The sequence below is a fragment of the Bactrocera dorsalis genome, chromosome 1, assembly GCF_023373825.1.
Source record: "Bactrocera dorsalis isolate Fly_Bdor chromosome 1, ASM2337382v1, whole genome shotgun sequence".
In the NCBI taxonomy this organism is placed as follows: Eukaryota; Metazoa; Arthropoda; class Insecta; order Diptera; family Tephritidae; genus Bactrocera; species Bactrocera dorsalis.
Genome location: NC_064303.1, coordinates 28,947,013 through 29,052,534, shown reverse-complemented (window position 1 = coordinate 29,052,534; position 105,522 = coordinate 28,947,013). Strand labels below are relative to the sequence as shown.

Here is a 105,522-nt window from a genome sequence, read left to right as displayed (position 1 = left end):
GCTGTCGAACAGAATTTACCTATCGACAGCGTGGCGTAGTGAATGGAAATTTGTGAAAATATAGGTTTTTTGCGTTTATTTATTGCTTCATGGTAACAAATAATTAATTTATACTATTTTTGTTAATTTTATGCAGGTCTCCTATTCAGAAAAAAAATTATTCTAAAAAATATAAAGTTTTGCTTTTTTAGTCAAACATATATGTACCAAGTAGCCAAGTATTGCGAAGACCATTTTCGATTTTGCCAATTTTAGTATATTGGGAATAGATTTCGTTTTTTATAAATCTACTAATAAAATTTCCTAAATGTTGAACATATAGAAACCTCTAACAAATAGCATTGTACTTACGTAGCGGAATCCAATTCCAAAGGGTTGGAAGCGTCCCTTAGCTTCTTTCTATTTCTAGCCAATTCCAGTAAGCTTTCATCCTCCTCTGAAGAATCGCCAAACCACAACTCAGTCGTAGTCATATTTTATTTTAACTTTTATTTATATTTTCTTTGTTTATAAAATATTTGTTAGTTTTACTTTCACACTTCGTAAACAAAACGTTTACACCATCTGACAGATGTATACTATAGTGAACATTCAAAATGATTGCAATTCACAATAACGCCAATCTTCATCGAATGAGCGTCGTAATACCAAATGCAAATTCGTTCGACCAGCATTTTCGATCGTTGTCGAAGATCGAATGCAACTCATAATAGGGGCCTCAATCTGGCATCTCTACATTGGATTGGCCGTCGCAGTCGCCCGATGCAAACCCTATTGAAAATGTGTGGGCATATATTAAACAGAAGCTTCGTGGAAGACGCACATACACTTTGAAACAGTTGTCTTACGAAATTCGTCGGATCTGGACGCCGTCAAATTAGTAGAAAGCATGCCTCGGAGATGCCAGGCAGTTTCGACGCAGGTGGTGACTGGATATATTATTGACCAAATTGCATCATTGTTTGTAATGTGTACAATGTATATTAAGGTGGGCCAAAAATAGTTTTTATTTTTCTTAGTTACCATGAAAATCTCATCCGACATGACTAAAAACAAATTCTGGTAAGACCTGAGCTCTTAATATAATATTAATATTTTTGAAACACTATTTTCAGAGTCAGTGAAGAAAATTACTCGAAAGCTGCACCGATCCGCTTATAATTTTTACACTTTCGTTTTAAGTACAGTTGCCACATACTGAGCGAAGAAATAAATATAACATACTAGCGGATGTAACCCTTTAAGAGGTTAAATCAGTTTACGAATTTCTCAAAATCTATCTGTGTTTTTGCAAGAGCGATTAGGAGAAAAAAGAAAACTTTATCATAAAAATAATATGACAGCTTATATATATATAGGTATACATATGTAAATATAAATTATCAACGTGACGAGTTGAATCGATTTAGCGATATTTGTCGGTCTGTACATAAATGAGCTAGTTATTCATGTTTTAAAATATAGCTCTGTCGTTTTGCACTCGTTTGTTCATCAAGAACCTGCTCATTCATCGGAATGGCCGATACCGGTCTGCTACAGCACATAGCTGGCATACAAGCTGAACGATTGGAATCCAATGCTTGTATAGAAGACGTTTTCTTTTGTCAAAATTTGTCATGGGTTATTTTCCAAGGCAGCGGATAACTAAAGCAAATAGCTGTCATACAAACTTGCCGATCAAAGCCCTCGTAAAGAATATTCGTATTCGTGAAGGGGTGAAGGGTGTTATACCTTCGATGCAACCGAAGTTAACACTTCTTCTTAATTTTTTTGTTATTAATACAAATTTTTTTTAGAAAAGGATTACTGCTTATTTTCCTATTAAAATTTAGCTTGTTTTACAAGTTGATCACTTTGCAAATAGTTTATATAAATGCGTTTGTATTTTACTAGCAACTTTCAACTTGTATTTTAAAAAATATTTAAATAAACCTCCAAAAATACATTTTTTAATGCCACCAAAATTTGGTCAATAACGTACAATTGGCAACACTGAAGCCAAGGTAAAATAACACTCGAAATGCTCTCTTATCAGCAGAAAGTGAATGAAATACAACTCAATGAGAAAGAAAATGGCAGAAGAGCCACACCGTTACAATTCATATTGAATGTAATATTACAAACGAGAAGCGTATGATAAGCCTATGATTTTAGTAGTATCTAATACTAACTTTACTTTTAAAAGAAGTCTAGTTTTCAGCTAATTATGCTTCTTCCGCCATTGTTTAAGTTTTTTTAATGAGTCTACAGTTATACATTACCAGTTTTTTGGAATTTTCATCAAGCCAAGTTCTTCTTAGTTGAACTCAAGCCATCAGAAACATGTCTTTTATTTTTGTATCCTCCACTATTTCCTCGTCTGTATATGATAAATAGTGCTTAAGCCTTTGGGATATTGAAATGAAATTTTGAACAAGAATGCACTCATTTGTCGGAATCTCCACAATATGATAACTCGACATTCCAATTGTCTGATCAAAATCCAGATCTTTTTTTAAAAAAGTAAAGAACCTATGCAAGGTAGAGATCAGAAAAATTATAATATTCAACTCTTACATATTTGAATGAAAATACTTTTAATGGTTCTCGACTTCTTTAGCAACCCTCGTGAACTAGCATAGAGAATACCAGCGTCCCATAGCTGGCCCACAGGTAAAGAAGTGTCAGGGCTGCTTAGCTGGCAGCAAACACTCTGCTGTTAAAATACAATATTATATATATGTATTTGTTTATTTGTGTGTGTGAATAAAGGTGCTCTAACGCTTGAGAGCGGGAAATTAGCACTCAGATATAGGATGTTAAATGTTGTTGGCATTGCCTTTGTTATATACAGATGTATTGAGTAATTATTAAACTTGACAGTTGTTGTTAGTGTGCTTTTGAATATATAGTACATAAATATATATGAACATTTTCAGACATTTCCACAGTGTTGGTCAAATTCTGCGAATTTATTGATATTGGAGAACAGCTTTTCCGCCTGTAATTTTAATGTAGAATATTTCTGAGAAATTCAATATTAGTTTGCTACTTTTTCAAAACTTTTTTACAGCTAATTTAATGGTCTCTTTCGTGGATTTGCTATTAATTTACTTTATTTTAATGTTTGTGCAATTTTTATAAACCAATAAGTATTTTATATATTTCTAAATAAATTGGTAACCTTAAATATTTTAAAATGCAATATTTTACCTTTTTATTTATTTTTAAAGAATATTTATAATAATAAAAAAATAAAAAGAAACCTTTAGTTTAATATTCAAATCTAGCAACATTACGTTAAATCTATGTTTATGTATATTTTCTGCTGAAATTAAGCTACTTTATAGTTTTAGAAATGTATATTGAACTTAAGAAATTATCAATTATTTGTGTTGCCTACATTTTGGCGCATTGATAAATAACATTGAAAAACTGGTTAATTCTAAGAAGTACATGCAAATCTATATAAATTTAGTAATTTCAAGAGTTGTGCACTGAGATAGATATATGCATACTCGATTACCTAACCAGCAGAGATATTTTGATCCGATGCATTCGATGTCTTTTATTTAATTTCGCAAGTTTTTCCGGATAATGTAAGAAATATATGTTAAATGCTTTATAGAATATTGAGGCATATTTTGTACAATATGGAGTTACTAACTGACTAACTAACCATAAAAAGGCAGCTCCAGTTCTACATGTATTTTTCCACTGAAAGTTAGCTTTCAGAAATATTAAATTTATATCGCATTGGAGTTGCAAAATCTCCGATGATTAATAGAAACATGTTCTAGAAATCAGGCTTAGATATTTAAGCCACATATAGGTATATATTCTTACAAAATAATAATGTCATTCAGACAGTTCTGAAAGAGTCGATAAAATATAAATATGTAACAAAAAAGTGAAGGATATGGCGCTTAAAAATCCGTCAGAGAAGTGTTAGAGAGATGGCAATAGAGCTCGAAATGTCTCGCGATTCCGTTCAAATGATTTTAATGGATATTTTAGGAATGATTTTGAATATTCTGGATCGACTCCTCCCCATGTCCCCGTGGTTTTTTATTGTTCCCTTAACTGAAATTGCCGCTCCATGGAATCGGTTTTCAGTCAATCGGAGAGATAAAAAAATTTGGCTGAAGGCCATCTAAAAAGTGCCTATGAAAAGTCTTTCGAGAACTAGAAAAATCGTTAGCAGTGTATTACATATGGTGGGGATTATTTTGAAGGCGACAAAATAAATGTGAATAAATAATAATACAATTTTTTGCATGCACTTTTTTGTTACAATGTAAATATATAAAGTAAAATATTTAAAAGCTTTCTGACTATTTTACAAAAGGGTCAGCAAAGGTTAAACATAACTGTTACTTATCAGGTGTGTTATCTGGAAAACCGTTTCAAATACTTTTACAGTTATCTACTTATTTCTACACCATTTCTAAAATATCTATTAAAAGTAAACACGCGCACTTCAGACTACAGCCACTTAAGAGGTTTGACAGTGCGTATACGCACTGCTTTCGACTGAAATGTATATAAGCATCTAAATACATAGGTATTTATACATATATATATAAATACAAATGCTATAAGATAAAAATTGAAAGCAAATACAAAATACAACTATTGAACAGTTAATGAGTGAGATCTTGGTGCGATTTAAGAGATTTGAGTGAAAGTAGAATAAAAAAGCAACGCTCAAAAAGAGCGTGAGAGGGAAAAGGCTAAGAGAATATTTATTTCAAGTATAAAAACATGTATGCATATGTAGTTTTGTGCGTATGTTCTTGCACATAAGCATTTAGAAATGTGTATATGCATATATATGAGTTATATATGTATGTATGCGTTCACGTAAGTTTAAAGCAGCCACTTGTGGCAGCAAGCCAAACAATGCAGGATTAAAATTAATATTCCTGTTAAATTTCCTAAGTTGAAAACGAGCTGTAAGAATTAAACTAAACCAGTCTTCATTCAATTCCTGTGTGTATTTTAGTTTTTTTTAATACCTCACCCAACATTCTCCTAGAGAAATTTACATCGATAGCAATAATTACACGGAAATTGTTCACTTATACAGCACGGTGAGTAGCTTCTGGGTGACTTTACTTTTGGTCGTCATTTAAATACTAACAACCATTTTAAATGCGTGTAAACCAACTATAAACTTGCGTATGACTAATACAATTATCACCATATACGATTCGGAAATCTTAGCGAATATTTATTTTTTCGGACAGATTTATTTTCTGAACAAATAATTCCTTTATCTTGTGTAACTCTACCTATAGGAGTGTTTTCATAAGAGCTGTTCAAATCCATGCATAGAGATCCAGATTTTTCATATACCCAGTATAGAGTCATGCAGATTTGAGTGAAATTCGATTATATATTTTTTATTTCTTTTATTTTTTGTTTTGATATTTTGTTAATGAATTATCTCGTTTGTTTTCGCTTTTAAAGCCATAATGTCCTTCAAGTTCATTCATCTTTACCAAGTGACAATATTACACACATATTTAAAAGCTTCTATATCTCATACAATATTAAAATTAATATTCCTGTTTTTTAAGCTGTAAGAATTAAACTAAACCAGTCTTCATTCAATTCCTGTGTGTATTTTAGTTTTTTTTAATACCTCACCCAACATTCTCCTAGAGAAATTTACATCGATAGCAATAATTACACGGAAATTGTTCACTTATACAGCACGGTGAGTAGCTTCTGGGTGACTTTACTTTTGGTCGTCATTTAAATACTAACAACCATTTTAAATGCGTGTAAACCAACTATAAACTTGCGTATGACTAATACAATTATCACCATATACGATTCGGAAATCTTAGCGAATATTTATTTTTTCGGACAGATTTATTTTCTGAACAAATAATTCCTTTATCTTGTGTAACTCTACCTATAGGAGTGTTTTCATAAGAGCTGTTCAAATCCATGCATAGAGATCCAGATTTTTCATATACCCAGTATAGAGTCATGCAGATTTGAGTGAAATTCGATTATATATTTTTTATTTCTTTTATTTTTTGTTTTGATATTTTGTTAATGCAATTATCTCGTTTGTTTTCGCTTTTAAAGCCATAATGTCCTTCAAGTTCATTCATCTTTACCAAGTGACAATATTACACACATATGTAAAAGCTTCTATATCTCATACAATATATATATGTATATGTGTATGTGTGGACAGGAAAGAGAAGGTTGCTATTAAATTTACTTATTGTCTCTGCTTTCCTTTTTTCGAGTGTTTTCTGTAGCAAAATTTCATTGAGTAATTGTTTTAGCTGCGCTCTCACAAACCCACACACACACTTAGCAAAGAGAGAGTAAACGCATAAGAGCGCGCACGCTTTAAGCGCTCATTTCATTCATAAATCACTCAATTGCGCTTTGAGCGCTTTTGCACCACCCCAAAACCCAACTCACTGGCACTCAAGTTGCTGCTGTTTACATTTTACCCTGCTAACCTTTAACGACCACACTCACGCACACACACACACACACACATACACACGCACATAGCTTTCACCACGCGCCTGAGACCCACTAACCCACTGTGGTGAGCTGTTGCTACACTTGGTCTTTATCACTGCCGACGCCGGCGTCGACAGCGCAGCTTGACTGGCACTTCGGACAAGAGGCTCGCGCGTTAGCGCCTGTCAAACGACCAAACGACACACAATCGGCAGGCAGATACACAGCAATCACTTGCCGTTGGTGAAATGAAGTATGGTAGGCGCTCAGTGGCTGGCTTTTGAGTCGCTCGACTTGAGTGAGTTGCTTGTTAATTTGCTTATTTTTGCTGTTGCCTTTTATTACTTTGGAGCAGCATTTTTCAGCATCGGCATGTACATATGTGTGTGTGCGTGTGTGTCTGCACAAGAGTTGTGTGGGTGACAACGAGACAGCAGACGAGGCAGCGCTGCTGGCATTGCACGATTTCGGTCCATGTACGGCTGGAAAGCGATGCTGAGCGCATTAAGTCGTTTGGGTACAACGAGTAAGGACGCATTTTGTGTAATGCAACGGTTGACTACGTCGGTTTTTTGCTGTAGCACAGTAGCTTGTTTGTTGTTGTAGTTGTTGATTGTACATACACACACATACAAGTAGTAGTTGTGTAGAAGAAGTTAAGAAAGCACGCACACACATACACATGTAAGCAAGCTGTGTGCACCATAAGAAAGCTAGTAAGCAAGGTAGTTGTCGAAGAAGAAGCAGCAGTTGGCTAAAGTACGAAATCTGCGTTGCATGCCTTGCACAGTCAGCGAGCAGAACGCAACAGCAAAAGTTGTTCAAATGAAAAAGTGCGAAAATCGCAAAAGCATTTAAGTTTACGCGTCCACAATAGGCAGCGTAGCGATTTTTGAAAGTTTTTACTAAATTACAGTTATAGTGTGCATAAAAAATAATTGGTGAAAATAGTGTAATTAACAGAAAATAAGCGTCTTCTAACGGTAACGCGTGAAATTAACGAAATTTTTTGCTCTGAAGTGCATGAAATAGCGATTTGTCGAATTTTCGTTGCATACCTCAAGGGGCGCGTGCATACTTTTTCACACATAAACAAGACTTTTAGTGCTACAGCGGCGCAAGTTAAAGCAAAATAGCAAAGCAACGTTTAATACAGAAGCAATCAACCTAAATTCAACAAAATAATTTTGGTTGTAAATTGTTTGCAAGCAAATTCGCGAACACAGTGCAATTATTAGAAAGTGAAAACTCAGCAGTAAATATAAAAAAAATATTAAAGCAAAAAGTTTTCTACGAGCGTGTAGAGTGAAAACGACGACAACCTGCTGCGAAAATATAACACGATTCCCATAATATTCCTGCGTTTCCCACAATATTTCTGCTGATTTCGACAATTTAGCTGCGTTGCTGTGGCAGACCGTCTGCTGGTGCGTATACACACACATATACATACATATCGATGAAAAATATTTCCAAGTGTTGCTTGGCAGCTAGATAACAGCCACTCAAGTATCTAGTCAAGTGTCGAAACTCTGTGTAAAAGCAGTGCAAAGCACCAGCAGCGTGTAGAGCTGAAGTGTCCAACATCTTGTTAGGCAAAACGCGTGGCTGCAAGTGCCAGCAAGACGTTGCTTAGGCAGTTTGTTACCCGTTGTGTGTTTGCGTGGCCTCGAATGTCTCAATCGGGCGAAAATTAAACGCTGAAAAGTTAGAAAAGTCAAATTAGTGTGGAATTTGGTGTGAATTTCGTGTAAACAAAAGGAGCGTGTGTGAAAAAAGTGAAAGTGGCAACTGGAAAAAATATTTGAAATAAAAAAAATAATTAAAGAAATTTTTTTCAATAAAATCTAACAACACAGGTGCTTGAAAGTGTGTGATTTTGATAAGTTGGTTTGAAAAAAAAATTTAAAGGAATTTGAAAAATTTAATTTCAATAATTGAAAAAATTAAGAAAAATTATTTGAAGAAATGTTTGGTATAAAATTAAAAAAAAATATTGAAATACAATTTTCGAAATGAATTGAAAACATTTTGGAAATTACTTTAAAATAATTGGATAACTTCAGCACAATTTAAAGAAAACGTTTTTGAAAGCTTTGAAAAATTTTAAAACTTGAAAAAATTTTGAAAACTAAATTTTGAAAATTTTTGAAAAAATTTCGAAAAATGTTTTGAAAGAACTAAATTTCAGAAAAATTGTAAATGTTTATGGAAAACAGTTTTGCATAAAATTGAATGAAGCAGAAACTTTGAAAATAAAATTGGAAATTTCTTAAAAAAAGAGAGATTTTGAAAATCAAATTTAAGAACTTCTTGAAAACTAAGAAATTTGGAAACAAAAATTAATAATACTGAATAAATTATTTCAAATTTTCAAACCAAAATAAAATATCTTGAAAAATTAATTAAACGAAATTCCTTTAAAAAGGGAAATTTCGAAGCAAGAAAATTCTTAAAGTATAAATAAAATTTTGAAACAAATATTAAAAATTGTGGAAATAAGTTCAATTTTTCTAAAAAAGTATTAATTTTTTTTAAACCGTGCTTAATTCGAAAAATTCAAAAATTTCGTTGACAACAGCAGCTCGTCGAAAACATGTCACCAACAACATAAATCCATCGCAGCAGTCGTAAAAATTTATTTTGCAGCAATCCAACGCTTCCACGCTGACAAAAGCAAAAGGTGTGCAAAGCAAGTAATTTCCTCAAATTTCCTTTTTACATAGAAAGTTCCGTGCATGTGTGCTTTATGTCATAAATACATACTTAGAAACATACACCCACTCTATTAAGCGCATAAAAATGAAATGTTCGAAACTTCTGCAGCCCATACATTTCACTGTGTAAATAACGCATTTGTCTTTTGTTTACTTTCGTTTTCATTCGCTTTTTGTTTTTGGCTCGTGATTATTCGAGTGTAAATATGCGTAGGCGTTGCGTTTTTGATTAATTGCTCTCTGTGTTAGCTAAAAATAAATTGATTTGATTTATTGTTTTTTATAACTGGTAATGTGAGCAGCATTTTTGATTAAGCGCGTGATTTGTTATTTGGTGGCAGCAAAAATTTGCGTCTGCATACTAGAAATATGAGTTGTGATAGATGTGAGAAAATATTAGCGATTAAAGTAATACAAATAAGTGCGTGCGAAAAATTAACAAAAACTAAATCTGTTTTCAAATAATTATAGGAACTATTAAAATATTATTTTTTAGTTAATTATACACAATAATCATTATTAATTTTAATAATTTCCATAAATTAATTAATTATTAAGAATTAAATATACATTTGAAAATAATTAATTAAAAATTAATTAAATTTTTTAATTTCTGTAATTATTTGTAATAATTAATTATTAATAATTACATTTAAATTTATAAATAAGTAATTTCCGTCAATTAATTAGCTGCGAAAAAAATTTATTTTAAGCTAATGTAACTAAGTTGGAAAAATGAAATGAGCACAAAAAAAATTTTGAGTTTTTAATTATTTTGAAACTTAAACGCTTTTAAGATTTTATTCATTTTAAAATTCAATAAAAGTAGTTTTGTGCAAAAGAAAATATTTTGCCAAGGAAAAAGTAGAACTTTTCAATTTAGTACAGATATTAGTTTTAAAATTTTTTTTACACAAAAGTAAGCTTTCAAGTGGAATGAAAACAATAAAAATGTGTTGGAATAATGAGGAAAATAATTTGAAGAAACTTCGGAAATAAGTTTAGAAAAATAAAATTTATAAAAATTTTGAAAAAATATTAAATTTTTTTTTTAAACGTTTTGAAACAGAATTTTCAATTTTCGGGAGAATTGTGAATAAGTAAAAAAAAAACATTTTTGAAAGCTTAATTTGAAAAAAAAATGCGCAAAAGGGGATAGAATTTGAAAAAACTTCTAAAAACAAAATTTGTAAAAGTTTTGAAAAATATGTAACAAATTTTTTGGAAATGTTTTGAAAAAAATTTAAATTTTCCGGAGTGTTTCAAAAAAAAAAATTGAAAACCAAATTTCAAAAAATTAAGTAAAAGTTCTGAAAAACAGTTTGAAAAAGAAATTGAATAAACTGAAATTTTAGAAATAAAATTTGGGAAATACTTTCGAAACAAAAAGATTTTGAAATGAAATAACTCTAATAGAAATAATACTAATAGAAATTTAAAAAAACAAAATTTGTAAAAGTTTTGAAAAATATGTAAAAAATTTTTTGGAAAAGTTTTGAAAAAAAATTTTAATTTTCAGGAGTGTTTCAAAAAATAAAAAATAAAAAAAAAAATTGAAAACTAAATTTCAAAAAATTAAGTAAAAGTTCTGAAAAACAGTTTGAAAAAGAAATTGAAGAAACTGAAATTTTAGAAATAACATTTGCGAAATACTTTCGAAAAATAAAGATTTTGAAATGAAATAACTCAAATTTTAATAAAAAAGTGTTACATAAGAACGTTGAGAAGTACTTAAAATTTTGAAACAAAAACTAAAAAGCTTGAAAAAAACATTCTAAAAAAAGTTGCGAATGCAGAAAATGTTTTACTCTTAATTGTCTTTCCAGCTATAATGAAAACTGAAAACCAAATCACCAAAATAAAGAGAAGAAAGTAACAAAAAAAAAACAAACGGTAAATTATTAAGTAAAAAAGAAATTAAAATTTATAAATTTAGGTTTTATGTTTTTTTAAGTAATATTATTTTTTAATTACTAAAATTAACTAAACGAAAAAAAATATTAATTAAAATTTTATTTATTAAAAAATGAAGTTTAAAAAATCAAATTATTTTTATTTTGTTTTAAATTAATTTTTTTATTAAAATTAATTTTTTTTAATTTTTATTACAATTTCAATGTTTTAATTAATTATTTATTTAATTTAAATATGTAATAGAAAAAAATTAAAAAATAATCTGATTTTCTTAAAAAGTTAAATTTTATAAATTAGTTTATATATTTAATATAAATTAAAGAATTAATTAAAAATATGTATATTTTAATAATTTCTCTAATTTCTTAAATTTATTTAATTAAATTTTTCGTTAAAATTTTAATTTTTGATTTAATTTATTATTAATAATTTTATTATTTTTAAATTAATGTGATTTATATTTGTTATTTTTTAATTTTTTCTATTAATTACTTAAATGAATTTATAAATTATAATTTTTCTCTTTTAAATACTTAGTTTAATTTATGCAAGAAATTAATTTAATTTTGTTTAATTATAATTAAATTAAAATAATATTTTTCATAATTTTATAAGTGCCAAGAGTATATAATAAACATAAATTTTATTCGCAAAAACTTATTTAAAAAAAATTTAAATTCCAAGTTTTATTCTAAAATAATTTTCTTTTAATTTTTTATATTAATTTCAAATAATTTTTATAATTAAAACACATTTTAAAATAAAAATTTTTATTCTCTAATATAATTTTGTTTTTTAATTAATTTTTTTTTATTAATTATTTTTAATTTCAAATAATTTATAAAAAATTAAATATTAAAATTCTCAATTTCTTAAATTAATTTAAATTAAAATTTTCTATGCATTCATTACACTATAAAAATATTTAAATTTTTTTCAATATATTGTAATCTATTTTATTTAGCTCCCATTACAAGCTGAGTTATTTACTACAGTTGGGATAATCAAATCAATTTTCCAAATTTTTACATAAATTTGCAACTATTCGCTATTGGGACCTCTGTACTTCAGATACATATACACACATACTTATTAGAATATTTACATACCAGTTAGTCTGCTCTGTTACTTGTTTGTACTGGTGCCTTGGGTATTGTTATCTTCTGCAATCAACTAATAATTAATTTGAAACTCTGCTCTGTGGCAACGTAACTCAATGCAACAATGTGAATCGCAAAATGTGTCAATACAAATATTAGTTTGTACTGTAATCATAATTTGATTGATGGAATTTTTGGTGGAATTCAAGTGAAAGCAGCACGAGATAATTAAGTGGATTTGTTTTTTAGCGAACATATTTTTATAATTAATGTTGAAATTATTAAAAAGGAAAATAAAATAGGGGAACGAATCTATACCATATATAACTGTAAATAATACGAACGAATATTAATGGAAAATGGTGAAAATCGAGTAAAGATGACACACACATTTCACATAATGGATATATGATATGAAATGATTAAACCAAGTTAGCAGGATATTCATTAACGTTAATAACTGCTAGTTTAATGAGGAGGGTGAATATCAGTCTTCAAGAGTATTTATAGCAAAAATTGGACCATACATTTTTAAGACTATAACTATTTTTAATACCTTCGACTTTCTTTTCCTCTTTTAGTTAGCTCATATGTCAAACAGAAACTTAGTAGTAGTGTTCCTTATATATGACAGCTTTCACACAAAAATGGAGAAACTTATTTCAGTTATTTTCTTACTTATATATACATACTTTGAAACTCAAACTGAAAGAAATTCATTGTAGGTTGAAACCTATTGAAAACGATAAATAACCAAAATAAATGGGAGAACAATTTATGGCCGCTCGAGGGTCGGAAAAAAGAAGAAGATAGACGTGGTTGAATTTTTAAGAGTTAAATCGGTTTCTCTTGAATTCCTAACTACGAGTTCTGCAAAAAAGTTATTTGATGCAGCTGTAGGTTATAAAAAGCGTTAACACCTTTTTCACATAACCTCAAAATTTATGTGAAATATTGATTTTTTTTATTTTTATCTTTTACAAAAAAATTTTCTTTTACGAAATTTTTGCTAAACTGTTCTTCTTATGTCCCAATAACACTGTGATTTTTTGAATTGAAATATTAGGGAGAAAACACTATTAGTACTTTTTCGAAAAAAAACCAAACTTTATATTTAAAAGCCACTATATATAGCCATGAACGTATAAATAGCACACTTGATAATCAAATTAAAATCAGAAAAGGGCTTACAAAAAGGTACAAAGATTTATAAAACTTAATAAAATTTAGCATTAGATTGCTCATTTCGGTAGTATTTTGTTTTATATCTATCATTTTTAATCATCCTTTTCACCTCCGTTCTGCATGCTATCCACCAGTTGTTGACATCGTTCTTTTGGGATTGAAAACCAAGCCTTCTCAATTTCAGCCTATAAATAATCAAAATTTTTAACACCATTTCATAAGTTGATAAGGTCCGGGCTTTGCGCAGGCCAATTTAAAATTCTAATTTTTTCACTGTCGAGCCAATGCTTTACAACCTTGCAGTGTGCTTCATATCATTTTCTTGTATATTTTATGAGCATTGATTCAAATACAAATGGCTTCATTTCATTTTTCAATATATCCAAATACTGAAACCGTTCCATTTTACCATTTATTCGGACAATTGGCGCTACACCTTGCCATGAAGACGCGCCCCAGACCATGATATTTCCACCGCTGTGCTTAATACTTGTTTTGATATACGTAGACTTAAGGGCCTGTCTCATACTGTTTATCTTGGTTTTGTTGCTGGTTTGTCTCTGTGGGTTATCGCAAATGTCAGTCGAATTTTGATATGGCGTTTTGACAGGGGTTCTTTCTGCCTGCTAATTCATTCAAAATGTTGAGTTTCATTGAGTGGTCTTCCTACAAGCTTTCTGGACACGTCCGCGCCAATATTCGTCTTTAACTTCGATCATAAATTCTCTAGTTTGAAAGAATGCTCTTCCGTACTATGGTTTTTTCAACACTAATATCAGCTTCACACGGTTTTGGTTTTCTCGGTATATTTTTATTAACACAAGATGCTTCTCCTTTTGTTGCATAAAAATCATTATATACGATTTTTCGAGAACAATGCATTATTTCAACAATTTCGGTAGAAGCTTTTCCTTTTTTGCTAATATCGCCCATAAGCGCGGCATTAAGTGCTTTAAACAGCTGAGTACATATATCTTCACTTGTACTAAACCCGATTTTGATATAATTTTGATATAAAATAAATCAAATTCAATAAAAATACCGCAAGACTTTTTTGACAACCCAATAATATAATTAAGCTAAAGATAGCTATAAATCAAATTTAAATAAACTTATCGGAAGCAGATTTAAAATAAGCCAACTAAAGCAAAATTTATGTAGAACTGTTAATTTTCGCCTTTGAGTTTCTTTTGCAGATATTATAATATAAATTAATTTAAAGTTTTTTCCATTTTTTTAAGTCAAATTTTAAATGCATATTGACATCATTGAACTTATTTCTAACGTATAATTATTCTCCAAGGTCTGGAATTATTATTGCATGTTTATATGTATGTATACCATTTTATATGTATTAGGGTATCCGTTATTTTCCATGCTGAGTGCCTTATCAACGCTCACTGAAGTTTCAGTTTTTGCTTTAAAACTAAGGATCCAGCGTAAAGAAGCTCTTTTTCAGTTTGAACCGTGCCTACAGCATATTTATTTTCTATTGCATACTATTATAACAGGGAATTTTTTGATAGTTTGAATTAAATAAATAAATCTAGAACCTTGAAGAGTTGATATGCTGGTAAAAAATTTTCCGCTCGACAAAATACCTGCGAATGAGTCTTTTTATAAAAACACTCATTTAAAAGTTAAAATCATACTTGTATATCAAATGAGCTGAGCATTCATACAAGTGATTCATACAAACCATGTTACTCATACGACATGTTGTACCATATGAATACTGTACATTTCATGCATAGCTTTAACTGCGTATAATTTTTGCAGCACTGTTTGTAGGAAAAAAATGAGTAAGAACCTTTTTGTAAAACGGAAAATTTTGTACATAATTTTTTAGATTTATTTGCTTTGGAGTTGACAACTTTATTGCAAAGCAACAAAAAAGCTCATTTAAAATATGTATATCAGTCAAGTAAAGTGATTTAGGTGCGGTTTAAATTGAAAAATAAAGAGCTTGTTTACGATGGAACTTTTTTTCTAGAGCAAAAACTGTAACTTCAGGGGTCGCTTGCAAAAACAGCCACTAGAGATGTAAAGAACACCCTAATGAGGACACATGTATGCGCATATTTATTTAGAGACTAGACGTCTACTTTTTCTACAGTAGTTAATTTCACTTAATATTGATATAAGTACTCAGACGTTTCGGAGAATATGTAACACACACATAGCTACATGCAAATGTCGCGATACAGTCATATATAATTATTGCTGTCTGCGCTAATAACTGTATCCCTGCGTGTATGTGCTGAACACCTAGCAACCAAATCAAAAATAATATATTAGCTGTAATATGTACATATATGTATATTTACATAAGCGTAACGTACATATTACATACACAGACGATATATGTATGCACTCCCGGTTGACAGCATTAAATTGAAATTCGTTTGAGAAAAACAAATACGAGAACGATCAAATAAAATTGCTCTGGTACATAACACAGCAATAAAAAGTGCACTCATCTCTTTCTTTAGCCATTGGTGCTGAACATAGCGAATGTCTGGCAACAGTTAAGTGAATGCGTATCTGATATGAGCATGTGGCGGTGGTTTTATGCGCTTAAAACTGTGTCACAGTTATAAAATTTTAAGGAAGATATGTGTAAAGATGTTCAGGACATGTCTGATAAAATAATAATAATTAGCTATAAAATAATAATAATTAGCTATAAAACCACATAACTGTCGTAATGAAAATGCTTCTGAGATATATTGATGAAATAATCAAGACAGAAATAGAATAGATGTAGATCTCTCTGATTTTAATTGATCTGAAAATATTTTTCATACCAAAACTTAATTTTGATCGGTTTGTATAACAGCTATATGCTATAGGGATCTGATCTGAACATTTTTGCTCGAAGATTATATCTTTGCTTAGGACAATCATTCGTGTCGAATTTCAAGCAGATATATTGACAAATAAAAAAGTTTTCCATACAAAAACTTGAACTCGGTCAGTTTTTATGACCGCTATATGCTATACTGTTCCGATATAGGTTGTTCCGACCAATGAAAAGCTTCTTGTGAAGAAAATGAGATATGCAACATTTTAGACCAATATATCCAAAAATGAGCGACTTCAATGGAATTTTTGGAAAATTTCTACTACTCCATATGCTCCTAAATGTAGACTTTTGTAGGTTTGCATGAAAAAGCAAAATTGACAGAAAAAAATTATTTATGTACACAAAAAAATATTGAAATTACAATAAATGTGAAGATGCTGCGATAACATTCAAATGTCTGTAGGTATGCACACATACAAAGCTATAGAAGAAATAAATAAATAAGTAAATATGAACATGCTCTTGCATACATTTCGGCGCTTCCATTTCAAACACCAACCTACACATGCACGTAAGAGTCTATTGTGCTTGTATATTTGTATTGCTTATAAATAACGCATCGTCACAGACAAGCAGGCGTCTACACCCATTTCACTACGTTTCAGATTCCCAAATACATTTTTTTTTGCTCTCTGCTTATTTGGGCATATTCGCATTGATTTTGTAGTTGTTGGGCTTCATTTTGATATAAAACAAGTTTTGACGAGCGCAAAATAAAAAAATCGCTGTATGTTTATAAATACATATAATTTTTTTTCGTATACAAATATTTATATATAAACATCCATAAGTCTTCAATAAAACTCACACCATACAGCTAAAGGTAAAAAAGTGATAAATAAAGTGAAAAATGCAAAATTTTAATGCGCACGGTTTAACGGTTGCTAATTGATTCGCGTTTACATTGCAACACATTGTACTTGTTGTTGTTGCTTAACAGACAGTAAGTGAACGCTTGAGCGGATGCAGAGTGTGTCGCGTACTTCAATTTTCATTTGTGTAGCTGTATTGGTGGCCGTGTGGGCATTGTAATGCTATCACATAACTGTAAGCTGTTAAAGCAACAGGCAAATAAACGACGAGAATTTGTATAAGTACTACTTCTTGTGATATATATGAAGGTATGTTATACCGATATAGAAAGGAGAGAGCAAACAAAAAGTTATATTACAGCAACTGATCAAATTTGACGCGGACTGACAAACAAAATAAAAACTACATTTACAAGTGTTTTAATATGAATTTATTTTATCGTCTTTCAAATAGGCCCCTGAGCCTATGCTGGCAGCTTTCCACACACTTGGTTGAATTGGGCTTCGTGCCTTCAGCAAATTTTGATTTTTAACTAAAATATGTTGAATCGATCCATAAGAGATATTGAGATCCTCTGCTACCAATCCGATGTTTTTCAAGTACTAATACACATATGGAAACCAAAATTAACAATAACATAAATTAACACATGTAAGGAAGGGCTAAATTCATGCGCTACCACATTTTTTGTACTGTTGGAATTTTCAAGAGCACCGAGATTTGTGATAAAAGTGGATGGTGCCACGCTCATTATCATTAAGGGATGATATATGGCTATAAAGATCTTTACAGGGTCCAAGGTTATAGCTGAAAGTCTTCAAGTTATTTCTATACATTACTTAAGCTTTAGACCATGTTTCAAAACCATTCTAAAATTGGAATTACTTCAATGTCGATTAGAGATTCTAGTTTTAGTTCACTCCAACAATTTCTTATCAGTTAAGTTAGCTTAAAAATATAACTAAAGAAGGGTGAAGTAGTTGTGATATATGAGAAACTGATTTCTTGCCTCACTTTTATTAATTATCACTATTCTGTTTTGGTTTGTGAACAAATACCAATTGTAGAATCTCAAACCACAAACTTGGATAAACAGAGGCTTATTTTTTGTGGTATTAGGATATTTAATTCAAAAATTCTTAATTAAAGACCACACAGGAGTTTTATGCGTGTGCAAAGTCTGAGCTCCCGATCGGTAATCAGGTTTTAAGTCAATACAATTTTTTTTATTTGATACAACTTCAATGGCTGATCTACGCACAGCGTGTTTTGAAGCTAGAAAGAAGAACGCCTTTGATTAGATCTTATAAAATTTTCTAATTCCAATATATCTCGGCTTAGGCATTTTCTCTCTCTTCCTACCAGCTCACTAGGAAGTTCGTATGTATGAGCTCCGAGGTGTTTAAGCCTTGATCATAGAAAGCTACATTAAAGCTGCAACAACCAAAGTCGCTTAGCGTAAATATTATAAGAATTCCTACCGAAAGTGTGAAAATGAATGAAATCGGATGATAACCCTCCCACTGAACATATAACGGTACTGTTACAAAGCGCAATAAATAAACACTTTAATATGATAGAGACATTAAATTTTACCCCCGAAATGGTATCAATTGTCAATGTGTTTTTACGTGAGTATCTGCCTACGAAGGCTCAAATCCACGGTGTTTTCTATTTCTAGAAACACGTAGATCAGTATAATGCGCCGATCAACGCCCCAAAGCACAAGTGCATGCACAACACCATACCATGGGAGAACCAAAGCATAGTGCTCCACATACACCTATACCTTGGTTCCAATCGGTTCGGGTGAAAACCAAAAGAGAACACCCTAGCCACCTTGGTCGGGTTCGAGGCCCATCTAAAACCTCTGCCGTACTCTGGGTCCGGCACCCGGCCGCAGTGCGACTCCACATTGGACAAAAGCCCTTCCTGCATTTAGGTTTAAGCCACAGCCACCACGAATCTCCCCAAGGGGCCAAAAACCCAATGAGCAGATTGGAGTTATCTCCAAGGGCTTTCTGCTCCCCGTGGTACCATGTTTTAGTCTTTGGTGTGACCTGTAGATCAGTGTTTAGCTGTGACCTACTGCCAGTCGAGGACCACAAGAACTCCTAGGAATTCCTAAGGACCCGGCTGTATGAATGACATGTGTTATCGTAAATCCATTCGTAAACGAAAACACGGTCGAAAACCAGGAATAAAAATATATAGTGTATAACAACATGCGGGATTTTAGTCGCCTTTTACGACAGGCATGCCTTACCGCGGGAGTATTCTTTTCCCAACCCCGCAGGGAACCTCGAAATGGTATCAGTAGGCTTTAATGGAATCGTGGCCAAAATTTGTTGATGACCGTGGTACCGCCCTTTTTAAGATGAAATCACTTATTTCGAGACTCGCCTTGCCGATTTCAACAAAATTTGGTACGTGATATTCTTCTGACATTTTTATGTTATTATATAATGCAAATCGGACAAAACTACGCCAAGTTCCTTATAGCTTAATTTTGGGTTCAATTTGATACTTTCACTTTCCAGTACACAAATCGGGAAGTTATTAATATGACCAGATACAACTTTGATCAAAATTCAAATCCAAATCCAAATGAAAAATTGGTTGAATCGGGTAAATACTTCCCTTTATACCTAATATTGAGACATTCGAACTTCCAGGTGACTTTATTTTGCATATATCAGCCAATATTTGAGTTATCTCAATAAAAATTAAAAAACATGTTAAGCTCAGAACGGTGTATCTTTGTGCCAAAAATAAATATATATTGGGTAAAAGCTTGTCCTAGCTCCCATTTAACTAATATCAGGATCCATACGATTGCTGATTGCAACTGAGGTACCTTAGTGAACCTCAGGGAACACTTATTTAGTATGAGCATGTTAATAGCTTTAGTGTTGGCAAGCATAGATTAAATTGGGTCGATACTACTTCGACTCTTCTAACAAACTTTATGACGAATTTTTCTGCCAGAGTATAGTTATATTATTGCTTGGCTTCCGATCCTCTTGTTGAAGTTTTTTACCATAAGGTATAGTTATAATGTGTTCGGTTGGACCTGAACTTACTTTTTTTGTTAATAAATTTAACAATAGTTGCCTACATTTTGGCGACGCAATTTTAGGAAAGGATGACATGTATTAAAATGTGTAGTAAGTCGGCCACATACAGGATTTTTACTAAAAATAAATTATAGGCACAAATTTCTACATATGTCTAATTGTACCTGAACCGATTTAATAATATTTAGCGATAAGAGATACTAAGTGGCTACAAAGTTTGTAATACCCCAAAGGGAACATCGGATGCCCAACAAATATATACTTATTTCATATACTTGTACATATACTTATATCGGTCATAAAGCCGATTTGGATGTACTATTACTTGAGCCTGTCTAGTTTTAAATAGATTCATGATTTTATAACTTATTGTTAGGCTTTAAGAAAAAGCAGATCCAATAAATAAAATAATTTTGAAAAAAATATACATATACTTAAACTGTATATGATAAGCGTACCGCGTTTCTTGTATATTTTTTGGTATTTTGCCAATTGATTCAATATTTTGTTGTAAATATTGGAAAATTTTCACTTGTTTATTTACTTAACTCGATTTTCGTTGGAACCGTAGTTTTTCGGAGTCCTGGCTATATGAACTTCGAAATTGTTTTGAAGCCAAGTCATATGAATAGCACTAGAATTAAGTACTTTTGCTCCAAGTTGCCCCAAAATGAACATTTTTCAATATAACCTGACTACTTCACGTAAAAATATCCGGTTTTTAGCTAAAATTTTTTTTCATAAATTTCTATAAATATTTTGTAGCCACATAGTCCTTTTAAATATACCTATATATTGATATATATATACCTTAACTCCGTTACACAAATATATGCACTTTTCCTTTACCCTCAGCCAATATTCCACACTACCATGTCGTGCAACACATAATTGCAACGCGTGAGTGCCACAAAACCTCACACACTTACACATACATATGTACATACACGTTTATAAACAGCGTGTACAGCGTTGCATTAAGTCTGCGTTCGTGCCAAGCCGCCAAGCTGACAGCTAGGCAACCTCAGCCTCGCCTTGGCAGTCCACAAACACACACTCATACATTTGTATGTATATGTGCTGGCTGGCGTGCTTGCGCTGATTGCGCATACGCCATGTAGACCCCCGTCATCAATGCTCTTGCATGTACATTTGTGTGTAGGCAGGTACACCGTTACAGCCTCGCATGTCTGGCTGGCTGCTGCTGATGTGCTGCCTGCATGCAAGCTTTGGCTCCGTTTGTTTGCGCCGCTGACAACGTTGTAGTTTGTTTATTTATGTGCGTGCCATTGTTGTTGTTGCTGCGCCTGTTGCCTCATTGCTTGCTTGCCAGCTTGTTTGTACGCTCGTTATGTCTCTGCATAGGTGCGTATGTGTGTGTGTGGTATATTTTTTGTGGCGCGCCAATATATGTCGGTACGTGAGCGTCAAGTGTGCAATTTCGAATGTACTCGATATTTTCATTTCGCTGACTGCAGCACGCCATTGCCAACTGGTAGTGCCACACACATACATTCGCACACTCACAACTGCATCTTTGTCTGCATTTCTGGCGCTTTTGACGCGGTGGCGGCAATTTCTCCATTGCTTTGGCACGCCCCTCGATGTTCGCGTGTCAACACAACGCCTGCTGTTGCTCGCTGCTGCTGCGTGTTCGGCTTGCTTGTTGCATTGTGCAATTACTCGTTCAGACGAAATTAAAAATTAATTACGCTGCTGAAATTGTGCACAAAAATTGTATTTTAATTGTACTCGCGTGTGCGGCAATGCGCCTACAAGTAGGCTTGTTAGCAGGCGACTGAATTTGCATGTGTATATGTGGTCTTTTGTGAGTGCGTGTGTGTGCGTAGCGGCATTTAATCCGCGCTTACCAAAAATATGCATAAACTCAGCTATTTAACCGCTGCGTTGGCAGTTCTAGCTGTCTGTCTGTTTGTCTGTGCGTCTGCTGGTGCGTATGAGTGCATGTGTGTACGTATTTATACCCTTAACAGGGTATATTATGAAGACCGTTTGAGTGTTTGTGACACCAAGAAGGAAAAGTCGGAAATCTTATAATATATATATGTATATATACATAATACTAAAACACCAGAAGAAATCGTTCAGATCGGACTACTATAGCATATAGCTGCCATACAAATCCATCGATCAATCTCAAGCCCTGGTATGGAAAACTCATTTATTTGACAAGATATCTTAACAAATTTTGGCAGAAATTATGATATAAGATAACACTAAAACACCAGAAGAAATCGTTCAGATCGGACCTCTATAGCATATAGCTGCCATACAAATCCATCGATCAATCTCAAGCCCTGGTATGCAAAACTTATTTATTCGACGAGATATCTTAACGAAATTTGGCAGAAATTATTACCTAAAACAACGCTAAAATATCTCAGGAAATCATTCACATCGGACTACTATAGCTTATAGCTGTCATACAAAATCTGCAATCAAAATCAAGTTCTTGTATGCTATTTTTTGTATTTGTGCAGGGTATTATAGCTTCGGTGCAAATGATGTTAATGTTTTTTACTTTCGTTTTTTTATTTACTCACACGCCCTTTGCCTACTCAACGCGCGTATATTTCCTTTTCAAGCCTCATTTGGTGTATTTGCTTATACTTTTTTATTGGCTGTTGCTGGTGTTGTTGCTTTTTGGTGGCATCTTCCATTGCGAACGCGTATGCATGTATGTATGTATATGTGTGTGTGCATTTGTTCGTGTACTTGTCGCCGTTAATCGTTCGCGCGACCCTCTTTGCAAATGGTTGCAAATTAGTCGTAATTATGTGCGACACAAAGTGGCTGGATTTATATTGCTTTTTTTGCTTTTGTCTTTGTTGCTGTTGTTGTTGTATTCTTGTAATATTTAATGTTTCCTGCAAATACAGATTTATTACATGACAAAAGCAGCAAGTGTGGATTTGTAAAAATTATGCAAAAATTTTTATTTCACCGGAAACCTATTTCCCCAACAATCCTGTGAGCTGTTTAATTGATGATTGTTGATCTAGCGATGTGTCATGAAGTATAAGTTTTAATTAGGCATATTAATTTTAATTAAGTTCACATAATATTTTTTCATACGATTGCTTATTGCGAATACGAGGTATGACAATTAAGTAATGAGACTGATTCCATAAAAACCGTATAGTTGAAAATTATTCTACAACTCTGCCATCCCCTTTAAAGTAGTCCCCTTGAGCAGCTATACAGTGATTTCAGCGCGTTTTCCATCCTTCGTAACATTTCTGGAACGCTTCGACTAGGATGTCCACGAGTGCCCTCGTCACGGCCGCCTGGATGCCCGTAATCGACTCAAAATGGGTTCCCTTGACCACCGATTTTGTTTTAGGAAACAAAAAAAAGTCACAGGGTGACATGTCGGGCGAATAAGGCGAATATTGGGACACGCTGAGGGCGGTGTGGCACGGCGCATTGTCGTGATGAAGGATCCAGTTACGAGCGATGTCTGGGCGCACCCTGTTGACTCGTTTTCGCAATCTTTTTAGTACTTGGCAATAGTAGACTTGATTCACAGTTTTCCCCGGTGGAACGAATTCTTTGTGGACGATTCCACGGCTATAAAAAAATGCAATAGTCATGGTTTTCACCTTCGACTTGCTCATGCGAGCTTTTTTCAGGCGGGGGGCGCGCGGAGACAACCATTGTGAGCTTTGGCACGACTAAGGGCACTATCACCATACACTCTTACAATTTTAGTGTACGTTTCCGAAGCTGTTTCGCCCAATCTGGCGCAAAATTTTATCGCGACGCGTTGCTCTTGATTTCGTTTTTCCATTTTCGTGAGGGCACTACAAACACACGTCTACTCAACTTGACGCAGGAGGCGAAATAAACAAGCTAGAGTGATGGTACATATATAAATGGAGAGGGAGAGATGCCGAAAAAATAAAAAGGGAATTTCAAGGTCACAGGTTTACCAAAAGCGCAGCAATAAAATCAGTCTCATTACTTAATTGTCAAAGCTTGTAATTTCATTCAATCTTAATAAATCACATATTATACTAGGGTTTTTGGAAAAAAAATTTGGTAAAATAGGAATAAAAGAAATTAGTATTATATGAATGCTTTTAAGGTGAATACCTAATGTGAAATCAAAATTAAAAAAAAAATTATAAGTTGTCTTACGAAAATTTTAAATCGATATCTTCAAAAGTTCGCCTTCTCCTGGCTTTATATTTTCACTGCCATTCAGCAGGCTCACGAAGTGTTCCCTCCATAATTTTAGTATGCTCTGAGCATGAGTCACTAAAACACCTCTGGGGGTTCTAAAAGAATATGCTCCGGTCTTGAAATATTCTGTAAGTCGCCGAATTTTTTGATAGAATTTTCGGGCATTACCCCTGTCGGCCAGCTTGTCAAGCTTTTCGTACTCACGCATTTCGGCTTCTCTTTTCTTTCCTAGTGTTTGTTGACCTGCGTCTTTTGGTGCATAGATACGGGTGCGAATTTTGGCTGCAACAAGATAGTGGTCCGAATCGAGGTTAGGACCTCGGAGCGTATGCACGCCTAAAACATTGGAGATATGTCTTCTGTACATTATAACATGATCAATCTTCTTGGAGGATTTTCGATCCTAGGTAGCTTTATGAATTTTCTTTTGCTGGAATATAGTACTGCAGATATTTCGGGGCCCGGCGAAGTGGGTCAGCCTCAATCAATTTTTGGGATTTTTTCTGGTGGAGGCTGAATTTACCGACCGTTGTGCCAAAGATACCTTCGCCAACCCTGGCGTTAAAGACGATTTTGACATCGTGGCGGGGGCAGCTATGATAGGTGCGCTCTAAGCGCTCATGGAATGTATTTTTGATCACATCGCCCTTCTATTCCATCGGGGCGTGAGCGCAAATCAGCGATATGTTGAAGAACTTCGTTTTTATCTACCGGGAGAATGACAGTACTCGGCTACGGAGTCTCTCTCCCACAAATTATCCCATACCGAATGTGCGCTCCTTTATATGGTCACTGTAGTAAATGTCACAAAGATCATGTCCATCGCATTTTCTTAATGGAGGTGATGTCAGCTTACGGGGACATCAATCAGTTTGGCAGTGGCACCGTCCCAATTAAGGGACGGGACATTCCAGGTGCATGCCCTCAAATCGTAATCCTTAATGTGTCATCAAAAGAGGGTCTCTCATCTGAGGTTGTTTTTAACTTTTCATTGGGAGCGTTTTTTACGAGTCGGATCACAAACCCGGATACTCTTTGGCTACCAGAGGATACAAAGAATCGTTTCTGAACACCCTCGCTCACAGAACTTTCCTCACTTGCGTGAACTTTTACCAATGACTCCATCTTTCTTATTTAGCTAACTTTATATAAAATGGTTTATCAATCTACTGTGATGTGATCTATGATACCGAAATCGAATCCAGCTTTCATTCGGACAAAGATGACGATGTAACGGTGTTTGGATGTATAAGCATTACGACGTGTAAAAATTATGTTGTGACTTTGAGCTTGGTACCTATCTCAGGTAATCTTTCTGGTTAGGTTCTATAACAGACTTTGAGGTTTTGTTTCTCATAATAGAATATATCAGCATTGTTACTTCTTTGTCAAGGGAATATTCTGTTTCATAAATATACCTTCTGAAAGGATCTAGATTTTCATGATAGTTTGTCCTATGTTATCTGAATTGACCTAGGTTGTATTTGGTCAAAGGTTATTGCAACATCGATCGATGGCCAGCGTTGTAACCGCCAACAGCGATCTCCATAGCAAATAGCTGACATCAAAACAGAACGATCGGAATCAAGTGATTGTATGGAAAAATTTTTTATTTGACGAGATATCTTAAAATTTTTTGGCATGGGTTATTGCCCGAGGCGCTAGAGCAATTTCCGAAGAAAGTGTTTAGATCGAAGCGCTATTATATATATGTATTATGCCAAAAAGTATAATTTAATCTTTTTCCATGTTTTTAGACCAAAACAATCTAACGAGTGATCATTTAACTTGTTTCTTAGCCTAATATAGAGGCATAATATGGTAGGAGATTAGATTATATTATAAGTATAGTAAAGTGAATAGTGAATAATAGTGAAAGGCTAAATTTTGTATAATAATCACTATAAAAGCACAAAGATTAATGGAACATAAATGTTTTCTAAAATTTTCTAACCAACTTTACGGAGCACATTGTATTAAAAAATGCCACTGCTTATCAAAACTTCGCTTTGAAAGTTCATTTATTTATTAAGAGTTTGCCACGATATGAAAAATCGAAAATTTTAAAATAATAGCCCTTTTATTTTCACAAAATAACCATTTGAAATAAAAATCACGAAGCATCTGAATTATTGTCAACAACTTACATCCATTTACAGCAATATTTATATTTTAATTTCCTTCCCTCTACTTGGCAATAATTTGTTGTCACAATTGTGATAATCAAAATATTTTATTCATGCGCATGAAAATTTAAGCCTTTTTATACCGTAATAAAATTTTATCGATTTTCAACCCCAACTAACGGAATCTGCTTATCTGAATTTGACATCATAAACATTGTATGATAATTGCAAACAAAGCTTTTTAATTAGATCTAATTTGATTGAGTGGTTAATATTGAGGACAATTCAATTTATTCGCTAAATAAACATTTCACTCAAACAGAAACTGGTATTTTAATTTACAGTTATAATAAAAAGAAATTAAACAAATGTGAGTTTTTTATGGAATAGTGGAAGTAAATATGGCACACGGGATAGTTATATTGTAAAAGCATTCAAAAAGGAGGGGAGAGTCAAACATTTATTAAAATTGACATAAGGGAAAAAATAATGAATACATTTCAAAACATTTAATAACAAAAATAATTTAATTAGTATAAAATATTATACTACAAATAAAATAAAATACTATACTGCAGTGAGTGACAGTTTCAAACTCGGCATGCCATATTAAGTAGCTGAGAGCACATCGTATCCGAAAAGGTTGCCTATTAAATTGCTTGACTCCTACGAGTTTGGCAAAAGTTGCCACACATTACAAACAACATTTTTTTTCTAATACATATTTTTTCCAATTGTTTGAAATTCACATTTTTCGGCGATTTCGTCCATCAAACGATCCAATAACGTTATGTAATAATCTCTGTTGATGATTCTTCCTTTTTCAAAGTAGTCAATAAAACTTGTTTCGTGCGCATCCCAAATTACAGACGATTTCATCACTCGAATGACTGTTAATTAAACTTTGGGGTGGAATGATGGAGCTACGTTTCATCTTTTGTCACATGTATACGCAAAAACTGGGGTTTATTACTAGAATATCTCCAAATACTGATCCGAATTATTAACTCGTCATTGTTTTTGGTCACGTAGCACCCACTTTGCACAGAGCTTTCTCATACCCAAATATTTTGGAATTATATTATTAACATAGAGGGCCTGCTAATTCGAACAACTTCAGTTTACGGGCATCCGAAATTATTTTGTGGATATTTTTGATTTTTTCGTCGGTAACAACTTCTTAAACTAAGCATATGTATCTTTGCTGGTTTGATGGGAAGACCATATTTTATAGATGGTATGCAATAAGAAAGTTATGAAAATTTCATACAGCCTTAATTGAAAAGCCGAATATCTCGAGAAGTATTAATGATAGTAGTTTTGTCCTCGGACTTTTTTGTAGCAAATAAAATTTCCTACAAGTTTGGTTTTTTGGTTTTTTCAATAGCTCCTTTCATTTACGAGATATATACAAAAAAAAATGCGAATTGGTCCAGTCCTAAATGTTAATATTAAGGGCTAAAATTTTCAGGGAATTTTTTTTAGGTTATTTCTAAGGAAATTTCATGATGGGATTGAAAAACAAAGAATAATTAAAAAAAAAACAGCCTAATGTATGTACTACGTATCATAAATCGAGTTCTAGCGGACTTTGTGTCTTCGGTCAAGCAAAATGTAGCAAAGTAAAGTTACATAAGTTAGCTTATGACCTATACTAAATATGATTGTATACCTTTCATGTTTTCGTGGAATAACAGTTTTCAACATAAAGTTTTAGAAACCTGGAAGTTTTTTCCCGCCCATAATCTTTGTGAATTTTGAGTGTATAAATATTCTGTTAGCTCTTACTTGCTACATTTATGATTACTTTAAGATTTTAATATTAATTTTATATTTAATTTTAATTGTATTTTCAAATTTAATTTAAATTTTATTTCTGATTTTTTCGATTTTAATTTTCATTGAATTTTTTATCTAATATTATTATTAATTTTAATATTAGTTTTAGTTTAAATCCTGATATGCGATTTAATTGTCATTTAAGCTTCCATTAATTTTAGTTTTAATTTTAATTTAATTTTAATTGTAATTTTAATTTCAATGTTATTTTAATTTTAATTTGTAATTTGTTTTGTAATTATGATTTCAATTTTAATTTAATTTAATTTTAATTATAGTTTTAATTTTAATTTTAGATTTAATTTTATTTTAATTTTACTTTTAATTTTAACTTTAATCTTAATTTTAATTCTAATTTTAATTTAGAATTTAATTGTAATTTTTATTTTAATTTTATTTTAATTATAATTATAATTTTAGTTTTAATTTTTTGTTTTAATTTTAATTTTAGTTTTACTTTTAATTTTAATTTAAATCTTAATTTTAATTTGAAATTTAATTTTATTTTAATTGTACTTTCAATTTCAATTTTAATTTTAATCTTAGTTTTAATTTTAAAATTTAAATATAATTTTTTCATATTGTGAGTGCCCCAGTTAATAAAAAATAAAATGCAGAAAATTATTAGAAACGTATAAGCAAATTTATGTCTTACTTCGTTAAATATTTGCTTTTAGTATTTTTACTTACACATTTGTGATTAGGACGCCGTAATTGAATAAAACCACATTCTTGTGTACACATTCAGATATTTGTGTTGCTTCGAAAAAACAACTTTTACACACAAACACACTCACATGCGTGCTTTTACTTAACTCCATTGATTTAATAACTGTTTTTAACAAATTGATTTAATAAGTTAGCGAATAAGCGTGCACACGTACGCCGTTCTGTAGACATTTATTTACTCAAAAGTTATAATTTGTATGCAAAAAGTACCGAAAAAATTGCATAAAGGAGAAACAGCGCAACAAAGCGTAAACACAGCAAACAAAAAATATAAACAAAGAAAAATTGCGTTTCAAAAGAAACATAATCATAATGAGAAAGTCACCGCCAAAGCCAAAGCCAAGGCGAAGAAGCGGCACACCATTTACCAAGCGCACAAAACGAAACAAAAACGCAAGACGAAAGTTTCTGGCAAAGATGAAACAATGCGCGCCGTAAAGTATGCTAAAGCGCTGAGCCGCTGCCTTTGCAGCAGCCGCAATATATCAGCGATGACGGTTGTAAGCATGTGTGAGTGCGTGGTTGCGTATGTGTGTGTGTGTGTGACATATCTTACAGACAAGCGAAGTGAGTTATTGTTGTTTTTGTAATTATGGTGGAATTTCGCATTTTTTGTTGTACACAAAAATAAGTTATTCGTCGCTTTTTTCTCGGTTGTTCTAGGCAAGTTTTCGTTGACGCCGCTTCTTCTTCCTCCTTCTCCTTCTCGCCATTCCTCCTCCATTTATTTGTGCACCTTCAACAATTCTTGCAAAGCGTTAAATTTTATCAACTCTGAAGTGCGTGGTTGCCAGTCTTGCGTTGTTTGTGTGTGCGTTGGTGTGTGTGGCAGCTTTGTCTGCGCTTCGCTTTGCTATTTTTTGATTTTTTTTGTGTCTTTTTTTACTGCCTCCATCAAGTTCATTTCTCTATTAAATTGTTGTTGTTCTTGTGGTAATGTTGTTGCTGCTGTCACTCGAATTATTCGCTCACATGCTCAAACGGCAGCAGTTTGCGTATTTTGTTGTTGTTGTCGTTGGCGTACGCTTACGGCGTTGTCGCCGGCGCGACTGTGCTGACTAGCTGCTGGTGCTTTTTGATAAGACAGTGTAGACATCATAACAGAATTTTTTTTATATGTGTACATACTTATTGTCGTAACGGTAGACGCAGATAGGTATTTAAAAATGCTATATAAGTATATATACATACATACAAATATCACATACATATGAAAGTTAAGTTGCTGCATATACCAAGAGGCTGTGGCATGAGCATGTAGAAAATTGTATGTATGTATGTATGTGTCTGTATGTATGCTTTAACCATTTCTCTACCCACAGAAATAAAACGCGCAAACGCAATCTAACACTCAAATTAACACATACATACAAACAATCTACATACTGACATTTGGTTTATTGCTGCTACTACAGCTGACGTCTCACAAATTCTCATCCCTTAAAAAAACAACAAACGGTATTTGTATATTTAGCAGTTTTACTATGACAGCTACAACAAAAACATGTAAAAGAAAAACAAAAACAAAAATGAAAACTACAACAACAACGAAAAGAACACTAGAAATACAAAAAAAAACAACAACAAAAACGAAAACAACAACAATGTCATAACAACTACATCAATAGCAGCCTACAATAACAACAGCAACTCTGTTACAACAACTCCAGCCGTCAGCAGAAAAAAGGGTCCAACCTTGTTGTCTACGCACACAATATGTTTTACCGTTAACCCTCGATTGTTCAAAAAACACGAAATCGTTAAGGTCGCACACGACGGAAGTCAGTCACTCAAATCGGTGTGCCAACAAAAAATTGCTACAGAATAAGAAATTTATTTTATTTATGTGTTTCGGTGTCGGCAAAAATGCCTCACTAATTGTTGGAAGGGGAGCGTTGGAGGCGTGAAGTTCTACTTGAAGTTTGGGGCAATATTAATTTTGCGCAGTTAGTGCATACTTTGGAAGTTTTACTGTTATGAAAATTGACATTAATAAGCGAAGTTTTGGCCCATTAATTGTGCGGGTTTTAGATCTAGTTATATATAAAAAGTATGTACATAGGTACATATGTGCCTTATATACTTAATATCTATATTTATGTATAAGTAACATGTTATTTATCTCTATCCAAACGCCAGAAGAATTTATTACCTGCTCTCAGACATACTGCTAATCCAGTGTTGATTTCCATTTATGTTCACAAAACCGTTATTTATGAAGTTAAATGAAATAAGTTTAGTTATAAGTCCTTTAGACCTGTGTTTCATGGTAACTTTGTAATATTGTAATTATATATATTCTTTTATATCCATTATATATGTACATACATATAACTCTGTATAAAACGATTTTGATAACTCAAAGGTATTTTTGAATAATTTATTTCGTATCTTTATTCGATTTCTCCTAAAACAGCGACTTCCCTACATTTTCCAAATTTTTCCATAAACATTGTCTTAACACGTTTTCTATAAAAGTGTAAAAAGTGTTTTGAAATATTTTTTTATCCATTCAAAGCTATAATATGTACTGAGATCCTAAAAAGAAAGATGTTATAAGTAACGTCTTTGAATAAGACCTCTATCATCTGATACTTTTTGTTGATTATGAAAGTTGAAAGCATGAGCTAGAGTGATCAATTTGTAAGGTATGACTTTTTTATGAAAAATGGTTTATAATTTTTGCTTCCAAATAATATTGAGTTTCTCAAATAATTTAGACATTTTATACCACTGATGCTTTTCTTCTGTCGTTCCTCAATAATTGGCAAAAGAGTTTAAGAACTTACGTTAACAATTTGATCCTGTGTAGAAAGTATTTCACTTGAACAAGTATTGACCGTAAAGTCCGTCATAAATCGCTTTAAGCCTGTCACAAAGTTCATTAATACCGCACACAATTTTATCGCATGTTTGGCATGTTTCACAATGTCTAGTAATGACTCCTACGAATGCGGCAAGATGAATATTGTTAAAAGTAGTTGTTCAGTGGATCTTCTGCGTTCAATTCTATGCCAGAAGAATCATGCAACCGCACAGGAGTTGCTTAGATTTCTCGGGGTTCAAAGGTCCAACATTAGAGCATAAGAGAATAATAACAGAGATCCAGCACGTTCTCAACCCAATACAATTGGCGTAATAGTGTTGTTAGAAAGCGAGCTCATCGACCTTGCAATTTTCACTTCAATCCGAAAAAGTTTGTTTGATTGTTCTCTCGTCTTTTTCTAATTCAGATGGTTGGCCATCTCAAGGATTGTTTCAATTTTTTCTTAAATATGGCTAAGAAGCAACTGCATAAAAAAGCTGAAGTAATTTCCTGGCATGGTGCCGGGTTGGCAGTCCCGACTGTCATGGGAACGGGGCTAAGAAACGTAGAAATTAGTTGAATGTGTTTAAAACTTATTTGATATACATAGTTCTGTTTTATTAAGCATCAGGACTGCTAATGCATAGGCGCATATATATGACATTTTGCAACCGTCTTTTCTTCTCAAAAACCTGCTGATTTGTCGGAACCACTGTTATTTGACAACTATAGCACTTATGTGCCATTTTCGCTTGATGTCATCGTAAGTGTAAGTAAGTTCAGCACCAGCAATCATCCACTTTGGAAATGGATCGATATTGAAGTAATTCGTAGATGAAAACTATTCTCATGTTTTATTTTGCATTAACTTGTATGACACTCATCCACCGAGCTTCTTAATGTATTCAGACTTACATAAATAGTTCTGAAGGGTTTTTGTGCAATTTTTTGAATTCCTAGTCATTCGAGACAGTGCTTACATGCGTTGGAACTACGCGATTTAATGTTACAGTGTCAGGACCAGCTGCTGTCGGTCTTGCGTTTTCGCATGTGTCGAAGAAAACTGTGAAACATGACGTATTCTCTCCTTGCTTGCTTTGTTCCGTCTTTGGTCACTGACTACGAAGTTTTATCTAATTTCTGAAGCCATAAACAAACGCTCTGTGCAAGCGATCCAGCGAGTGCCGAACGTGTTTCAGTTAGAATGGAAACTTAGTTTTGTGTTTCGAAAAGACCCTTAAAATTATGATATAATGTTGCTAGCACTAAATTAGACAAAAAAAGGTTCTGAAAAAGTTTGGTTTATACCAAAGTGGTGAATATGACATTGCATTTAAAAGCAGGACGTCTAGTAAAAGAGTTCTTTAATGTCAATACAAACATACGGACGTCTGTAATAATTTAAGAAAATGAAATAAATAATTTTCTTATAATTTTAGAGTTTTGGCAAGGTTAGAATATTCGCTCCATCCGAGTTTCGGTTAACTTCTTTGTCTTAGCTCTACCAAACCGTTACTACAAGCACAAAAAAAAAGAAATCCTTTTTTTTTGAAGCGGTTTGTTAGCCAGTTGTTGTTTTCTGGGTAACAATTTTCTTTGTTAATATACTTAAATATTTTATATATGTGTATAATATATTATGTAGTACTTCGACATATAAAATAGCTAAGCTACTGCCTATGGTTTAAGATCTGTGCAATATGCACTTTTTATATTCCATAAATTTTGTTTTCCTAATTGTTTACCTAGATTTCACCTTTCGTTCGTATGTATTCCGTATATACTAACTGTATGAAGGCCTTCATAGCCTCCAGTTTCTCTCCATTCCTCCGTGGAGCTACACACAACCAAACTACAACTACAAACAAATTTTCCAGCTATGATTTTCACTCGTCTACGCAACTACAAAAATAACAATAATAAAACAACAAACATACACGAACTCCAACTGACAAGCACCTATATACATAAGCGCCTATATTGGGTATTTTTTGGGTAGTATATACTGCTATATGGTATACATATAGTAAATACTCAACAATTTCAGGTTGCTTTGCGAAATTTCCCAACTTTGAAGCTCAAATTGTTTTGTTGCGGTGGAAAAGTTGCTACCTCGACATAGTCAATAACCAGGTGGTCAGAGAAGGATAATACAAAAAAAAGAGCAAAAAAATAGGAAAAAGAAGTTTGAGAGTATTGCATTTTCACATACAGTTTTTAGCTGGTATTTTTCTTCTGCATCTTAAGCAAAGATCTTAAGATGAAATAGAGACAGAAAGTATTATCAGTTATACCTAAAACACTGCAGAATCGGTTGCCATTTAATACTTTGCTACATATTTGAGAGTCAGTACCAGTGTCTTCGATAAGTCATACCTCTTAGAGTAAAGGGCAAGATCCAACCTTTTTGTTGAAAATATTCCGGAATCAATAAGGAATTTCAGTGTTCTTGCAGGAAGGTTTTTGATTATATAACATTTTTTGAAGATCTAAAATGGGGTAATGATGGTGTCTTCAAACTCTCCTCGTTTTCCTTATAAAATAAATCAACGCATTGCTGGGTGTAAAAATCGGCGTATTTTCTTAGGTGAAAGAATAAGATTGTGAGTTTCAAATTATTATTTGAAGATCCGGTTTGGACTACCAAGCTCATTCGGCTTACTTTTGTAGACTATTTATCACTACTAATACTGGACTTAAAGTCTCCTTGTGCGAAGGTAAACCCTTTTCCGTTTCCGGAGTTCTCAATGTTTTTGGTATCAAAAAATAGGTTTAAAAGACGAACTCTGTAATTTTACTTGCATCATTTTTATTTGGGTCTTCTATCTTGCTTTTGAATGCAATGTGTCTAAGCCAACGTGTGAGTCATTTCTCGGCATACAAATACTATTTTCAATTACTACTTACTTGAAGCGATTAATATCAGTTTCGTCTATCTCTCCTAGTTCCGTGAAAGTCTGACTGCTGAGATGTTTCAACGTTAGTCTGACAATAGCTGGACGATGGAGGAAAAAGTGCTTTGCTGTTTCTATTCACCTTATTTCATACTTCTTCTTCTTCATTGGCGTTGACACCGCTTACACGGTTATAGCGGTTTACAACAGCGCGCAAGGCATTCTTCTTTTTCGCTGTTTGGAGCCAATTGGCAATGGCTTTCCAACGAAGTCCTCCTCTTTCTTTGCTTCACTCGGGCAGGTACTACGTCGAATACTCTCAGAGCTGGAGTGTTTTAATTCATTTGACGACATGATCTAGCCAGCGTAGCCGCTGAACCATGTCAATATATTCGCATATCTCGTACAAATTATCGTTCAATCGGGTCCGATATTCGCCGTTGTCAATGCGCAATGGTCCATAAAACAGAGCAGAACCTTTCTCTCGAAAGCTCGTTATGCCGACTCATCAGATGTTCCCATCGACCCTGCCTCTGCGTCATGTGTCCATTAGGCAATGCTTATGAACAACTCCTATGTTTGTGGAAAGATACTCTTTGATAAGTAAGCAGTTTAATGGATCTCCTTCGTTCTACTCTAGATCAGAAAAGTCGCGCAGTCGCACAGGAGCTGGTCATCGACCTATGTCTGATAACCTCACGTGAGATCTACAGTGCTAGAATGCAGAAAGACAGTGTAAGTGGGACTAGAGTGCCCCTCTTGCGAGCTCTGCATCATTTCAATTTCCTGCGAATCCTCTATGGCCAGGCAAAAAATATCACTGTAGTGATTCGGCAGCCTAAAACTTATCTTATTACAAAAAATACTTTCTCCCACTTCCCCCTCGAGCTTTAATTAATCCGTGAAAAAGTTCACTTCGCCTCTTCTTCAGAAACTTTCCCTAGTCTACATATTCTTTGTCAGTATGTGTACAGAGAAAAAGCCACCAACATTAGACTCTGTGATGCACTGGTTCAAGTTTTCAGGGCTACAATCTAAGAATACAAATATTTAAAAATGTTGCTCTTTGGACTCTCCCATGTATCCACGTGCTCTGAGTCTTAGAGCGATCTATGTAACTATTTGTTGATCACTGAGTGATGGTATTGATGGCGAAAGACAGCTCTTGGTCTGATAAAAACTCGATTGCGTTCCTCGGCGTAGACTTGGCTAACGTGTTGTCTACCTTCCATCATCCACGATGTTTCTTCCTTAGTCATTTTTGAGATAAACAGTCCACAATCACTGGGTAACTGTTAAATATACTAAGTACGTCTTCACTCTTTCACACAACTGTGTTCACACATATTTTCCATTTGTTCAACCGAAAGAATGTAATCGACAACAACAAGCTGCAGCGCGCGTTTGCCACGAACGAAGCGAAACGACTTGACTGCCTACCTGGCTTCGGCCCACGCTTCCCCTAAACACACATATGCACGCTTCCTTCCAGCTTCCTTCTCCACCCCGACCTTGGGGCTTCTAACACCATACCAACTTCAACAGCAACAAATGCTTAACTCGCAGCGTTTTTGTATCGTTTGCTCTGTCCCTTTTTTGCTGCGTTTAACTAAAAACTTTTCACTTTTACTTTTCATTGAATTTGATGTGAAAAATTTTCGAGTGCAAATTTTGTCAACAAGTTTTTTTCCAACTGAATTGTTGCGAGCCAACTAACAGATGCCAAGCTGCCAAACTGCCAGCTGCCAACTGCTGATGTGCGCTGGCAAGGCGATGTTACACGCTGCCTGTGTGATTGTATGTGTGTGTGTGTGTGACTTGCAGGCGACGAGTGCAGTGTCGAGTGCGGAATTGAAATGAAGTGACAACAATGTTTGGATAAAAATTCCAAAACACTATTTTCTCAAATAATTTTCATCGCCAATGGCAACAACAACAAAACCACAACCAAAAACTACAACAACAATGACGTCGAAAATGCAGCAACAACTTTAATTTAAAGTTGTAGTTATCGAAACGCTTGACATACTTTTGAACTGAGGTTGCAATGGCATGCCTTTTGAGGTGCATACACTTCTGTGTGTGTGTGTGAGTGTGCTGCGGTATATTTGCAGGCATTTTTGTACCGGCTGCAGGCTTAGTGATTTCCATTACATTGTGGTTGGCACATAAATAACGGCATTAGTTTCGTAATTATAATTTTGTTGGTGTATGTGTGTGTTCAGCTTTTTGTGCAAAACTCAGTTATTTTATTGCAATGCATTAAGTTTTCAGATATTTTGCTGAAATCCACTTTAGTTTCAAGATCATAATGACAGAAGTTGGTTGCCACAAGCTTTTTGTTTTTGAGCGCAAATTTCAGATAAAATTGCAAAAACAAATATTTTCATGATTTCCTGTGACGATAAATTTACTCTGAAATATTTGAGTAAGTTTGGGTAAAAAGAATGACGCTTAACCTTCCTTCTTGTTTGGTGCTAGAAGATGACCAGGTCTTGGTGGTAAAGCCTCCTAGATATATCGTCTAGTATGAGTACGCACATCTTCTTTTTGAGTCTTAAAGCAACTCTGAAACACGAATTTTCAGTATGCCACATTGAGAAGTTTCTATCGGTAACAGTGTTTTAGCTGAAGGAATTCTAGCCGGGAATTTCTCTACGGTCATTCATGTGATATTAGGCATTAATTTAAGAATTTTGACGGATACCGGTTGTTGAAGTTGTTTGGAAAAAGTTTGGCTCAGGCTTGTTTAAGTGGCTGAACCCTCAGGATGACGGAAGACGCATCTAGGGCTTTACGATATCTGTAGAGAACGAAAGTCAATCTTCAAGATGACGGGGGTTAATACTTAGAAAGATATATGTATACAGTCTTCTACAAGCCAAGATAAAACTCCTGTAGTGGGATATTAACCTTCGAAAAAGCGCCTTGAATATACCAGAGACCTGTCTGCTAGATAATCTGAATGTCTAAAACTATAAGCTGCGAGGAACTTTAGAGCTTGTTCTGGAAAAGGGGAATATTCGAGAAGGAAGTGTTGGGATGATTCTGTTTCATCATATTCCAAATAGCTGATGAAACAGAAATCCGGTAAAATATTCAATCTCATAGCATGAACACCAATTGGATAATGCCTACTTAGACCTTCTACAGCTATTACAAGGTGAAATTTGCTGAGAGCAAAGAGTTCTAAAGAACTTTTCCGATTTACAATGTGCCAAAAGGATCTTGCGACTGCTGGCAAAGGATTACCGAGCTAGATTGAAGCCACCCAATAGTGAACAATGAGAAGACAGGGGAGCTTTCGTCCATTGCGATTCTGCGTCTGAAGTGCCTCACCTAGCCAGTCCAGGCAGAAAAACCGCATGTAGTAATGTCGCCGCTGTAATATCAAAGTGAACTTCCACAGTCCTTCCATTCTCCAGTAGCACTATTCATAATGTTGTCGATATAGAGGCTGCACTGGCTATTTAAGTAACATTGACAACTCTCTCAGAGTGAGATCGAGATCTCCCTCACTTCCCAATATCATCATCTTTTCGTATGTTTTACAGCTATACGTCCTACGCCAAATCGAGAGTTCACCCATGCTCTTACTGAGCTATAGCCCTGCAAAAGTTGTAACGGTACGACAACAGCCAACACATTAAGCTACCAACCATTTCTGCTAAGTGATGACACTTGACCAGCAACCAATCGAGGGTTTCAATCGAAAACCGAAACCTTATTTGTAACAATAGTTCATGTCAAAGATAAATTCAAATCTACGGGTTGAAAGGCCGTGAAGACCGTAGAACATTTAATGTTACCCACAGTGTTCCAACTCGAGGGCGGCCTCCTCTGCATAAGAGATAGAATATTTCCTCTGGATTAAAAGCTTTCCAGATGTTGATGTTGATGTTGAATTATCTTTCAGGTCATAACTTCAGTCATACTGTGAATGGGTGAAATAAAAATTAGGCGCCTGAATTTGTACTTTACTGATTTTAAGTTGGTTCTAAGCGCTAGTCGATATATGGGGTTTTGATGAATACTGAGGAGTTTTGTTTGGTCGCACAAAAGACTAGTCTCCAAATGTTCAAATCTAATTGCCGAGATTACAATTCCTGATGTAACTAGATACTCTCTTCGGCAATTTGGCTCCTGTATATATAAGATCGCAGAACTGTGTGATTTTCACCGACTCCACATTGAAACTTGAAATGTTCCACTCTCCCCGATTTTTAGCAATGGGGACGAGAGTTGTTTTAGTAGAAAAAAACAAAGTAAAAGTCACCAGTCAGCATTTTAAATAGCATAGCAATTTCAAGCCATTCGTGATCTTAAGGAATGCCATGGTTCTGCGGTGAGTTTCTCCAAACTCCGATGTGTTGTACGAGCACTCGAAGCGCGACGAAATGAGATATATTAGACCCCGTAGAGCTGATTATAACCTAAACTTTGTATACTAAGTTTTAAAGCAAGGAAACGTCGGAGATCTCATAAAGTATTCTTCTTTTTTGCTGTGAAGAAACTTCAAATATGAATTTCAACATTATTGTTATGCCAGCTGAGCTTTAGAAACCCCGTTTGGGATCTCCGTTAATAAAGGGTGATTTTTTAAGAGCTTGATAACTTTTTTAAAAAAAAAAACGCATAAAATTTGCAAAATCTCATCGGTTCTTTATTTGAAACGTTAGATTGGTTCATGACATTTACTTTTTGAAGATAATTTCATTTAAATGTTGACCGCGGCTGCGTCTTAGGTGGTCCATTCGGAAAGTCCAATTTTGGGCAACTTTTTCGAGCATTTCGGCCGGAATAGCCCGAATTTCTTCGGAAATGTTGTCTTCCAAAGCTGGAATAGTTGCTGGCTTATTTCTGTAGACTTTAGACTTGACGTAGCCCCACAAAAAATAGTCTAAAGGCGTTAAATCGCATGATCTTGGTGGCCAACTTACGGGTCCATTTCTTGAGATGAATTGTTGTCCGAAGTTTTCCCTCAAAATGGCCATAGAATCGCGAGCTGTGTGGCATGTAGCGCCATCTTGTTGAAACCACATGTCAACCAAGTTCAGTTCTTCCATTTTTGGCAACAAAAAGTTTGTTAGCATCGAACGATAGCGATCGCCATTCACCGTAACGTTGCGTCCAACAGCATCTTTGAAAAAATACGGTCCAATGATTCCACCAGCGTACAAACCACACCAAACAGTGCATTTTTCGGGATGCATGGGCAGTTCTTGAACGGCTTCTGGTTGCTCTTCACCCCAAATGCGGCAATTTTGCTTATTTACGTAGCCATTCAACCAGAAATGAGCCTCATCGCTGAACAAAATTTGTCGATAAAAAAGAAAAGAACCGAACACTGATTTTGGTAATAAAATTCAATGATTTGCAAGCGTTGCTCGTTAGTAAGTCTATTCATGATGAAATGTCAAAGCATACTGAGCATCTTTCTCTTTGACACCATGTCTGAAATCCCACGTGATCTGTCAAATACTAATGCATGAAAATCCTAACCTCAAAAAAATCACCCGTTATAATAAAATGCCTTTGCTTTCGCCTTCATAAGCAGAAGTTCAACATTCTAAACTTCAGCTGAGAGCACTGAGTTCCAGTTTTATGCTATTTTTAATCCAACTCCCAGTCAATTCATCATACACTTACTCACCAAATACATCTGTGTACCCTTTTAAATCAGCTTAGCAGCAGTTAAAAGCTGCACACACAGCTACAAAAAGCTTTTACATTCACACATAGCATATATATATTTGTGGAAATAAACTTGTTTGCATTCGTTGCTGTTTGGTGGTCGTTCGGCCGTTTTCCTTGTTGTAGACATTTGCTTTGCGCTGTGGATAGGTTGTGGCAGCAACAAAACGCAGACTAAACACATACAAACACATATTCGCTTTCACCACTCTATAGCATACATTCACACATACTCAAGCAAACAAATTTAGTCCTTCTCTGTATGTATGTTGCATATGTATGTATGTGCACCGGATATTTGAGGAGGACACAAACAAACATATGCTTCTGTTGTTACGCTGTCAATTCGCTTCAAAGTCACCCAGTTTTTAAAGTGGTTTGGAATGGGTCACATTAAAGCTTGTCGAGGGTTGTAAAAGTGGTGGTAATTTACATGTTTAAATTTCTTACTTCAGCGTTATGGTTTTGCTCTTTATTGTGCGCTCTTTTACTTCGTTTTTAAATTCTTGGGCTGTCTATTTTCAAATGCTGTATTGAAACAAATTTTGAAAACAATTTAGATGGAACGGAAAGTGAACTTCTTTCTTTCTACTTAGTTTCTAAAATATCCGTTGTAATTTTAAGCACATGGAAGAAATTTTATAACTCATCATCTGGGGAATTCATTGAAGAGCCTCACTTTGTTTAAGAGATACGCATTATAATGCATTAAAAATAGTTGAATAAGCATTTGAAGTAACTTTTTTATCCCGAAAACCCTAATTAAAACAATATTATAAATTTTTAATCTTGCACACCGGATTGACAGCTACTGACAAAGCCATCATCTCAGATTTATATTTTTATTAATTTTTAACATTGATTTTGAGATTAAAAGTAAGATTTTCAACTTTTACTATGAAATTAAAAATTAAAAAAATACTTATACATTTAGTATTTAATTTCAAAATCGCAATTTAAAATTAAGAATCTTATTTTTATCCAATTTTGATTAAGTCATCGAAAAACTCGCTACTGTTATTTTAAGTGAATCAGTCGAACGAGCTTTATCGATGAGAGAAGTCTGTTTATATGTACTTGTATTACATCATAACTTTGGAGACAGACTCATTGGATATTCTTTTTCTTCTTCTTTAAAGGCGTAGATACCGCTTACGCGGATATAGCCGAGTTTACAACAGCGCGTCAGTCGTTTCTATTTGGCGTCAATTCGAGATACCAAGTGCAGACATGTCCTTCTCCCTGATCTTTCGGAGGGAAGGTTTTCCTCTTTCACTGCTTTTCCCGGCGGGTACTGTATCGAATACACTCAGAGCTCTCCATTCGGACGACATGACCTAACCAACGTAACACATAACTAGTAACGCCTCTTCTTCTGCACCATATCTGTAGCACGACGGTGGTGATGAGTGACTCGTAGAATTTGGTCGTTTTCCGTCGAAAGAGGGTTTCACTTCTCAATTGTCTACTTAGTTCGAAGTAGCATCTATTGGTAAGAGTTATTCTGCGTTGGAGTCGAGGCTGACGTTGTTGTTGGTGTCAATGCTGGTTCCAAATTATTTACGATTTCAAAGTTATGATTGACAACAGTGACGTGGAAGTCAAGCCGCGAATGCGATGACTATTTGTTTGATGACTGGAGATTTCAATATCATCGGCGTACGCCAGCAGCTATGCGCTCTTATGGTTTGATTGTACTTTGTCTGAAACCTCGTTTGGTATTGAACAGCTCGGAAAGGCCCTTCCCGATCCTAACGCAGCTTTTATTCTTGCGCAATGTCAGTTTACTCAGACGTATTAGTTCCGCGAGGCTACCAAATTAAGACTTCGCGATATCAAAAGCAGCTTTGAAATCGATGATGAGGTGGTGTGTGTCGGTCTTCCTTTCACGGGTCTTTTCCAAGATTTAGCGCATGGTAAATAACTGGTGAGATGTTGATTTTCCAAGCCTAAAGCCAAGCTGATAAAGTCCAATCAATTGGTCGACGGTGGGCTTTAACTTTCCACACAGTACGCTCTATAGAACCTTATATGTGATGTTGAGGAGGCCTATTCCACAGTAGTTGGTGTAGGTGGTGGCGTCTCTCTTTTTGTGGATTGGGCAGAGCACATTTAAATTCCAATCGTCGGGTATGCTTTCGACCGACCATATATTAATAAGAAGCTTATACATGTTCCATATCAGTTCTTCGCCGCCGTATTTGAATAATTCCGGTAATTGCAATTCGAATTTTTTCTTGGTCGGGCAATGGAACGTCCACTCCATGGTCATCGATTGAAGAATCGGGTTCACCATCTCCTGACGTTAAGCTTCCACTGCCATTCAGAAGGTTGGGTAAATGTTCCATCTTCAATTTCAGTATGTTCTGGGCATCAGTCACTAGATCACCACTGTGGGTTCTTCAAGACTACTTAGATAGATTCATTGATTATCACCATTGCCAAACAGAGACTTTAAATTTTATAACATTAACTTAAATGATTAGCCATACTTTTTCTCACCAGAGCTTAATCGAACTTTCACTCCTAAATTGGATCTATAATCGTTAATGTTTGAGTGAGTCTAGCATTGCAACATTTCATACTCGAAACACTAACCAAAATATGTTTAGTCGATCTATAAGAGAGGAAAAAGTCTTCTGCTAGCTCTCTGATACCAATACGATGGTTTTAAAGTACGATTTCTCTAACTTTTTCCAATCTGCTGCCAAGCACTGGCCAATTGATATATGGAGTTCAAAGTTATAAAAAAAACTTATAATATTATATATAAAAAAAGTTACAGCAATCTAGAAAAAAAATGTTATCCGTCGACAGCATACATGGACCAGTCCAGGTTCATTTTGATGAGAGGGTACTTCACTTTTTCTGTAAGGGTGGGATATCAAATATGACGTCCAGAGCCTATGTTGATGTCTTTTTCGTCCCGAGTGTTCAGTTGAGGTTGTCAGGTATAAAAGAAAGTTCTAGGTAAAGTGTGTTAGAAGCCTTTGGACTACTGATTTTCATTAAACAACCTGTTAAGACCTAAAACTCTTCATTTCATAATTTTGCAGCTTGAATAATATTATTTGTTTGTAAATGTGTCATACAAATATACAAGATTCTTTAACAAACTTTTGTTATACAATAACTTTAATGTGTCGGCAAAAAATACCATGAAATTTTATGAATTTCCACACATTGCTGATAAGCGCACACACACATACATTACATACACAAACAAGTATACAAAACTGTTTTTCAAGTATTTAAGTATGCAACGCCTTAGTCATGCAGTACATAATTCTCCAGGCTGACAACAAGTGTTGTCATAAATTGTCGCTTCCGCATGTGTGTGTGTTACTTTTATGTATATCTCACATATGTGTTTGTGTGTATAGATATTTAAGCTTCTGTGTGTGCACATGTGTTTTTGTCTGCTCGCTCATACGTTGGCATGATTGATAACATGTTGAGTAGACCAAGCTCAAGATGAATATTTTTCGTACAAAAAAAAAACAGAAACAACAACAACAAAAGCAGGGATGTGTTTGTGCTACATATGCACACATAAATATATACATACATATATGCTTTCGTATATACAGATGTAATTTTATTTTTGTTAAATTGATTAAATGGAATTCAATTGACTTCTGCACACAAACGCACATACATGATATACACACACGCACACAAATATATATAAATTCGAACGCTCTGCTGAAGAAAGTTGCTTGCCAATATATTGCTTTTCGAAACTCTTGCATATGTGTTGGTTTGGTATGAAATTCTATTTTACACTTTATTAGCCTTGGCAGCTGGCTCCTGCTGTTGCTGCTGCTGCATCATTGATTGGCTTTTATCTATGCCATATTTTTCGGTGCATAATATATTCCATTTTATTCTTAAGATATGACAAAATAATGGGAAAATATATTACTTTTGTTACGAGTTTTTGAAATATTTTCATCTTAAAGACGCAAGCCACATGCCAAAAAATTAAATGGAAAAGAATATGGAAATTTTAGCAATAAATGAAATGGAGTTTCTTAGAATAATGCAATACTCTTCAGAAATTCGTAAAATAGTGCTAACACACGCTTGGCAAGCATTTCCTTGGAATTTACATAAGCTCAACTTACATATGCAAAAGCTTGAGTAACAAGAAAACATTTTATCAAACGATTTATAGCAATTTCAGTTTTATATCACCCTATGTTCGTGGTTTCGGGTCTCAAAATACAGAACATAAGCTCTCAAAGTTTATGAAACTCGGACTTTGAACTGTGCTGTAAATTCTTAAACATACAAACGTAACGGAACACTTTATTTTTCAAAAATTATCGCAAACTTTGTGAAATTAGATTTTATAATAAAGTTTCATTGATAAAAACATTGTAAGAACACTTTCTCTTTCAAATACCCCAAAAGTGTGTCACCCTGTGTTGAAAATTTTCATCTCAAAATTACATTTAGAGTTTTTTATAACCGAAACTTTTAACTATTTAATAGGAAAACATTGGAAGTTCACTTACATTTTCGAAAGTCCCATATTTGTATCACCCTGTGCTAGTATATTTTGAAATTCTATGCTTTCCATTGTATAAAAAGCTTTGATGAATAAAACCATTGGTGGAACATTTTTATGTGTTTTACTAACTTGGTTCTATATCATTGATAATTTTAAGCTTAAAAATAGCGTAAAGTCTTAAAAAAGTGTGAAATCCAAACAAATTGATTGTGTAATGAATTTTTATGGATGTAAGCATTGGGATAGCGTTTTGTTTATAAAAAAATTTGTATTTGTATCACTCTTTGTTTGCTTGAAACACAAAACTTTTAACTGAGTAATAAATTTTCATGGAAAGCAAATTAGCGGAACATATTAGTTTTCAAAAACTTTTATGTGTCACCCTGTGTTGAGATTTTTTTCCCAAAAAATGCGTATGTTCTGAGAATTGAAACGTGAAGCTTTTAAATGTATACTAAACTCATAAAAATGAGAAGATAAGAAGAGCACTTTCTATTTTAAAAACAAATTATCTGTGTTACCCTGCGTTGGTATTTTAGAGGTATGTCGCAGAACCTTCTGTTACAGCAGATACCTTCGGTCTGTTATCTAGAAACTAAGACTAATGTTTCAAGAGTTATTCGTGGCTCTAGCAGAAGCTATCTTAAATTCATAAATAACACATGCGACGCATCTCAAAAAGTATGCTCATAAAAATCTATCAGTTAAATTTCTGCCAATGTCATAATAATTCCAATTAGTAACTAAGCAAAATTAGTCGGATAATGCATCTAGAGCATTCATCAAAATTTCGTCTAAAGAACGGGGCCCAAATAAAAGAACGATACTTGACCCGATCCCTTCAGCAATCTCGTTTGACATTGCCGAATATTGCAAACGTTTTGGTTTCAGAAGTCGTAAAATGAAAAAAAAAAATTAATTAATTAATTTAACATATTAGTGAGAAAAGTTTCTTATATATTATTTTCAAAATTCTAGAACACCATATCCATTCGACGTTCTGTAGTCGTGTTACATCTTTATATATATAAATCTTCTGACCGTGTGTTTGCATTTGAACTGCTCCTAAACGGATGGACCGATTTTGATGAAATTTTGTGTGTATGTTCAAGGAGATTCGAGAATGGTTTAGATTTACAATTTGGTCCACTGGAAAATGTTTTTTTAAATTAATTTTTCATTTGTAATTAATTGCTAATTTTAAATGTTTGACCGATGGATGGCGCTACCATCGCAGTATTCAATATTCAAACCTTATATTGGCGTAAACGTGCATTAAACAAAACGATGCCAAAGTAAAAGGCGACATCTTTAGATCAAGTTTTCATATTGTGGACAGAGTTGTTCGTTCTTAAGTAATAAATTGGGTCATTCAATAGATCTATGGCTAGCTATCATATTTTTTTCATACCTGCTAACTATTGGAGGGGGTATTTTGACAGGCAATTTACAATTGCAAATGGTCTGGGATAAAAAATAGTGGCATAACTGAAGTGTTGATAAAAAGGTCTATTAAAATTTGAGATATACAGAAATCTTTTCGAAGCATTGCACAGAGCAATGCAATATTTAAGCGGGAACGATGAATACATATATGCGTACAATTTCAAACTGATCCTTCCTGAAAAATAATAAAATTGCTAAATATTGGGAATGGTAGAATAGAACTGAAATCAAATACACAATGCAATGAATTAAAATTGGCTCATTTATCATTCGATGAATAATATACCACGGGCATCCCAAAAGACTGATGCCATAACCTTGCCAGCCGATTTTTTTGTCTTTTCACGCTTGAGAACCGTTTCTTAATATGCAGTCCACCAGGCTGACAATCGATTGGACTCGATTGATTTCACTGATGCACAGCCCAAATTCAATAGTATTTTTACCCCAAAAACCAATTCTTTCTTAACGCACGAAATTCTTTATGATTCTTTTTTTTGTAAACTAACACAAGTTGCTTCACCAAAAATGCAATTATTCCTTAAATAATATTTATAATCTAACTAATAGAAATCATATAGATGGTTTTAGTGGTACTACCTGTGTAACAGCCACAGTAAAACTTGGGCGGGTCCTCTAGTACAGGTATAAAAGTTATGGAATGTGGTTGTGCAGGGTATTTTACTTGAAGCCGGCTAATTTCTTACCAACTCAAACATGTCCTTAGTCTGAAAAAATTGAGGTCTGCTCGGTAGCATAAAATTGACTGTCATGAGAATTGTTAGCTTATTGACGGATCATTTTCTTGACAGATTAGGACTAGGACCAATGAGAGATTAACCGATTATAACGAAGAAGAACACAAAGAAGCTTTTATAAGCGAATTGTAGAAGCAATACTGGCTATGAATTGCACAAGGAGTTGGGTTTGAGAGATCTGTTGAACTTTAAATCTCACATTGGTACACCACAGTTAGTATAACACTGCACCGGACGTTCCGAATCAATAAAGTGTTATTGAAGCTTACGAAGGGTGTCTTAAATTTTTTTATAAATAATTATGCAGGCTCGGTCTACATAGATGGACTAATAAGAAAACTCCAATTTAAGTAGTCTAAACAGAATCAAATATGATATTAAATATCTTTCTGGACTTCGGAGAATTAAATGGCGTAACTGCGGACATGAAGCAATCAGAAAGAAGGGAGGAAGATTTGGTAATTCAAATAATTAATTTTTATTGAGGAAACTTGTTTCGAACGTTGCATGCCTCAGCGATTAAAGTCAAAACAATGTGATGTCCGGGATACCTACGCCAATTCAAATGGCTGACTTCTTACCTTTCGAGCGATAGAACAACTCAATTACTCCACCATAGCACTCCCCTCTGATTACAAACATCGAGTGTCGTAAAAAAAGCGTAATCCACATCCTCCACATGCCGCTTTAGATGGGTTAGAGTCACGCATAAACAATTTGGCTGGGTGTGTGTGTGAGCCGCATGCTCCACAAATTGACAGTCTCACAGATACAAAAAGCATACCGAGGATGAGTAGTAGCCACTACTTTACGGCATTGCCACTACGGGCCAAAAAAGAGTACGTGCTGGCATAGCTGTATGTGTGTGCGTGTGTCAGCGCATGTGTGTGTGGCGTGATTGTATACAAAGCAATAAAACGCTTAAATGGCAATTTCAAAAAACGATTTATGTTGCACGCTGGCATATGGAGAAAGTACGAAAACGAAAACCCGTAACAACAGCAACAAAAACAACAGCACCAACCTAGACGCACATGATTTAGAGTAAAAGTTGGCAAACAGTGAGGCAAGTGCCTACAAACAGGCGCAAATCTGTTGTAATAAGCGTATGTGGGCATAAAAAACGATTGAGCATTGTAACTGTATATATGTCAAGGTGCAGACGCGCTACCTATTGTGCATATGTAGCAATTGTCGCAGCGAGTTCTAGCGAAATCTAAACTTTTTCCACCCCCAACACAGCTATAATGCCATTTACTTGTTAGTATGTCTGTGCGTGTGTGTGTGTGCTGCTCCTGGAATCGAAGAAAATATAGTTCCAAGTAAAATTTCATGGCCAGTAATTGAATTGCTGTTCATTGGCACGGAAAGTGGGTTGCCACACGCAGTATAGTGTGCTTGCAACATTGCTTGACTTGGCGGAGAGTAGCATGTTGCCCCCTAAATATGATGTTAAAGCGCTCAAGGAGATTTCTTTGTTTGAAAATTGAGTAGAATACAATAAATAAATCGCAAAAAAAATTTTTTGAAGAAAGAAATTTGGGAAAATTCACTAAATTAAAAAAAAAACAAACAAGAGTATTTAATAAAAATATTTTAATCAAAAATAAATATTCAAAAATAAATCTCTAAAACCACCACTCACATTTTGTAAAAAAAAACTTTTATGAAAATGCAAAATTTTTTAAATATTTAAATATCACAAAAATTTTTTTTTGAGCTGTTATTTTTAAATTTTCTGAATAAAAAAAAATGTTTAATTCACCCAATTTTTGAAAAAAAATTTAAATATAGGAAAATAATTTTAGTCAAAAATTCATCCTCAAAAAAAAATTCAAAAAAGATCACTTAATTTTGTAAAAAACTTTTTATTTTTTTGAAAAATGAATTTGAATTTTTTTTTGAATAAAAATTTTAAATTTTGTTCATTCAATCATTAAAAAACATAATTGCTATGATTTCAGACCAAACAAAATAAAAAAAAAAAAAAATTTAAATGACTTAATTTTCGAACAACAGAAACTTCACTCAATTTTGTAAAAAAAACTTTGACAAAAAAATCAGAACTTTTGAAAAGATTTAATATCAAAGAATAAAAATTTTAAGAAAAAAACTTTTTGATTTTTTTTTTAATAGAATTGTTTAGTTATTTTGAAAAAAACTTTTGAAATTTGTTTATGCCAATTCCCTCATTAACCAAAAACAAAATTACTATAATTTCAGAAAAACTGTAGAAACTTAATAAAAAATTTCAAAATTCACTCAATTTTCGAAAAAAAAAAAAATATTTAATCTATACGAAAATATATTTAGACAAATTTTAATTCTGAAAACTCATTCCATTCGGTGAAAATTTTTTAAAAGCTTCAATTTTCAAATATTAAAATCTACAGCAAATATAAACTTTTTTAAAAATCATAAAAATATTTATTGAAAAAAAATTTGAAAACTAGTCTATATATTTAGACAACATCAGCTTTTTGAAAATTAATTTCATTTGGTGAGAAAATTTTTGAAAAATTCAAACTAGTTTTTTAAACCGAATATCTTAAGATTAAATAAATTCAGAAAATGGAAAAAAGTTAAAAATTCATTCTAAAAATTAAAAATGAAAATGATTTTATTTGTTTACTTTTTAAAACAAAATATCTCAAAAATAAAGAAACTTTGAAAAAAATAAAAATTTACACAATTATAAAAAAACTACTCCATTTTTAAACAAAAAATTTTAAATATACAAAAGAAGTTATTTTGCACAAAATTCGTTCAATTTGGTGACTATTTTTATTTTTTAAATTAAAATCATTTTAAAAATCTCAAAAAAAAATTAAAAACTTAAGATTTGCGTTATTTCCAAAAAAAAGCACTAAGAAAATTCGTCTCTAAAAATGTATTTCTAAAAATATTACTTTCTGTAAAATTATAATTTTTTAAAAAATTGAGAATTTTCTGAAAAAAAAATTTTAAACATGAAAAAATCTTAAATTTTAGTAGAATTAACATTTAGAAAAGAAAACAAAAACATTCTACACTTGCTTTGTACCAACTCTGTAGTGGACTATTTAAGTTTACGGCGCCATGAATGGTAGCAGCGTAAAAACTTTCACTCAAAGCAAATCAAAGCCAAGTCAAGTACATGAACAAAGCAATAATGTGTGTGAGTGCGAGTGTGTGTGTGCGTGCAAAAGTGCTCAATTTGCAACAATTGGCTGTTTTCAGCAGATTCCAGACGCGCAAGCAGCAGGATGAGCCATTGAAAATACAAGGAAAGCAGCGTAAATTCCAGCAGACTCATACACACACTTAAATGTTATTTCTGAATACTAAACAAGTGTCCCGTAAGCAGCGGGAATGAATGAAGCTGCAGCAACAAACACCTACGCCAACAACAGGCTGCAGGATGTGGTAGAGAACGACACGACAAAAGAGAAAGAGCGCGTGAGTTTGTGTACAAAAGCACTCATAAGCTGACAGTGGACAGGAAGAGTGGCGAGAAGTTATGGGAGTGAGTGGATTTTGAGTAGAAAATAAATGAATTAAAATTTCGTTTTGGAGAGCAATTCAGAGAGTGAGATGTAAAGAGCTATGTAAAAACTCTAGAGTAGGTGGAGTACAGAGATTCAGTGTAAATTTGCTATTTGAGCTATTTCACATCAACAAAAGCAGCAATTTCCCAGCGGAATCAAAGTGTAAATAATATAATATTTTGAGTGTTTTACTCAAACATTTTCGAGCATAAACAAGAAGCACAAGAGAGAGTGAGAAACGAGTTGAGTTGTTCATTCCAACTTTTTTGAGCATTGAAATTACCGTTCGGCGAGGTGAAGAGCAAGAGCTGCATGTATGCATTATATGACAGCTATTATTGGACTTTCATTCAACAACTGGTTGATGCTCGATTCGAGAGCGGCAATCAACGGCACAGAGCGCGTATATGAGCATGAGCACACAGCCACGCATTCCAATAGATAAAGTTGCCTCTATTTGACTTTCAAGGGAGTATGGCGTACATACAGTTATTTATGTATATGTGAAGTAGTGGCAGCGCAGTGGCCGCAGATGAGCTGAGCAGTGGCAGATACAAACACATAGATAATTTCAGTGATAACGATAACATGGATACACACAGACTGCTGTGTTGTGGAAGCCATACAAACCAACTTGGAAGGGGTTGTGGGGAAAAAAGAAAATACGTGACAACAAAAGCTGTAGAGTATAGATACTGAATGGACGAAAATAAATAAATGAAGGGAAATTCGGAAATACATTAAAATTTGTGAATTTAAGGCAGAAATAATTGAAATAAAATAAAATAACAATAAACTAAATAAAACTATAAAATAGTAACTATAAAAAACATAAAAATTGTCAGCCTATTGCGCCAATTATTGACAAAAATGTAACTAATACCCTAGGTAACATCCTCCTTTTTTTATTGATTTCGCCTAGGAACTGTTATAAGAACCACATTTTTAGTGCAAATATTTATTAACGCCTGAAAGTTGGCTCGTTTTGAGCCAATATAAACATGCTCACGCTTAATCCAATCTCACTTTTTGTAAGCCTCAACTAGCTTTCAGTGCCTTCAGCAAATGACTTTCAATAGCTTTAACATACTCACATTCGTCTTCCCTGAAACGATTTTCAAACTTTTGAAAACAGAAAAAAGTCACAGAGAGCCAAATCTGGCGAATATGATAGCTTAGCTATGTCTCTCGTTTCGTAATTGGCCCAAAAGTTATTCACAATCAAGTTAGTATGCATGGCATCTTATCCTGGTAAAAAATCTATGACTTTTATGACCGCAAAATCGGGCATGAGTCGCTTCACGTAGGCGGCTCAAAACGGCCAAGTAGCATTCCTTTTTGATCTTGTGGAACGAATGCATGGCGAACTAAATCCCGGTAATCAAAGAAAAATATTCGCATCACCTTGATTTTTTATCTATTTTGACGGTTCTTTCAGTTTGGCTCATTTGAAAAGCGCCATTTTCTAGGTTGTTGAATAGTTTAGACGTCATATGCATAAATTCAAGTCTCGCCACTCTCCATAGTACGTTTGCTAAATGAAGGGGTTTTTACTATGTCATTAAAAATCTCTTTCGGAAACTCTACTTCCTTTTTGCAAGAGATTCCGGACTTTTGGTACGAGTCTAATATTGACACCACTTATACCTAAAAGATTAACCAAAATGATGTAGTATATCCATATGAGCTCTCCTGACATCTCACTGATGGCAAACGACGATTTCCAAGCACTGTTTCCTTAACTTTCGATGATTTTTTCACTAACAGAGGTGGTTGGATGACTCAAAAGAGGCTAGTCGGCGATTTGAATGACTTGAAATTGCTTATTGCGCAGCATACATTACAGGTACATTACTGTTTTGTGCTGTATCTGTAGAAGTTAGATCCATTTCTATTAACATGTCTATTGTGTACTCAGCAGCAAGGTTTCCTCAGCTTACTGGAAAGTGGGTATGCATTAGTGTGTGCTTCTACCATAGTCTCGATATCGATACAGAAAGATTTCGAAGAATTTCTTTTAGCCTTTCTTATATTTTTTTCATGATCTTCGTAGGTTGTAATAACTGTTCCACTCATCCTCTACTTAGGATAGTTCCACTCTATCAAATGGTCGCCTTCAATGTTTTCATAATTTTTTAAGCTCAGGGGGTCACCATGTGTGTATACGAGTAGTTCTCGTTTAACAAGAATATTTAGGTCAATCTCCTTTTTGGATTGATATGCGGGAATCGAAGGAATACGTTTGTTTAGGTCTTGTTCGTTTTCCCTGAAATCGTTGACCCTGGCTACATTTTCTTCTAGTATACGGCAATGTTGTGGTGATTCAAAAAGGAGTTCTCTTCTTCATTGGGTCATCTTACTTAACAGTTCTTCTGACATAAGAGTTATATTCTTTATTGGAGAATAAAAGCTTAGTACGTAGTAAATAGTTGAAAATCAACTCACCTCTTTCTTTGATGTCCATATAGAAGTTGAGGGTTTTGAATAGCTTGTTCGATTTCGCTTATCGGTAAACCAATTCTAAGCTGAGAAATTTAGCTAGAATATCAATATGTTAAAGACTTGTCTAAGTTAAGCTAATTTTCTAGTTTTCAGGAACCTTATTTATTTAATTTTCGATGGCTTTCTCCTTCTAACACATAAGATTAGTTCTTGATGGAACAAGCTGTGATTATGAGTAGCTCTGTAAATGGTATGTATATTGGGTCGTCCAAAAAAGTCTTTTTGTATTTCTAATCAAACTTCAACTTACTTTTTTATATTTATAATGAAATTAAATAAACCAAATTTATATCATTTTGGTCGACCACTTTTGCCATTCCACTAGAGATATTATTCCATCAGTGCAAAATTTTTCTGGTTTCTCGGCGAAAACTGCGGCAAGTAATTTTGGCTTCTCTTGAAACCATTAATCGAGTACTGCATTGACCGAAATAAAAGGTAGTCTGATGGTGCAAGGTCACGGCTATATGGTGGATGCATCAAAACTTCTCAGCCAAGCTTCCTTAGTTTTTGCCGAGTCGTCAAAGATGTGTTTGTCTTGATGGAAGACGAAGCCCTTTCTGCTGAACAGTTCTGGCCGATTTCGATTGCTTGCTTCAATCTCATCAGTTGTTGAGTAAAATGTAGAATCAATCGTTCGACCAGGCTGGAGCAGCTCATAGTGGATGATTCCTTTCCAATCCCATTCAACACTCAGCATAACCTTACGAGGCGTCAATCCTGGCTTTCCGGCCATTTGTTGAGCTTCACCAGGCTTGGGCCATGAGCTTGAAGAAGCGAAGATGTTAATTCGGTCCACTAAAATTTTCACAGACAATTCATGTGGTAACCAAACATCAAGCTTCATTTCGTAGTCAGCCTTTTTAAATAGTTCAAAACCGCTTAATGACGAATATTAAGTTCCTTAACGATGTCAGGGCGATTAATCTTTTCCACATCGATTTTTTTAATGATATGTCGATCAGAGCGAGGTGCATCTTTCACATCGAAATTTCTAGAAGGGAAGCGAGCGAACCATTGTTGTGCTACGCCAACTGATACAGCATCGTCTCTGTATACTTTACAAATTTCATATATATAGAAATATATATAGCGAACTTCTTCCTTATTTTCACTAATTTTTGAACAGCTGTAAATTTTTTTCAACTTCCCTGAATTTAATTTTTTTTGTTTAAATGAAGTAAAATCTCAAGCGTTTGACACAATGTGATTGATGACACCGAAGATATACGACTGCAACGACATCTATTGACAAAATACGATATTTAAATCTTTAACTTAATCGTAGCGGGTTCCTTTGCTGAGTTTGTGTGTCTGGTATACGAGAACCGAAATACCTTTTTACCTCTTGAAAGCGACAGTTACATATTTGGGTTCGCTTTTCAAGTTGTATTTCTCTGGTATTTTATAGGCTTCTGTCAAGTATTATTGTAGGGATAGCCGACGAAGTGATAAGTTTTGCAAGGGTGAAGGCAGAGAGAAATTTGTGTGTTGTTAGGATTCAAGCAGGGCAGTGATAATATCTAGGGTGTAAGAATGAAAAAATAAAGTCCTTTTTTAAGTTTTGAGGGCATATAAGTTTGTTAAGGAGAGAAATGATATTTCAAAAAAGATAATAAAGAAGTATTTTGTGTACCACATTAATTTACAAGTTTTCCAGAGGGACTCTTTTGACCATTGTGAAAGGAGCACACTACTTTCGGCAGGGTTTCGAAGAATGGTAAAAATGTGAGACTTATGATACAGTTTTTGAATGGATTTACCGACAGAATTATGGGAAAGATGCTTTAGATGATTATAGAACGATGGATTCGTTACTTTTTTTCTTCGAGTTCAATATTCTTAGTGGGAGAAATCGTTGAATCTTGGGGCTTATCATTTAAATATAAAAATCAATTAACTCCAAATTCTTAACAATTCTCTAAAAAAATCATATAAAGAAAAACATAAAAAATATATCATACAATTCACAATAAAAAATAAACTCAAAAAACAGGAAAATGGATGAACATCACTCAACGCCGGCCGGAGGTGTGAAATGCTTTAAGAAAATGCGTAACAGCGTGGAAAACGCTTGATAAGAACACATCGATATGAAGCATTGCCTCGTCACAAGCAACAACAACGATAACAACAACAAAGCACATACGCATTTCTACAATTTACAAAGTAAATATGGTTGCAGAGGTGGGGGACGACAAATAAATAAAGGACAACGCAAATAAAAATGAGGAGCCCCGACAAAGATGACAACCGGAGACAGCGGCAGCAACGTGCGAAGAAAAAACAGCAGAAAAATACAAAGAGAAAAAAAACATGTAGAAAAAGGCCAAGTCAACATGATGGCCCGTCCAATCGAACAGCAATGATGCACGGACCCGGCGTCGGACAAGTTGGTGAAACTTTCTTATGACACAAATGAGAAAAGAAATGAATTGAGAAAATTGTATGCTGACCGATGAAATGTCACGCAAAAAGTTGCGCATGTAGAGATAGGAAAAGTTGTATGGGTGGCAAGCGTGCCGAAAATAGGGGATGGCGACAAGAGCGAACTGATGATACAGACATTGTGTTGCAAACGACATTTATCATAACCCATTTCATGATGAATTGAAAATAGTTAAATATTATATAATATTCTGGAATAGGTAATCTTGAGCATGAGATTCTATGAAAATTAGAAAAGATTTTTAGTAAAGACTGGACTCTATATTTATATGGACTCTAATATTATACTTGGATTACTAGGTTGCCGACGCTGCTCCTTGCTATATTTTCTCTTCTCTGCTGACATACTATACATTTGTGGGATGTATGGACAGATATATAGGAGGGGCGCAGGAAGAGAAGAACGTCAGATTTTTTACGGATGAATCAAAGTTTGCGAGGAGAGTTGATGGAGGAGTCACACACGGGAACTATTCACAACCTCTTGTTTTAAGGTTATACCTGCAATAATACTTCACAGAACTTCATAAAAGCCAAAGTGATACAACTTGAAAAGCGAACCCAAATGACTGTCAATCGATAAGAAAGTATTTCAGTTCCAGTGGGCTGGACACGCAAACCTAGCAAAGGCAGCAGTCACGATGCGGCAAAAACTTTAAATATACCCTATACAGAGCTACTCATAATCACAGCTCGTTCCACCAAGAATGATGCCCGATGAGTCTGGTAAAAAGATGTCAAGACTCTTATCTCTCACATTGAGTTACTGTATGATTATACTGGTTTTTGCGACAGAAATATTACAGAAAACTGCAAGGGTGATGAGTTTGCTAGGTGAGGTACTTCAGTCTCAGTAGCAGTCGAACGGAAATGGGAAGGAATTCTGTTGGGTAAATTGAAAGAGGTCGAGTAAGCTCATCGTCATGCGTAAAGTTCAATGGTCAAAGTTTTAGGAGTTCTAATTGGACACTGACACGAAGATGAAAACAAATCATCTCAACATTTCATTCTTGAATGTTCAACCATTACCAACTCATGACTGAAACACCCTTACGAAGGAATATGGGAAACGGAAATTAAGGAGAAAAACGCAGGTTTAACGTGTTTTGTAGGTAGCTGATACCTAACTATAGGATTTTTTTCCTTTCATAATGGATTGTACATAGCGCTTTAAGTGGGATCTCATGTTATCTTGAGGGATTTTAACCCTTTCATGCCCGAATTAAAATAGGCGGAGCTAAAACATTTTTTAGGACACATATATGTTAGTCATAACTCCAGTATGAAGTGATAAAAATTTCAAAGTCCTTAGTGCCCTGGATTGTTAGTTACAGTATGTTGACTCTAGAATCGGCATGAAAGGGTTAAGAATATTTTGCAATGTTTTAGACATTTTTCTATTATAATAACAGAAATTCGAACACAATACCACTTCTTAAAAAATTAATATCTTTAATCAAACGGATTTAAGAAATTACCGCCGTTGAAATAACGGACAAGTTTAGGTTACTAGATTGGTATGGACCAATTATACTTCGTAATATTTATTTCGAAAGCGCTATTCCAAGTGTAGCCAAGTTCTTCTCCACCTGATTTTCCAACTGGGTGGAGGTCTTCTGCCTTCTCTGCTTACCCTGGCGGGTACTGCGTCGAATACTTTCAGAGCTGGAGCGTGTTCATCCATACGGACGGATAGCAGGACAGGAATAATGAGTTACTTATAGAGTTTGGTCTTTGTTCGTCAAGAGAGAACTTTACTTCTCAATTCTTTACTCAGTCCGAAGAAGCACCTGTTGGCAAGAGTTATTCTGAATTGGATTTCGAGACTGACATTGTTAATGGTATTTATGCTGGTTCCAAGATAGACGAAATTATCTACGACTTCGAATTTGGCGTGGGGATGAAGTGCTCGTAGTTAGTAGAAGTTCACGCAAGTCTAGTAAGTTCTCTGAGCGACATTCAGTTGAGAGTGGCCAGAAAGGATTATTTTACATGTGAGCTAAAGTGAGAAAGCAAAATATCCCAACCTCAGGGTTGTGTGCTGGGTTTGGATCTGCCACCAAACAAAAAAAAAAAACTGTCAAAGAAAATAAGAAAACAGCATAGGATGAGAGACCGCAATGTATTTTAAAGACGTCCTCTGCGGTTTAAGGTTTACGATATAAGGTCATGCAGCTGCAACGTCCGATCCCTTTATTGGGAAGGTGTCGCTGTCCAACTGGTTGATGTTCTCGTTAGAGTAAAGGCAGACATCACACTATAATTCCCGCAATAAAACTGTTAGCTCCGAAAAGTATGCAATTTATTTTACACCTGCATTCAATTCTTCCTGTCCGAGTTTAACTTTCATTCAATATCGCGAAATGTAATTAAATAAACTGAATGGAAAGCTCTTAAAATAAGGCGCAGTCGCAAGCACAAGAGATTAAGCGTATGGTACATTCCTACCAACAAATACTCGTATGCTTTCCATCTCTATCTGCTCCCCGTCACTTTGTACGCGTTAATTTCGAAACTTCTGTTGGCTATTTGAACGATTGCTGGTGGCAAAGGCGCACAAGCGTAGGTCGAACTGATTGGATTTACTACACGTAGTTGAAGCAAATAATCGGACAACAGTAAATGCGAACAATTCAAACAGATAGGGGTCTGTTAGGGGTAAAAGAAATGTGGGGGTGTTAAGTTTACGGTGGGATTTTTAGCTGTTATAAGTTGAGAGTTACAAAGAGAGTGTACTTTTGGTGAATGTATGAGGAATCGTTATGTACATTGATAAATGGTGTATATATTTTATTCCGAAGTATAACTTAAAGAAAGGGGTAAAAATTGCTAAACTTTTTGAAAAATGCCACTTCAAAATGGCTCTAAATGTTGGTAATAGTAAAGTTTTATGATTGCAATAAATTATTGGAAACATATGGCAGTGCTTTCCTATTTTCATCAACATAACTGTATACAACTTGACTGAAATCCCATTATAGAAAAAAAATACTTCTAGGGACATGTGGGTTTAACAGAAAATAATTTATTATTAATATAACCTTACCTTATTCCCAACCTTTTGTTCCCGCCCTGTAAGGGGTTATATGTATTAAGTTTGATACAAAGCTTGTGACGTATGAGTCGTTTTAGCCATATCCGTATGCCTGTCTCTCCATCGGTATAGACATGAACTATATTTTTATAAGTTTTTGAGGTATCGATCTGAGCTTTATACACATTTATTCATTCATTTGTCATAACCGTCGATATCAGAATACTATATGGTAAAATAAAGTTGCCAAGCAAACTCCTCTATGATCTCAAGTCTTTTTGCGGCAAACCTGTTTAATTGACATAGATTATTGTCCAAGGTGCGTGAGTAAAGGTGGTCTGTCACCTCGTCAACAAAAAATCTAGACCCCACTTTCCTTAATGACTTTAATTACTCGCTTTTCTCTCGCTTCCATGACTTCGAATTTTCTTTGAAAATATAACATGGGGTGCGTTATATATTATATAAGTATATTAGTACATACTGTGATGACATTTTTCTCGCTTTTATTTATTATTTCTAGCATACATTTAGAAATATGCTACTGAGTTACATGTGTACGCACAGTATTGCTGCTGAGAGCATGCGTCTGTCGAAGACCAATAAACGAACTCGATAAAAGTGTAGAAATAACTCGTAGATACTCGTCTTTGCAATAACTAGGGCTTTGCTCTTGAATGTGTTTAATTTCCTTTTTATACCCTGAGGAAGGTATATTAAGTTTGTCAAGAATTGCAACTCTGGTGCTTCTAGGATCAGGTCAAAAAGGTTGAAAATATACCTCAACTAGAGGACCCGTTTACGTTTTACTGTGGCTGATACATAGATAGTACTACTAATACCATCTATATGATTTCTGTTAGTTAGATTATAAGTATTAGTTAAGGAATAATCGCATTTTTGATGAAGCAACAAAAATGAATCAAAAAGCATTTCGTGCGTTAAGAAAGAATTGGTTTTTGGGGTAAAAATACTATTGAATTTGGGCTGTGCATCAATGATATCAATCGAGTCCAATCGATTGTCAGGCTGGTGGACTGCATATTAAGAAACGGTTCTCAAGCGTGGAAAGACAAAAAAATCGGCTGGCAAGGTTATGGCATCAGTCTTTGGGGATGCCCGTGGTATATTATTCATCGAATGATAAATGAACAAGTTTTAATTCATTGCATTGTGTATTTGATTGCAGTTCTATTCTACCATTCCGAATATTTAGCAATTTTATTATTTTTCAGGAAGGATTAGTTTGAAATTGTACGCATATATGTATTCATCGTTCCCGCTTAAATATTGCATTGCTCTGTGCAATGCTTCGAAAAGATTTCTGTATATCTCAAATTTTTTATCAACATTTCAGTTATGCCGCAATTTTTTTATGCCAGACCTTTTGCAATTTTAAATTGCCTGTCAAGATACCCCCTCCAATAGTTAGCAGGTATGAAAAAAATGTTATAGCTACCCATAGATGTATTGAATCACCCAATTTATTACAACTCTGTCCACAATATAAAAACTTGATCCACAGATGTCGCCTTTTACTTTGGCATCGTTTTCTTTAATGCACGTTTACGCCAATTTAAGGTTTGAATATTGGATACTGCGATGGTAGCGCCATCATTCCAAAATTAACAATTGATTAAAAATAATTTAAAAAACATTTTCCAGTGGACCAAATTGTAAATCTAAACCACTCTCGAATCTCCTTGAACATACACGCAAAATTTCTTCACAATCGGTCCATCCGTTTAGGAGCAGTTCAAATGCAAACACACGGTCAGAAGATTTATATATATAAAGATTTACAAAAAACTGACTGTTAGACTCCAATAGCCTCTGGATTCATTTCGAGGTTATTCCCTATTTGAATAAAAAACACAGAAATATTTCAAAGAAAATTCTTTAGCATTTGGTTTGTGAAGATTATTTCATTCAAAATGTTGGTCGTGACTATGTCTCCTATGGTTCATTCTTTGATTCAAGTTTTATAAGTATACGGCTTTTCTTACCCTGTACCTACTTGCATTGCCCAAGCATCGGCTAAGTACCTCCAAATTCTACCCATTTCTTGAAGTACACTCTTCCCCAGCCAAATCTAATTAAATATTTAAAACAGTCCAGCTTTTTGCTTCAAACATTAAACGTTGTGCGCCAACTTTAAAACTAAAAGACAACCATAAAATATGTTTTACAAAGCATCCAACGTAATATTATGGGCCCGTCGGTTAAGCTAATTCACTCTAGCAGAATCAACATTTTAACAGATTTTTAAATTACCCATCCCACCGGTCAGTTGCTTTCTTAATTGCGTACGTAAAAGGCAGCTGCAGACAGAAATTAAGCGCAAGTAGTTAAAAACAAAAATAAAAGCAACACACAATAATAAAAATATGCACACATACACACATTTATAAATATATGTGTATATAACCACTTTTACATCTCTAACAGATTTTTTTGCCATTTATTCCACATGCAGATTTTCACATTGCTTTCGGTGCTTTCGCTGCCTTTACCTTTCGTACATCCTTTAGAAAAAATGCCAAACAGTTGTTGTTTCTCATTTAACCCCCGCTCGCCATCGTCGTCGTGTTTTAAACAAGTTCTTTTAGTCTACGCTTTATGTTTTCCGTCGCTGTGTTTGTGAGTCCACACACATACACACCCCCACACATAGATGACATGAAAATAGACGTTTCACGTAGCAGCCCTAAATTTTCCACCCGCCGACTGGCTTGCAAATGCTATTAGGGCATGTTAAATTCGTTAGTAAACTTTATTTTCAACGCCCAACGCTCAGTATGTGTATGTATGCCAGTGTGTGAGAGCAGTTTGAGGCTCCATTTGGAGTTGGTTGCTGTTCTGTAATTCACAAATTTTGTTTATTTACCTACAATGTATTTGTTTGGAGTAAAGCCCTGTAGACAAGTTCACTGCGAGTAGTCTGCTCTGATTATACTTTTTATCGTCATCAATAGTTTTCTGCTCGGGAGTTACCTAGACTCAGAGGTTTTACATACTTGTACTACATTTTCCTTAGTTACGAATCGTTACTTACTTTTGAAATCCATATAATTCCTATTCATGTCGGTATAACTCAAATGAAAGTTTTAAAATGAGTGGTGGGATTTCATGAGCAACTTTATTAGAATAGGTAAAAATAAGAAAAAACCTTTAATACTCTCTTAAATAATTTTTTTTCCAATAATAGAACTTGAGTTTGATCGGTCAGTTTGGTTTAGTTTAGTTCGATCTTAATAATTTGTTCGAAGACTATAGCGAAGCCTAAGTCTAAAGATCCATAGAGTTTTTATGACATCTGTATTATACAGCGGTATGAGATCGGCGGTTCCGACAAATGAGCATTTTCTTGGAAAGAAAAGGTATTAAAAAAGACAGCAAGCTTTACATATATGACATAATCGACTTATAGGACGTTTACTTCTGGGTGTTGCAAACATCTTACCTAACTTAACTTGTTTCATAAATTGAAACATTTTACCAATTTTAAAACAAAATTTAATGTTGGCTCTTTGTTCGCAGCTCATTTTTGCACCGATAACACATACTGACACTTAAAACGGAATATCTTCACTTCAGATCAATGAAATGTCATGAAATTCTTACTGGACAATCGATAAAAATAGCAGATAACGCACATGTCGACATATAGATGGCGCCACCAGGGGCGGTAGGTTCAAAAAGTCCTGTTTACTTTGGAACCTACCTTCTGCGTCGATGCATCGCGATTTACAAACATTGAAGTCATCATGGAAGACATTCTACGGTATAGCCTTGAGAGCCAAGGTGCATGCTGCTTGGATCCCCTCTGTCGGCTCAAAATGCTTGACTTTCATCGGCCTTTTCAGGAAAAGAAACAAAAAAAGTTCGGGGGGCCACATGTGGGCTATAGGGTTGACCTGTGATTACGTTATTCCAAAATGGAGGGACACTTTCAGACATGTTAAAATTTTCTTGGCAGTTTTCCACTCGCCGCAATTTCTGGTCGTCAGAGACCACTTTTGGGACCATCTGTTAGTGTTTGTCGAAGTCGTAGGTCTCCCAGCACGGTCTTCATCAGCGACCTCTTCTCGACCATCCAAAAAGGCCTGGTGCCACCGAAACCAAGCTTATTGCTAAGGCAACATCTGGGCCTGCGCCTGCTTGATCATATCAACCGTCTCTGTATCAGATTCACGCAGAATTTAATCGCGTGCCTCTGCTCTAACGAACGCTGCATTTTTGGCTTACACTTCTCACAGAAAAACGTCGAGCGAAAATATTTATCCTGACTCTTCAGGTGCTCGGAGACAACTGACCAGCCGCTTATTAGCTAAGAATGCTCTCTACCGAATTTAGACGGTCTTATTACTTTCCGCAAACCCTGTACTCTACCTAAAATTAAAGTATTTGATGATACTCAACTTAGAAGTCAACATCAACAGCTTGTCTTACACTTTGCCTAACCAAACTGACATATTATATCCTACAAAATGAAGCACAAAGGAAAGTAACGAATCCTGAGCGTGTCTTACTGTTTTAACAAAGACTCTTCTTAGCAAGTCTAGATGACGTATAGTCCGAAAAATCCATCAAGCTAAAAACGGTTTGATTCTTCTCATCCGAGACTTCTTTGTCCTTTTCATTTGTTCATGCGTTCTTTACGTGGCGGGTCCAGAACCCAGCGCACAACCTTGGGGAGGGATGGATCGCCTTCAAGCAGATAGTTTTTGGTAATCCAGAGCATATTTGGTCCTACACTGGAGTCGTGAAATCGGTTCTGGGCACTACCATGTGAATGGCGCTCAGAGAACTTTACTTTCTTGCGTATACTTTTATACATGCCTCTCCAAAGAAACTGTTTCAATCACTATAGCAAATAGCTGTCATACAAACTAAATGATAGGAATAAAGTGCTTGTAAGGAACCTTTTGTATTTGTGAGGGTATAGACCGTTATACACGGTATAAAACAGGAACTTCGAAAAACTTTTTATATATGGAATTAGTTCTAGGGGCTACTGAAACAATTGGCATGAGTTTTCCCAATGTTCAACGGAGATGTGACTAAAGTTTCGAGTTTTTGCGGCCATTCGTGGCGATAAAAAAATATCTGAAAATTATTATTATTGATATAGGTTTGAAGTTCAGGTTGGAGTAGAATATCTAAGTCAAGTTCAAGATCGTAGCAAAATATACCGATTTAGTCTGAGTTTCAAAATAAGGCCCGAATACCATCAAAGGTTTTGCGAAATTTGTTCAAAATCAGTGGTTTATTTATATCTTATATATGTCTTGATTCTAAAATATAAAATGGCGGAAACCAATCAATCTATTACTTATATTTTTTAAATCAGCTCAAGGCTGTGAGGACTAGACACTTGATCATGAGACCTGAAATTCAGAATTTGATTATATTGCTGCACTAAAATAAGTCCAAGTGGTTATTTTCTTTTAACCTTTAAATAAAATATTTCCTATTGGGTATATTAACTCCTTTCTAAAAGTTGTATTTCTTTATTTTACTAAAATGTTTCCTATTGGGTATTTCTACTATTAGCAGCAGTGCATTAGGGAGTATTGAGAGTCTTCAAAAAATTTTCCAATTAATTATGCTTCGTTATGTAGGTTTACGGCGATGCGCTTGCAGCCAGTTGGTGTAGTTTTTTATTCGCCATTTACATACCAACATATTACCCATTGTTCTTCATTTTGTTAAATAAATTCATTTTCATTTTCTCCCCTTAAATTATGCCGCTCATTTCGCATTTGCCTTCATTTGGTTGCCTATTTCAACTACTTTTGATCATTTTGATTGCAAATTAAATTGGCATCAGTTGTCTTGCGGCCCACATAAGTTGATAACTGTAATTTCTTGTGAATCCAAAAGCAATTTGCTGCACACATAAATTTTCCAAACTAATGAAAGTTCGACGGGACAAACTTGGAAATGGTCAAAAAATAAAAGAAAAGACATCAAGCCAAAGAAAAGGGTAAATTTCTTATCGACTAAAATTTATTTAGTCAAACTGTATGTTAAGCATCTACACACTTTACCTCATGGCTTTTAGCTGCTGGCGGCAATAACAACAACATCAGTTAGAGCTACCTTCAAGCAAAGCTTTTACGAGCACATTAAACTCATATTCAACCTTTTGTCTCCAGCTGCGTTCAGCTGTAGGCCAATGTCACTCATTTGACTTTCAGCAATGAAAACAAAAAACAAACGAAAAAACAACAAGAAAAAGACACGCAGCGGCAGCGGTGCAGAACAGAAAGAAAAAGGATTACTCAAGCAGAAAATGAAATATCCTTTTTGCGTTATTTGTTAGGCTTACGAACCGCTTATACTGCGCTACTATGCCATATGTCCGTCTGTCTAAATGAAACTAAAGAAATCACTTTCAAAAGAATATTGCCGAGCTGTGGGTGTGGGTGGGCCAGCCGGAAGGGGCAGGTCTTGTGCATTGAGCAACTCAAGTGGCTTAGTCGGATTACTCGTCTATTTATATGATTACCTGTGTGTGTGTGTATGTAAGTATCTCCGCTTGTGTGTGTGACTTTGAATCTTTGGAATTCAATTCATAAAGAAAATATCTAAGCAACTAAGTAAAATATTATTCATTCACATATATACAATGAGCGCCCAAGTGCTGCACTTGAGGAGGCCTTAAGCGCATTGCTGCCTCGGCATGGTCGTATGCTTGCTTTGCCCCGCATGCTTGCCTTTCTTCAATCGTTCTTTCATTCGCAGCTTGTTGAAACACCTGTTGGCATTGAAATGTGATGCTTTTTTTCTGTCGTAAAACACTTGGTTATAACCTGAATATTTGAAATATAATAAAGTTGTGTTGGCATTTTTAAGTGTTGCGAAGTTATGCTAACTGTAGTGGAACTGGCAGCGCGCAAACTTCTACTTCGAGTGCCACGAATATTTTCTTAAATTATTATTATTTTTTAAATCAAATTAGGTTAGATTGAAAGGTCGATCGAAAACGGATTCCACATGGACTGCAGTTTCATTGTCATATCGACTACTCCTAAGTATTGAGCCCGCCGTAATGCTTCAACATCAGTCTTGGGAAAGCTGAACAATGGAGGAGAATGTGTCCGGGAGATTTCACTTCACCTTCTTCCATTCAAATTTCATAATTAGCGTTCGATATGATTATCAGCATTACCACTTGCATGTCTATGGAAAAGGTCCAGGCCTAGATCACTAGAGGAGAACACATTGCTAAACCATCGCAATTAGAATAAGTGTCCCCTTCTGCGAGCTCATCTGCTTTGCCTTCAAATCAAATCAAGTTTGAGTAGAAGTTTCGCGCAGGTTTAGGATCCCTTGAAACGTTTGAAAGAGTTCTTTATAACATACACTTTAGACAGTTTTCAACCATTATTAGAACTTTGAGCGTTTGCCTGCTTCTAAACGATCCGAGTAGTATTTTAACAATTCAGTCAAATATTTAGAACAACTTAAATCTATTAAAATTACTCTGATTCACTTCCATTATAAAAATTTGGAAGGTATTCAAAATTCAATTTAAAGGTAAACGATTTTAAGTTCTCTACGAGAAATTTCAAATTTCGGGAATGTTTATTGTCATTCGAAAGAACATTCTTTGGTATTTAATTTTTGTAGATTATCTGTTTCAAATGTTGACCGCGGCTACATCTCAGATGATCCATCCGTTTAGTCCAATTTTTGATGATTCGTTTGAGCATTTCGACTGGTATCTGGCGAATGGCACGCGGGGGTTGGCTCCATTATCTGAATCGAAGCGGAATTGTCCTGCGCACCCAAGTGTTCTCTTTTATTAATACTCTTTCTTACTATGAACTAAAAGGTTTAGATATGAGGTTCATAACTTCACCGACACCTTATTTCTTTAAGAATAACGGTGTTTTGTGAGGGTAGAAAAAGTCCGATTTAACTCGTATGCATTACCCACTTTCTCAGGTGTTAGGAAACACGTGTAAGAAGCTTTAGCATTATTCAATTTCACTTTTACTGAAAAACGGCTCGGTGAACAGACAGGCTGTCACATTAGAAAATCATATTGCGGTCCATAAACCCTTTCACAATACTTTGGAAAAAAAAACATTTTGAGATTTCCTAGGTATCTTCTTCTTCTTTACTGGCGTAGACACCGCTTACGCGATTATAGCCGAGTCAACAACAGCGCGCCAGTCGTTTCTTCTCTTCGCTACGTGGCGCCAATTGGATATTCCAAGCGAGGCCAGGTCCTTCTCCACTTGGTCCTTCCAACGGAGTGGAGGTCTTCCTCTTCCTCTGCTTCCCGCGGCGGGTACTGCGTCGAACACTTTCAGAGCTGGAGTGTTTTCATCCATCCGGACAACATGACCTAGCCAGCGTAGCCGCTGTCTTTTAATTCGCTGAACTATGTCAATGTCGTCGTATATCTCGTACAGCTCATCGTTCCATCGAATGCGATATTCGCCATGGCCAACGCGCAAAGGACCATAAATCTTTCGCAGAACTTTTCTCTCGAAAACTCGCAACGTCGACTCATCGGTTGTTGTCATCGTCCAAGCCTCTGCACCATATAGCAGGACGGGAATTATGAGCGTCTTATAGAGTTTGGCTTTTGTTCGTCGAGAGAGGACTTTACTTTTCAATTGCCTACTCAGTCCGAAGTAGCACCTGTTGGCAAGAGTAATCCTGCGTTGGATTTCCAGGCTGACATTGTTGGTGGTGTTAACGCTGGTTCCTAAATAGACGAAATTATCTACAACTTCAAAGTTATGACTGTCAACAGTGACGTGGGGGCCAAGACGCGAGTGCGATGACTGTTTGTTTGATGACAGGAGATATTTCGTCTTGCCCTCATTCACTGCCAGACCCATTTGCGTTGCTTCCTTGTTCAGTCTGGAGAAAGCAGAACTAACGGCGCGGGTGTTGAGACCGATGATATCAATATCATCGGCATACGCCAGCAGCTGTACACTCTTATAAAAGATTGTACCTGCTCGATTCAGCTCTGCAGCTCGAATTATTTTCTCCAGCAGCAGATTGAAAAAGTCGCACGATAGGGAGTCGCCTTGTCTGAAACCTCGTTTGGTATCGAACGGCTCGGAGAGGTCCTTCCCGATCCTGACGGAGCTTTTCGTGTTGGTCAGCGTCAGTTTACACAGCCATATTAGTTTTGCGGGGATACCAAATTCAGACATCGCGGCATAAAGGCAGCTCCTTTTCGTGCTGTCGAAAGCAGGTATTACATGGAAATAAAAAAAGCTGGTCAGTTAATACCCAGATGTGACTTGAGTTCGTCTGTTCGCTCCAGATAAAAGTTTAGGTAGAAACTCACACAGTTTTATAGTTCCTTGATTCGCTTTGGACTTTACTGTCACACTGCTTTAGTTTTCGACAGAACACTATATTTTATACCATTAGTATTCCTACCGAGATGAAAATTATAATATATTTAACCTAAAAATCCCTAAATGATGGCTATCCATTTCCGATACCTCCTGGATTGTAAAACACTGACCTCTAATTATTTGTTGAAGATCCTGAAACGCAACTCTTTCTAGAGTGGTCTACAACTGAAAGAGGAATATATCGGCTCTTGGGGTATCGTACGCTTAGGCTACGAAAACTAATAAACCTATTAGATCTATATAAACCCGATACCAATAGCCACTTCTAACTGCAAGGCTAAGCGATTTTGAGTCTTCGTTGCTGCAGAATACTACAAACTTTACCCATCTTGAATTTATGGCATTCTGCGACCAAAACTTGGGGCTCAAGTTCTAACAATAGTATTATTCATAGATATGTTATCAAAGAAAAAAAACTTTATTGCTCAAAGTCACAAACTAATGTCATGACCATATTAACTAACGTTCTAATGAGGTTCTGGACTCAGTTTTAGGTTAGGTTTGTTAGGATGTGGGAATCAAATTTCTTCTCGGTATAGTGGAACTTTAGAACTGAAGAAATTTCAAATATGGTTTAATAAAATGTTTAAGATCACTATTAGTTCCTTTCATATCGTTTAAGGGTCGCAAAGCTTATCAATAACTTTATCTTGAACACTACAAGCCATACGGCTCTTTAACTCATGTGAACACTACAATAACCGGTAGATTTATAAGCTTTTATTCTACAAGCTGAGAAGTAGAAATTGAATTCAATAATAGTTCAAAGTAAGATATATTGGCATGAATGAATTTTGAGTTCGAGAGTGTACTAGATTTTTGTGATGGCTTTGAGTAAACGATCGATGCTTAGTCGATGGCTACAAACAGAAGCAAAATTTAGAGATTTCCTTCATACTTTCAATGTCCATCTGTTAAATGTTGCGGTAGAGATCTTAACTCAACACTATCGTCTCTACTAAAATAGCACTGCAGTATTTACGCTTGTTCTTGGAAATGTTACAAAACTTTGCTTTTGATGCTAAAATTGCAATTTTTTAAACCTATATGATTTAAAAAATAAATCCTTCGGAAAAAAGGTTTGCCCTTAAACTGTTGAGACAAATGCGCAATTTTCCATGCTAAGTATTTGTTATTTCCACTGAAGGTAAAAAATGCTCTGCCAACAAGTCAAGGTGTAAAGGTCACACGCTTTAACGTGTTATTGTTTACATTCACTTTACAAGTTAAACCATAAATATTCTTCAATTTCCACGACAATATGACAATATATTTTCAAGTATTTTGCCAAGTCGGCACAAACAACAGAGGAACCTTGAAATAGTTGCGTTTGCTTGCGTTGAAAAGGAAGTGCAAATTGTTATGGATTTAGTGCGAAGCTTTGGAGCAAGTTTGCCCGTCTATTTGTATGTGAGTTACTACCTGTATCCGGATTGTAACTTCTTTAGTGCACTTGTGTGCCCTTGAAGAAAACTGGCTGCAGCAATGCATCGCAGAGAAGTCAAAACAACATAAACAAAGCCATAAAGCATTCGACGGCAATGACAGCTTTCCGATTTTTCGAATATAGATAGGAATTTTCTAATTCTTTTGGCACATTGTAAGACATTACAATAAATGTGGAATAAAGTGAACTTCGACTTCGACACCAAGTTTGCAAATAGCAAGCAGTTAAGGCTACCGCTTACGGTTTACTCTCACAGAAAGATCTCGCAGTTACACAAGTTGGGGTTGTTGATCAGCGCTTGCTGAGTTGCTACAGATCCATAGGTTCGAAACAAGAGTGTATCAGGACATCGGAAAACCAACTCACTTCCAGTCGTATGAAATTGGAGAATGAGTGCCATCTCTATCAACTCATTGGTACTATACTAACGATTACGTTGTGACCGGATACCCATAACAGTTCAATATGGAAAAAGCTTGAAGCTGTTGTCATGAGCTCCTTGGTTAGTTTAGAGTGCAGAGTCAGCAAGCTCAAAGCTAATAAAGCCACTTCGGAGAAATATGTCTATTGCTACCTTGATGACAAACATCTGCGCTTGAAAGATGCTACACTCATCTGAAACTAGAATTGTTAAAGAGTTCCCGATAGATGGCTTCATCTTCTACTTCTTCGTTTCATCCGCGAAAAACCTCAATTCACCGATTCTCCAACGCTTTGCCCCGCCCAGAAATCGCTCGCAGACTGAAAAAGAACCGCGAGAAGAGGGTTTTGCAGTGCAGTGACCTCTACTACTTTGGAATTAATTTAATCGAAGCAGTGGAGCAGTTTAATGTGTCCCTGAATCGGGATTTTCATATACCCAGTTTCCAAAAAGGTATTTATAGCCTTCTCCGCAAAGCATCTATCTGCTATGTGCCATGTGCAAAATCGAATTTAGGTCATTGTTGGGGTTGTTCTTAGTGCGTCATAGATGCCACTGAGGGCCGCTCTTTGAACACGCTTCAGCTGCTTCTAATGTGGTTTCTCCGAGCGCCCTCCACCAGTAAACGACTGTAATGAACATTACTGTTTAAGTTTCAAGTTTCTGTGTTTTTTCTTTAAAAAACTATGGAAACTCGAAATGAATTACCCTTTATTATTCCAGGGTTACACTATTTCATACATTTTGTAGCTTTTTATTTTTATTTATTGATTTTTAAAATTTTTGCGGAGTATAAATTACCTTGAAATCATTATTCTAATCAACTAATATAGAACAATTATAGCAATTATATATTGATTTCTGCTCTCAGACCTTTGTGAATATTTAAATGCATTCAAACATTTAAAAAATTATTTGAAGCGTAAATACTGAAATTTTTATTGTAGTATTAATGTCTTTTACACTTTTAATTTTTTCACTTCACTGTGCTTTCAACTGCTGATTTTTTCTGCTTTTATTACACAAAACTCCGGCAGTTGTTGGCATTGAATTCTTCAGTGCTCACTTGTTTACGCTTTTGTTTTGCATTTTCGTCATTTTTTCTCGTCACTGCGATTTGTCATTTAGAATTTATGAGTTTGGCTTTCGATTTTCGCCTCAACAAACATGGAAACATAAATTTTCACACAACACAATTACGAATATTATATAAGTATGTTTGTATGTATGTAGGTAAATAGTTAATGCATATCAAATATTCATAAATGGAAATAAATGCATAATTTATCAATACAACAATTGTAATAACAATAACCACAAGCAAATCATCAATTCACCAATGAAAATAATGATTTACTATTTTCTTATTCATAACGCTCTCTTTCTCTTTCTGTCTCTTCCATAGCATACAACTCTCATCAATGCGCCTGTAAATATCGCAAACCACAAAATAAATTTTCAAAATAAAAAAAAAAAAAAAAATCATAAATCAAATGTTTTAAAATTGTGCGCACAGCATGTCAAAAAAATACACACAAAATAAATGCAAATAAAATCAAAAACAGCATTAAATTATTGCAAAAGTAAAACTTAAAAAGATAATCTAAAACATAAATGTCATCAAAGCATATATGAAATAAATCATGTGCAACCGCGTGTTCATAAAAATATAGCTGTAAATATTTAAGTCATTAGTAATGACAAAAATAAATAATAAAAAGTTTTTTGTAAAATGAAAATAATTCTTTTTTTATGAAGATACATTTTCTAAAAGCATTTATAGCAACTACTCTTTACAAAAATACTCTCTCGTCAACTTTCGTCTAACTCTCACGCAAAAAATTGCTCACAAAATCTAATTGGCTTCTAAAACAAACAACTTTGTAAATGCAACTCTGCACACTTTAAACGAAAGCACTAATTTCAACACAACTGTTTCCTAAAAAAGTAATAATCTAAATGTCACGCTCACTAAAACTAAGGTTGAACTAAAAAAATACTTTTCTAAAAATCATCAAGTAAAAATTTTCGTTTCTTAAACAAAACAAACTCTTAAAATAATGCAACTCTCATGTCTCATAAAATAACTCGCTCTAAAGTCTAAAATTATAAAAAATAATATCTCATAACTGCTCACAAGTCATACGTTATCTCTATGCCTCGATAAGCACATGAAACAATTTCCATCACAAAATCGTAACAGAAATTATGGAACAATCATTTCAAGCATTGTGTTCTCATTTACATGTTGCTTTCAAATTAGCTAAACCACAACAAGCGGGATTTAAGTGGCAACCAGCAACAGCGCGCTCGAGTGAAAGACCACAATTCCAGCAACACAAGCAGGGGTTTTCGGTGTTACCAACAGCAAGTGGATGATCTTAAGAAAACCACAACAATAATAAAAAAATTAAGCAAAATCGGAAAGGTGTCGAAGACATTGCAACGCTGTGAGGTAAGGTATCTGACAAAACATATAAAATATGAAAAAAATATTAAGTAAATATTACTATAACCATACTTAGCTATTGTAGCAATCCATGTAACGGGTGATTTTTTTGAGGTTAGGATTTTCATGCATTAGTATTTGACAGATCACGTGGGATTTCAGACATGGTGTCAAAGAGAAAGATGCTCAGTATGCTTTGACATTTCATCATGAATAGACTTACTAACGAGCAACGCTTGCAAATCATTGAATTTTATTACCAAAATCAGTGTTCGGTTCGAAATGTGTTTATCGACAAATTTTGTTCAGCGATGAGGCTCATTTCTGGTTGAATGGCTACGTAAATAAGCAAAATTGCCGCATTTGGGGTGAAGAGCAACCAGAAGCCGTTCAAGAACTGCCCATGCATCCCGAAAAATGCACTGTTTGGTGTGGTTTGTACGCTGGTGGAATCATTGGACCGTATTTTGCTGATGCTGTTGGACGCAACGTTACGGTGAATGGCGATCGCTATCGTTCGATGCTAACAAACTTTTTGTTGCCAAAAATGGAAGAACTGAACTTGGTTGACATGTGGTTTCAACAAGATGGCGCTACATGCCACACAGCTCGCGATTCTATGGCCATTTTGAGGGAAAACTTCGGACAACAATTCATCTCAAGAAATGGACCCGTAAGTTGGCCACCAAGATCATGCGATTTAACGCCTTTAGACTATTTTTTGTGGGGCTACGTCAAGTCTAAAGTCTACAGAAATAAGCCAGCAACTATTCCAGCTTTGGAAGACAACATTTCCGAAGAAATTCGGGCTATTCCGGCCGAAATGCTCGAAAAAGTTGCCCAAAATTGGACTTTCCGAATGGACCACCTAAGACGCAGCCGCGGTCAACATTTAAATGAAATTATCTTCAAAAAGTAAATGTCATGAACCAATCTAACGTTTCAAATAAAGAACCGATGAGATTTTGCAAATTTTATGCGTTTTTTTTTTTAAAAAAGTTATCAAGCTCTTAAAAAATCACCCTATATAACAGTTATTTTTCAAAAGGTCAAATTTTCAAACAATAATCTTTCGATTCATCTTTCTTTTGGCTAACTATACATGATATCTTAGCAAAAAATATGTTTCTCTTGACTTTTTCATATTGAAACTCGAAAATGGAAGAAAGATTGTAGACTCATTTGACGGAGTACTCTAATAATTTCCGAAAAAAAGTGAAAAGGCGTGGATTAACGTGTTAAGTTTTCTCGATTCCCCACAACCTTTTGCTGTATCCGACCTCGTTTCGCCCGTAAATTATTCTTTCTTTCAAGTTTGTCACATGGATTTTAACACATATTTTTCCTTTTTCAAACCTCTCCGATAACATTCCTAGCCTGACCTTATAAATGTATATTGAACTGGTTTCAGTTAAGACTTTTCCAATTCCCGTATGATGCACTTTGCCAAAAGCAACTAGTTCCTTATATTTTTTACATTCCATTTGTGTCATGAATTAATTCGCAGCCTCACTTAAACTCAGTAAATACCTTTTAACATTAATTTATTATACGCTAATACTTTTAGGAAGTATCTGCTCAACGAAACAATACTTTTGAAACATTATTCGAAGAGCTCGCAATAAGTTATTGGATCTTCTTATCCCCTTCGTACTGAATAAAATCAACTATTTCAGATTAAAATTAATATCAACAGACAATCCACAAATTTCTAAATTTTCGGTAATCTTTGAAGTCGTAGTTCCACGGAAACATGGTTAATCAATTTTGGAGTCGGCTAAGCCTTACCTGGATATTAGACATCATTCTTATTTAAATAAGAAGTCGTTTAGAATTTCATTATACTACATTTGTGGAGAATAAAAAGAACTTTGTGTTTGAGTAGTCGTAAGGTAAGGGATTCCACTACGTATATAAACCCCCAAATCGAAATTTCCTAATAAAACCCTGATAAGATAGAAAAAAAATTGTATTATTCACTTTCAGTAGCGTAAAGGCCACGGACTTTCTGGAATATCTGATCCATTATGTATTAACTATTTCAAAGACTTTGCTTTTTTACAAGGTACAACAAAGTAAAAAGATTGGATATTTTATTTAGCTTATGTAGAATGATTCGACTTAGGTCAAATACTGTATTTGGAAAGGGTGATCCGTTTCAAGATTCCCTTATTTTTTAAGGAAAAAAACAGACACTTCATATTTTATAAGGAATGTCCATTATCATTCGAAAGAGCATACTCGGCATTTATTATTATTAGATTATCTTTTTAAAATTTTGGCCGCGGCTAGGTCTCAGATGGTCCATCCATTCGTATAATTCTCGTTGGCTCGTTCGAGGATATCGGCGGGTAATGGGCGAATGACACGCATGATATTTCGCTCCAAGGCTTGAATCGAAGCGAAATCGTCCGCAAATATTTTAGACTTTACATATCCCCACAGAAAAAGACTAACGATGTGATATCGCACGATCTTAGTGGACAATTACCGGTCAAAAACGTAGAATTATCTGTGTTCTCTCAATAAATCCATTGATTGATGCGATGTGAGCTGTTGAAACCAAAGGTGGTCGTGATTACGAGGTTCAATTTCAGGCATCAAATGATCGATTATCATGACGCGATAACGGTTGCCGTTGATGTTATCATTTTTGAAGAAATACGAGCTGATGATTCCAACCGCCTATAAACCACACCTAACCATTTTTCATGGATGAAATGTCAGCTATTGAATCTCTTCAGGTTGCTCTTCGTTCCAAATGCGATAAGTTTGCTTGTTTGCATCTCCCTTGACACAGAAATGGGAAACATCGAATCTTCTTGGAACTTTTCAAGAGTCCAAGATCGAAGCGATGTCGTTTGGGAAGATCGAGCGGTTTCAGTTTATGCACAAGCTATATTTTGTACGGTTTCAACTTAAGATAGCGACGTAAAATGCTCCAAGTCGTTCCATATGGCAGTACGAGTTGCTGAGAACGGCGCCAAATGGATTCTCCACGATCTTTGTGTACACTCTTAGCTACGGCTGCTATATTTTCTTCATTTCGTGCTGGACGTGGTCTATTTGGTTAAATATTATACAATTATGAATGCTGGGTCTCAAAATGAGTGATGGTGCAAGAAATATTAAGCTCAGTATACCGATTATCTTAATCATAAATTGAACGAAGCGCGCGAAACACGTACAGAACATGAATTTTCGTAATAAAATTGAACTATTTGTAAATGTTGTTCAGGCATAAGTCTTTCCATGATGAAATGCAAAACAATACTGAACAAAAATAACATGACAGCTTGACACGACTCATGCGGGATCTGTCAAAAAGGAGCTATTGAAAAAAGTACCTATTCTTGGATAACCCGTTATTAACTACATATTTCTAAGAATTTGCTTCCATTTAAGGTACTTTATAGTGAACTCATATAAACCCTCGTCCATATTGGCAAAAATCTAGGCTAGTCGATTTTTACAAGCTTCTTTTGAGGATAATATTTTACCGGAAATTCGTTTGCTATACACAGTTAAATATAGTAATCAATTGATATCAAGTTCGGACTGGAAGGTGGATTACAAGAATCTCCGAACCGATACCTTTTGTTTATGGCCTGGCGTTATCCTGATCGAACAGAATTCCCCTTCTATTGTGTAAAGCTTATTTCTTCTTGGCATTTTTTTCCTTTGGATTAACCTATTGTTGACAGAACAAGTCCAAACAAGAGTTTGGTCGTAATTATTTTATAAAGAGTTTCAACAATTGGCTTAGGACAACGTGGCGCAAATTTTTGTTGTTACACGCACTTTGGTAACCCTGGCTTACTAAATAGGCATAGGATAATTATAACTTTTGTTTCTATTTTTTATTTTCTTAATAATTGTCTGGTATCTAACGTTCGTTCAATAAGTTCCGTCTGTGGAACCCTTTTTGAGTTACACTGAAATAATATTTGGCAATTCTAAGTTATTTTACTGGGTACATAAAATCATCACAGTGCGCACAAATGTGTAGTAATGTAAGAACGAGTATATTTTCCGTGCATTTGCACGAACATATAAACTGCTAAAATTAAATTTCGAGAATTTTCAAACATGTCCGGCAGATGTCAAGCGTACAATCGAGTTTAATTTCTGACGACATGTCTACATATGCACATACACACATAGAACATATAGGGGTAACATTTGCCGAGTGTCATAGTGGCAACTCGGCAATGTTGCTGTGCAAGCGTAAAATTTAATTTAACGTAAATCCAATCAAATTCACTGGCAGCATAATTTCGTAAAGGAGAAAGCATAGCAAAAACAAAAAAAAAAAAACAAAAAACGAAAAAATCAAATAAAATAAAAAAATGCGACGTTGCATCTATGGATGTGTGGGACTTGGCCAAAAAGCAGAGATCGTCAAACTGAAAACTAAAAATGAAAAAGAAAAACCATTTCGAAAACAAGAAACTACAAATGAGGCAATAAAAAAAGACGAAGTGGAAATGTAAAAAATGTCGAAAAATCATAGGCGCTTATTCTGGTCGATTTTAAGCGCTTTACATTGTCAACAAGCTTAGTCGCAGTAGTTGGGAGCGGCTGGAAGTTTGTGCAGATTGCCGCAGTCAGCCAATTTTCGGTTTTGCTTGCCAAGTGTAAAGAAATTAGAACAAAAATTCTAACCGAAAAAAGAAAAACTGGTACAAGAATTATACAAGGCTCCAACATACTGTGTACAACATATTTACGAATGCACTAGGGTGGCCAAAAAATGTGTACGAACAAATTTAAGAAATTGTTTAAGCATTACGCCCTTGACGTAATGTTAGTCATGATGCAGAATGTATCAACAGTACTGATGCCTTAGCAGAACATAATATACGAGGGATGTCTAAGGCTTACTTAAAAAAATGTTGAAAATGTTGGGCTATTTGAGATATGGTAATTGAAAACTGATTAGAAACTAATACTTGTTGGCACCGCTTTCCTAATCTTCAACAACTTTTACATGCTTTAGAAAATTCGTACATTCATCCCGATAGAAAAAAAAAATAATTCAGAGAGTTTTTCACTGTTCCGAGAGTAACGAAAAATGCTAGGTAGAAAGTATTTTACTCACAATCTTTTCAGAACTCCTCAAATGGCTGTATTAGAACGATTACTCAATCTAGCGCCAATTGGCAACGAAATCAGTTTCGTGATGGGCGACGTTAGGTAAATTATTCTCAGGATTCTTTAGGCATAGCTCGATAAGCAGGGGATAGGTGGACAAAATAGACTCTTACCCTTTATCTATCAGTGGAACGTTCAGTAGCCATTAAGGTGGTTATGGCATTAGCGCCGGAGTCTATTGGGTAGAGTTAGACTACAGGCGATCCTTGAAGCTGCGTATTAGCTAATAATGCAGGAAACAACATAAAGATCAGTATATGCGCCGACAGTTGGATGCCAATTATCTGACTTCGCATTACGTCAGAGAATGTCATTAGAAACAGGGAATCAGTAAATGTAACGAAATTAAAAAAGTTGATCAGATTGCCAATTATGCAATCCGTCTGGCTAGCGAAACAGTACACGAAATATCCAAGTCGCTAAAAACGACATACGAAAATGAAATATCCGAAAGGGCTGATAGGCGGAGAAGACTGAGATGCCTTAACGACGCATGCTTTTTACTCACACGGTCTCAAAAGGACTAAAGTATTTTTGATGACCTAATGATAGGTCACAACTTACTGCCATTTCATGTAAGCTGGACCATCCAGTCATACATGAAGAAAGAAAGTGCAAGGAAGTTGACATAAATGATGCGTTGGAATGCCTCCTATAGTTCTGTCCAGCCTTATCTAGAGCTCATCTTAAATCCTTACAACCTTCGCAATCCTAGGGAGTAGATGAAATATCAAAATTAGATATCAAGTCGCTCTTAAAATTCGCAAAAAGCCTTGACGTTTTCAGCTCAAATTAGACTGAACCACCTCTATCTTTACTAATGGCATGTCAGCCTTCTACTAGTTATAACCTAACCTAATCTTCTAACTTCTGTAAGGTAAATTGGTTCTAAAATTTTTGGGGTTAGTTCAGAAAGGACTACAATAAAAGGAATAAATAAAAAAACACACCTTATTAACAATAACCTTTGCCTCGTAGGCTGGTTCTTAAGGGTTAGGAAAATGTAGAAGAGAATATTTTACCTTAACCTCAATGTCAAAGGTTGATACAGTAATATGTGAAAATCGAAGCTTTTTTCTTAGATACCCTTAGAATATAGAAGTAAAACAGATATTTTTTTAGTTTATTTTTTAGTTTTAGATCGTAGGGTGGCCCATAACTTTAAGAAAAAATCAAATTTCTAAATACAACCACTAAGCCTTAGGGTGGTCAAAAATGTTGCAATTAATTTGATTTTTAACCTTTCAAAGGGTGATCCTTAAATACTGTGGAAAAAGTTAAAGGGATTTTTAAACTTAATCTAATCTGTGCAAGGTGGAACGTAAATGTAGAAAACAAATTTTGAAACAGATTGGCAAAAAGAAACTTTTACTTACGATCTTTAGTTGATATTAGATAAGTTTATTAGTACAAATTCTGGTGGATGGGGACTAAAAAAAAATATATATTATATTATTTTTACATATGTATGTTGTTGTTTAACCACCCTAATATAAATAAATAAATAATTATCTAGTAATAATTAACTTCTCGACTTTATGGCGTAAATATTTTCTTATGTCTTAATTATATATTTTTTTGTGGTATCCTAATGTATATAATATATTTCGGTTACGACTGTACAAATTCAAACGGTAAAATATATACTTCTATATACATATGTATGTCACCAATCAAAGAGTTTAGGCTGAAAAATTAGTATATTTTTATTTTTTATTTTTGGACCCCCCTAATATGCATAAATAAATATACTAACAAATACTGTGGTAGCTTAAAGTCCGCTTTGTACAATCGCCCTGTCGCTGCTTGTTCTACCCACACATTGGCATTGCTGTTCAAATAGTTTTCTTTCCTGCCACTCAGTGTCGACCTAGGCTAGTTGGTGAACCAGGCAACAGGAAATCCTCTGCGGCCAATGCAGTTGATAGCTTTGATTTTTTCACTTGTTATGCTATATTTGCCGCTCTCCCACTTGAGTGAGTGTAGCTTGGTGTAGGTGTGTGCAAGGGTTCGTTACTTGTTTTTTGTGCCATCTCTTTTGCAATTTCCTTTACTCACTTTCAGCATTGCAAGCAGTAAAAATATCATTATCGCTTTTATCGTCATTATCTGTAGTGATTTTGTGCACCCTCGCTGTTCTGCTGCCATTTGACTTGGCCGCTTGGTGCTTCAGTGCTTCAACGATGCTCTGATCAGTAGTGAGTAGCCGTTTGTTGTTGTTGCTGTGGCAGCTTGTTTTGTCATTAGTGCTGTCCTTTGCAATTCATTTAGCAGGAAATGTTGCTTGATATTGAAAGTTGTTGGCACAAAAATAGAAATACTTAAAAAATACGAGTACACAAGTGGGGTGTGACGGGCGGGTATTTATAGCAGCGCTTAAGCTGCAGCTAAGGTATTTTTAGTTGTCCACTATTTGGAGGTATTTAATCGAAGTTAAGTGAAATTCAATTGGCTGCAGTAATTAGCAAATCTTGTCCCTTCTGAACACTCAAAACTGGGAGCGAAAGCTCTTGGGAGAACAAGAGATTTAAGAATACGAAAAAAAAGTTAGTTTCCTGAATTTATTTTAAGAAACATGTCTGCGAAATGTAATGAATTTTGAAAATATGCTGTATGACCCGAACTTTTACCGCACTTTTCAGAAAAGTACCGTTAGCTAATACAATAAATATTATTCGGTTTTTACTGGGTTCAAGATAATACCTTAGCTTTCTCTCTTAGTTTACGCGTCTCCTTGAGGAGGGGTTCTCATTGATGGGGTTTCCTTTGAATCGACTAACTATCATCTTCCAAATCCTTCGAAGCAGGTGGATTCCGTGAAGAGCTTTGCGTGAAACATGGAATATTTTTTCCAATTGGGTTGCAGTCATCTTTGACAGCATTATAGTAGGTGGTTTCGGTATTCTGCCACTTCCCTAAGCTGGTGTGACACTCAGCAGAAATGGCGGGTGAGCTAATGTCTTAACTGCCTATGCACCGTTAAAGCCATGGTAGGCCTCAGTGAAGGTGTTGGTCCAACCCTCTTCACGCTGATCGACTCTGTACGCACTGCAGCATAAGGGCGTTCTGCAATCCTTGCTTTGGCCTCATTAGAAATATGTAATTCTTAAAACTGAATTAGAAGAAAATGGATTCGGGGGTTGAAAGGAGGTCGGCACCGGCATCCAGAAGTAAATTTGGAATTGTAGAGTCATAAAACTAGGTAAGGCTAGTAAAAGGGTCGGCACAGAAGTATTTAACTTTCGAAGGTATTTCAGGTACTTGAAGGACACTACTTTTGTGTGAACGGATAGCGGCTCTGAGTGGGGATCCAACTGGCAATTAACTCTTTAAAACTAAACTAGGAGAAGAGAAAACCCTGAGGTGAAAGGAAGTCGTAATCGATATTCAGAACTAACTTGGGGATGATAGATCCCGTAGACAGGAAATTCGCTAAGGCTAGTAAAGGGGATTAATATATCAGGTCCGAGAAGGTATTTTTGGCATGATTAAAATAAGTCAAAAAACCCCTTTACCTTACTGTAATCGGTTATAAATTGTAAAACCGTCTATTTATAGAAGTACAGTTATACGATTAAGTCAAAGTTAAGAATAATAGCAATATTCAACTTATTCTCGATTTGGAGGTGAGCAACCGTAGTCTAGTGATATATTGGGATATATGCAATAACTCTCAAAGCACTTAAACTTAAAGTGAGTAAATTCTTTAAGAGTTGAAAAAAAAAATCTTTCTGATTAGCTTTAATGAGGAAACCGAAACTTCAACGAAAATGCCAAGCAGACAGCATATAAATGTTGGCAGAATTCTAATAGACACACACACACAACCAACTGTCATAATCATTAACAGTTTTTCATAAGACTTTTCTCTTCTTACTTCTAGTTTCACTTGTTGAAGAAAAATTTGAGTTTTTCTCTTTTTCTTGGTTTCATTTTGCGGCTTCTGTGGGCGTAAAATTTGTGTTGCAACGCTTCGTCTCACTCTCGTGAGCAATGGAAAATTCATTTCCAAGCCGCAAACGCACTTACTACTAATGACAGTTGGGAAAAGTGGGCGGCAGGACGAGTGAAATGGGCGTAAAGCGTTTTTATCACTGGCATATGACTTCTCTTTTTTCGTATTTGCCTCTCGTTTAATTTGTACTAAGTAGGGGTATTCATCTTTTATACAACTATTTTACGCTCAGTCATACTTACTTAGCTAGTCTGCATAATTTCTTAGTTGCTGTAATTTTTTTCAACACTCCACTTATTTACATTTATGTAGTTGAAGTAGGATGTCAGTTAAAGATTAACTTATTAGATAAGTATATACATTGTAAACTTAAAACTAAATCATGTATTCTTTTTGGACTTTCCTCTGGATTTAAACCAGACTGGTCAATGTAAGATGATGTGAGAAGTAAATCACTCGCTAGTTTAGCAATTTTCGATTTACCACTTCTTTATTCGTTATATTAGAGCGTTATTTTTGTATCCTGAAAAATGTGAAGTATATGAAGAGAATGAAAGTAGTGTCACTGCTTCCCCTCCCAACTATATTGGATTAATCTAGTCTGTCTGTGCGCACCTGTAATATGTTCGATTCGCCATTCTTTCTGTTTGGACATGGGATTTGTTAGATTCGCCATTCTTCAAGATTAGAAGAATCGAAAGAAGCTGTTATACTTACGTATTTATTTTCGCATGAAAAATTTAATTCCGCGGTTTCGGTGCTTGTATGTCATATTTCATCAATATGTCAAATATGTACTAAGGAACTTTTCTACTTAGAACAACAGAGATACTAAATCGATGAAGGCTTCTTTTGGGTGCTACAAGTTTGGTGACGCTATAAGTGATTAATTTCATACTATGTAGTAATCGAGTGTCTGTTTTGGTTTTTACCAGCGATGCTGATGACAGTATATTTTACCTTGATTGTTTTCCAAAAGAGAGTACTCGTACCTTAACATCATTATGTCATTAATAAATTTAGATAGTATTGTATCAGCAATAACGCAGTGAATACCGACCCCAGGCGTCAATCGTCTCGGGCTTTTGCGTAGAAAAGTAATTTCACATGGTTTCTCGATTTTGGAAACCCTACCATAGGCCCACGAAGCAAGGTCATGCACTCTCTAAAAGATTACATCAATAAATTGAATGTTTCGTTGGCTGTATGGCATGTAGCGTCGTCTTGTGGGAAACAAAAGTCATTCCCATCAGAATCCTTCTAGCCAGGTATGAAAATATCATCAATCACTCCTCCATTTCATTCCCCAATGACCTTGTGGCCGGCTTAATTTTTGAAGAGATGGATGAAGAGAGAGATGGACCAATGACTTCCTCTGCACATAGAGCAGACCATATTATGACTTTTTGCGGGTCTTAAGGCGTTCCAAACGATGGCTTTTGGATTATCATAACTTCAAATGCAAAAATTTTGTTTATTACTATACTGATTCAATCTAATGTGAGTTTTGTCGCTGAAAATAACATTTCTTGTGAAAATCAGGATCGTTGTTTATCTTGTTTTGGGCCCATTCACTTAAGGTGCGAAGCTCTTGATGGTCTTTCGGTCTCAGTTCTTGCATGTGTTGGATTTTATAAGCCCATAAACCATAAAGTCAATGAGCAAAGCTTCATATAAGGCGCGCGTTTGCGGATAGACTCATTTGAGTCTTCTTCGATACTCTGCTCTACAGTAGTAGCAATAGCGTCATTGCTTTTTTCACTTTATCCACTAGAGTGCGCATCCCTTTGATGGTTGCACGATTCCTGACCCTGTGTGCGATTGTGTTGAGCGAATATTGAACGTAGTGGGCGATCATATGGAAAAATTTTAAATTTGACAATATATGTTTGTGTTACCATTAGATAATGATGCAATCTCCGAGAAAATTCTTCTGATCAAATGACAATACCGCATAGCTAATTTACAAACTCTGCGATAAAAGTCCTTGTAAGAGACGCTTGTGTATTTGTGAAGTGTATAATAGAAGTGAGCGTTTTTTCTAGCGTTAAAGCACGATATTGACATTTTGGTGGGAGCAACTCCCAGAGGTGCGCTCCCTTATATGACCACTGTGATAAATGCCACATGAATCTACTGGTCTTGTCCCGTTCATCGCACTTCGCATCACGGTGGTGGTGATGTCAACCTTTATTCTTACGAGGCATCAACTAGCTGTACAGAGGCATCTTCCCAATTAAGGAACTGGATTTTGCAGGTGCATGTTCTTAAATCCTAATTCTTAACATGTCTGCAGTGGTTGTTATCAAAATGGGTATCTCTCATCCGAAGCTGTTTTGATCTTTTCATTGAGTGTGTTTTCCTACGTGGTGGATCCCAAACATACCGCACAACCATAGGAAGGGATGATTCGCCTTCTCACTTTAGCTCGCCTTCACAGGGATGTTTTTTGGCTACCTAGAGGGTGCTTGATCTAAAATCGGAAGTCATGTCGTGCTTGAGCCATATGTAAAAGAATCGTTTCTGGCCGCTCCGAGAACTTTCTTCACTTGCGTGAACTTCTACACATGGCTCCATCCTCCAGTTTCTTAAACTTCAGCTCATTAAATTTACGAAAAATAGTATAAACTAAAGTTTCAAAGAACAAGCATTTTAATATTTGTACTTTCTTTTTAGCTCTGTCGAGTTCATTATTCTACAATTTTGTTCTCCCCTCACTCACCTCAATATTATTTATAACCTCGGATTTCTTAACGCTACAAAGCATAGCACACTTTCTGATTAAATACCACAACTGCCCGGCAATCAGAGTCAGGCTATCACCTGCAGCAACTTTAGTGACACTCATCATATTACTTTCTCCAACATTTATTACCTTCTCGCAAGCAAGTCACTGCAGTCTTATTCATTTCCATACACTTTTATCTGCAACCACTTAGTTTATTCGCCGGGAGTTGCACATTTCGCCCGACACTTCTCTTCAAATATAAACCCTTCCGCAATCTAGACGCTTACTGTGGCCATTGATTTGCCTTATTCTCGTTTTGTGATTGCTACATAACCTCAATAAACTTACTTCTCAAAGCCCACTGATATACATATCTACATGCAAATGTAAATATTTTGAATTCTTATTTTCTTTCATTTAGTTTTGCCTGAGTCCTGTTGTGTCCAGCTCTTGTTGACAGCCTCGGTTGCTGGTTGTGTCAGTTTATTACGGTAAATAAATAACTTTTACAAGAATACAGCAACTGCAATTCTGTATGCAAAGAAATGCAAATGTGTATGTGCTTGCCGGTTTGTGCCCCATGCAACAAATGCATTCGCTTGCAACTAGGAAATAGAGTTGTTACGGTAGAGTCCACAATCAAGTTTCGTAAAAACGATTTTAGAAAAATCCTGCATTGCAAAAGAACAAATGCTCATCTCTCTGTCTATATATTCGTTGCAATATCATATAAAGGTTGATTTTTTAAGAGCTTGATAACTTTTTAAAAAAAAAAAACGCATAAAATTTGCAAAATCTCATCGGTTCTTTATTTGAAACGTTAGATTGGTTCATGACATTTACTTTTTGAAGATAATTTCATTTAAATGTTGACCGCGGCTGCGTCTTAGGTGGTCCATTCGGAAAGTCCAATTTTTGGGCAACTTTTTCGAGCATTTCGGCCCGAATAGCCACGAATTTCTTCGGAAATGTTGTCTTCCAAAAGCTGGAATAGTTGCTGGCTTATTTCTGTAGACTTTAGACTTGACGTGCCCCACAAAAAATAGTCTTAAAGGCGTTAAATCGCATGATCTTGGTGGCCAACTTACGGGTCCATTTCTTGAGAGAATTGTTTGTCGAAGTTTTCCTCAAAATGGCCATAGAATCGCGAGCTGTGTGGCATGTAGCGCCATCTTGGTTGAAACCACATGTTCAACCAAGTTCAGTACTTCCATTTTTGGCAACAAAAAGTTTGTTAGCATCGAACGATAGCGATCGCATTCACCGTAACGTTGCGTCAACAGCATCTTTGAAAAAATACGGTCCATATGATTCCACCAGCGTGTTACAAACAACCACACCAAACAGTGCATTTGCGGATGCTAATGGACATGGGCAGTTCTTGAACGGCTTCTGGTTGCTCTTCACCCCAAATTGCGGCAATTTTGCTTATTTAACGTAGCCATTCAACCAGAATGAGCCTCATCCCTGAACAAAATTTGTCGATAAAAACACATTTCGAACCGACACTGATATTTATGGTAATAAAATTCAATGATTTGCAAGCGTTGCTCGTTAGTAAGTCTATTCATGATGAAATGTCAAAGCATACTGAGCATCTTTCTCTTTGACACCATGTCTGAAATCCCACGTGATCTGTCAAATACTAATGCATGAAAATCCTAACCTCAAAAAAATCACCCGTTACTTATTTATATGTTTGTAGAAATGCATGTATGTGTGTTGGTAAAAATGTGTATAGTCTCCTCTCCCCTTTAGCTCTGTGTAAACTCTGCGTGTGACCTTTAGATTAATTGAACCGATAGGAACAAAGGCCGGAAATGGATAAAGTGTAGGCCTGGAAATAGAAATACATTCGAGTGTCGAGAAAGCTTGAGAACAATGCGGGCACTGAATGGAAATGACACATAACCACACTAAAGTGGCAAAGGTGTTCGTGAGCGATAGGATTATGGAGATTTTCTGAAATATACAGCAAACAAAATAACATTTATGTGACTATTCTTTGGCTAAAGGCATTTACCATTTCGTAAAGGAAAGGAAGGCAAGTTTTAATGTATACAAAAATAACGTTAGGCTCTGAGGATTATTCATATTTGTTTGGGAATTTTTCTTAGCATCCAAATACCATTACCTAACTAAAATTTTTTTCGTCATTGGGATTACGATAGATCTTATTGGTTTTTTCAGATACCATTAAAAACCGGTCCACATAGTGAAGGAGAGTTTCCTCACTAAAAATAAAGTTACGGCGGAGTCCAGAAAGAGCTTAAAAAAGTTTTTCTGCATTCTATAAACAAAGGTAAAAATTTAATAAATAATATTTCTACTACAAGCATTAACGTTAATGTTGAAAGAGACCTAGATAGCGCCGCGAGCTCCGACTTCTCCCTTTTGACGTCTGCCACGGTTCAACAAGATAGTATAATCTATGAAGATGACGTTCTCTTCAGACCTGGGTTTAATAAACATTCTTTTTGTTTTCTTGTTGAGCTTTTGGAAGGATTCCAGCGGAATTGATGAACTGGAAAGTCTATGAGCATGTTTTAAATTGGCAACGTGTCGGTACTCCGTTATTATCTTGCGTTCTATGGATTACCCTTTGGCAAGCGCTAGTCAGCTACCTAAACTTTTCCGGCTAAAAGATCATTCTGATCGCATCACCGGCATGGTAGGTGTTCTGACTGAACATTATCCTCCCCCAGCGGGCGGGGTGGTAAGAGGCGACTAATATCAAATATGCACTATGCTAGTTATTTGGATTGGCTCGAAATTTTCCCATAGTCTTGTGAGAAATAGTGTTATAATATTCAGCATGAACTGATATTGTAGACTTTGAATGAGTTTCCTTCTAATGTTAAGACATTTGAACTTCAAGCGACAAATATCGCCAGTCATTGAGTTTGATGAATTCAAGATCTGACTGGAGATTTAAATCTGGTACCACGGAGAGCAGTTAGCCCAAGGAGTTCACTCCAATCTGCTCATTGAAGATTCATAGTAGCTGTGGTTTAAACCCAAAGGCAGGTTGAATTGAAAATTCCGTTCAGTGTGGAGCACTGCGGTCGGCTGCCGGACCCACAGCATGGCAGAGATTTTCGATCGGCCTCGAAGACCGAGGTGGAAAAGTTGTCCCTTCCACCTGACCAAATGGAAATAATACTTGTAAAAAGCATGTACCTATTATTTGGGGTGCTGATCAACGCAGTGTTCTCATCTATGTACTTTTAAACAGTGTGGGGTAAAAACACATGGGTTGTGGGTTCACTTGCAATGAAATTACATGTCTGGTCAGATCAAAATTGCCAAACCTGTATGGATGAAGGCAGGGTTGAATCATCTAGACACATATTTTTAAAAATCTTCTCACATCTAGCTTTTGCGAGACTGCAGGTGAAACATTTCCGTAGATACACTTTCGACAAACTTTGCGAAGCTTCTGTGATTCAAACAACTTCGTCGATCTTAGAGGGATCTCTAGGAGTTTTGTGAACCACCTATACAAGCGTGATCTTTCCTTACCTTTGGTGCGAAGATCTGCTCGTGACTTAATCTAACATAATGTTTAGAAGGGTCCACTTTTAGATACATATAAAACAGGTTTATTTAATTAACATAACCTTTATTTCCTGAGTCTGTTCACGATCCTTAAAAATATTCTTTGAGGGTCTTCACTGAAGGCTGTTTTGTATAGCTCGGTAAACAAGGGGTGGATAAAATATATCCTATACACTTAAGCGGGTTGCATGGCGTTGGAACATGCGACTCACCAGTTGAACTTGCCACTTCTACACAGATAGATCAAAAAGGCTGTGTAAGTTTGCGTAGGGATCTATAACGCGGATATAAAATCTCTGGAGATCCTACCAGTTTCGGGAATACTGCAGTCTGTCTCAAGGGGAAGACTTTATGGTTTTTAAAGCTGCTAAGCAAGGTAATAACGTCAATAGCCATGCGGAAATTAAGGCAATAATCTTACATGGCATTACGTGAGATAATGCAAGTAGAAAGACAGTATATACATAAGGCATTACAAAGAACTTGCCGGTCCATGTGGTGCGTGACAGCTAGCCAGTATAACCTAACATAACCACCGATGGGTTTAATAAGAGATAAATACGTGAATTAAATACAATAAAGATAGAGATTGTGGTAGAATTAGTGCGAGTAGACTTAGTACTGATATTTATGCAGTCTTAAAGGTAGAGATCACTTACTAAGATTAATTGAAAGATGGCATGACTCAGCAGTACTTTAAAGTTGTTGATATCTGAGTTCCGAAATCTGTCTTTAGTTTGAGCCGCATTCGTTCTCTAGCTAATCTTTTCGGATCTGCATATGTTTGTGAAAATGATTCGAATTGGTGTCCAATCAGGTTCGGTCAACTTGGAGACATTCTTCCAAACTTATTTAACGGATACTTTATGCCGCCTCAATTAAAATACTAAAATACCGGAAGTCCACACGTTGCCCTCCGCAATCCATACTCTTACGAAGCCCAATATTAATGACTGAGCTAAGAAGTACATTCAAATGAGTTTGGATAAGTATCGTCTATTTTGAAATATGGTATAACTTCAACTTGGAACTGGACAATCATTTGTTATGACAATGACACCCTCCACTTGCGCAAACTAAAGCCCAGCACATGGCTGTTGGAACTTCTAGCACACTCGGACTTCGCAGCAATATTTCACATTAATTCATTTCTTAATGTATTTGTAAGTGAGTGAATCTATCAACAGAGCACAGAGCCCATCGGCCATGGCTTGGAGAGCGCAATACATTAACTGTATATATGTGTGTATGTGTGCGTTTGCAACTCTTGGTCCATTACTCATCCGGCATGCAGTGTGTCTGTTGCGATGCGAGAGTTATGATGCACGCACACAATAATAGTATACAATAGTAAATACACATACACACACTCAAACGCGATTGCAAGAAGTAAAGCAAACCATGCAGCTGCTTTTGGCGTCAAGCTTTTGCTGGCAACAAGAGGAAAGTAAGAAAAGTGGTAACCACTGGACGCTTAGCTGCATGCACTTCATCATCGCTTGGGAGTTTTGTATTTGTAACTGTTTTACAGTTTTTGCTTGCAAGCGTGCCGTGGGCAGAAACTGACAGCGCGCTATTGCTTATTCAAGTTGCATGTGTGCGTGTATTTGTTGTAATCATAAATGTTAGTAATATTTTTATATAGAGTATTTTTAACTTCGTCTCTGTCATGCCCACGCAAATTGCAGCTGCAACACATTTTTATACACCAGTAAATAGGTGTACGGAGGTATAATATATAGTTTTATAATAACGGGTGATTTTTTTGAGGTTAGGATTTTCATGCATTAGTATTTGACAGATCACGTGGGATTTCAGACATGGTGTCAAAGAGAAAGATGCTCAGTATGCTTTGACATTTCATCATGAATAGACTTACTAACGAGCAACGCTTGCAAATCATTGAATTTTATTACCAAAATCAGTGTTCGGTTTCGAAATGTGTTTCGCGCGCGTGTTTGTTCAGCGATGAGGCTCATTTCTGTTGAACTGGCTACGTAAATAAGCAAAATTTGCCGCATTCTGGGGTGAAGAGCAACCAAGAAGCCGTTCAAGAACTGCCCATGCATCCCGAAAAATGCACTGTTTGGTGTGGTTTTACGCTGGTGGAATCTTGGACCGTATTTTTTTCAAAGATGCTGTTGGACGCAACGTGTACGGTGAAATGGCGATTCGCTATCGTTCGATGCTAACAAACTTTTTGTTGCCAAAAATGGAAAAACTGAACTTGGTTGACATGTGTTCAACAAGATGGCGCTACATGCCACAACAGCTCGCTCGCGATTTCTATGGCCATTTTGAGGGAAAACTTCGGACAACAATTCATCTCAAGAAATGGACCCGTAAGTTGGCACCAAACGATCATGCGATTTAACGCCTTTAGACTATTTTTTGTGGGGCTACGTCAAGTCTAAAGTCTACAGAAATAAGCCAGCAACTATTCCAGCTTTGGAAGACAACATTTCCGAAGAAATTCGGGCTATTCCGGCCGAAATGCTCGAAAAAGTTGCCCAAAATTGGACTTTCCGAATGGACCACCTAAGACGCAGCCGCGGTCAACATTTAAATGAAATTATCTTCAAAAAGTAAAAGTCATGAACCAATCTAACGTTTCAAATAAAGAACCGATGAGATTTTGCAAATTTTATGCGTTTTTTTTTAAAAAAAAGTTATCAAGCTCTTAAAAAATCACCCTTTATAAGAGGTTCGTAAATGCTGGAAATGATAGAGTGAAGTTTGGAATCATAGAAACAAAAAAGTTCAGCTGCACTGAAACTATAATACCCTTCTTGGGTATATTTCCTATAGCAACAAAGTATATAAGAAGATCTTGATTTTGGTAGATCAATTTGTATACCAGCATTAAGCTAAAATAGTTCGATCTAAATAATACATACACTCAGAAATTATAGCATATTCTCAGATAATAATCTGTGCCAAATATCGTGAAGATATCTTGAAGTTTAAGAAAGAAATATGTGTTTCCAAATTTCAGATCGACATATGAAAAACTCAGGGACTAGTTCACGTATATACATACGTCAGACAGACGAACATGGTTAAATCGACTCATATCCTCATTTATATAAAGGTTGATCCATTTCGAGGCTCTTTACTTTTCTAAAGAAAAAGCCAATTTAATGAAGAATGTTTATTATCATTCGAAAGAAAATTCTTTCGCATTAATTTTCGGAATTTTATCTTTTTCAAATGTTGGCCGTGGCTACTACTCAGATGGTCCATCCGTTTAGTTCAATTTTGGATGACGTGTTCGAATATTTCAACCGGTAACTGGCGAATGACACTCATAATTTTTTTCTTCAAGGTCTTAATCGAAGCGGGATTGTCCACATAGACTTCAGACTTCACACATCCCCTCAGAAAAGTTTAACCTTGAGATATCACACGATCTTGGTGTTCTCTCAATAAATCCATTGATTGTGTCGATGTGTGGAAGGTGGCACCGTTTTGTTGAAACCAAATGTCGAGAGTACGAGCTTCAATTTGAAGCATCACTTATCATAGTGCGATAACGGTCGTTATTGACATTGACGACTACATTCTCACCGGCATCATTTTTGAAGTAAGGACCGATGACTTCAATGGCCCTCAAACCACTCCTAATTTGTTTACATACCAATTGATTTTGAAATGGGCCTCATTGCTGAACAAAATTTGGCTTGAAAACTTTGGATCTTCTTCGATCTTCTCTTTTTTTTATGTCGCTTGGGAAGGTCGAGCGGCTTCAGTTCTTTCACAAACTGTAATGTGTACGCTTTCAATTTCAGATCTCGACGTAAAATGCGCCAAGCCGTTCCATTCGTTAGTCCGAGTTGCTGTGACCGTCAATAGTCGAAAGCAGAAATTAAAGAACTCTTCGACTAATTGTAAGCCCCATATAACGGTTAATTTTTGTAATAACTTCATTATATTAAAAAATCCTTTAAATATATTTGGATTTAATATCGAAATAGGAGGAAGAAGACCAGTATCTTCCGGTAGTTCCTACATACCTGTGTCTACTTTTGCTTTTAGAAAAGATATCTCGGAAAATTGTCCGATATTTAGAGGATGTTTGCGTAACAACGGGTAGGTTAAGTTAGGTTAGATCAAATGGCTGGTCTTTTGTGATGCCGAAACTCGTCGATATGAATAACGAGACCCCTAAGGGTCAAGTACCATTTATATAACATTATTTATACGCAAAAAATATACCAATGTACTTAATGTTCGGCTCTAGCCCATCCCAGAGCTGTCTTACCCTATTATTTCATATTTTTCTTATTTTCGCTTTCCTCCAACTGGAGCATCCTTAGGGTTGCGCTCTTTTCCATTCGCGTCCACCTCATTTGTGTACAAGTGGGCGGCTATACGTTTCTGTATTTTAACGGTAATATGCCGCATACATAACCGCCCACTGCTTGTTGCATTTGTCATATAAAAATGTATCTCATTTACATTCCACTAGTATTTACCGTTCAACAGCCGCGGTGCTTTAAACTGCTTCCGCCTCAAGTGAATGCTTAACCTGTTAGCTTCTGAACGAGACAGTATTGTTGTTTTTGTTTATTATATGTCAGGCTTTGTTCTAACTTGAGTAAGTGAAGCCCACGGCGGCTGCCTTCATTCATAGTCAAGTAAGCAGCGGATTTAATTTCTATCTGTTGCGCCACAAAGCGTCATTGCTTTAAAGCGAAAACAAGGGTGAGAAGAAAAAGAAGCAAAAGCAGAAGATAAGCTGCAATATCAAAGGCTGTTACCATAGTGAATATCAATCTAGAATACAACAAGCATACATAGTTTGCAAATCAGTTTGAAAATCGCTGGTTCACTCCCGAAGGCTGAGGCGGTTCTAAGAAATAATGGCTCGGAGATCTGTAACAGAGGTTGCTAAGAAAAATGTCATAACAAAGAAGCAAAAAAATATCCCAAAAAAAATTAAAATAAAAACCAGAAAAATATGAAGTTAGAATACCCTTCACAAATGAAAAAGTTTCCATACAATAGCTTGATCGTTTAGTTTGTATGATATATATAGTATATATATATTTTTGAAGATTGTACCGTTGCTTTGGTGAATAATAGTTGACAAATGTCGTAAATAAATCTCATCAAATAAAATTTTTTTCCCGTATAAGAACTCGATTTTGATCGATCAGTTTGTATGACAGTTATATGTTCTAGTGTTTTGATCTGACAAAAATTCTCCTAAAGCTACAGTGTTGTCTTGGATAATATTCTACGCCGAATTTTGTGAATACATTTCGTCAAGTAAAACATGTTTCCATACAAGGTCTCGATTTTGGTAGTTCAGTTTGTATGACAGCTATATGCTAAAGTCGTCGGATATTGCCGGTTCCGACAAATAAGCAGCTCCTTGAGGAGTAAAAGACATGTTGAAAATTTGATATCGAGAATTCAAAATTCAGGGACCACTTCCCTTCGACGGACGTGCCGGTGTACTCAGCTTATCACATCGACAACTTAGTACCCTGTTAAGGGTATAATAATAAAATAAACAAACAGTAAACAAGCTGTGGCGGTATATACAAATATATGAAAATAAAGTTTCTTGAGCATTGTCTTCAGTTGCAACATTTCGTTGCGCTGCGCCACAATAACTTGGTACTACTATTATGCAAGTACAAACTGCTTTTTTTGTTGTCTTCCTCATTTCCATTTCTAATATATTTATTTGCTTTTTTGTGTGCTGTTGTAATATTAACCGTTGTTTTATGCATGCAAAGTGCAAGTGATATATTGCAAAATGTCCTAGTTTCCCGTTAGTTATTCGTTGTTTGTTGCTTGTTGCTTGCCATTTGCTCAGTCAAGGTGTACACAACTAACTGTGTGTGAGTGTTTTGTTGCAAATAATGTTGCATATTTTATACTTGATTTGAAGTGGCAATACCTAAAGGTATGCTTAAGTTGAAAAATCAATTTATTTATTGAAGAATTCTTTGATCCACTTGGGAGCGAAATTTCGCATTTAAATGGCTTGGCTCATTGACTGGACATTAACTGTGCCACATGCTGCTGGTGCGGTAGTAAAAATTGACATGATTTTCATTTCAAGAATTTATTAAGTCTTTAAACTGTTAAAGAAGAAGTTTTGAAAGAAAAAACTCTCTTCGGCGCATTCAAACCGTTTAATAGTGAAGTGCGGTGAAATGAAAAGAACGAAAGTTTGTCTACTCCTCTATGGCATCTAACAAGTTAAGGGTTCTACCTCAAGTCAGATCGGAGTGGCTGAAAGATTCTAATAAGTAGATTTCATCTTTAAAAGTCAAATATAGTAGTGAAGTTCGGCAACATGACACAATTTTATCTTTTTTGGCATCTGACAAGCTAAGGCTTCTACTTTAAGTACATCGAATCGATTGGCCGAACCTTTTACAATGATCTCATGTGCGTGGTTCCATCCTTAGAAGTCAAATATAATCTAGTGGTGATCGATTTGGATATATTCGAAACATAATAAACCTAATTTAGACATTGGAAAAAGAAACTCTGCTTCCACCTAAGTGACTAAGTTTATAAGTCATATACTTTTGGTTGTGTGCATATGTCCGATTTACATTGAAGACGTGACGGAAGGCATTCTCCGGAATAGCCTTGAGAGCCGAGGTGTATGCTGCTTAGATGCCCTCTGTTGTCTCAAAATTCTTGCCTTTCATCGGCGTTGTCAAGCAAGGAAACAAATAAAATCCGGGGGGTGGCCACATCTGGGTTATAGGGCGGCTGCGGAAGCGTTGGGATGCCGGCCTTGAATAGGTAGCTGTTCACAAGAAAGGCGGTGTAAGGCAACTTCTAATCGACTCCGATGTCTTGTCGGACCAGATTGACCCTTCGATTGAGTCTCTTGAGGACTTCCACGTAAAGCTTGGCGTTGACGGTTTGTCCAAGAGGAACAAATTCATGGTGTACGATGCCTTTGATGTCAAAAAAGACAATGAGCATAGTTTTTACTTTGGATTTACTCCTTCATCAGCGCCATCCAAAATGGCCTGGTGAAGCACACCACTTCTTGCTAAAGCAACATCTGAGTAAGCCTGCTTGATAATATCAAACGTCTCTGTTGCAGATTTACTGAATTTCACATAGAATTTAATCGCTTACCTCTGCTCCAACGAACGCTGCATCTTCGGTTTGCACCACTCACAGAAACACGTCGCGGGAAAATGTTTGTCCTGACTCTCCAGGTGCTTGGAGACAACTGAACAACCGCTCGTTCATTCGCTGGGAACATCCTCTACTGAATGCTGTCGGTGCGAACATCCGCGGCTGAAGAAAATCAGTCCTATTACTTTCCGGACAAACGCTGTAAAAAGTTTACGTAGGTGCTGTCCGAAGTGAAACAATGTTTTGTTTCGTCGCTCCAAAGTCGACGATTTTGAAATTAACGACCGTCCGCATGAAGGAAGCCTAAAACCTTTGATATGTGTCAAACGCTAGAAGAGTTTGCTTCAGCATTGGGATTGCTGGTTTGAAAAGAGGCAGCTTCATTTAACATCTACATATCGAGTCCAGAGTTGCATCTGTTGGTATCATTACTGGAACCATGCGATACCTAATATATTTCTAGATTTTCTGGAAATGTTTTAATAGTATCTGGATAAATAAGATTCAAGCATCTCTAAAGTTGGGATTTTTTAAAAAGTTGATGCGATTTTGGATTTTTCGAACATTGAACTTCAAACTGTTTGCATATACGGTATGGAATAAGAGACACAATTGATAGTGACTTGTAATTGCTTCCAATAAAGTTTTGAGCTACAGCTTCATCAATTTGGAAGTCTCCGTGGTGTTTATTTATATTCAGAGAATTCTAAATTTCAACGTAGTCGCTGAACTGGTTCAAAGCTCACCTGGACGGGTGGTTTTCTTTTATATGGCGGCCGGCTGGTTTACTATCTACATATATTAGCATATGAAGGAAAAGTATTATGGCAGAAAATTAAGAGCTCTGACTAACTTCGGTTCATCATCTTGGTACCCGCTAACATAGAAATAGAAGAACACGAAAAAGCAAGCGATACCATACAACAATTCCATTAAGTTCCCCTAGGTCATTCAGGCCTTTCAAAAGTTGAAGTTATGGAGTCTAAGGGAACTCCTCTTCTTTTTCTTTATTGGCGTAGATACCGCTTACGCGATTATAGCCAAGTTTACAACAGCGCGACAGTCGTTTTTTCTATTCATTGTTTGGCACCGATATCAAACTCCTAGTGTAGTTATGTCCTTCTCTACCTGGTCCTTCCAACGGAGTGGAGGTCTTCCTCTTCCCACTGCCTCGAATATTCTCTGAGCTGGAGTGTTTTTGTTCCTTCGGACGACATGACCTAGCCAACGTAGCCGCTGTCTCTTAATTCCCTGAACTATGTTAATGTTGGCGCATATCTCGTACAGCCCATCGTTCTATCTACCGCGGTATTCACCGTTGCTAATGCGCAAAAGACCATAAACCTTCCGCAGAATCTTTCTCTCGAAAACTCCTTACGCCGACTGATCAGATGTTGCCATCGTCCATACTTCTGCACCATATAACAAGACTTATGGAGTTTGGCCTTTGTTCGTCTCTGAGTGATTCTGCATTTCAGTTTCAACTCTGAAGTTGTTGTTGGTGTTAATGCTGGTTCCAAGATAGACAAAATTCAAAGTTAAGACTGTCAACAGTGACGTGGGAGCCAAGTCGCGAATGGGACGACTGTTTTTTTGATGACAGGAGATATTATGTCTTGTTATCGTACACTACCACAACCATTTGCTTCGCTTCCTTGTTTAGTATGGAGAAAGCAGACCTAACGGCGCGGTTGTTGAGGCCAATGATACGCCAGCAGCTGAGTGAACAGCTATAGAAGATTGAACCTTCTCTAGGGGTTTTCTAAGGGAACTCCTCAGGTCTTGGAATACTTGCAATACTTGGCATACCAGAGAGGTATTTTGGGGTATTAATGATGATGAACTAACCAAGAAGCTGCTATAACTAAGTAACATTGTACTGATCAACATAAGGCATGCTTCATAAATTTTATAAAATCAAATCGGCATTATGATAAGCAATCCGTGAAGAGTAATGAGACTCTAGAACATTACTTTAATAGATCTAAAAATGTTGAGCATTTGGGGTGCTTATCCACTGAGTTGCTGCATAAGCTTATTTGGCTACCAACGGCCTTAAGTATGGCGGTCAGCGATATGACGTACCTATGCCTCCACTCAGAACTTCAGTAACATAACATAGACATTTGCTAATTCTTCGAGATATTTAGGTTGTGAATTAATGATCTGAGAATCTCTTTCTAGCTCAAAGAGTATGGTGAGGTCTTCTCCTTAAAAAATTTATTTCACTAAGGATTCCTGCCAATACCGGCTGTGGTCAAGACTTAAGAGGAGTTATATGCTATGAAAATTCTTAATAAGATCTGAATGAGTAAAATTGTCGGAAGTATGAATTTCCACAATGGATTATAAGTTAAGGTGAGGGAACATACCTAGTATTCTATGTGCTCTTTCCCCCTTACGGGTTGTAGTTGAATATACAGTTAAATATTACATTCTGAGGCTAGGCTTTAGCTATTTTATGCTGGCTGACTTCCTGTTTAACAAATGTACAGAACTTTCTGTCAAGAAACAACAACAAAAATATCCGGCAATATTCTTATAAGATAATCTTCTATAATCTTTGGTTTCACTCGATTTTACTTTGTTATAAAGTTCATAAACCCTCTCCCTGAGTGAAAATTGAACAAAAGATCCACATATTTACATTACAAGTAGTACACATGTAATTGCATCTCAGACAGACACACACTTAAGCCTTTGAGTAAGCCTGTTTAGACCCATGTTTTTATTGGTTTTACTGGCATAAATTTACATGCTCGTTTTTAACTCGTTTGCTATTTTTAGTTTGCCAGATAAATATGGCGAGTGGGCGGGTGAGCCCGCCTCTCTGCACATAGCCGCGTATTTATGTGTGGGAGTATGGGTTTGTGGGTCTGTGAGGTTGTGAAAATATTTAGTCATCAACAGCTGCATCCGTCCACCCAGTTTTCAATTTAACCAGTAACCACTCACAAGCAAACACAAAAAATACTTTTACACTCATACACTCACATACACGAACTTTCAAATATAAACACAAACACACTTCTTTCTCCAATGTGCCACAAAGTAAGCCATCAGCTATTTATCCATCCATCAATCCCTTGGTTCAATTCAAGCAAACGTTTAACGGTCTAACGAATAAGCCTTTAACTGTTATCTGTCTGTTGCTGGTGTATGTTTGTTAGTTGTTGCTTGTGTTGGCTGTCTCTTTGCCTAACTGGATTTCTGCCTTTCAAATGCGATTTCACTCATGCGCCAAACGGTTTTCAATATTTTCCATTATTGCATTTTCTATTTTCGGTTTCTATTTGCATTGGAAATTGATTTTTAATTTAGTTGTTCTCTCCTTTGCTTTGCATACCATTTTTTTCCAATATTTGTTTGCTGCTGGGTTGTGGCTATGCATTGCTAACCCACATATTTGTATTGGGTGTGTAGTCTGTAACTCGTTTTTGGCGAGAAAAGGGTGTATTTTAGAGAGCACAAAATATTTTTGGAAGCAAAGCTGTCAAAGTCTTAGTTTTTGAGATATTGATCAAAAATTTTAGGCACATTCTTCTCTTCTCTACAAGCTGTTCAATTTTCGAAACAGCCGATATCGGACTAATATAGTACATAGCTGTTGTACAAAACTATCGGTCGAGCTCAGTCCTTGTATGGGAAACTTTTCATATTTGACATAAATATTACGAAATACTATGCGATAATCTCCGCAAAATTTTTCGGATCGGATCACTATAGCATATAGCAGCCCTACAAACTGGCCGATCAAAATCAAGTCCAGACATTTTTTTATTTAACAAGATATCTTCACAGGATTTAAGAACTATTTTTGTATTTCCCAAGGCAACACTATAAGTTCCGAAAATTTTATTCAATTTAAATCACTATAGCATGTAGCTGCCATTCAAATTGACCATTCTAAATGAAGACAGGAATCCTCATCTCAAACTACTTAAATCTGGGAAACCGGCCAATAAAGGGGAGTCCTATTGGCCGATAACTCTCCTCTCCCCAGTAGGGAAGACTGTTGGGACCTTTCTACTCCCGACCCTCACACACAACCTGAGCCTAGCAAACCATCATCATGACTTCAACCACCCTGAGAGAGAGCACTGTCAATCACACAAAGACAAGACGAATAAACGTTGTGGGCAACATACAAGGCAATCGACCGGCCGGTCCTTAACGGAGCCGAGGAAGCTACAGACATGTCAGAACACTGTACTACTGACTACAACAGGCTGCCTCTTGATATCTCCCATCGAATACCTGCACTGCGAGGCTCGTACAATCCTTGATAAGAAGCATAATGAACTCTTCTGCAAGCATTTACTAAAAATTATCCCTGCAGTCATATGCTTGGAGCGGAACCGCCTCCTAGGATCATCAAGAGGTCTTTCCTCAGTTCTAACTCTCTCTCAGTGATTGTCGTATTTGAAGTCAAACAACCACCCATTGCAGGCGAAGAGCTCGAGTAGAACTGATCCTGACATATCTAAAATATCTCCGGTGTGAAATAAGTCCCCGCATGACACTGGCCACCTCTTTGCATGCCCTGTTAATCCTAGATATAGAGTGTCAGAGTGTCTCCCCATGATCCGACCCCGTCAAAACAGCGCGTTTCTAGGGCCTACCGTTGGATAACCCCGAGTACAGCTTATCTAATTCTTCCATTCTAACATGGATTAAGTACCCGTTATAACAACAAAAACAAGATTGATATTTTAATAGAAATTCTTTATTCCTTATTATATGAACTGATATCGACGAAGTTGTTTATATCAGACAATATAGTTTCGAAATTTCAAAATTTTAAATTTGCCAAGCCTTAATGAATAAAGACTTACACGTTGAACAAAGAAACACCCTTTATATGGTATTTAGATATACTCATACATTCCTATTTATTATGCCTATACATACATACATATGTATACGCTTCGAAATTTGTATTTACAATTCTTGCTATCACTGAAAACGAAATTAATAGCGCAAAAAAGCAAATATTGCCACTTGTTTGCTTTTATTTACAAAAATATGCTTTGATTGGCTTTGCTCATGGCGTTGTATCTCCATTTCCTCAAATGCGAAATCTCTGTAAAGTAAATAGGAATGAAAATAAACTTGCTTAAAACAATATTAGTATTTTGTTGATTTTTCCAAAGAGACTCTTTTTACTTTTTCGTAAGCTAAATCGCATAAAAATGCAATTAAAAGTGCTTAGAGAGATGGTTCTAGAGCGCTTTGGCACCCTTTGGTGCAATATACCAGTGCTGATAGATATCGAAATTAATCTGTTGGGCAATATGAAGGATTCCATGAATTGGAAAATAAAGTACTTATAAATTTGTAATTAAAAAAAGTAAGTGAAATCCTTAACAAAAAAGATTTTAAATATATTTTTTTAAGTTCGTAAGACTATCCTTAATTACTATGACAAACATGAGCGCGATGTGTTAATAAGTTTGTTTACAGCAGCTGCTTAAGTCGGTACACCTCAGCAGTGCTTTGTGATTTTTATAATGGATAAAAATATCGAACAAAGAATTTTTCTCAAATTTTGTATTTCTAACCAAGTTTCGTGCGTGGAATCGTTGCGAATGTTGGAAAAGGATTACTCTGATTCAAAAACACAAGTCTTCGAATGATTTTGGAGGATATTTAGAGTTGTTGCTCGACTCGTCCAGATAAAGCTGATTTTTTTTCAATAAAAGTACCGTAAAGAGGTTTCCACGTTTTCATTCGAAAAGAAAACAAAATTAGCTGAAGGAGCTGAAGGCCATCCCAACAAGTGCTTATGAAAAGTGTTTCAAGAACTGGAGAATTTGAAAGAGCAGATGGTAACAGACGAGTATGGACTGTTCCATCTTAATCAGGATAACCAGTATTACCTTTAAAATATACCAATTAATTTTGTTCTTGAACTGACGTGTGTACTGAAAAGAGGGATTTGGATAAGAAAAATTCTCTTCGTCCAATGCATTATGCAGACTTCTTGTCCGTTTAGTTTTAACGAAAGCTTTTTAAAAAGAAGCAAGTTTAGGCGAAACTCTCACTCTGCTAAAGTAAAAATATCTAAAGCTGACGCTTTCCCCAGTGTAAAATATAGTAGGTCAAGTACTTCGAAGAATCAGAGTTGGGATTTATTTGAAGAGTTGTAACGTTAGTTACTCTCTCCTGGCAAGATCTGAGTAAATCTCATTCTGTCAGAATACTTAACTTCTAAAACGTCTAAATAACGAGGTTTTTAATAGAGACGCTATATTTTTTCCCACTTCACAATCGATTTATTAAAAATCGAGTTTGATGAACGTGTTATCTCACGAAAAAGGCCCAGTCAATAGGCCGCCTCAGTCGTGCGAATTGACGTCGTTAGACTATTTCCTGTGCGGTTACGTCAAGTCTGATTGATGAACTTCGTACCAATATCGAACATGGATTTATGCTTGAAAATCGTCGAAATGGGATTTAAAGTTTTAGATGATACATTGAGTCAAAAGCAAATTACAGCCATGTTCAATGTTGCACAACAAACACGTTCAAAGATCCAGAGGTGTGAGAAGTGGGTGCCACATGAATTGAGGACGAGACAAATGGAAAACGAAAGACATTTGTGAAATTTTGCTTCAAAGACAAAATCAGTTTGAAATTATCACTGGCGATGAAAAAAGGGATTTATTTAAGAATACTAAACGAAGAAAGTCAATGGTTAATCCGGGACAACCATCAACATCGTCTGCAAAATCAGATCGATTCGGTAATAAGGTGTGTGTTTGGTGAAATCAGAAGGGTGCGCTATGTCATGAGCTTCTAAGACTTGTTAATACTAATCGCTACAAGCAACTAGTGATAAATTTAAACGATGCATTGATCGAAAAACGAGCCAGAAGACCCGGCAAAGTCATTTTGTTACCCAACAATGCATTTGCACAGAAAGCAAAATCATTTCAGGATACAATCATATTTTTACTATTTACCAGACTTAGCAACTTCCGATAACTATTTGTTTTCATCGATGTGACACGTATTGGCAGCACTTCGCTTCCTACCCAGAAGTTGGAAATTAAGTGTGTGATTGGTTTTATAGGTATTTTAAGTCAATATTCCAGTAAATTACACTCTATAAGACTCTGAGCTCCACTAGGTATAAACTTCCGAAGTTAGCGACGTGTGAAAATAAAGATGATAAGAGATCGCACAATTATCCTAAGCATTGCCATCACATCTTCCTGCTTTCATTAACTCAATTAAGTTGATTCCATGCTAAGTTTTCAACCTAACCTAGCTTCTTTATAGTTTCCGGCATTGAAATGCCGATATATTTGTAAGGATTTTCATAAAATCCGTTCAAATAAAACTTAAAGTGTTCGCTGGAATATTTTACAATTACTTTTAATTATGTCAAAAGCAAGTAGCACTGAACACATCTAATAAATGGAGGCATTCTCACGTAAACGAGCGGCAATTGAATGTAGAGCTTTGAGAATTTCATAGTTTAGCAAGCACTTAATGAGAGAATAACTGCGCCATAAACAACTGCAAATAAGTTATGAGAGTAATAAAAGCATATATCGGAAATAAAAAAAAAATCGAACACGACCCCCTAGAAAGAACGTTTACAGGTGAGCGAACGGCAGACAAAGGTGTACGGCACTTTGTGCGAAGCTTAAAAAGAAATCATAAACAATTTGCGATGCCTAAAGTGATGAGAAATTGCGATGGCGATGGCGGCACGGCGACGCATGGCTAAAGTATGCTTTCACCTGTCATGCCATTGAGGACGCATATCAATAAATATCTCTGCTTGAATGTATGTATGAAGGCAGTGTTGCACAGGAGCGCCAAAGGAGTGAGCAATAACATCTAGCTCCTGGCGCAGCAAACCCTTTAGTTGGCCTTCATGCATACACATGTAGGCCGCTGGGGTGCATATATGTATGTTTGTAAGTATATATATTCGAGTGAATATAGTCCACCTACAGGCAGCAGCCAAGAGTCGCATGTGACCTCAATTTGTTGATTATGAATATTGATAGTGACGGCGGTGTTGGTGTTGGTGTTGTAAGAGAGATGTCCATACTGATGTTCATATGTATGATTCCAGGTACGCTATTGGGTGCTAGTTTGTTGATAGTCGAGCAATTCTGCAGAAACCTTCACTGCTGCAGCCTGCCTTTCAGCTGTTGATGCACGTGGCGCGCTGTAGGCGTAAGCGGTCCAGTACCTGCAATGTAGAAAGGCTCAGTTAGTCGAAGCATAAGCTGCAGGCGTTATAAATTTGTGCATGTAACTGTATATGGTATATATAAATATATATGTACGCACGTGTGTTTCTATTCTTTTAAAGGGTATAAGGGCCTAAGGGCAGCCCAAGTTTGTTTGTTTATGAAACTGTATACATATATATATTAGGACATATACCTGCTAGGGTGGTACTTAAATCTTTAAACCGATGATTTTTCGAACTTTTTCTCTTCAAAGTACACACTCAAGGTCAAAGTTATTGCATGTAAATTTTGGGGCTGATTGCAATTCCTTAAGGATGTTGTTAAAGTGCGAAGTGTTTAATAAAGACGCAACACAAAAATGAAAAACGTTAACTTCGATTGCACAAAAGCTACAGGGTTTGACCGAAAAGTAATAGAACCGATTCCGCCGATCTTCCGCCGCGACTGTACTTCGGAGCGTGCGCGCATCTACTGGACTCGCTACGGGGCGTTCCTAGCTAACGAACGAGCAGCTGGTCAGTTGTCTTCGGGCACCTGGAGAGTCGGGACAAACATTTTCGCGCGACGTGTTTCTGTGAGTGGTGTAAGTCGAAAATGCAGCGTTCATTAGAGCAGAGGTACGCGATTTTATTCTATGTGAAACTCGCTAAATCTGCAACAGATACGTTTGATATGATCAAGCAGGCTTACCCAGATGTAGCTTTAGTAAGAAGTGGTGTGTTTCGGTGACAATAGGCGTTTTTGAAGGACCGGGACCAGGTCGCTGATGAAGACCGATCTGGGAGACCTGCGACTCGTGAGCGCAAAATTTTGAATTCATATCGTTTCTTGTGATCAGCTTCCATAGCTGCCCTACAGTCCAGATGTGGCCTCCCTGACTTGTTTTGTTTCCTTGCCTGAAAAAGCAAATCGCGCTGGCAGTACTGCATCGACACCGAAGAAGCCTATTTTGAAAGTTTTTAAAGAATTGTAACAATTAGTTCAATCAACTTTTTTAAATCAACTCAATTCTATTACTTTCCGGACAAGCACTGTAGTAGGGGAGCCCAAGAGGGGATTTTTGCAGTTACTTAAGCGTGTCAGAAAACTATATGGGGAGAAACATTGCACCCTTTTATGTTCCCCTACCAAATATGAGCCCTTAATATGGAGGCGTGCGTTGGGGGGGGGGGGGGGGGGGGGGGGGTTCGTCAGATTAGAGAAAAAAAAATCGATCCTCTTGGGAAACTCGAGCGCGTCAGATTAAGAGATGGTATGTCAAATGCATGAAGGACGAGTGTATATTTCAATATTCTGACAGTTTGAGGGTGGGCTTAGAGAAATAAGCAGGGTGACAAATCTGTAAAAAAAAAACGTCACCTTGAAAATACTCGAGCGCGATAAGATTTCTTTTTCATTTTAAAGGTAATTCTGTCAGAGTCACAGAAAATACATATAATCTGACAATTTCCGTGGGGCAGATACCGGTTAAAATCGTCGATAAAAGGTCAAGCGTACTAATCACCATAGCGTGGTTGTTGTTAGCTAAACGCTTGACCACTCTTTGTTTGTTTCGTTCGTTTACAGCGATCAGTTTTACATCCACTGTAAAAATGAGTGACGTTAGTGTCAAATTGTCGTTTACTGTGGCGAAGAATACGAATGAAAAAAAAAGTATTATTCCACAAAACTCTAATTTTTTTATGTTGAATATTTAGGATCTATTTTCATATTTTAATAAATTATTCAATTTTCTATACATATACATATGTATATGTATAACAATATACATAATACATCATAATATTGTATAGACATATAACACTATGTATATGTTAATACACATGTTTATTATATAACATCTCGTAACAAAAGACAAGAACCAAACAGATTTTTTCCACTTTTAAAATCGTCAGATTAACGATATGCCTCTATATAATTGTCAGATTATCTTTTGGGAAGACTTCTGACATCAAGTTCATCCCACTGTATAAAAATCCTGACGCGCTCGAGTATCTCAAGGTCACCTTTTTTTTTTACAAGTTTTAAAATCAATAAATGACTTTTGTCACGTCGAAATTGTCAGAATATTAAATGGTAACATTTTAGAGGTTCATTAACATTCGCTTAGAAAATCTGACGCGCTCGAGTAACTTATTTTTTTTTTTTACCTGTCATTACGGCCTTCAACCCTGACTTGATTGTCAGATTAATATATATCGACTATCAGAAATACAATGCGCGTAATATAACATAAATGGACTGACGCGCTTGAGTATTTTCATGTGACTGTTTTTTTTCTTTACATTTTTGAACACCAATTTTCCCGCTCTTCTCCCACCACTAAAATGGAAAAACTTCACACACTAGACCTTTCTTTTTTTTTAAACGTTATCTGACAATCTAGTAAGTCTCCATGAT

The 105,522-nt window shown here is 35.6% G+C and overlaps 1 long non-coding RNA gene across 1 annotated transcript; it reads left to right on the top strand.

Annotated features, from left to right (window-relative positions):
* The first annotated feature begins 8,758 nt into the window (after window positions 1-8,758).
* Window positions 8,759-71,422, top strand: LOC125778458 (uncharacterized). Its single transcript, XR_007422727.1, has 2 exons — window positions 8,759-9,160; window positions 71,346-71,422. It is a non-coding gene; the product is annotated as an uncharacterized LOC125778458 (long non-coding RNA).
* The last annotated feature ends 34,100 nt before the right edge of the window (window positions 71,423-105,522 follow it).